Source organism: Melanerpes formicivorus, unplaced genomic scaffold (assembly GCF_026170545.1).
Source record: "Melanerpes formicivorus ecotype bairdi unplaced genomic scaffold, bMelFor1.0.p_v2 SCAF_25, whole genome shotgun sequence".
NCBI lineage: Eukaryota > Metazoa > Chordata > Aves > Piciformes > Picidae > Melanerpes > Melanerpes formicivorus.
This window is the reverse complement of record NW_027142377.1, coordinates 1-128,514: the sequence shown is the minus strand read 5'-3', so window position 1 is coordinate 128,514 and position 128,514 is coordinate 1. Positions and strand designations below refer to the sequence as shown.

Sequence of the window (128,514 nt, the reverse complement as noted above, 5' to 3'; positions counted from 1 at the left end):
TGTGCAAGGAGTTCCAGTGTTCTGCCATTAATAAAGTCCCACTGCAGTGTTTTAAGGAGATTAAGGGGGGGTGGGGTGCACCCTGGAGCCAAGAACATGCTAACTAGAGCACACAATAGAAATGTTAATCAAATAATCTGCAGGAAGAGGAGGAGGGAAGGAAATGACCTAATCCACTGCCCTGCTGTATGGTGCCTCGTGGCAAGGAGCAAGCAAGTTCTTGTAAGGGCTGAAACAAAGGTCCATTGTTACAGCTAAGGAGAACACTTCTCTGCCTCTCAGCTTCCTGTAACATGAAGGGTAGATGGCTCTTCATGAACTCCTCTGTGCTGACCACTTCTGGAAGGAGGAGGAGAGGCTAATTAGATTTGCAGGCCAGCAAAATCGCCTTCAAAGGGATTTGCCAGCCTTAAAATGTCTGTCACTCACCAACCGCAGCGCTCCTTAGTGGAGCAGTTTGTCACCAGAGCTGCAGTAGCCTAGTTACAGAGGCACATCCCACCACACAAGTCATGCTTTGCCATCAGATAAACATGACCAGCATTTCTTACCCAGCCTCACTTTACCCTTAGATCTCTGCCTGCCTGCTCCTCAGATACACCAGGGAAGCCCTTCAACTCAAACCCAGCAGCAGCACAGACCTGCTTGTGGAGACTGAACTTGGCCCTGGGCCTTCAGATGGCCTCTGCAGGCACACGTGGCTTTTAGCTTTGTACCAGCTCAGTACCTTCAGTCTCCTAGGGGAGAGATCCCACCGAGAAAAGTGCAAGCAAGATTTCTGATCCAGGGACTGAGAATCGATTTGCTGTTGCACACTTTCACCTTACCACGGTCTGAAAGCATCTCAGGCAGGAATGAACAAATACCCCTGAAACAGAGGGACTACCAACTGCTTGGTGCTTATGTGCTTCCAAGAGACTGAGTCAACTCCTTTCCTCAGCAGAGGCTTCGCAGAATCACAGGGTAATTCAGGAGGTGATTAGTCCAACCTCCCTGCTTTGAAAGCAGGAGTTGGTTTTCCAGATCCCGAGCTATTACTGCAAGAGGCTGGGAGCTTTAAGTTGCATTGCCTCAGGCAACAGGAGAGAAGGCTGCAGAGCTGCAGATGACAAGTGGTCTTGCAGACCTGTGTGTAGCTCCTTCACAGCCTTGACTCAGCATTTGCTTAAAGTAAAACAACTGGCAAGAATGACTGCAGAGAGCTTGTAGCAGCCACACCAAAGCCTGTTTGGGCTGATGAAACCCTTGAAAGGGAGCCACAGCACAGCTTCTGCTTTGCAACAGAGAAACGTGTCCCATGAACTCTCCACCGCACAACTCCCTTCACAGCAAGCAAGACAGCTGGGAATGAAGCTGCTCTTAAGATGGTCCTTGGATGGGCTTCTCCAGAATGGCCTGAAGCATCAGACCATGCTGGATGCCTGAAAACCCCAGACTGACAACAGCTGTGGAAAAAAACCCAGTCACATCCCAAAGGCTCAACCTGATGGGAGCCCCCTGCTAGGTGTATGTTGCACCAGGCTTCTGTCCAAGACAGTAAGCTTGGCTTTCCCAGGTACCTGGAAACTGCAGGGAGGAAGTTTGAGGTCTGTTGTTTTGGGGGGTTTTGTTTCTTTGGGGTCTTTGTATTTTGGGGTTGTTTTTTTTAGGGTGGTTATTTGGTTGGGGGTTTTGTGGTGGGTTTGCTTTTTCGTTTGTTTTTAAGCTTTCCAGGAGGATTTCTGGATCTTGAGAGCTCTGCAAGCCAAGCACTGTACCTAGGCTATGCACTAGCACTTCTTCAAAGAACATTTCAGCCGTAGCTCTGCATTCTCTGAACAGCAGAACTCAGCCTGACTGAGCTCCAGGTGTTACACTTTCCCTTAAATAAAGAGAGGCTCAACTTCAATATATAGCTATCCTGCTTGCAAAACCTCTTAAGGTACCTTCCAGCAGAACCAGCTGAGCCTGCATTACCTGTGAGCTTTCATTCCCACAAAGCTAATTTCATCTGACCACAGACTTCAGAGAAAGTTAAGAGAGTCACTAGAATGATTAACACAGCTTTGCCTCACGTTCAGTGATGAGAACTACTTCACATAGTCTAGCAGAAGGAGGACAGAAAGAGCAGGCAGTTAACAGAACCACCAGCTGGCCCCCCACACTCAAATGCCAGGTTAAGAAAAGGAGCTGAAGAGGGGCAAAGCTCCAGTGGGACTCCAGTCCCACATCACACAGAGGGTTACCTCACAATAAAGCCAGGACCTGTTCCCCTGGAGAGGTGGTGAGACACAAAAGCCAACTTCACCCAACAGTTCCCCTTTGCTTTAACCTAAACTCCTCACCACACCAGCACTGCACTCTGCACACACACCACTTTGTGTTTTAACTGGAATCCACAGAATGCCTCAGATTGGAAGGGATCTGAGCTCCTCTCCTCCAACCTCCTGCCATGGGCAGGGACACCTCTCAGCTAGACTCAGCTGCTCAAGGCCTCATCCAGCCTGGCCTTCAACACCTCCAAGGAGGAGCCACCAACAGCCTCCCTGGGCAGCCTGTTCCAGTGTCTCACCACCCTTGTACTGCAGAACTTCTCCCTCAGCTCCACTCCAACCCTGCTCTGCCTCAGCTTCAAACCATTCCCCCTTGGCCTGTCTCTAGATGCCCTCAGGAAAAGTCCCTCTGCAGCCTTCCTGCAGGAACACCCCCAGCTCCCTCAGCCTGTCCTCACAGCAGAGGTGCAGCAGCCCTTGGATGTCTTTTGGGGAACATTTGGTATGGCTCTCTGTGAGCTCAGCTACAGAACAAAGGGGACTTCAGCAACAATCCAAGAGCACAAGAACTGATTCCTTTGCACATGCAATGGGTCTCTAAGAGAGGTATACTGAACTATCTCCAGATACATTAAAAGCTGCCTGTTAGTGAGCAAGGTGAGCCAGTCTTGATGCCAATACAGCTTGCATCTATACAAGCACACAAAGCTCACTTTTTAGCACACTGAAGTTTCCATGTTAATCACCTCCTAGAGCCAGCCATTCAAACAGGTCAAAGTTCAAACACCTCCTCATGTTAGATCACCAACCTTGTCCTCAGGTCCTTGCTGCTCAGAGACAAAACCCATGCTAGTCAATGCCATGCACTGCTACAAAGGAAGGAAAAAGATGAGTTGGCAGCTCTAGAGAGGAGCAAGCCTTCACTTCCTACACCTCTAATCCAATTGGAATAAGAGGCTTGCTGCTTACAAAAATAAAGAGGTGGTGAAGTTGCACACTTCCACATTATCTCTACTCACCTAAAACCAAAAAGGTCACTCCCAAAATGGAGTGAGGGGTCAGTGACAGTGATCTCCCCCCTGAATGGCACTCCTGGGTTGAGCCAGCAATCCAATTCCTTGTTTACAGCTGCAAAGAGACAGCTGGCAGGTCCTCCAGGCTCTTGCCAAATATGTTCTCACAAAAAATAAAGCCAAGGGTAGACTGTCTCAGTCGTGGTGACACACCTCTGCTACTTCTTTAGGGGCCCAAAGGACTCTGGTCTGACCCTAAGGTCGCTGTGTCTGATGCTTGACTGACAGTTGGAAGTTTTCAATGTGACCTGCACCTGGGTTGGCATTGACCTGCTGGCACTGAACAAATCCAGGCTGGATGAAGAATGTCTTGAGAGCAGCCTGAAGGAGAAGCACTTGAGGGTGTCAGTTGGTGACAAATTCCCTAGGAGTCAGAAATGGTTGCTGGTAGCCCAGAAAGCAGCTGTGTGCTGGGCTGCATCCGAAGCGGGGAGAGCATTCTGCCCCTCTGCTCTGCTGAGCCCACACCGGCAGCACTGCCTACAGTTCTGGGGCCCCCAGCATAAGAGGGACATGGAGCTGCTGGAAAAGGTCCAGACTGTCCAGAGGAGGCCACAAAGCTGGTCAGAGGGCTGGAGAACCTCTGTGGGGACAGCTGGGAGAGTTGGGGCTGTTCAGCCTGGAGAAGAAAAGGCTCCAGGGAGATGTCAGAGCAGCCTCTCAGTACCAGAAGGGGCTCCAGGAGAGCTGGGGAGGGACTTTTGACAAGGGCTGGGAGTGACAGGATGAGGGACAATGGCTTTGAGATGGAAGAAGGGAGATTGAGACTGGAGATGAGGAAGAAATTCTTGCCAGTGAAGGTGGGGGGATGCTGGAACAGGCTGCCCAGGGAGGCTTGGATGCCTCCTCCCTGGAGGTGTTCAAAAAGCCAGGCTGGATGAGGCCTTGAGAACCTGGCATGGTGGGAGGTGTCCCTGCCCAGGGCAGGGGGGTTGGAGTTAGATGATCTTTAAGGTCCTCCCTTCCAATCCCTTCCCTTTCCTCCCTTCCAATCCAACCATTCTCTGATCCAACAATACAGAGACATGGCACCTTCAAAGAGAAGGCTGCACCTGACTGAACAGATCCACTGCAGGTTCATACAGTCCTCAGGCACAGCCAGAGGATTTCTGGTTAGAAACTACTGAAGTTTGTGGCTCATGTAAGATGCACTTCTGAAAAGCATCAAAAGGTGGTTGTATAGAATCATGAAATCAGCAAGGTTGGAAAAGACCTGAAAGATCATCAAGTCAGAAAGTGGCTATTCCAGATCAGATCCTAGCACATGAAGACAGAAGGGACACCAACAGAACATTTTCCCAGCAGTAGCCCAAGTGTGCCACCATTGCCAGGCAGCATTAAAACGTTCAGCTGATGGTTTCACAGCCTGCCCTCACATTTCCAACCATGCCAAGTCACACCCCTGACCCTCACCAGCATCAACAAGGCAGCAATTTGCCTTGGAGTAATTCTGCCAGTGGGGAAAGCGCTCCTGGAGACCCAAAAGGGAAAGTTCCTTCTTGTTCCACCAACCGCAACACAGCTCTGTGCAAATACAACAGGACCAACCTTCAACATCTGGCCTAGGTCTCTATCAGATCCCTGAACCTGAAGTTCAGGGACATGAGTTCATGAGTGTGTTTCTCACCACCCAGGGCAAGTTCATTTCCCACAAAATGTTCTCAAGCAAAGCAGCTCCAGAATTTCTTCTGGAGAGACACATGCTTCAAGCTGCAGCCTGGCTCTCTGGAGGTCATAGAACAAGCTGAGTTGGAAGGGACTTCCAAAGGTCATCCACCTCCCTGGGCAACCTGCTGCAGTGTTCCAGCAACCTCCTGGTGCAGAACTTGTTCCTCACACCCAATCTCAATCTGCTCTGCTCTAGCTTGAAGCTGTTGCCCCTGGTTCTGTCACTGCAGGCCTTTGCAGGCAGTCTCTCTCCATCCTTCAGGTACTGGCAGGCTGTTATTAGGTCTGCCCAGAGCCTTCTCTTCTCCAGGCTGAACACCCCCAGCTCCCTCAGCCTCTCCCCACAGCAGAGCTGCTCCAACCCCCTGATCATTTTTGTGGCCCTCCCCTGGACCCTCCCCATCAGGTCTGTGTCCTTCCTGTGTCGATGGCTCCAGACCTGAACACAGCACTGCAGGTTAGGTCTCAGCAGAGGGGAGGGGCAAAACCCCCTCTCTCCATCTGCTGGCCACACTGCTTTGGATGCAGCCCAGGATGTGACCTGAAGGAGCCTCAAACCCAAGTGCAGTTACAGACTGGGCTGGATTTGAATTAGCAGACCTGAAAGAAAAAAGAGCATCTCTGTCCCTTTGAAGTCATTTCTGATATGCAAAATCAACTGTAAAAGGTATCTTAGCAAACTCACCCTTAGCACTTTGGGCCTGGATGCATCTAAAGGCAGGCATTAAGCACTGAAGAATTTGTTTCTCTCTCAAACAAAAAAGTTTCCATTCAGGAACACTGTGGCAGCTCACAGTATCATAGTATCAGTCAGGGCTGGAAGGGACCACAAGGATCATCTAGTTCCAACCCCCCTGCCATGGGCAGGGACACCCCACACTAGATCAGCCTGGCCAGAGCCTCAGCCAGCTTGGTCCTAAACACCTCCAGGGATGGGGCCTCAACCACCTCCCTGGACAACCCATTCCAGGGTTTCACCACTCTCATGGGGAAGAACCTCCTCCTCACATCTAGCCTGAATCTCCCCACCTCGAGCTTCATTCCATTCCCCCTAGTCCTGTCACGACCTGAGATCCTGAGCAGTCCCTCCCCAGCCTTCCTGTAGGCCCCCTTCAGATACTGGAAGGCCACAATTAGGTCACCTCGGAGCCTTCTCTTCTCCAGACTGAACAGCCCCAGTTCAGGCTGGGTGCCTCCTGTCACTGCCACATGAGTCACACCTCCAGTGTCACCAGTGTCCAACCCAGTAAGGTGGACACAGCCAACAGCCTATTTCTGTCCACAAATCCTGCAGACTACAAATCCATCTGCAAAGTCTTCCTCTTCCTTCCCTCTCTGCTCCCGTGGGAGATGCTCCCTATCAGGTAACTGTGGGGGAGTATCTCAAAGCCTCTTAGGGCCTGTCTGGGCCTAATGCCAGGAGGAGAAGGGGGAGGCAGGGGGGGCAGTCTCAGACCTGGCCAGCCTGAGACTAGCCTAGCAGTGGAGGTGGAAGAAAGAACCCTGGGGACTTTAGGTACACCCTCAAGTGGGGAGAGGGGAGGTGCTGGGGGGGCCTTTGGGTGTGGTGTAAGGGACTCTGCAGGCTTTGGGATATCTTTCCCACTGTGCTTTGTAGTTTTTTTTCCCCCATTTAAACTTCCCATCACTTTGCAATCCATTTGTGTGAGTGTCATTCTTTTGTCCCTCTTGGGGCAACAGAGGCTCTGTCCAGCTCTAAACCAGGACAAACACATGATTGGGCAAATGCAGGCACAAGAGCAGAGAGCCACAGAGTGCTGCAGCTGTGACAGCAAGTCAGGTTAAACACTCCCAGGTGCCTCAGGAGGACTTAAGGCAGTTTGGAAATCAGCTCCAAATGATTTACAGCAGGCACAGGTTTATTAACCCAAGGGACTGGTCAGCAGGACACAGGATTCTTCCTTTCTGAATGTTGAGAAAGAGAGAGGTAGAAAGAAGCCTCCACAGCCTTTAACCTGTGTTGTGCACACTGCAGATCCCTGGACAGGCTACCAGTAGCTTGCTGCTTGGGTACCTTCCAGTGCACCACCACCACCTGAAGGGCTGTTTTCTGCTACAGTAACGACCCAGCACAGAGGAGCTGTTCCACTTTCCCTTCTGCAGTTGGTTGTTCAGCGCAGACTTAATTCATTCCAAGACATCTGCCTCCTCTGAAGTGATCTCTGTGAGCTGTCAGGGGTAGATGAGCCCTCTCTGGACTGTTTATGAGCATTTCTCCAGACCACTAACAGCTGCTCACGGAGCAGGCACTGCCTCCTTCACATGTGTTCACAGAGTAAGTCATTTCAGTTGGCAAAGCCCTCCCAGACCACCCAGCCCAACCATCCTCTAACTCTGCCAATGCTGGGGCTAAACCATGGCCCTCAGCACATCTCTGCCTATTTCAAACACTTCCAGGGATGGGCATTCAACTACCCCCTGGGCAACCTGTTCCAGGCTCTGAGAATCTTTTCAGGGCAGAAGTTTCTTCTGATATCCAAGAACAATCTAAATGAAGTCACTGATAAAAACTTGCAATGTCATTGTCTCATGGCTGGAGCAGCTAAGGAACTGCTCAGAGAAGAGAGAACAGCCTCAGTTCTCTCTCTCTCTGGTTATTACCACAAGCCTTCACCATGTTTTGCACAAACAAAACTGAGGTTTGCAGCTCCTCTGTTTAACAGCCAAGGATCAATTATGCCAAGCAGCAGGACTTTGTTTCTAGGTGCACTGTGAGGAAAAAAATGGAAAGTAATAAAAGGAAGGAAAAGAAACCAAAGGTCAAGTTCTGCTTTTGTTCACCTACCAGGTTGCCTCAGCAAACCTGAGACCAGTGATGGCACTGCAAGGAAGAGTTCAGCTGCACTGGAGGCAACTGAATTACCCAGAGTAAGCAAGATTGCTCTTGGCACACCTGGAGCAGATCTGGGATGAACATGCACTTGAACACCCCACTCTGGCTTCAGGTGAGCCCCAGACCCTCAGAACAATGACAGCAGCAGCAGAGACAATGCTTGGGGTCACTCAGAGTACTGAAAGCTTGTCTGAAGAGCTGGAGCACTCCAGTGCCACAGACCTTCCAGCTTCTCAAGCCATCATCTTCAGCTTAGTTAAGTGGAACAAAGTTTGCTGTGAGGATTTGGGCTTATGCACAGCTGTTGGAGTACCTAAAGTCCTCTCTGACCCAAGATGTTTCATTCAATAGGAAACTTTTCCCTAACAGATGAGCCTCCTGAGTTGATAAAGCTCTAAGCAAGCTACACTACTACTGAGGACAGGCTGAGGCAGCTGAGGAGAAGAGAAGGCTCTGAGCAGACCTAATAGTGGCCTGCCAGTACCTGGAGGGGGCTATAAGAGGGCTGCATAGAGACTGTTTGCAAAGGCCTGAAGTGACAAGATGAGGGGCAATAGCTTCAAACTAGAGAAGAGCAGAATGAGATTAGGTGTGAGGAACAAGTTCTGCACCAGGACAGTAGTGGAACACTGGAGGAGGTTGCCCAGGGAGGTGGCTGGGACCATCTCACTCAGGGTGAGGTTGGACAGGGCTCTGGGCAACCTGATCTAGTGGAGGATGTCCCTGCAGAGGGTGTTGGGCTAGATGACCTTTGGAGGTCCCTTCCAACCCAAATTATTCTGTGATTCTATAAAGCTCTGGACCATCCTGTGCTGCCTGTTGAGCTTTACCTTGAAAGGCAGCAACAGAGCTCAGTCATTTTGAGCTAATGATAAACTCATGAGAGAAACAAAAATGGAGACAAAGGAATTGAGACACACAAAAATGGAGAGTAGCAGTGATTAACAAACTCAAACATGCCGCATGAATTCAAGTCAGCAAACTCAGGTGAAGCAAAGGATGAAGGGATGGTTTCTATCCTTGCCATGTGTCAGGCTGTTAACCACTGACAGCTCCTAACCAGCCTCAGGACTTTGCCCACTGAAACAAACCCAGCAGCTCTTGAAGTACTGGCACCTTCAGTCATGAAAAACCATCATCAGGAAGAACATCTCCTGCCTATCTGCTCTGGCCTCCTGAGAGGTGTTTTCAAAGCCAGATGCCAAAAGCCTTCTCACTGTTAATCACACTCCTTGGACTTGAGGTCACACTCTCAATTCTGCTGGTGGTAACTTGGTGTGAACACTGGTCCAAGCAAGGAAGTGCTGCTCTTGTCCTAACACCACCTTATTGCTTTGGGGCAAGCAGCAGAGAGCAGAGGCAGCAGCTGTTGTTCCCAAAGCAGGAGGAAGGCCCAGCAACAGACACATTCACTAAGCTACAGAAAGCAAAGCAAGAATTCAAAGACAGCCACATCAAAAGGGTCTGAACTCAGCCTGGTGACAGAACTTAAGCCACTGCTCCCTGAACCTATTAGAAAAGTCACAGGATGGCTTAGATGGGAAGGGACCTCAGATACCATATACTCCAACCTCCCTGCCATGGGCAGGGACACCTCTCAACTAGACTCAGCTGTTCTTCAACACCTCAGCTGTGCCTTCAACACCTCCAGGGAGGAGGTATCCACAGCCTCCCTGGGCAGCCTGCTCCAGAGTCTCACCACCCTCCTACTGTGGAACTTCTTCCTCAGATCCAGTCTAACCCTGCTCTCCCTCAGCTTCAAACTTTTTCCCCTTGGCCTGTCTCCAGACACCCTCAGGAAAAGTCCCTCTGCAGCCTTCCTTCAGGTAATGGAATGCAGCTCTAAGGTGCCCCCCCAGAGTCTTCTCCAGGCTGAACAACCCCAGCTCACTCAGTCTGTCCTCACAGCAGAGCTGCTCCAGCCCTTGGATCACCTTTGTCCCCTCCTCTGGCCTCATTCCATCAGCTCTGTGTCCTCCTTCTTCTTGGAGACACCAGAACTGGAGGCAGGATTGGAGGTGGGGTCTCAGCAGAGCAAGGCCAAGGGACAGAATTCCCTCTCTTGCCCTGCTGGCCATGCTTCTCTGAATGCAGCCTAAGACATGCAGCCTAGCCATTCTGGGCTGCATGCATAAATTTGTTTCAAGTTAGTAAGAAAAGTCTGCTCACCACAGAACACTGGCCAGCAGGTTTGAAGCAAATAAGGATGGCAAGGCTTGTGGAAAGAACCTGGTCAGCAGGTCTGCAGCTAAGAGTGCAGAGCTGCACAACTCAGATCTGGAGACAGGCCTACAGGGGTGCACAGGCCTGGGGATGAGCAGGAGAAGGCACTGTTCACAGCAGGCAGTAAATGTTCTATCAGCTCAGACCCTCTGGAAACCACCTTCAGCAGAAATCCAAGGTTTGGGCATGAGCAAGCACAAATTGGTACAGCTCAGGAGGCATCTTTCCAATAGGATCATGTGTAGTTTATGAAAGCTGGGAGTGGTTGCTGTGGAGAAATGCTGTCCAACGAACACCTCAAAGCCTTCTCTCAGAGAGTGTTCAGAGAACAAAGGCCATGATGGGCAGTGACAGCACTGATTGCATGGTTCTGCCCTGGGACAGGCTGCCTGGAGAAGTGCTGGAGTCTCCATTGCTGGAGGCATTCCAAACCCCCCTGGATGTGCTCCTGTGTGATTGACTCTGGGTGACCCCAGAGTTCCACCCCCTGCCATTGCGTGACTTGTGTTTCTAGCAACTCATCTCAAGCTCAGACACAGAAAAGGTCTATTTCAAGGCCTATATGAGAAGTGATTAATGAATTTTCTTCTATTAGACTAGACATTTGAAGAGAAGCCTGCACTCTAAGAGCAGGGGCAGATGTAAACTCACCGTGTGCCAGCACCTCCAGATTGTACCCGCGCTTCCACTTGGATTTACGACACATACTGAAAAGCCACAGGTGCAGAGAGGGGAAAATGACCTGGTGCTGATGGTGGCTGTTAGCTGCTAGTGCAGGCAGGAGAGTTTTCAATGCTGTGAGAGAAAGTCAGAGTGAGACCTTATGGTTAAGCCCCATCCACGCTAGCAGGGAGCAGCAGCAGTTGAGAACTGCCAGGTGGGAGCAGCAGCAGCAGTGAGGAGTCTGCCTCCCCTCTCCTCCTGCTGCTCACAGTCACTGGGAGGAAGTTTCAAAGAGGTTTAGCAATACTGGATCAGTGTCTACTGGAGTAAATCTAGTTCAAGAAAAGCATGAGTCCTAGAATGGCTCAGGTTGGAAGGGACCTCAGGTGCCATCTACTCCAACCTCCCTCCTATTGGCAGGGACACCTCTCAATTAGACTTGGCTGCTCAAGGACTCATCCAGCCTGGCCTTCAACACCCCCTGGGAGGAAGCACCCACAGCCTCCCTGGGCAGCCTGTTCCAGAGTCTCACCACCCTCGTACTGAGGAACTTCTCCCTCAGCTCCAGGCTAACCCTGCTCTGCCTCAGCTTCAAACCATTCCCCCTTGGCCTGTCTCTAGATACCCTCAGGAGAAGTCCCTCTGCAGCCTTCCTGTAGGGTCCTTTCAGCTATTGGAAGGTCCTCCCCAGAGTCTTCTCTAGGCTAAATAACCTCAGCTCCCTCAGCCTGTCCTCATAGCAGAGGTGTTCCAGCCCTTGGATCATACTTGTGTCCAGTCTTAGTGCAAGGCAAGTAGAGACTCAGTTGTTCATAGGTACTGAAGGAATTCACTTGGCAGTCACTTGGTTTCAGTGACATCTCAGAACATGTTCTGGAATGATACTGAGTAAGCCTAAGGTTTGCAGTGACAGAAGACAGAGCTGCAGGTAAGCATGGGGTGAGTACCCCCAGCAGACACCCTGGCTGTATGCTGTTTGAGACCATACCAAACCAAGGGATGAAAGAGGTGGCTTTCACACTACACTGAGCAGGAGGAACTACACTGTGTCTCCAGAGCTCCCTTCCAAAGTAACTTCTCCTCACTGACAAAACCTGGCCACTCCTGCAGAGGCCTGAGCTTTGCATGCAGAGGGAAGCACTCAGCATCACAGGACTGATACTTATTACCTGTTCTCACCACCTGCAGGAATGCCTGCACTTAGCTGTTGCCACTGACAGAAGACTTAAATACAACTGAGGAAGCTGGAGTCACTCAGTTTCCAGAAGAGGAGGCCAAGGGGACACCAGCCTTCCACCACCTCTGGCAGGCATTTAAAAGCTGCCTGGTGCTGCAGGACATGGTTCAGCAGTGGCATTGTGAGCTCTAGGTGAGCCCTTGGACTTGATGATCTCAAAGGTCCCCTCCAACCTCAAGAGTTCTGTGATTCTATGAAAAAGAGCAAGCCCACATCTCTTTCAATGCACAGGTGAGCTAATAGGGAGCTGACAGAGCACAGCTGGCTCCTGAGCTGTCCTTAGGGGCTGTGTTTAACACTGAGAAACAAGGGGACACGCTCCTATGCTTAACCTCAGCGTGGATTTTGTTCTACTTGCTCTTCTATTCGACTCACTTGCTTCCTTTAGGTAACAAAAGCTGCATTCATCAGCAAGAAGACAGCTTAGGACAGCAATCATCTTATTAGCATGCAGACTGAGTTAATGCTAAACTTACATGAGAGTAGCAGCACCAAAGTGAAACCGTCCAACTCTGTCTCAGTTACACAAGGGGACACTTGCAACAACCTTTGATTCTTCTTTCATCAGGTTCAGCCATACCCTGTCCACTTCTCCTTAGGACAAGTTTTCTGCTACAGTTTTGCTACCTTCAGGGGTCTAAACCTTGTGACAGCTTGAGAGTCCAGGGGAAGACAAGCATGATGTAGCACTAATTCTTCTAGTGAGCCCCAACCACAGGATAAAATTTACCTGAACGCTTTTCAGAGGCAAAAAGGAGGCACAGTTGGCCTGCTACACTAATGCCAAGTTCCTCCCTTAACCAGTAGTTACAATAAAACCTGGGATATGGCAACGTTGACACAGGGTCCTTTGGGGTGGAAAACACTTTGAAGGTCACTGAGTCCAACCCTTCTCTAAGCCTACCAAGGCTGGGGCTGACCCGTGGCCCTCAGCACCACATCTCTGCCTCTTTGAAACATCCCCAGGGACAGGCATTCAACCATCCCCCTGGGCAACGTGTTCCAAGGCTCTGAGAACCCTTTCAGGGAAGATTTTCTTCTCACCTCCAACCTAAACCTGCCCTTGGGCAACTTGAGGCCATTTCCTCTCCTCCCATCACTTGTTCCTAGGGAGAAGAGATCGACACTCACACCCACAGACCTTAGGGGCTACTTGCAAAAAAACCTTCTCCCAATAATTTTTCCAAAGTATCCTACTGGTTACACATTGCAAAAGTATATTCTAGCACTGCCTGGTAAAGGTAAAAGGCAAAAGCTTGAAGAAGCCCCAACAGAGATTCCAAGATGGGGAGATGACAGAAATAAGGTCCCTGAGGACTGTGGGATGGTATCTAAAGATTGTCAGAGTTTAAGTAGTGCTTCCAAGGACTAATCACCATCCTTAAGAGAGGGTAAAGACTGAGCTATGAACTACAGCTGAGGACTGGACAACTGAAGTTAAGACTTGAATCCACACTCTACCTTCTGGCGTTGGAGTTAGGCCTCACAACTGAGGCACTGAGTGCCATGGTTAAGCCCACAACAAAGTCTAACCAGGAATTCCCACACACTTCAATTACAGTAATGACTCTTCATAGGCAGTGCTGAGCTCCTCATGCAGGTCTTTGAAGACCTGAACAGCTTTGGCATCACTAGCAGAAGGTAAAGCTGCAGAGCAGAAAGCAGAACGGACCATCATTTAATGCAGCAGGAGGCAGAAAGGCAGAAGAGGAAACCCAACAGGCTCCAGCAAGTGCTGTGCTCCTCTACACCAGTACAATGGAAGGGAATCCTGCTCCACTCTGAGGGCTACGAGCCACCTGGCCAGGAGCCATGCTTATGCACAGCTACTTGGCCCTGGGGGTTGAAAAAACATGAACTGACAAAATATCAGGCCAGCAGACACAGCTGGCGGGCAGGGATCAGCCTGGCAGGCGGGGACCGCACAGCTGTATGGCAGGGATCAGCCTGGCAGGCAGGGACCGCACAGCTGTATGGCAGGGATCAGCCTGGCAGGCAGGGACCGCACAGCTGTATGGCAGCCAGGGATCAGCCTGGCAGGCAGGGACCGCACAGCTGTATGGCAGCCAGGGATCAGTCTGGCAGGCAGGGACCGCACAGCTGTATGGCAGGCAGGGATCAGCCTGGCAGGCAGGGACCGCACAGCTGTATGGCAGCCAGGGATCAGCCTGGCAGGCAGGGACCGCACAGCTGTATGGCAGGGATCAGCCTGGCAGGCAGGGACCGCACAGCTGGCAGGCAGGGATCAGCCTGGCAGGCAGGGACCGCACAGCTGTATGGCAGCCAGGGATCAGCCTAGCAGGTGGGCACCGCACAGCTGTATGGCAGGCAGGGATCAGCCTGGCAGGCGGGGACCGCACAGCTGTATGGCAGCCAGGGATCAGCCTGGCAGGCGGGGACCGCACAGCTGTATGGCAGGGATCAGCCTGGCAGGCAGGGACCGCACAGCTGTATGGCAGCCAGGGATCAGCCTGGCAGGCGGGGACCGCACAGCTGTATGGCAGCCAGGGATCAGCCTGGCAGGCAGGGACCGCACAGCTGTAAGGCAGCCAGGGATCAGTCTGGCAGGGGGGCCGCACAGCTGGCAGGCAGGGATCAGCCTGGCAGGGGGGGCCGCACAGCTGGCAGGCAGGGATCAGCCTGGCAGGGGGGCCGCACAGCTGGCAGGCAGGGATCAGCCTGGCAGGGGGGCCGCACAGCTGGCAGGCAGGGATCAGCCTGGCAGGGGGGCCGCACAGCTGGCAGGCAGGGATCAGCCTGGCAGGCAGGGACCGCACAGCTGTATGGCAGGCAGGGATCAGCCTGGCAGGGGGGCCGCACAGCTGTATGGCAGCCAGGGATCAGCCTGGCAGGCAGGCGGGGACCGCACAGCTGTATGGCAGCCAGGGATCAGCCTGGCAGGCAGGCGGGGACCGCACAGCTGTATGGCAGCCAGGGATCAGCCTGGCAGGCAGGCGGGGACCGCACAGCTGTATGGCAGCCAGGGATCAGCCTGGCAGGCGGGCACCGCACAGCTGTATGGCAGCCAGGGATCAGCCTGGCAGGCGGGCACCGCACAGCTGTATGGCAGCCAGGGATCAGCATGGCAGGCAGGGACCGCACAGCTGTATGGCAGCCAGGGATCAGCCTGGCAGGCAGGGACCGCACAGCTGTATGGCAGCCAGGGATCAGCCTGGCAGGCAGGGACCGCACAGCTGTATGGCAGCCAGGGATCAGCCTGGCAGGCAGGGACCGCACAGCTGTATGGCAGCCAGGGATCAGCCTGGCACATCTGGCAGGCAGGCAGGGATGGGGATGGCACAGCTGGCAGGTAGGGATCAGCCTGGAAGGTGGGAACCGCACAGCTGTATGGCAGGCAGGGATCAGTCTGGCAGCCCAGCCTGCTTGGCTGCTTTCCTCCATGCCCTATTCTTTTCACCCCTTACTTCCTTCCTCTCTTTGTCTCTACCTCCTACTCGTGCTGTTTCTCTGCCCTGCCCCTTGTGGCTTTTGTCTCTTCAGAGCCCAAGCCTGCAAGCTGCCAAATCACAAAGTTCCCCTTTTCCGGTACACGTAGCTGCTTGCAGTCGTCCTCTCTTGTCCCAGGGACGTACAAAAGTCAATGCTTTTGAAAGGCTGTCGATGGACCCTGTTCATGACACCATCCCCACTTGCACCCAAACAGCCAGCATTAAAGACAAGCTCACAAATAAAGCAGTGTACTGATGTAGCTTCTATAAATGGAGAGCTTGGCCACGGCAGAGATGCCTGAGCTCTGCAGCTCTCACTCACACAGACGGCCCCTAGACACAAAGGCTGGCAAGATCCTTTGCCAAATTCCTGCAGGGAAAAGTAATTAAAACACAAGCAGATTGGCCAGATCAGCTCTAAGAAAAATCAATAGTAGCTGCAGGATCTAAAATTAAGGCAAGCCTGGGTTTGATGCTTTCAGTACATGCAGTACATTAAACCTGGCACCAGCCCAACGGAACACGAAGTACTGGTGGACAATAACTGCCAAGAGCTAGAAATACGGCACTTCATCTCTAAAGAACAAGCAGAGTGCCTCAGACCACTTCAGCTTCATGCATCTGAAAAAACAACTAAGTCCAACCAAGGTGATCTTTCCGAGGGAACGCTGTATGAAACCTAATTGGTGTGCTTTGGGCAGCGCTGAACCGAGCGTAGGCTGAGCAGTGGGCTCGGGGCCTGTCGCCTCTGGGGCGCCTTGCACTGCTGCCAAAGGTTACCAGCAGATGTGGTAACTCCCCAGGCTGCAAAGCACGGTGTGCTCTTCTCCCTTAGCATCAGTTTTGGCTCTTAGCTAAGCCCTGTACCTGGTCCTTGGTCACACTGACAGAGGGGAGGCAGAGCTGGGAAGCATGAACTCAGGGAGCTCACACTGGCACCAGCAGTTTCTTCAAGCACCTTCACATTCCTCATTACTTGAGATGCCCCAAAGTAAAGCAAGATTTGATTAGTAACTGAACACTGATCTGCATTGCTCTGTAGCAGCCTCCAAATATTGGCAAATTAATCATCAACACCTGTGAATTCCTTACCTTCATCAAAACAAGCACAGAGGGGAAAGAAGATAAGCCATCTGGGGCTCTGGAGATATCATCCCAGCACTTTGGGTTTCTCTCCCTGCCACCCCTGACACACTGAGCTGCTGCCAGGCCAGAAGAGTGGAGTGCAGCCTTAGCTTTATCAGACTTCCTGCTGTTCTGTCTGGGAGGGCTCTCACAGAGCTCCAAAGGAATGGGGAGGGAGCACACCCCTCCTGTCTTTAAGCACAGTAGGAGGTGATGGCACAGAAGGATCACAGCCCTAGCCCTGCAAGAGGGCAACAAAGGGCAAGGAAGCTGGGGAAGGGTCTGGAGAACAGGGCTGGGGAGGAGCAGCTGAGGGACCTGGGGGGGTTTAGTCTGGAGAAAAGGAAGCTGAGGGGAGACCTCATTGCTCTCTACAGCTCCCTGAAAGGAGGCTGGAGCCAGGTGGGGGTTGGTCTCTTCTCCCCAGGAAGAAGTGACAGGAGAGGAAAAGGCTTCAAGTTTCACCAGAGCAGGTTTCAGTTGGACATCAGAAGAAACTTCTTCCCTGAAAGGGTTCCCAAATCCTGGCACAGGTTGCCCAGGGAGGTGTTTGCCCATCCCTAGAGGTGTTTTGAAGAGGCAGGGAAGTGGTGCTGAGGGCCATGGGTTAGTCCCAGCCTTGGCAGAATTAGAGGATGGTTGGAGTGGATGATCTGAAAGGGCTTTTCCAAACAAAATGATGCTGGGATGCTAAGAGAAAACAGGTGATGCAACTGCTGCCCACAGTGAGGCAAGAAGCTTCTCATGCCACCTCACTCTACATGCAAGCCCAGCACTGCCTTTCGAGCTGCTGCTTCTTGATGCATGAGGTTTGGAAGTAAGTACCAAAAGGGCCAGAAAAATGTAAGCATTGATCCTCTTCATTACTAGAAGCAGTTTATTACTGTAAAATAATAGCAGCAGGGCTACAATACTCTAAGAGACTGAAAGGCACCAGACACTTGCTACACAGAGTTATTGTGTCCATCTGCTCTGCTGAGACCCCACTAGAGCAGTTCTGGAGCCCCCAACACAAGAAGTACATGGAACTGCTGGAGCGAGTCCAGAGGAGGCCATGAAGATGATCAGAGAGCTGGAGCATCACCTATGGGGATAGGCTGGTGGGGTTTGGGGTGTTCAGCCTGAAAAAGGCTCCAGGGAGACCTTAGAGCAGCCTTCCAGTACCTGAAGGGGACTACACAAGAGCTAGGAAGGGACTTTCTACCAGGGCTTGCAGTGATAGGATGAAGGGCAATGGCTTTGAGCTCTGTGTTCTCATCTGCTGTTCAGAAAGCCTCAGACAAATCTAACTCACTGGCCACACTACTGCCTGCAAAAACACACACAGGGCAAGGAAGAATAGAATAGACTAGACTAGACCAGACCAGGTTGGAAGAGACCTTCAAGATCATCGTGTCCAACCCATCAACCAATCCAACACCACCTAATCAACTAAACCATGCAACCAAGCACCCTAACAAGTCTCCTCCTGAACACCTCCAGTGATGGTGACTCCACCACCTCCCCAAGCAGCCCAGTACAATGGCAAACCACTCTCTGTGTAAAACTTCCTCCTAACCTCCAGCCTAAACCTCCCCTGGTGCAGCCTCAGACTGTGTCCTCTTGTTCTGGTGCTGGCTGCCTGGGAGGAGAGACCAACCCCTGCCTGTCTACAACCTCCCTTAAAGTAGTTGTAGAGAGCAAGAAGGTCTCCCCTGAGCCTCCTCTTCTCCAGGCTAAGCAACCCCAGCTCCCTCAGCCTCTCCTCACAGGGCTGCGTTCCAAGTCCTTCACCAACTTTGTTGCCCTTCTCTGGACACGCTCCAGCAAGTCAACCTCCTTCCTAAACTGAGGAAGATGGGTAAGAATTGAAGCTAGTCATGCACTGCTCTTTGAATGATGGAGTTCCTCAGCTTCAGTGTGTGGCTTGAAGCCTCAACAGAATAACACATCACTTCTTGAAAGAACAAAACAACCCAACCCAGCTGCTCCCCCCCCACACCCTGCATGGGACACTTCCAGCCCCCTGCAACCACCTCAGGTTTACAGAGACCTCAAGCAAGAGGCAACAGCCCTTGCTGCAGCAGAGGGGAAACCCTGCTGGATTGCTATTTCACATCCAGCACCAAGTGAATGCTGAAGTAATTGATGTGGGCTATCAGCAGCATAGTAATTACCTTATTAAAAAATAATGTGGATGAGGGAACAAAGATCCAGTGTGATGGATCCACCTCCCAGAGAAGTCAGGAGGAGATGGCTGTGAAAGCCACCTAAAGCACAACAGTGTGATAACTGTGTTCAGACTAGTAAGCATTAAAATATCATTTGTCTTAAACACACTCTGCTAAGCCCAAGGGTTGGACTTGATGATCTTAAAGGTCTTCTCCAAGTGAAGGGATTCCATGATTCTCTGTGGGTTTATATGTATATATAGCCACATGTAATGGTTGAACACTGTAAAGTGCTGGGAGAGCAGACTGGAGTAGTCCTCAGCACTACCATCATAGATTTGCCTCAATAGTACCACAGAAGCAAAATGACAAATCCTGGGGTGCATTCAGAAGAGTGTGGCCAGCAGGTCAAGGGAGGTTCTTCTCCCCTTCTGCTCTGCTCAGGCCTCATCTGGAATATTGTGCCCAGTTCTGGGCTCCCCAGTCAAGGAGGACAAGGAACTACTGGAGAGAGTCCAGCAGAGAGCCACTGAGCTGCTGAGGGCACTGAACAGCACCTTGTGAGGAGAGGCTGAGAGCCCTGGGGCTGCTTAGCCTGGAGAGGAGCAGCCTGAGGGGGAGCTCAGAAATGCTGATAGACAGCTGAAGGGTGAGCGGCAGGAGGCTGGGGCCAAACTCTTCTCAGTGGTGCCCGGGGACAGGGCAAGAGGCAGTGGACACAGACTGGAATGCAGCAGCTTCATGGAAACATAAGGCAAAAGTTCTTCCCTGTGAGGGTGGCAGAGCACTGGGGCAGGCTGCCCAGAGAGGCTGTGGAGTCTCCATCTCTGGAGGCATTCCAGATCCACCTGGACATGTTCCTGTGTGATCTGCTCTGGGTAACCCTGCTCTAGGAAGGGGTTTGGGCCTAGATGATCTTCAGAGGTCCCTTCCAACCCCTCCCTTCTGTGAAACACTATGAAAGCCCCAAAGCAGAACCTCTTTGGTTATGTCTGCTCTCTGAGTTAAAAAAAAATAAAACCTTTAGGTATTTTCCCTGTTAAAAAGCAGTTTTTACTGATTGCCCTCAGAAGTTTCAAGGAATTTGAGCTGGATCTCTCCCAGCTCTTTGCTGAAGGTCTGTCAAACAAACATCCCCTAACACCTGCAAGTAGCAGGTGCTGAATTTAGGTGTTAGCACAGTGACTCAGTTTAAAGTGTCACTAAGAGCTTCCCTCCCTCTCTAACTTCAACTTCTAATCATCACTACTGATGTTAGAAATATTTTAATATGACAGAGTCAATTAAACAGCACCTGAATCCAAGGGGACAACAAGCCAGAAATGTTTTCTGGGTGAAAAATAGAGAGGTCTCTGTGCCTGGCTTGAATTCATCACTTGAAAGCAGCAAAGGACAAAGGAGTAAGGCACTGAACCACCAGATCAGTAACCAGTGCACAGCACTGCTCCTCCTCTTCTCCAGCCCAAACTGACCAGCCTCCTGGCAGCTCAAGCCCAGGCTGTGTCATGGAGCTAAGACTGGGCCACCTGACACCCAGGCACAGAAGACACATACTGGAGTATAACCAGTTCAAGGGCAAACATACCCTAGGGAGCCAGGCAGGGGCAGCCAAGGTACTCATGACACTTGGGGGCATCATACAGCTTCCTGTAAAGCCCTGAACACAGCCTTTCTATATCTGAAGCCAAATTACCATCAGGGTAAGATGGAAATAGCAGCACTGATTGAACAGTCCATAACTCTGTCTTCCCATGCACAAACACTCAATGACTCTGCCTTCCCACACAAGGAACTCCAACAGCTTCTCTTAGAGCACTGGGACACCCTTAGTGGCACGTTCCATCTTCTCTCCTAAACACACAACACAGCACTGGCTGAGCAGAAAGCAGCAGCAGACACTCTACCTGTCACACTAGCTAAGGGTTGAGGCCCCCTGCTCTCTTTCACTCCAGAAGTTCAAAGTCATCTGCTGCTAGCCTGGAAATACACCAACCACCTAACTCCAGCAACTCAAATATCTGCCTGCATTTATTCTCTTCCATGTTGAGCATTCCTCAGAGCATTTACAGTGGCTCTGGGAACAAGCAGAGCAAGCCAAACAAAGGGAAACTCTCTTAGCAGGAAGCGGCAGCAGGGACATGTTGTTAGAATTAAGCTGATCCCAAGACGTGCATTGCAGGAGGAAAATGAGCAGCCAGTCCTCAAAGTTCCCAGAGCAAATCACTTTACAGTAAGCCTCCATGCATGAGGCATTCTGAGTTATTTCCCCTAACCTCACACCAAATAAATAGCTCAGCTCTATGATAGGCCAGGGGAGCCTTTCCTTGTCTTCCCAGTCGAACCCCCTGTTCAGCCACCATAAAAGCACTCTGTGTCCTCGTGAGAATCCCTCACTGAGCTACAGCTGCTTCAGGTATGTGGAAAGGATGTCAAGGTAGCACCAGAAAAAAAATATCTCAGCCTTCATGTGAGCCTTGAGATTTCTTAGCAGGAATTCTTCAGGGCCCACTTTTATCACAGAATGGCTCAGGCTGGAAGAGACCTCAGAGATCAGCTAATCCAACCCCCTGCCATGGGCAGGGACACCTCTCAACTAGTCCAGGTTACTCAAGGTCTTATCCAACCTGCCCTTGAACATCTCCAGGCAGGAGGCATCCATAGCCTCTCTGGACAATCCATTCCAGAGCCTTGCCACCCTCATAGTGAAGAATTTCTTCCTCAGATCCAATCTAAACCTATTCTCCTCCAATTTCAATCCATTTCCCCTTGGCCTATCAGTGGGCACTCTTGTCAGAAGTTCCTCTGCAGCCTTCCTGTAGGATCCCTTCAGGTACTGGAAGGCAACTCTAAGGTCCTGCCCAGAATCTTCTCCAGGCTGAACACCCCCAGCTTCCTCAGCCTGTCCTCACAGCAGAGCTGCTCCAGCCCTTGGATCATCTTTGTGGCCTCCTCTGGACTTGTTCCAACAGCTCAGTGTCCTTCTCCTGGGGACAGGGGAACAAGGTAGGGTTGGAAGCGAGGTCTCAGCAGAGCAGAGCCAAGGGGCAGAATCCCCTCTCTTGCCCTGCTGCCCACACTCCTCTGGCAGCAGCCCAGCACACAGCTGCCTGCTGGGCTGCAGGAGGGCACTGCTGGTTCCTGGGGAGCTTCTCAGCAGCAACACCCCAAAGTCCTCAGATCCAATCTAAACCTATTGTCCTTCAATTTAAATCCTTTTCACCTCCTTCTCTCAGTGGACACTCTTGTGAAAAGTCCCTCTGCAGCCTTCCTGTAGGTTCCCTCTTATCATTTAACACAAACTATTTGTCTCAGGACAAAGAAAATAGAGGCAAAGTAACTCAAGTTTGTACTGTTTTAAAATCAAGTCTTTACTACTTCATGCTGCTCAGCCACTAAAAGCAGTGGGAACTGTGGGCAGGGAAGGTGGGCACTTTGAGGCAGACCTGTAACCAGCAGAGTGGCATGATGTTAACACAAGAAAGGGAACTACAAACATTACATCCTCCTTTTGCTACTAGCTTAATGCTGTCTTCCAGCACCCCAAGAGACTCAATGGCCAAGGGGCCATGTGTGTAGGCTACACAGGCACATTAGCTCCCATACCTGAAGTCCACAATTTCATCTAGGAGCTTCCTGTCCTGCCCAGTCAGTGCTGATCACTTGGGCAAAGATGACAGAAAGATTTCACAGAGAACAACTGGTTGGAAGCAACCTCCAAGCTCATCCACTCCAACCCTTGCCCCAGCACTGCAGGGTCACCACTAAACCATGTCCCTAAACAACAGCTCCACAGGCTGCTTGAATGCCTCAAGGGATGGTGATTCCCAGCACTGCCCTGGGCAGATCACTCCAATGCTTGAGAACCCTCTCTGTGAAGAAATATGCCTTGAGATCCAGTCTGAACTTCCCCTGGTGCTGCTTGGAACCATTTCCTCTGGTCTTGTTGCTTGCCACCAAGGAAAAGAGGCTGGCTAGATCTAATCCAAAGATGCCAGTTTTGCTATCCTGACCCAAAGAACCACCAACCCACTAGGTGTTGTTGACCCACCTAGAGGACACCTTGTTACCATCCTAGAGGACAAGCTGGCAGGAGGGAAGGAGAGCTGCTACCTTCCAGCTGCTCATCAATCCATCCAGATGAGCTGTTGGACAATGAAGCAGGAGCTCTGTAGCGGCAAGCCAGGCCCACACTCAAATCAGGACACCATGTTTACTCTCACTATGCCTCTAGAGACCCCTTCACAGGAACAAACTCAACATTCAATCTCTATCACTGACCTTAGCCATGAAGCAAGGCAAACAGGCATCCCAGCTCAGATAAGTGCTTGTGATCGAGTCCAGTTGGTCAAACAGCTGAAGAAACATTGCACACTTGAAATGCAAGCAGCTAAGGACATCCAGGCAGATGAATCACAAAATCACCAAGGTTGGAAGAGACCTCAAAGATCATCAAGTCCATCAGCAGTGAAAGCAAAACCCCACTGGTAAGAGACTGATGGAAGACAATTTTGGACAGGCAGAGGATTGTGTTGTCTTTAGCATTTTTTTCTGGGCTTTGGGTTCTTTTTCTAACCTTCTCTTCAAGCCCTAGCTCAAATAAACTCTTTCACAAAGAATCTTACTTGATCAACTTGCTCCAAACCCAGATACTGCAATTCACTGCAAAATACTCTCTCACAGAATTGTTTCAGGTGGAAAAACCCTTTAAGGTCAAGCCCAACCTCTGCCAAGGCTGGGGCTAAACCATGCCCCTTAGCACCACATCTCTGCCTCTTTGAAACACCTCCACCTAGAGAGCAGGTCTTGGAGAGCAGCTGAGGGAACTGGGATGGTTTAGCCTGGAGAGGAGGCAGCCACGGGGAGGCCTTTTGGCTCTCCACAATACCCTGAAAGGAGGCTGGAACCTGGTGGGGGTTGGCATCTTCTCCATAGCAACAAGTAATAGGAGGAGGGCAAGGGGAGTTCCCCAAGTTGACCCAGGGCAGGTTTAGATTGAACATGAGAAGAAACTTCTTGACTGAAAAGGGCTCTCAAATACTGAAACAGGCTGCCCAGGGAGGTGTGGTTGAATGCCCATCCCTGGAGGTGCTTCAAAGAGGCAGAGATGTGGTGCCAAGGCCTGTGGTTTAGCCCCAGCCTTGGCAGAGTTAGAGAATGTTTGGACTGGATGAGCTTAAAGGGCTTTTCCAACCCAAAGGGCTCTATGGTTCTCTCTCTGAACACCTGAAGGAACTTGTCCCAAAGCCAGCACATCTCTCCTTTCACATCTCTGCAATTCATCTGCCACAAACAAGGCTGGCACAGATTGGTGTTGCTGTATAGACCACATACAGGAGCCAGCACGACACATCCGGAGCCTTCTACAACAGACTCCGCTGGGGAACGAGGAAAGTATTGCAATGTGAGTGTGAATCTTCCCAACAGAACTAATGATGGCACCAGAGCTGGTAGTTTTGGCCACTCCTGCTCTGACAACTGCCACACACCTTCAACTAGAAGAGCAAACTGATAGGATACTCCCCCCACTCCTGAAAGCACAGCCAGGAGTGCACTGCAACCTTCAGCCCTCTCTGCTCTCAAGTACAAGAGGATCGAGCCCCAAATCCAGCATTTATCCACGAGTGTACCAAGGCTGGCAGGCAAATCTCGTGACTGACTCCAGCAGCAAGGTCAGCAGCCTCACATTTGTCACCTTTTCACAGCCTGAACTGTGTTGCTGCGTGGCAGGGCCCCGAGGACATCGTCAGCCTCTAACCAAACGCTTCCAGCTGGGTCGATATCCTCAGTTGAAATGAAAGGCTTACACCTGAGCCCACATTCCAGAACACCACCTGGCAGCAGTTACACCTCGCATGCCAGTCAGGAGACACTGCTGGAGCAAGACTGGCACTGATGACCACCTACCCTCAGCACAGGACAGCAGACTTTTCTGGCAGAACCTGTAGTTCTCAGTCACCTATTTTTACATCCATTCATGACCACAGGGTTATTCCAGCAAGACCATTGGAAGCAGCTAGCAACATCTGGTGCTCCAAACACCATGACCCGGGTCAGCAAAAAGAAGTCCAGGGTGCAGGGCTCGCCTACACAGCCCATAAACCACACACTTAGCACTCTTTTTTTCTCTCCATGAAGCAAGATCTCCAAGCAGGATACTTAGAAATGAACACATCCATAATGCAAGGCTGTCATTCTTTAGGCAAATCAATGTTAGTGTCAACAGACTTCTCTGGTGCTTCCTCCTAAAAGCAGTGTAGAGCTTTCTTTTTTGGTGGCTTAAGGAGTATTTCCTAGCATGCCAAAGAACTGGGGCCTTTTTTAAGCTGGAAGGCAGGGGTTTAAAATCCATCCATTCAAGCACTGTAAACAAGAAACACTCACAACCACTCATGACTGTCAGAACTGCCACCTCCACGGCACAACATTTAAAGCCAAAAAGAACACGCCACAGTACTGCCCTGTTTCTCCAGCAGCACAGGGAGAGGGGAGCCCACCCTACCAGCTGCCCAAGGACTCTTGGGTGACACAGAGCCACTTCAGCTTTGCCCAACAGATACAATTTGCCTTTCAGGGGATGAGAACTCGGCTGCTCTTTCAGCTTCTTGCCCATGAACCTTTCCACCCAGTCAGGCTGACTGGGTGCCGCGTGTGACGCACCAGCAGTTTCAGGAGCAAGGAAGAGGACATTTACTGCTGCAAACTGTTAACCAGTAGGTTGAAAGGAAACAGAAACTAGATCAGAACAGGCTTACTCTTTTTTCCCCCAGTGAAACTCTCTCAGCAGCACATAACAGCACCCAACCTACTTCCTGCACCGTTCCTTCGTCAAGAGAAGCGAGGGCAGTTTGTCAGCACGCTTATGAATCCGCAGAGCAAGGAACAAACGTCTGGGAAGCAAGGGAGCTGGACCTTTTCCTCTTGATGCCACCTACAGCCAAAACTTGGACAGCCTAACCACCAAGATGCATAGTGACCAGCACCTCCAGCTACTGCTACCCTGCAGGAATTCCTCATCAGCTGTGCAATTTTGCTTACGAGCAGGCACCGAAGGGTGACGCTGATTGCTCGTCAGATACCCTCATTCTTCCTCCCCGGAGGAGCAAACAGCTTTGGTTTGCTGCTCTTCTGTATGTTATCATAGTATCATTCAGGGTTGGAAGGGACCACAAGGATCAGCTAGTTCCAAACCCCCTGCCATGGGCAGGGACACCCCACACTAGATCAGGCTGGACAGAGCCTCATCCAGCCTGGGCTTAAACACCTCCAGGGACAGGGCCTCGACCACCTCCCTGGACAACCCATTCCGGGGTTTCACCACTCTCATGGTGAAGAACTTCCTCCTCACATCCAGCCTGAATCTCCCCACCTCCAGCTTCATTCCATTCCCCCTAGTCCTATCACTGCCTGAGATCCTGAGCAGTCCCTCCCCAGCCTTCCTGTAGGCCCCCTTCAGATACTGGAAGGCCACAATTAGGTCACCTCAGAGCCTTCTCTTCTCCAGACTGAACAGCCCCAACCCCTTCAGTCTGTCCTCATAGGAGAGGTGCTCCAGCCCTCTGATCATCCTTGTGGCCCTTCTCTGGACACGTTCCAGCACCTCCACATCCCTCTTGTAATAGGGGCTCCAGAACTGGAGGCAGTACTCCAGGTGGGGTCTCACCAGGGCTGATTAGAGGGGGAGGATCACCTCCCTCGACCTGCTAGCCACACTTCTCCTGATGCAGCCCAGGATCTGATTGGCTTTGCAGGCTGCAAGTGCACACTGAGAGCTCATGTTGAGCTTTTTGTCCACCAGCACCCCCAAGTCTCTCTCCTCAGGGCTACTTTCCAGCCAGTTACTGCCCAGCCTGTATTTGTGCCTGGGATTGCCTCGACCCAGATGCAAGACCCTGCCCTTGCTCTTATTGAACTTCATGAGGTTGGCTTGAGCTCCAGCCTGAGAAGACATTTTACATCCACATGTAACTGCAAGGAATTCCCCCCAAACAAGTCCAAGAGTTTTCAGTGCCACTGCTTTCACAAAGGTGATGCTTCGGGTTGCATCTACGCAGCAGGGAGTCACTACCTCTAAACCCTGAAGTGAAAGGATCCTGTTTTTCCACGCCTCGTTTCCTAACAGCAACCAATACTGACACCAAAAACGCAACCTGGCTATTGCCTTAGCTGCCACACCAGCTCCAAATGTTCATTTCCACGATGAGCACGGGCACAGTCACCCCTTGGCTGCATTGAGAAACCCCTTCCAGTGTCTGGCAAGAAATTCTTCAGGAACACTTCGCCATCACCGAGGTGCTCACACAAGTGGAAGTCATCTGAAACAGGAGACGTTTCAGCTTAAGGTTCTCAGCGGGTGTCCATATACAACCACCTCCCGCCCGGCCATTCATACCGCTTCAAAAGAACTCAGGACGCTTCTCTCACACGGCACTTGGAGAAGTCTGCTTTTTCCAACGAGGAGCGCTCATTTCTTTTTCTACAAACCAGGCTTTTTCTTGGTGGGAAGGAGGGCAGGGACATGGAGAGGGAGGGAGAGGGGGGAAGCCTCTCACGCAGCCATCAGCGCTCTGGCACTACATTACTCCCCAACCAGACGTGTGGGTCTAACAACACGCAGCCGCACGGGACCTCACGGCAACGCAGGCAAACAAAAAGCCCTGGCGAGCTGCAGCTTCCATCTCCCCCAACCTCCCGCTGCCTTCCGGCACAAAAAAAAGAAGCAACAGGGCACCCGACTGCTGCCTTGGTGGAAAAAAAAAAACACCAAACCCATCGTTTAAAACATGAAAAGCTGCTGAACACAAACCGGAAATGACCTTTTTTTACCTCTGCCTCTCTCCCTGCTCTCCCCCCCCCTTCCCCATGTTAGAAATGGGGAAAAATAACCCCATCAGCCTTCGGATGCGCTCTGCCTAGCTGAAACGCATTCTGATCTTACCGGCCCGCTGGTGTGCTTTCCAGGAGTCCCAGCGAAAACAAAAGGGGGTGGGGGGGGAGCCTTTAGAAGGGGAGGCCAGAAACAGGAGCGTTACAGCTAAGCCTGCTTCTGGCTTGCAAGCGTTCTAGAAGCTGCCTTTTGCAGAGGCAAAGTAGCTGCAGGGTTTTTGAGGGGGTAGTTAAAACAAAAATGAAGGGGGCGAGGTTGGGGGGGGGGAGAAGGGAACAAGCTGTCAGTATAAAAATACGGTGATGGCTTAGAAATGTCCCTCTTGAGGGGCAAAAAATATTCAGCTGAAAAACACTCCTTTCCCCCCCACACACACCTTAAGATCTCTTTAAGATCTCTTTTAAGATCTCTTAAAAATCTTCTCCATGGCTGCTACAGGCAGAAACGTCCCCCTGCTATTAGCCCTTCCCGAAATCGCACTAACAACACGGAAACAAAAGAAAACACAACCAAAAAAAAAAAGAGAGCAGAGCGAAAAGAAAAACCCCGGTGAAAGTTGCGCTGGACGGCAGGCTGCTCACAAAAGAGCCAAGGAAAGAAACCTTGCAATCCCACCCCCACCCGAAGCTTAAAAAGACAACTTACCTACCGGCTATCTGGATTCTTCCAGAGTAAAAAAAACAACATCAGATTTCGGAAGAGGCAAAAAAAAAACCCAACCGACCCCCCAGGAAAAAAAAAAACCACCCACCCCAGCACGCTTTCCCACCCAGATCGCACAGATAAACGACGGCAAAACCAAACACCCCTTTGTTGTGTTTCCAACCGCCTGCCTGCTGCTGCTGCTCCGGCTCTAGGGGCTGCGTTATACGGGGGGGGGGAGCCTGCACTGGAGGAGTGGAAGGGGGTCACGACTCTTCCCCTCTCCTCTCCCCTCCCGCCCCCTGTGTCCTGTCCCCCCCCCCGCCCCCCCAAAAAAAAAGCAGCGTAAAAAAAAAAGACAATAATAATCCGCGGGTTCCAAATGCTGAGCGACTGATTGATTCCTTTTGTCGGTTTGCTTTTTTTTCCACCACCCCCCGTCTCCACCGCGCTGTTCCGCTCCCCCGGCGGCTCAGCACCCCCCCGGGCTCCACGGCGGCGCTTCCCCAGCCGCGCATCCCCAGCCCCGCGCAGCGGGCACCCGGCCGGCTCCGGGGCGGATGGCGGGGGAAGAGGGTTGCGAGTTAAACCAAAGGAAAAAAAAAACCCATCGGAATAAAAATACTTAAAAAAAAGCAACAACAATAACGATGAAAAGGCAACAAACTTCCGCAAGTCCCAGGAGAAAAGAAAAAAAAAAAGGGGGTGAAAAGAAAAAGCCGCAAAAAAAAAACCACCCCAGCGGTGCCAAGGCGCGGCACAAAGGGCGCAGGCCGGCGCGGAAGGCGGCTGAGAGGCGGCGGCAGCCCGAGGAAGCGGGCGGCCCCCCCTCCCCCCCCCCCCCCCCGGGCAGGCCCCCCCCGGCGACACGGACGGGCCTCTGTCGCGACAGAAGCGATACTCACCCCAGGGCAGGAAGGAAGCAGGCAGCCTCACGCCAGCTCAATCGCTACTCCCCGAGGCGGCGGGGGGGGGGGACACACCGGGAGGTGGGAGGAAGGCAAAAGGGACAGCCTCGGAGCCTCCGCAGGGCCGCAGGGAGGACGATAGCCCCGGCTGGGCGAGCGGAGAAGGAGCCTCCGCAGCGCTCCCTCCCCACCGCGGGGGCTGCGGCGAGAGACAAACGGGGAAGCAGCCAGAGAGAAGAAGCCCGAGCGATGCCGGTCCGCGCCGCCCTCACAACGACGGCCGCCGCCGCTGCTGCTCCGCCGCCTCGGCTCTGCTCCGCGCCGCCCGCCCTCTGCCTCGACGGCAACCGCTCGCTCACGCACGCCACCGGCGGGGCGGGGCCGGCAGAGGCGTCACGGGGGCGCGCCCGCCGCCCCGGGGCAGGATGGGAGTTGTAGTGCTGCCCCCTGGCGCGCCGGAGGGCGCAGGCAGGGGCGTGGCTGTAGACGGGGGCGGCGCACCTAGGGGGCACGCGCAGGAGGCCACCGGCTGCCTGGCCTGGATCAGCAGTGGTGTGGGCAGCAGGAGCAGGGCAGGGATTGTCCTCCTGCACTCAGCACTGGGGAGGCCACACCTGCAGTGCTGACTGCAGTTCTGGGCCCTCACTGCAAGAAGGACATTGAGGGGCTGGAGAGGGTCCAGAGAAGGGCAAGGAAGCTGGGGAAGGGTCTGGAGAGGAGCAGCTGAGGGAGCTGGGGGTGTTTAGTGTGGAGAAGAGGAGGCTGAGGGGAGACCTCCTTGCTCTCTACAGCTCACTGGGAGGAGGCTGCAGCCAGGTGGGGTTTGGACTCTGCTCCCTAGAAAGATATGACTGGAGGAGAGGAAGTGGCCTCAAGTTGCCCCAAGGGAGGTTCAGGTTGGATGACAGAAGAAACTTCTTGCCTGATAGAGGCTGCCCAGGGAGGTGGTTGAATGCCCATCCCTGGAGGTGTTTGAGAGAGGCAGAGCTGTGGTGCTGAGGGCCATGGCTCAGCCCCAGCCTTGGCACAGCTAGAGAATGGTTGGGCTGGATGATCCAAAAGGTCCTTTCCAACTGAAACAATTCTGTGACTCCATGATAAAGAATCAACAAATCATAGAATCATTTGGGTTGGATGGGATATTTCAGGGTCATATGGTCTAAACCCACTGCAATCTCCAACCAGAGCAGGCTGCTCAGAGCCCTGTCCACCCTAACCCTGAATGTCTCCCATAATGGGGCATCTACCGCTTCCTCCAGCAGCTTTGACCAGTTTCTCACCACCCTCACTGTCGAGAATTTCTTCCTCACCTCCAGTCTCAATCTGCCCTCCTCAAGCTTCAATCCATTCCCTCTCATCCTGTCACTCCCAGCCCTTATCAAAAGTCCCTCACCAGCTCTCCTGGAGCCCCCTCAGGTACTGGAAGGCTGCTCTAAGGTCTCCCCAGAGCCTTCTCTTCTCCAACTCCCTCAGCCTGTCCCCATATTGGAGGTGCTTCTCTCCTGTGATCATCTTCATGTCCTCCTCTGGATCTTCTCCAACAGTTCCATGTCCTTCTTGTCTTCACTTGGGGAAAAAAAAACATGGCCCTGCCCCAGCATGGCACACAAAGTCAACAGGGAGGTTGTCATGTCCATCACAGCAAGAGCTGCTGGTTAGCAAGAAGCAGGGGCGGTGCTGGGCCGTGTATGCACAGCCCTACCAGTTCTTAACCTGAGTTTCAGTGGCCCTGGGATTTTTTAAAGAGAGATCAAGAAACTTAACTTGAAGATCCCAGAATATAAGGGGGAAGGGTCAGGGTGATCATCCTTTCTGCACTCTGGCACCTGAAGCCATTGTTGCCTCAGAGGTGGTGTTTCTGTCAAAGAGGCCTCAACACCTGAGATCAAAATAGCCCTGCTAGTAACCCCCCCCTGCTTTTGGTGACTGCTGCAAACAAAGCCTGCCGTTACAGCTGAGCTCTCCGGGGAGCCTTTGCTGGTCTGCCTTTGGATTCGCTGTAGCTTTGTTGTCTCCACTCATCAGCCCATTATCTCTTCTTGATTTCCAGCTTAGGTAGTTATGGCCCTCTGATCACCACGGGGCAAGGCATACCTTCAGCCTTGAGAAGGAGCAGACTCTACATCTCCCTGTAGCTGCCAGTGCTGTCAGTTCCCATGGGACTTAGCCATGAGTGAGTAATGAGCATGTGTGTGGGCATGTGGAAGATAGGTGGTGGGTAATGGCGGTGTGAAGGTGTGGGTGGAGAAGCTCCTGGCATGAGCCCTGCTACCGACAGCCTGCTGGGTCCCACCTGGGAAGAGCCTCTCCTCCCAGGGACCACAATGAAGGCCAAAAACTGGGCAAGATGCAGCGGGGAAGAATGTGAGAGAGAGGTGGAAAGCCACGGTGATTGTGGGCAGACATCACACCAGGATGAGCCCAGTGCTGCCTGCCCACTGTGTGCTGCCTTACGTGCTCAGAGCTTTGCATGTCATGAATCACTTGCCACACATGATGTGACACTGTTGATAGATCTCATTGTTATCTAATTTACCAGAGGAGGCTGAGGCATGCAGAGGTGAACATCATGCCTGGGGCATCCTGGGGCTAGATTGCAGGAGACCTCACACTGCTGTCCCGTGCTTACTTTATTAAACCATATAGGAATTAGGTGCAGCTGGCAGAAGCTGGAGAAGGGTGAAAGAAGCCTGGGGGGAGAGGACAAGCTGGGCATTTACAGTACAAAGCCTTGCCCCTAGCATTCATGCCCTGACCCAGCCAACAGTTCCTCCTTCCATGTGGAATGGGGTCCTGTTTAGCTCACGTGAGCTGCTCCCAGTTGCTGTCACCTGCTGCACTCTTCCATTGGTAGCTGCTGGATTTATCACTTTGACCCTCGGGAGGCATTTCCCTGATTTCACCAGGCCATGCTGCCCTCCCTCAGAACCCAAAGCACCCATAAAGGGTTGCAAGCACACCAGCATCCCTGCTGCAGCCTTGTCTCTGCTGCCTCAGGGACCAGGCTCAGGGGCTACGGTGCCGGAATCAAACCTAGCCGTCCCAGGAGAGCAGCCACAGCAGGACCAGAGCTCACACTTCATTACTGATCCTCTTGGTAACTCTAGATTAGCACCTTCATGATAAGTAGCCTTTGATGGACTTTTGTGTCATGAATTGGCCCAAACCCTCCTTAAATCTGTGCAAGCACAACCTCCTGCCTCAGCCCCTCTTGCAGTTCCCTTCCCCATCCCCATCCTGCCTTGGGGCTCATTTCTTCTTGAAACACAGTTCAGAGGAAGCCTAAGAGACAAATCAGCTTTACAAAACATTCCTCTTGTGGGAGGAACAATTTTCAGAAGGCTTTTCTTTCCTCACTTTCCCCCCCCCCCCCCAAATAAAAAGGAAACAGCTGAGTTTAGTGGCTGCTTTGGCTATTTCCTTATATTTAACATATGTCAGAATCAGTCAGGGTTGGAAGGGACCACAAGGATCATCTAGTTCCAACCCCCCTGCCATGGGCAGGGACACCCCACACTAGATCAGCCTGGCCAGAGCCTCATCCAGCTTGGTCCTAAACACCTCCAGGGACAGGGCCTCAACCACCTCCCTGGACAACCCATTCCAGGGCTTCACCACTCTCATGGGGAAGAACTTCCTCCTCACATCCAGCCTGAATCTCCCCACCTCCAGCTTCATTCTATTCCCCCTAGTCCTATCACTACCTGACATCCTGAGAAGTCCTTCCCCAGCCTTCTTGTAGGCCCCCTTCAGATACTGGAAGGCCACAATTAGGTCACCTCAGAGCCTGCACCCAGCACCATTACAGCTGGATGTTTAAAAAGCCTTCCAGGCACTTCTTCCCTTCTGTTGCCATCTCTCTTGTAGCCACAGTGCACACCTTCACTCCAGAACTTCCTCAGAGTCAGGAACATTGGGTGGACAAATGTGGAGCCTTCCACCCCCTCTGCCCTCCTACCTACTATCCTCCACGATGGCTAGGAACAGATCCCCTGTGGCAGCTTCTGCTGTCCTGGGGGCTGCACTCCACAGCAACCATGACAACCCAGGCAGGGCAAAGAGAGAGAGAAATGATCATAGAATCATCCAGGCCAGAAAGGACCTCTGAGATCATCAATTCCAGCCATGATCTCAGTCTTCAAACAGCTTGCTATGGAAAGAGAGCAACAACCACTCAAGGTTTGCAGTCCTCTGCACCATGCCCAGAGGTCTGGAGGAACTGGTGCTAAAAACTGGACTTCCTAACTCAGCTCCCTGCTGGCCTGGGGGCTGGTTTCCCCTCTGATCATACCATGTCCTCTTGTCCCATAAGCATGTTGAGACAGCAGGGAGCTGAGCATAAAAGCATAAAGAGCATAGAAGTCTTTTAGGGTAGCCAAGCTCACCCAGCACCGGGGGTAATTGGTCAGAGAAGGGAAGAGGGCTAGGCAGAGCATCACCTCTGCTGATCCATCTCAGTTCAGAGCACTTTTTTCCCTCCCAGCACTGAAACTCAGAGGAGCTCTGAAGTCATCTGTGATATTTAAACAACTCCTTTGTGTTTTCTGACAGCCATGCACTGTTCCAGCATTGGTGCCAAGCAGGCTGAGTCAAACGTACACTACAGTGACACAAGGTCCCCTCTCATCTTCCCATTACAGCATGTATGGGCCTGTGCAACCATGAAGAAGCAGTGAGCTGGCTCTTGGCCAGCTTCCTGTGCCACTCTAAGCTGCACAGGGCTCCAGTGGCAGCAGCTCATCCACACTGCACTGCTCCTCTCCCTCTTTTCAAGTCAAATCACCCCGAGCCAGAGTGGCTTCGCTGAGCTCACAGCCGTGCTGCTAAACATCCCCACCTCAAAGCAGGGAGTCACTTCAAACCTCCCCCAGTGCATCTCCTGACCATGCACCAGGTCATCTTCTAGACCTGAGTTGCTGAGTTCAGCCTGCTAGGATACTTCACCAAGTCCTCCCCAAAACTTCAGAGCTGCCCCTTGTTCCTGGGGAAGAACCAGTGTCCCCAGGAAGGTGTCCTCTCTAATCCAGCTGCCTCCTCAGGCTGTGAAACAAGGGTAGCATCACCTTTTTCATCCAACCCCTAACCTTCAGAGGGGTTCAAACCTGCACCCAAACAAACTTCACTGGGGAGCAAAGCTGCTGGAACTGAGTGTGCTGACAGGGTGCTGAGCAGCTGCCGGTGCCACAACGTGGTGCTGTGCATGCCTGCGTGGGTAGTCACTGAGGCTTGGTGCCACGAGCCGTGATTAAGTCATTAGTCAGACTTCAGTCGTGTGAAAATGTTGGAGATAAGTCAGCAGTGAGTTGCTTCTGGGGAGGCTTGAGTAAAGTAACAGCTAGCACTGGTTGGCAGGAGGTCGGAGGAGGTCTGACATAAGGCAAGATGCTGTAATCCACAGCACACTCATCATCCTGGTCATCAGATGTTGGGTTCTTCACAGAATCAGAGAATGGCAGGGGTTGGAGGGGACCTTTGGATGTCATCTAGGCCAAATCCCCTGACAGAGCAGGAGCAGCTAGAGCAGGTTTCACGGGAACGTGTCCAGGGGAGCTCAAAAGTCTCCAGAGAAGGAGACTCCACACCATCTGTGGGCAGCCTGTCCCAGCATGCTACTTGATCTGGCTCGTTGCAAACCCAACTTTGGTCCATCAAAGACTCAGCATCAAATCATGGTAGAAAAAACCTGACCATGCTAAGACTGGGAGCCCAGCAGTGGGGAATCACAGGATCAGAGGAGGTTAGGGGTTGGAAGGGACCTCCGGAGATCTTTGAGTCCAAGCCCCCTGCCAGAGCAGGACCATAGAATCCAGCACAGGTCACGCAGGAGCACATCCAGATGGGGACACCAATTCATCACTCCTCAGAGCTGGTCTGGAGGGTGAGCTTGTGAGGGCTCCCTGCACCCATAGGGTGATACCATTTCATAGGTGACCTCCACAGACCGTTTCACACTGAGGAAACCGAGGCAGATAAAAGTGCTGAGGCTTAGTGCAGAACATCACCACCATTAGGGCCAGCACAGGAGCACGAGTGGTGGTCACACTGAGACAGAATCATAGAATCCTCAAGGCTGGACAAGACCTCCAAGAACATCAAGTCCAACCATTTATCCAGCATTACTAAGTCCCCCACTAAAACAGATGATACCTTGCCCATACCTGGCAAGCAGTATGGACATCCACAGCATCCATCTCCCAGGAAGATTCAGTGTCCCTTCTCATATCCTCCTTTGAGAAGAGCAGCCACCTTCCCCTTGCCAATTTACCACTTAGAGACCAGTCCATGCCACATCCAACTCCATGCTCTCCAACCACAGGTTAGCTGAAGAAACAAAGCAGCTTTCAAGCCCATGAATCCTATGGAAACACACAGACCCCCAGAAAACAGAACCACAGAATGGGCTGGGCTGGAAGGGACCTCCCAAGCCCACTGCCACACCTGGAGTGCTGGGTTGAGTTTTGGGGCCCTCACTCCAAGAAAGACATTGAGGGGCTGGAGCAGGTCCAGAGAAGTGCAAGAAAGGGTTCTGCCCTGGGGTCAGGCTGGCATGCTCACCTTCAACCCTTCTACCAGTTTTGGTGGTGGTGAGATGCCTGCATCAAGGCCCACAGTGGCCTGGCTGTTACTGGACCTGGCAGGTCTCCTCTGGGTATCTAGAGTGCTATCCAAATGGAGGCTTGGACAACCACCAGTGATGTGGATTTCATCTTTGGAGGAGGAACTGAAGGGCTCCTATCAGCTGCAGAGGTGTTGGGCAATGAGCTCCAAGGGGTTGGGTGCCAAGCATTTCAAGTCTCTCCACTTCTCCATTTATTTGCAGGGTCCAGAGGGACAGGGCTAGCAGCACCTTTTGGTCTTGCTTTTCTAGACCATGGTCTAGAGAGTCTGCATGGTCCTACCACCGATTTAGGGTTTCCTTTTGCTTTTAGGGGCACTGCAGGATTTGGGGGATCACAGAATCATTTCAGTTGGGAAAGCCCTTTCAGTCCAACCATTCTCTAACTCTGCCAAGGCTGGGGCTAAGCCATGGCCCTCAGCACCACAGCTCTGCCTCTCTGAAGCACCTCCAGGGATGGGCATTCAACCACCTCCTTGGGAAGCCTCTGCCAGGCTTTCAGAACCCTTTCAGGCAAGAAGTTTCTTCTAATGTCCAACCTCAACCTGCCCTGGGGCAAGCTGAGGCCATTTCCTCTTGCCAAGACTTGGCTGTTCATAGCTGTGTTTCATCACTACCCTGTCGAAGCCGATACCAAACCACTCGCTTTCACCTGAAAGATCAAAAGTGTTTCCTGACACTGCGCTTCAATTTGCATTTTCCACCCCTGAGCTTCATTTGATGTGATCCTGTCCTTTCACCCTGGAAAACTCCCCTTCTGCAGCCCCTCATTTGCACTTTGGCTTGCCTGAAGTAAATCACTGTGAGGAAAAAGCCTCGCGCTGAACGTTATCCAGACAATGAAGAACACTGCGCCCCAGGCTGGTGTCTGCAGGCCTGGGGTATGGCAGCTTGCTGCAACCCAGCTGTGAAAGCACAGGCTCACTAACAGGAACCAGCATCCCACCTTCCTAGCAAAGACTCTGCTCTTCCTGTCCACCAGCCTGGGCTCTGATAGCTTCATCAAGTCCTTTCTGAGGAAGATGCAATATCATCCCACCCACCCCTGCTGGCCTTTGACAGGACCTCATCACCTTATTGCCTCTAATGGCAGCTCTCTGATAAACAGCCCCTCAACCACAGTGGCTGTGCCTGTGACAGTAAAATAGCCTCAGCTCAGCGCTGATTTGAACCAGACCAACAAGGCCAAGCACTGCCCAGGAGTGCTTAGGAAACTGTAGGAGCTGTGGACCACTCAGAGGGGACAGCTAGAAAGGGGCCACCTTGTCTCGGGCTGCAAGAGACTTTGACAGCAGTAGCACATTGCCAGCTGGCCTCAGGATCAGCAAGCAGGCACAAGGACACAATTGATTCATGTATCTGTAGTTTGATGTTGGCCACTGACACCACCCCAGCTCATGTGCTTCCTCCACGCTGGCTACACCGATGAGTGATCAGCCTGCCGCCTACCAAGCCAAGGCTCACAGCCACGGGAAACAAGGCTTTTCCAGCATGAGAACCAGGAGAAGGAGGGTGAAGCATGCTGCTTGTTTAAAAACTTACAACCTGGTTGTTCAAAAAGGGGACTTGGAAACGAAGTCCTTTGCTCTTGGAGCGCCTCATGAGTCACTCGTACACTGAGGTGTGGTATCACAGCCTGCAGAGCTCATCAGGTCCACCCTTGCTTCGCTGCCACCATGGCAGGAGCCAAGCAGTTTTACAGGGCTGAGTGCTGACACAGGTTCTGGGTCTGGCAAATCACCCAGGGAAAATGGGCTGGCATTGACAGCCTGGCAAACCCTGGCAGGAGCAAGCCTCGCCCCGATGCAGCCCAGCCGTGCCAAGACCAGCTGCTGCCTGGGCTCTGGTGCTGGCAGAAACCATCACTCGTGTCGCTTGGAGATGGGAGTACACAGAGGCATCCAGCAGTGTCATCTTCAACCACCTGATGTACCAAAGGGAATAAAAAATAGCTGCAGAGGCAACATGAGCAAAGCATCAGGAGAGGCCCAAAGGAGGATTCTTCTGGCTGCGTGCTCACAGCAAAGCTGGGCTTTGACCTCTGGGAGGCCAGGAAATGTAGGTGTGGTGTCCACGCCTGGATCCGGTGGCAGCTTTCCCTACGTAGCAACAGTTGTTATGTAGCAATAATACTGGGTAATTCCTTGATGCACTTGAGAAATAATTAATCTGCACCTCAGCCTTGCCTGGTAGGCAGCTAAATATTTCCCTCCATGCTTTTCAGCTTGGGGGAGCGAGACCAAAAATAATTAGGCGGCTTGTCCTTGGACAGGGGCAAGGGCAGCTGCCAAGCAGTGGGGCAGTGCTCGTCAGCTGCATCAGGACAAGAGGGCTGATGCAAAGGAGAACCAAAGGAAAACCAGCATCCCCCATAGGTAATGCATCAAGAGATCCAAAGGAAGCAGATAGTTCTCAAGCCCATGAAGCAAGCCTCCCATCAGGGGGACTTTGCTGCCCGTGCTGGCATGTCACGGCTCAGTTTAATTATACTAATCACTCCCATGATGACTCCTGGCATTCACCTTCATTAGCCACAGGTGGCTGCACTCACCTGCCTCAACTTCAGAGCTATCAATGTCTGCTTTACATAGCCCACGAGGAAAATCGGCTAGGAGATGCTGTGTCTGGGCCCTCCTCTGGCATAGCTCGCCCAGAGGTGGCTGAAAGTGCAAGGCCAAGGTCAAAACTGCAGTTTGGCCCTGGCTAAGCGTGGGCATGACCTTTTTTTCTGGCTGGCATGAGGTGGGGAGAGCTTGCCTCTGTGGCACTGAGAGTAACAACTGAGTGGAAGTGGAGAGAGGGGATGATGAGCAGGGAGGACCAGGTGAAGTCACAGAGCACCATCAACACAAAGCAGGTGAAGTCCACAGCACCATCAACAGACCCAGGACTGTTTAGGCTAAGAGAGGATCTCATGAATGCTTATCTGAGGGCTGGGTGTCAAGATGAAGAGACCCAGACTCTTTTCAGTGGTGTTCTCTGACAGGCCAAGGGGCAATGGATACAAACTGGAACCCAGAAAGTTTTACCTCCACAGGAGGAAAGAATTCTTTGCTGTAAGGGTGCTAGAGGCCTGGAGCAGGCTTCCCAGAGCAGTTCTGGAGTCTCCTCTGGAGACTTTCAAGACGTGCCTGGATGTGTCCCTGTGCAGCCTGCTCTAGGTGATCCTGCTCTGGCAGGGGGTTTGCAACCTCCTGAGGTTCCCTTCCAACCCCTAACACTGAATGATTCCATGATTCTATGATCTCCCCAGCTGGCTCAGAAAGGGTGGTGTTGCTACACCTCCTGTTGCATAAACACATAGCTGATGCCACAACCAGGCTTCAGCCAAAGGGTGGTTTTGCCCCAGCATCTGTTTTCCCCAAACAAACAGAAGTCCCAGTCACACATTGGGGGTAGTTGCATTCTAAAAGCAGGCAGAGTGACAGCTGGAAGGGCAAAGCAAAAGGCAGAGAACACGTGGTGCCACAGCTACCTCTCAAAGTGCATGGCTGCAGGGTCAGAGGACAGAGCTGGACCCTGTCCCACATCCACGAGAGCCACTGAGGCTCCTCCTGAGGTCACGCTGTCCTTCCCAGCAGTGCACTTCACTTGACTTAAACCATGGTGGAGAAGAAAAAATCACCAAGCACCAGGCAGATCACAAAACCAATGAGGTGCTGCTTGGCTTTCCTTTCCTTCTGGTTGAATGTGCTGCTGACAGCTTGCAGCTCTCATCTTACTGGTTAGGCTGCTCAAGGAATGCAGAAACAAATCTTCCAGAGCTCAATTACAATCCATCAGAGACTGAAAGAGGACAATGATTTCAGATGATCTTTCAGGTCCTTTCCAAGCCAAACCATTCTATGATTTATTTCAGCCTGCCAGCAAGGAATTGTCCCCAGCATTGACCACAGGCCAAAAGACTTTCACTGCAACCTTTCTTTTCCAAAGTGTTATTTTGCAAGCTAACACCCACACAGAGATTGCATTGGGTTGGAGGAGATCCTTTAAGGTCATCTTGACCACCACCCCCCCCCCGCAGTCAGCCAGGACACCTCCAACAAGAGCAGGTGTTAAAAGTATATGATATTGCCTTTATTTGTACACAATATGGCAATATTGATCAACATATCAATAACCTTTTATTAATATGAAGATTGCCACAACTTATCAAAAGGTTTGATGTATGGTTAGAATATGTTTACAAGGGGAAGGTACAGGATGTGGGCAACTATAACAAGGAGAGCTCTGCAGAGGGACCTTGACAGGCTGGACAGATGGGCAGAGTCCAAGGGCATGAGACTGAGCACATCCAAGTGCTGGGTTCTGCACATTGGCCACAACAACCCCATGCAGTGCTACAGGCTGGGGTCAGAGTGGCTGAGAGCAGCCAGGCAGAGAGGGACCTGGGGGTACTGGTTGATAGTAGGCTGAACATGAGCCAGCAGGGTGCCCAGGTGGCCAAGAAGGCAAATGGTATCCTGGCCTGGATCAGGAACAACGTGGCCAGCAGGAGCAGGGAGGTCATTCTGCCTTGTACTCAGCACTGGTTAGGCCACACCTTGAGTCCTGTGTCCAGTTCTGGGCTCCTCAGTTTAGGAAAGATGTTGAGTTGCTGGAAGGTTCCAGAGAAGGGCAACAAAGCTGGGGAGGGGTTTGGAGCACAGCCCTGTGAGGAGAGGCTGAGGGAGCTGGGGTTGCTTAGCCTGGAGAAGAGGAGGCTCAGGGGAGACCTTATTGCTGTCTACAACTACCTGAAGGGAGGTTGTAGCCAGGTGGGGGTTGGTCTCTTCTCCCTGTCACCCAACACCAGAACAAGAGGACACAGTCTCAGGCTGCACCAGGGGAGGTTTAGGCTGAATGTTAGGAAGAAGTTCTTCACCAAGAGAGTGATTGCCCATTGGAATGTGCTGCCCAGGGAGGTGGTGGAGTCACCATCACTGGAGGTGTTTAGGAAGAGACTGGATGGGGTGCTTGGTGCCATGGTTTAGTTGATCAGATGGTGTTGGGTGATAGGTTGGACTCGATCCCAAAGGTCTCTTCCAACCTGGTTAATTCTATTCTATTCTATTCTATTCTATTCTATTCTATTCTATTCTATTCTATTCTATTCTATTCTATTCTATTCTATTCTATTCTATTCTACTCTACTCTACTCTAATTTAACTATTTGATGCAAAGTGGGAGGAACATAACAGAAGAACACCCCAGGAGCGAAATGGCTCTCGACCGCAGTGGGGGGAGACCTGACAACAACCATCAAGCCGAAGAAGCAGTGAATTAATCACTCACAGCTGGTTGTACCCAGGTAGGGAGTGCTGCTGCTGTGTACTAGAGGCTTTGGGGCGTTCTCATGTGCCAGGCACGGCAGGTTGCCGGCAGGAATGCCACGTGGTTGTTGATGGCCGCTCTGGCTTCAGCAGCCGGCGGGCTGTTAACGATGCTATCACACCGGGAGCTGGCTTTGTGCTGGGGAAACTGAGGCATGGCAAAATCCTGGTAGCAAGGGGAAGCAGGCTTGGCTCCAACTCCTAAGCTCGTGGCTTCTCTCGTGGCTTGCAGTGTGTATGCTCCTGGCTTTATCCCAGGCGCTGGACCGGGCAACTCAAGGCTATACAACTCGAGGCAACTTCAAGCTAGACAAGGTTCAAGCAGGCAAGGCTTGAAGAAGGGTTAGGCAAGGCTTGAAGAAGGGTTAGGCAAGGCTTGAAGAAGGGTTAGGCAAGGCTTGAACAAGGGTTAAGCAAGGCTTGAACAAGGGTTAAGCAAGGTTTGAACAAGGGTTAAGCAAGGGTTGAGCAAGGCTAAGCAAGGCACAAGCAAGGCAAAAGCAAGGCACAGGCAGCTAGAAATCAGCCTGTATATAAATCTTGCCCAAGATTCGATTGGGCAACTCAAACCAGCACCTAGTTACCCAATGAGAAGGGGTTCTGCCAGGCTGTGGTCAGTACACATGCCCTCACCCCAGACACAGGTTGTTTACCAGACATGCATGGTCCTGTCCCCTTTGTTCCTTTTCCCACGTTACCCTGACTTTCTGCCCGATGGAGGGGGAGAGGGGGACCATGTCTAGACACTTTAGGGTCTGCCTGGATTTGTGCTGGGGCTGTTTGGCCCTACCAAACCTGAGCAGGTTGCTCAGGGCCCCATCAAGTCTGACCTTGAATATCTCCAGGGATGGAGGCCTCAGCCACATCTCTGGGCAACCTTTTCCAGTATTTCACCACCCTCGTTGTGAAGAACTTCCTCCTGATGTGCAACTTAAATCTGCCCTGCTCCAGTTTCAAACCACTGTCCCTCGTCCTGTCACTCCCAGCCCTTGTTCAAAAGTCCCTCCCCAGCTCTTCTGTAGCTGTAGCCCCTTCAGGTACTGGAAAGCTGCTCTAAGGTCCCCTTGGAACCTTCTCTTCTCCAGGATGAACAGCTCTCTCAGCCTATCCCCACAGCAGAGGTGCTCCAGCCCTCTGATTATCTTTGTGGCCCCCTCTGTAGCCTCTCCAGCAGGTCCACGTCCTCCTTATGTTGGGGGTCCCAGAGCAGGACAGAGCAGAGAGGAGAAAACGGGCCTTCTCTTCCATCCCTGGCCAGTGGGGCCGTTTGTGCCAAGATGGGGAGGAGAGGACATGGCATCCTCCCAGCTTGGCCCTGGCTGGGAAGGACTGGGGAGGGAACCAGCAGCATCAAACTCATCCCTCCCCACACACTGCTCCCTCCTGCTACTCCCCCTTCAGAAATGGGGGGAAAGGAAAAGGGAGTGGGAAAGAGAAATGGAGGGAAGAGGAGGGGAAGGAAAAGGAAGGGGGAGGAAAAGGGGATGAAAGGGAGAAGAGGGGGGCAAAGGAAAGGAAGAAAAGGGGAAAAGCCACTGGACCCTTACAAACCCCTAGTTTCTGCAGCTCTCCCCCAGCATGTACAGAGATTCTGATGCCACAGACACACTATTTTTAGTTTCCTTTGGGGTATGTTTGGGAGCGAGTCCTTAACTGTTGCTGTGCTGCTATAGAAACCGTCTCCATGTGCACTGACATGTTTACAGTTGTTTCAAACGCCATCAGCTGCCACGGGGGAAGTCAAGCAGCTTATCCCCATTAAAGTCACAGCTCTGGGGTGGGCTTCTTGTAGTGTTACACGGATTAACTGAAGGACCCTTCTCAGCTTCATCTGGCCCCATGGAGCTTTCCCTTTGAGCAAGGCTGGCCAGCTCTTGCTGCCAGGGTGCTTGGCAAACCTGGAACAGAGTGGCTGCAAATCTGGCTTGGGGGAGAGAGTGTGTTTTTTGCTAGCCCTCCTCAACTTCAGCAATAAGAGGAGAGCTTAGCAGAGAGCAGGGTGCTGAGCCTGCCTGTGCCCCAGCCTGGAGCCAGGCAGTGGCAGGGAAAGGTTGTTCAGACCTCATCTACTAGCAGAGCAACAGCCTAACTCCTTTGGGAAAAAAAAGCTCACTTAAACCTTTGAGTTTAGGGTTCTGGGAGAGGGGGGGGGAAAAAAAAAGCTTTAAAAATGTATTTAAGACTTCCTAAAGTTAGACTTCCTAAAGTTTCATAGTTTCATTCAGGGTTGGAAGGGACCACAAGGATCATCTAGTTCCAACCCCCCTGCCATGGGCAGGGACACCCCACACTAGATCAGGCTGGCCAGAGCCTCATCCAGCCTGGGCTTAAACACCTCCAGGGACGGAGCCTCGACCACCTCCCTGGACAACCCATTCCTGGGCTTCACCACTCTCATGGGGAAGAACTTCCTCCTCACATCCAGCCTGAATCTCCCCACCTCCAGCTTCATTCCATTCCCCCTAGTCCTATCCCTACCTGAGATCCTGAGAAGTTAGGAAGTTAGACTTCCCCAAGTTAGACTTCCCCAAGTTAGACTTCCCCAAGTTAGACTTCCCCATCCCTTTTTGCTTGGAAGTCACAATCTCTCTTCTACAACAAAGGCTAGAAAAGCATTTCTTCCAACATTCCAGGTGGGGAGCTGATGGGAGAGAGAAGAATACCACATCCTTCCCTGAACATCAGGTGCGAGGCATTACTTGAGCCAGATGAGGAGTGCTGCTTTCAGCCCACCCTCAATGCGACAGCCGTCACCTGCGAGGTGGGTGGAGGAGGCAAGTGAACCTTCTCTCCTGGAGCACCGCTCCCAAAGTGACCACTTCCAGGTTTCTTCTCACCGTTTTGCACTCCTCCGGACTTAACTGCCTGAAATGCAGCAGCTGAAGGGGAAATCTTGACACGGTTTTGTTTGTTGGAGTACTTTGTGCTGACGGCAGCTGCGGGGGGTTGCAAAGATCAACCTCAGCAATTCATTTAGCCCCCCATTCGTGCCTTGAGAAAGGATGAATTTGAGAAGTGGTTAAAACTCAAGGCGGGGTGGGCATCGCAGGGTTGTTCTTTGCAGGTTTTCTTGGACGAGAAGGAAACCACGAGAGTTGGTTGCTCAGGGAGGTGGTTGGGGTCCCATCCCTGGAGATTGTCGAGGTGAGGCTCGACCAGGCTGTGAGCAACCTGATCTAGTGGAGGGCGTCCCTGCTGACAGCGGAGAGGTTGGACTGGAGGAGCTTGGAAGGCCCCTTCCAACCCACATGATTCTGTGATTCTGAGCGCAGCAGGAGGCGGTGGTTTTGGTTTGAAACACTCGGCCTTCGCCGAGCCGAACGGAGCGGAGCAGGTAAGGAAACGCCGCTGCCGCCCCAGGCGTGCAGCACCAGAGGCCGCCCGGCGAGCACAGCGCGGAGCCGCCAGCGGAGCCCTGCTGGAGCCGAACCCCGGCGCAGCGGGCGGCCACGGGCGGAACCGAGCGCGGGAGCGGGCGGAGGAGAGGGAGCCCGCGGGCGGAGCGGAGCCGAGCCGGGGGCCGGTGGCGGGGCTCGGGTCGGCCGTGCCGGTTTATCCCCGCACGCCGCGGCGCGCTGCTGCTCCGCCCGAGCCGGTCCGGGTCAGGGCCGGGCTTAGGGCCGTGACCACCAACGCAGCAGACTCGCCAAAGGCTGGCGACCCGCTGGGAAAGAGCTGCTGGGAAAGCTGCCGAGCCTCAGGACCTCCGGAGGCTAAAGGCGGGCACTCGGAACGAAGAAGTATCACACCCCCCCACGCCGTAATTCCCCTGTCAGACCAGTGAGAAAGCCCGATGGGCGGCGGGGGCTTACAGCTGATTGTAGGGGACCGAACGCTGGTGCCGAGCCTTTAACCGCCGCAGTGCCAAACACGGCAGAGCAGCTAAGAGCAGGACCCCGAGAGTGGTCACTGGGGGCCCTGCCGTCTCCCAGAGAGAGCTCACAGGTGTAGGGTGGCACCTGCAGGCACTGCCCAGGAGCCTACAGCGCGCAGCCGTGTGCTGGGTCAAACGCCTGCCGTGGTGACGGCGCTGACGGCACCCACCGTGTCACCCAAGGTCTGTGCGGTGACCTGGCACCTCCTCTGGCTCACGGGTCCCCTGACTGCCGGGAAACTGCCGCTGGGACTGCCCTGTGCCAATCCAGAGTGCTCAGGAGGCCTGATGACTGTCGATAGGTATTGTTTATGCTCGGTCCTCATCCTTACCTCTAAGCCAGACTGTTAATTTAGGCTCAGGCACCAAAGCCTGCAATGTGGGACGGCCCTGAGCATCACTTGTGTGCCTGCTAACCCCTCGAAGTGCTCCCACACAGACCCCAAACCCACACCCAGACACCAACCAGCTCCCACACAGACCCCAAACCCACACCCAGACACCAACCAGCTCCCACACAGACCCCAAACCCACACCCAGACACCAACCAGCTCCCACACAGACCCCAAACCCACACCCAGACACCAACCAGCTCCCACGGAGACCACAGACACCAACAAGCTCCTCCGAGACCCAGCAGAGAGGCTCCGAGAGCTCCCAAAGGGTCGTTCAGAGGTCCCCAGATGCCTCTACAAGACCCCAGACCCTTTCAGATGACCCCATGAGAACTTTAGATATCCCCAGACCCTTTTAAGTGCCGCCAGACCTCCTTTGTCACCCCCAAAAGCCGTTTGGCAGCCCCCAGATCACCTTTAGACACCAGAAGGAACGCGGCTGGGGGTCCCGGGCCGGCAGCGACAGGGAAACCGGACTGAAATCTCCCTGAATCCCGCGGGACCCCTTCCCCCGCGAAAGTTTGGCGGCTCGCAGGCACCGTGGCTGCGTGGAACGCGGTCAGACGCCGAGTCGAGGGCTCTCCGTGACAATTCCTGTCCCAAAGAGTGCTGAACACAGCGCTGCACACTGTGGAGCGTGCCCTGAATCCATAGCAACGCAGTACCGACCATTGCACACACGGTGGCAGCACTGAGCCCAAATGGGCGACACACGCCTCTGCACAGCTGCAGTACCGACCTGTACACACACGGTGGCAGCACTGAGCGCTGACAGGGAGGCACACACCGCTGCACAGCTGCAGTACCGACCTTTACACGCACGGTGGCAGCACTACGGACTGACGGGGAGGCACACACCGCTGCACAGCTGCAGTACCGACCTTTACACACACGGTGGCAGCACTGAACGCTGACAGGGAGGCACACACCGCTGCACAGCTGCAGTACCGATCATTGCACACACGGTGGCAGCACTGAACGCTGACAGAAAGGCACACACCGCTGCACAGCTGCAGTACCGACCTATACACACGCGGTGGCAGCACTGAGCAAGCCCCTGGGCGTGGGGAGCAGCTCAGCTTGGCCCTCTCGGGATGTTTTTTCCCATGTGAATTAAACCCCACAGCACACACACGTAAAAGCCACTGGTTTCAGTTTGCGCAGACACAGGCTGTGTTTATACCTCAAGCCCCTGTGAGTTTTGGGTGCTTTCAGTTCCAAAAGGAGGGGCAGGGGAGGTCATTTCCATCATCTCCAAGGGCAGGAGATTGGACACATCCAAGTGCTGGGTGCTGCACATTGGCCACAACAACCCCAGGCAGTGCTACAGGCTGGGGTCAGAGTGGCTGGAGAGCTGCCAGGCAGAGAGGGACCTGGGGATGCTGGTTGATGGTAGGCTGAACATGAGCCTGCAGTGTGCTCAGGTGGCCAAGAAGGCCAATGGCATCCTGGCCTGGAGCAGGAAGAGTGTGGCCAGCAGGAGCAGGGAGGTCATTCTGCCCCTGTACACTGCACTGGTTAGGCCACACCTTGAGTCCTGTGTCCAGTTCTGGGCCCCTCAGTTTAGGGAAGATGTTGAGCTGCTGGAAGGTGTCCAGAGAAGGGCAACAAAGCTGGGGAGGGGTCTGGAGCACAGCCCTGTGAGGAGAGGCTGAGGGAGCTGGGGTTGCTTAGCCTGGAGGAGGCTCAGGGGAGACCTCATTGCTCTCTACAACTACCTGAAGGGAGGTTGTAGCCAGGTGGGGGTTGGGCTCTTCTCCCAGGCAACCAGCACCAGAACAAGAGGACACAGTCTGAGGCTGCACCAGGGGAGGTTTAGGCTGGAGGTGAGGAAGAAGTTCTTCACCAAGAGAGTGATTGCCCATTGGAATGTGCTGCCCAGGGAGGTGGTGGAGTCACCATCCCTGGAGGTGTTTAGGAAGAGACACAAGGCACAAGGAAGCTGCCCAGCTGGTGTCTTGGTGAGGGCAGAGCCATCTTGGTGCCCCCACACCCATTTACATGCCCCAGGGCCCTCTGTCACCCTCTAAAGCCCTTTAGGTGCCCCCAGCTCACTGTTAGGTGCCAGGGGAGATGTGGCTGGGGGGGTCCTGGGTCTGCAGGGACACCGAAAACCAGAGTGAGAACTCCCCAGATCCTGCAGGACCCCAAAACCTGGAAGGCCACAGAGACCCCCAACCCTCACAGCCCTGCCCCCCCAACTGCTTTGGGACCCTCCAGAGACCCCCTGGGAGCCCCCAGGAGACCCAACAGAGGCCCCCAGAACCCTTCAGACAGCCCCAGATTCCCTTTTCATAGCCCCAGGCCCACTTGAGATGGCAGCAGGCACCCCCCCCAACAGACCCCCAACGCTCAGCAGGCCCAGGGGCTTCTCCTGCCCCTGGGAGGGACTGGGCAGACTCTGGTTCCATGCCCTTAGAGCCCCCTGGGGGTCCCTGCAGGCCCCCAGCCTTCTTGGCTGCATTGGGCAGGGGTCTCAGGTGTCTCCCCCCCAAGTGATTCCCAGTCCCCTCCCCAAAATGGTGCAGTTAAAGACTATTTTTGTCCAGAAGCCTTTACTGGGGAGGGAGCCAGAGGCTCACTGGGAGTGACTGGGGGGGGGGGGGGTGTCCAAGAGGGTAACTGGGATGTCCTGGGGGCTACTGGGAGCTACTGGGAGCCCCCTCGGGCTGCAGCAGCCTGGCCCCCAGCCGCTCCACGTCGTCCAGGCTCAGTCCTCTGAGGCTCTGCTCATAATCCTGGGGTGGGGGAGGGGGAGGAGAGGCCCTTTAGGGACTCCCCCAGACCCTTCCCCAAAAAGCCCTACTCAGTCTCCCCCACCCCAAGAGCCCCCCCACATACCCCCAGACACCCCTCCCCCCCCCCCCAAATACACCCTTGGTCCCACCCTGTGCCCCAGCATCCCACCCTGGGCCTCCTCCAGGACTACAAAGCTCCCTCAGACCCCCCCTGCAAACTCCCCCCCCTCTGGCCTACCAAGGGGCTCCAACCCCCTCCAATCTCTCCCCAGCTTAAAGCCCCCCAGCCCCCTCCCCCAATCCCCTCTGGCCCCTCAAAACCTCCCCAGAGCCCCCCCAAACCCTCCCCAAATTTTCCCCTGCTCCCCCACCCCCTTTTTGTGCTCCTCCTCCCAAGACCCTTGATCTCCCCCCCTAAAAAACCCAGAGACCCTCCAAAATGCTCCCCCTGGCCCCCAAAATCCTCCCTTGTACCCCCCAGCATCAAGAATCCCCCAACCCCTCCCCAAATTTTCCCCTCTGTAACCTCCTAACCCACTCCATTTTGTGCCCCCCCCCCCCCCTTTTTTTCCCTACCCCCCCCCCAAACCTTTTGCAGCTGCTGCAGGATCCTGGGCACCTCCTGAGCCCCAAAATGCCTCCCTAAAACCTGAGCCAAATCTCCCTCCCCCCGAAAAAAGGGAGCAAAGAAATCAGAGGAGTCTGGAGGGGTCTGAAAACCCGGGGGGGGGGCGTCCCCGTTATTTTCGGGGCCCCCCCTGGCTGGAGGGGGAGGTTTGAGCACCAGGTTGAGGCGAGCGGAAGGGCCAATGGAGTAATCGCACAGGCGGCGGTCATCTGGGGGGCACAAAGGTGAGGGGCAGCACCCCCCCCAATTAGCATCCTCCCCAATTAACACCCCCCCAGTATCACAGACACCCCCACCAGATTATACAACCCCAACTCTCTCAAAATCCCCTCCCAGCCCTCCCCAATCCCCTCCCAGACCTCTCCAATCCCTCCTCAATCCCTCTCATCCCCTCCCAGTCCCTGCCCAGTCCCTCCCAGTCACCCTCATCCCCTCCCAGTCCTCCCCAATCCTTTCCTAGTCCCTCCCAATCCCATCCCAGTCCCTCTCATCCCCTCCCAGTCCTCCCCAATCTCTTCCTAGTCCCTCCCAATCCCTTCCCAGTCCCTCCCAGTTCCCCTCATTCCCTCCCAGTCCCCTCCAATCCCTTCCCACTCCCTCCCAGTCCTCCTCATCCCCTCACAGTTCTATCCAATCCCTACCCAGTCCTCCCCAATCCCTTTCCAGTGCCTCCCAGTCCCCTTCATCCCCTCCCAATCCTCCCCAATCCCTTCCCACTCTCTCCCAGTCCTCCTCATCCCCTCTCAGTCTCCTCCAATCCCTTCCCAGTCTCTCCCAATCCTTTCCCAGTCCCTCCCAGTTCCCCTCATCCCCTCCCAGTCCTCCCCAATCCCTTCCCACTCCCTCCCAGTCCCTCTCATCCCCTCCCAGTCCCACTCATCCCCTCCCAATCCTCCCCAATCCCATCCCAGTCCCCTTCATCCCCTCCCAATCCTCCCCAATCCCTTCCCACTCTCTCCCAGTCCTCCTCATCCCCTCTCAGTCCCCTCCAATCCCTCCCCAGTCCCTCCCAGTTCCCTTCATCCCCTCCCAGTCCTCCCCAATCCCTTCCCACTCTCTCCCAGTCCTCCTCATCCCCTCTCAGTCTCCTCCAATCCCTTCCCAGTCCCTCCCAGTCCTCTTCATCCCCTCCCAGTCCCCTCCAATCCCTTCCCAGTCCCTCCCAGTCCTCTTCATCCCCTCCCAGTCCCCTCCAATCCCTTCCCAGTCCCTCCCAGTCCTCCTCATCCCCTCTCAGTCCCCTCCAATCCCTTCCCAGTCCCTCCCAGTCCTCCTCATCCCCTCTCAGTCCCCTCCAATCCCTTCCCAGTCCCTCTCCTCCCCTCCCAGTCCTCCCCAGTCTCCTCTCCCCCCCCCCCACCTGCCAGCGCCTTTCCCCTGTACAGGAGCCGCTGCTGCTCCACAGGCACCTCCAAGCTCTCGGCCACCAACTGCTTCACGACCCCCACCTGCTCCTCAGGGGACACCTGGGGGGAGCCACGGACCCCTAATCCCTCCCCCAGACACCCCTGGATCCCCTCAGCCTTCCCCCCTACCCCCCCCAAAAAAGGAAACCCAACCTTCCCCAAACGCCCCCTGCCAAATGATCAACACCCCCCCCCAAATCATCACCACCCAGACCCCCCCTCCCCAAAATGAGAGGTCTCTGGACCACACCCCCAAATTAAAGACCCTCATGAGACAACACCCCCCATCCCCCACCCCAAATTATTCTTCCCCCCTTTAGGGCTCATCCCCAGATCAAACTCCCTCAAAACTAAGGGGTCCTGGGGGGGGCTCCCCCACAAACCTTCCCCACCCCTCACACTGGTGGCACCACCACGTGTTGCCCCCCCTCCCCAAAGCTGGGGTTCCTGCTCCCCTCCCCAAAGCTGGGGTCCCTCTCCCCCTCCCCAAAGTTGGGGTTCCTCTCCCCCCCTCCCCAAAGCTAGGGTTCCTGCTCCCCTCCCCAAAGCTGGGGTCCTTCTCCCCCTCCCCAAAGCTGGGGTCCTTCTCCCCCTCCCCAAAGCTGGGGTCCCTGCCCCCCTCCCCAACGCTGGGTTTTCTGCCTCCCCCCCACCCCCAAAATTAAGAGGCTGCTGAGCCACCACCCCCTACCCGCCCACCCCCCCCCCAAATTACTCCCCCTCCATTACGGGCCTTGACACCCCCCAGAGACAGGGGGGCCTGGGCCGCGCCCCGCACCTGCAGGCTGCACTCGCGGCCCTGCAGAGCCTTCACCGTCAGCAGCATGGTGGCCTCGGCCTCCTCCTCCTCCTCCTCCTCCTCCTGCCTCCCAGTCAGCGGCCGGTTGGCGCTGGGAGGGCGACGGGAGAGCAGCTTAGCCGCCCCAGCGGCTGCCAGCGGCGCCCACGCTCCCTCCCGGTACCCCTCCGCACCCTCCCGGTACCCCTCCGCACCCTCCCGGTACCCCGCCGGACCCCCCCGCGCCTCCCTACGCCCCCCCCCAGCGCCCCCCACCCCTGCTCCTCACCTCTGTCCCGGGAGCTGCTGCTGGGGACCACTTTCCGCTCCATTCCCCGACGGGGCCTGCGGCGCCCCAGCGGCCTCCAACCACCGAGACGAGCGCCTAGAGCGGCCCCTGCCGGCCCGGCAGCGCCCGGGCGGCCTACAGCGGCCTCCAACCACCGAGACGAGCGCCCAGAGCGACCCCTGCCGGCCCGGCAGCGCCCGGGCGGCCTACAGCGGCCTCCAACCACCGAGACGAGCGCCCAGAGCGACCCCTGCCGGCCCGGCAGCGCCCGGACGGCCTACAGCGGCCTCCAACCACCGAGACGAGCGCCCAGAGCGCCTCCAAACGCGCCGGGAGCGGCGCTGAGCGAGGCGGGGAGAGAGCCTGTCCCGTACGGACCCCCAGAGCCACACAGAGATCAGACCCCCAGAGACCACCCCCCCGGAGATCCGCCCCCAGAGACCACCCCCAGAACCCCCCCAGAGATCCGACCCCCAGAGACCCCTCCTAGAAACCCCCCTAGAGACCACCTCCCAGACCCCACCAGAGACCCCCCACCTAGAGACCACCCCCCAGACCCCCCAGAAATCAGACCCCTAGAGACCACCTCCCAGACCCCCCCAGAGATCAGACCCCCCCTTAGAGACCACCTCCCAGACCCCCCTAGAGACCACCCCCCAGAACCCCCCCAGAGATCAGACCCCCCCTTAGAGACCACCCCCCAGAGCCACACAGAGATCAGACCCCCAGAGACCCCTCCTAGAGACTGCCCCTAGAGACCCCCCACTAGAGACCACCCCCCAGACCCCCCCAGAAATCCGACCCCCAGAGACCACCTCCCAGACCCCACCAGAGATCAGACCCCCAGAGACCACCTCCCAGACCCCACCAGAGATCAGACCCCCAGAGACCACCTCCCAGACCCCACCAGAGATCAGACCCCCAGAGACCACCTCCCAGACCCCCCCAGAGATCGGACCCCTAGAGACCCCCCCCTAGAGACCACCCCCCATAGACCCGACCCCTAAGCCCCCCCATACACCACGTGCCCCATAGATGCCCCCTGTGGATCCCCTGCACAGGTGCCCCCCCGGACCCCCCCAGCCCCCACACCAGTTGCTGCTTTCTCGTTTATTTCTCGTTCACTTTTTTGCCTCTTTTCCCCTTTTTTTTGCCCATTTTTGGGGGGGTCTGTCCCGGGGTGGGGGGGAAGGATCCATAGGGGAAGATCGGGGAGGAATGGGGGGGGGGGGCAGCTTTTGGGGGGCAATTTTGGGGCTTTTTTCTGCTTCTTTGCCCGGGGGGGGGGGGCACCGCATGGGGGGGTCTACAGCTACGGCTTTCGGGGGGGGGGGCGGGGGGTAGGGGAGGGGGGCAGGAATTTGGGGAGGGGTCAGGTGGGGCTAGGGGGAGCTGGGTTTTGGGGGCGGGGGGGGTTGGAGGGGTGTTGGGGTTTGTTTTGGGGGTCGGGGGGGGGGAGTCGGGAATGTTTGGTGGGGATGGGGGTGCAGACCCCCCCCCCTTTCGGGGGGTCCTGTCGGCTCGTGTGGGGGTGTCCAAGGCCACGCCGTGATGCATTCAGAGAGATGCTGGGGGGGTCCCCTAATGTTTTTTTTTGGGGAGGGGGCCCCGAAGGGGCAACACGGGGGGCAAAGGGGAGGGGAAGTGGGAGGGGTCCCCAAGGGTTTTTTTTGGCTAACTCCAACACGGGGGGGGGGGGAGGACCCCACTTGTCCCCCCCCCTCCATGAGGTGATTTGTGGGGGGGGCGGGGAGGGGGCACGGAGGGGTCCCCCCATTTGGCAGTGGGTGGAGGGGGGGCTGGGGGGTGGAGCAGTGGTTTGGCAGGGGAGTGGGGGAAGTGGGAAGGTTTTGGGGGTGTCCCCCCCACTCATTTTGGCTTGGGGGGGTCTCCATTCCGGGGATGAGGGAGGGGGTTCTGGTCCCACTTTGGGGGGGTGTTCCAAATGCTTTTGGGGTTCCTCTCCCATCACCATGAGGTCCCCACTGGTGCAGGGGGCCCCATAGCAGGGGGAGGGAAGGGGGGGGGGCATTTGGGGGGGACCCAATACTTGGGGGGTTCCCAGGACTTGGGGAGGGAGGTCCTCACACTTCGGGGACCCCCCCCTCTCCCCATAGTCAGTGAAGAGCTGGCAAGTTTGTCAAGTCCTGGGAAGGGGGGGAGGGGGCTCCCCAGGTCTCAGGGGAGTCCCCAAGTCCTGTAGGGGCTCCCCAAGCCCCGGGGGTGGTCCCCGAGTGCCGGGGGCGGCTCCCCCGCGCCCGTGCCCCGCTGGCGGGGGTCAGTCGAGCGCGGGGGCGGCGCCAGGGCTGTTGGGGGGCGAGCTGCCGGCGGTGCCGCGGGCGCCGCTGTACTGCCCGATGAAGGATCCGTCCTCGTTGAACTGCACGTCGGCGCTGCCCCCGTACCCGGCCAGGCTGTCGTCACTGCCCAGACCGCCCCCGGGGGGGCGCCACCGAGCTGCCCGACGCCTTCTCCTCCCCGTCGCTGCCACGGAGACAGGCGGCAGTCGGGCGCGGGGCAGGGCCACCGCGGGCAGCACCCCACGGTCACCACCACCCCATGGTCACCGTCCCATGGTCACCACCCCATGGTCACCACTCCATGGTCACCACAACCCCATGGTCACCACCCCAGGGTAAATACCACCCCATGGTCACCACCCCAGGGTCACCCCCAGCCCCACTGCCCCCCTCCCTCCTTTTACCTCTCCAAGGACCTGCAGCAAGCCAGAGCAGCAGAGGAGACAGGAGGGATAATTAGCGAGGGGTTAGTTAATGAGGGGGTTAATTAATGAGGAGCGATTAATGAGCGGTAATTAGCTACTGATAGTGAGTGAGAAGCAATTAATGAGGGGGAATCAGTGAGGGGGAATTAGTAAGGGGGTAATTAGTGAGGGGGAATTAGTGAGGGGGGCAGGTAACCCCCACCTGTACTCCCCAAAGGTTTCATCCTTCATGGGCCGAGCCTCTGAGTCACCCTGGGTGTCCTCCTTGTCCTTCACTGGAGGGAGCACACAGGGGTCAGGTTTGGGGGGGACCCCCCCGGGGGGGATCCCCCTTACAATTCTAGGAACCCCCCAAAGCCCCTCAAAATGTGGGGACCCCCCAGAGACCCCCTAAAGCCTCAGAGCCATCCCCACATGCCCAACCCTCCTCATATACCCCCCGCCCACCAGACTTGAGGACCCCCCCAAATTAGAGACCCCCTCCCCCAATTTAGAGACCCACCCCCAAACTTCGAGGCCCCTCCCCAAGCCTTGGGTCCCCCCCCGTCAAAACTCCAGGACCCCCCCCCCCCCAAAACGAAAGCTCTCAGAGCTTCGACGGCTGCCCAGAGGCTGCCTGGGGCAGTCGGGGGGGGGTTCCGGGGGGGGCCGCGGGGTTGGGGGGCGTGGGTGGGGGTCCCGGGGGGGCTCACCCGAATACTTGCCCCCCTTGCTGCGCTTGATGAAGCAGAGGATGAGCAGCAGCAGCAGCAGCAGCACCGCAGCGCTCACCAAGCCGATGAACCAGCCCTGGGTGGCGAAGGAGCCCGCGGGCACCAGCAGCACTGGGGGTACAGCACAAGGGCTGGGGGACCCCCTGGGGAAGAGGGGGGTCTGGCGGGGGGGGGGGGGGTCGGGGAGGGAAAGAGGGGATGGGGGGGGGGCTGGGGAGAGTTTGGGGGCTTCTTTGGTGCGTTTTGGGCTCTATGGTGGGGTTTTGGGGTACTCTGGATGGATTTAGGGGTACCCTGACTAGTTTGGGAGCTCCCTGGCTGGTTTCAGGGGTACCCTGGGGAGGGTTTGGGGGGCCACTCACGGGTGCCATTGGTCCACACCTCACTTTGCCAGCAGGTGACGCTTTCCCCGCTGTGTGTTTGGGGCTCTGTGGTGGTTTTGGGGTGCCCTGGGGGCTGTTTCAGGGGTACCCTGGGGGCTGTTTTGGGGATACCCCAGGGCTGTTTTGGGGGGCCACTCACGGGTGCCGTTGGTCCGCACCTCGCTCTGCCAGCAGGGGGCGCTCTCCCCGCTGTGTGTTTGGGGCTCTGTGGTGGTTTTGGGGTGCCCTGGGGGCTGTTTCAGGGGTACCCTGGGGGCTGTTTTGGGGATAACCCAGGGCTGTTTTGGGGGGCCACTCACGGGTGCCGTTGGTCCGCACCTCGCTCTGCCAGCAGGGGGCGCTCTCCCCGCTGTGTGTTTGGGGCTCTGTGGTGGTTTTGGGGTGCCCTGGGGGCTGTTTCAGGGGTACCCTGGGGGCTGTTTTGGGGATACCCCAGGGCTGTTTTGGGGGGCCACTCACGGGTGCCGTTGGTCCGCACCTCGCTCTGCCAGCAGGGGGCGCTCTCCCCGCTGTGTGTTTGGGGCTCCCTGGTGTTTTAGGGGTACCCTGGGGGCTGTTTTAAGGGCACCCTGGGGGCTGTTTTGGGGTACCCTGGGGGCTGTTTTGGGGTACCCGGGGGTGGTTTTGGGGGGCCACTCACGGGTTCCGTTGGTCTGCACCTCGCTCTGCCAGAAGGGGACGCTCTCCCCGCTGTGGCTGCGCCCCACGAACTGCACGCGGTAGGAGGTGCCGGGGTGCAGCTCCTCCAGCCGGAAGCGCCGAGCCGAGGAGTTGGTGCGGCCCGAGAGGAACCAGGGACCCTCCCCTGCCGCGGGGGGAGGGGGTGCAGCACTGAGAGGGGACCCCCAACAGCGCCCCCAGACCCAACGGAAGAACCCCGATAGAGTCCCCACAAAAGAATCCCCTCAGAGCCCCCAAAAAGAACCCCTCAAGAGACACCAACCCCCCCAACTGACCCCCAAGAGACCCCCTGAGAAACCCCAAAAGACCCCCGGAAAAACCCCAGGAGACCCCCAAGACCCCCTCAAAAACACCCCAAACCTCAAGAAACCCTCAAAGAGGAGCCCAGAGGACCCCCAGGAGGATCTCCTGAAGACTGCCCCCAAAGACCCCTAATAGATGTCCCCCAAATCCCACCCAGAGCCCCCCAAGCCCCCTCTCAGTACCCTGGACCACCCCCCAAAACCCCCTAGACCCCCCCCGAAGACCCCCAAGAGACCTCTCAAGATCACCCCAGAGTTATCTCCCACTGTGACCGTTTTGAGGCTGTGCCTTTAAGCAAGGGACAGCGCTGGGACACGCTGGCTGAATGTTTTGGGATTGCAACGAAAACAATCGGATATTCTAAACGACTTTCATTGGTGGATTGGTAGAATGCAACTTTTAAGTTTTGGGTTCGGTTGGATAAAGAGAAGCACTAATCCTGCACGAGGCCTACTAACATTCTGCTTGCTTAAAAACTACCTTCCCTGCCCAGCAGGAGATCATAGCTATTGGATCTCCTTTTGGCTCCTGCCTCTGCTGGATGAGAGCTACTGCAGCTGCCCTCCTGCTCCTCAGCCACGTGGCCAGACCTGATCCTTCTCCCTGCTGCCTCTGCACCTCCTCAGAGAAAGACTGGTTTTGTATTGTTCTTTTCTGTCCCCCTCCCATCCCTTCTTGTTCCTTGCCCTGGTGAACTTTTCCTGTTATTGTCATATATATATAGTTGAAAGAAAAATTCTTTGCCTCTCTACTTCCAAGCCGACTCCAGATTGTTGTTTAGTGGATTTGCTCCTTACCCCTTTTTTTGTTTCCCCTCTCTGTTTGGAGGGAGAAAGGGAGAAGGGGGGGGGGGAGTGGGGAAGAGATTGTCAGCCTTTTCTCCATTTGGTCTTTTAACTCCCAGTTAAGGCTCAAACCACTACAGGGAGGTAGGGGGAGAAAGGGAGGTGCAGGGGGGGCACCCTCCTCTGTCTGGAGGAGGGAATTTCATTCCTGTATTCTTTTTTTTCCCTTGCTGTCTATTTCTGTACATATATTGTAAATACTTTATTTAGAATAAACCAAACCAGGTTGGAAGAGACCTTCAAGATCATCGTGTCCAACCCATCAACCAATCCAACCCACCCAAACAGCTAACCCATGGCACCAAGCACCCCATCAAGTCTCCTCCTGAACACCTCCAATGACGGCGACTCCACCACCTCCTTGGGCAGCCCATTCCAATGGGCAATCACTCTTTCTGTATAGAACTTCTTCCTAACATCCAACCTGAACCTCCCCTGGCACAGCCTGAGACTGTGTCCTCTTGTTCTGGTGCTGGCTGCCTGGGAGAAGAGACCATCATCCGCCTGTCTACAACTTCCCTTCAGGTAGTTGTAGAGAGTGATAAGGTCACCCCTGAGTCTCCTCTTCTCCAGGCTGAGCAACCCCAGCTCCCTCAGTCTTTCCTCACAGGGCTGTGTTCCAAACCCCTCACCAACTTTGTTGCTCTTCTCTGGACTCGCTCCAGCAAGTCAACCTCCTTCCTAAACTGAGGGGCCCAGAACTGGACACAGGACTCAAGGTGTGGCCTAACTAGTGCAGTGTACAGGGGCAGAATGACCTCCCTGCTCCTGCTGGCCACACTGTTCCTGATGCAGGCCAGGATGCCATTGGCCCTCTTGGCTGCCTGGGCACACTGCAGGCTCATGTTCAGCCTGCCATCAACCAGTACCCCCCAGGTCCCTCTCTGCCTGGCTGCTCTCCAGCCACTCTGACCCCAGCCTGTAGCACTGCCTGGGGTTGTTGTGGCTGATGTGCAGAACCCGGCACTTGGATGCGTTAAATCTCATGCTGTTTGATTCCGCCCATCTGTCCAGCCTGTCGAGGTCCCTCTGCAGAGCCTCTCTACCCTCCAGCAGATCCAGCAGATACTGTATATATATTGTGTATATCTACCCTGCCTTTCCACATTGCTTGTAAAATATAGCATCCCTTCTGCTTCTCTGGCTGAGTTAGCTGTGGGGGGGGAGAGAAAGCTAGGGCCTTCTCCCTCAACCCACCACATTTTTAATTGGCGCCCAACGTGGGGCACGAGAATAGCTTGATTTATCACTTGCTGGCAAATATGAAGGTGCTTTGGATTTTTAAGCAGTTGCTCTTTTCAGTATGTTGGGTTCTGATGTACAAATACTGTCTGGGCCTCCTTGTCGACCATCTAGGTAAATATTTAATGCAAAAAAATGTATCTATGGTTCAGGTCTAAGATTCAAGTTCTGTATGACCGCTGTCTGGGACTCTTGTGGCTTACGAGATACAGAACTGTGACCTCTAGCGCTCTCCCAATTGAGATAAGGGAGTTTAAGATTCCAGTAGGTGAAAGAGTAATTTTAAGTGATGGCTGGGATCCAAAGCTGATTTTTTTGATGTGTGTAATCCTGCTGCTGGTGATAATTGATGTTTATTCGTTACGTTCTTTGCGCCGGGAGAGAAAAGTATCTAAGGCCTGCTTCGTTATTAAGCATAGATCAAAGAAGAGGCGGCACACTTCTGGCTCAGCCCCAGAGACGTCCAGTGATGAGGAGAGTGGAGAAGCTCTATCAGTTAAAGCTAAAGCTAAAAAAGTCTGTTGGAAAGGCTGCCTTGAACGGTGCTGTTGCTGATTCTGGCAAGCAGCCAGGGGCGGTGGCAGCTTCCAACATGGTGGCTCCCCCCGTCTTCGGCCGCCATTAACGAGGCAAAGTCATTTCCGCCTTCCTTCACGGCAGGAGCGGAAGCCCCCTCCAGAGCAGCTGATCTGTCTCAAGACCTGTCATCTCCTGTTAAGGCGGCTGTAAATTCAAACACACAGCTCCAATTAAGCAAGTAGCAGTTTTAAGAGCAAGAAGAGGAAAAGCCAAAGCTGATCCAGGAGCTGATGGGGGAGAAGAGCAGGAGACTGATCCTGCTGAGGGACCTTCTACTAGAAAAGATCCTGCTGAGGAGGAGGAGAAGGTCTGTTTTAAAGATCTAGCGGAGTTAGTGAGATCAAACCAGGATAGAGATGCAGCTAGGACAGCAGCTAGCAGTGGTGCTTCTCAGCTTAAAGAGATCCTTAGGAGAGTGACAGCAGGATTATGGGGACAACATGTTCGGGAAGATGTGATAGATGGAGAAGAAGATGACCTTCAGGGATGTTCTTCTCCTCGCGAAGAGGTTAGAAACGTGCGTAAGGATTACACCAGAGCAGATAAGGAGCCAGTTCTAACTTGGCTTAGCAGATGTTATGATACAGGTGCTCCAGCTCTAATGGTTGGAGACAAGTCAGCAGCTCAGCTAGGAAGTCTCTCGAAGGATAATGGAATAGATAGACATCTAGCCAAGATTTTGGGTAAGGTTAATCTGTGGGTACGCCTTTTATTTGCAGTTGCCCTGAGTTACCCTTCCCGAGATGATCTTCCATGGAATCCTAAACCCTGGACTACCATAGATGAAGGAATTAAGCATCTGAGAGAATTTGCTGTTAGAGAGATACTCTATGGTGAGCATGAAACTCTGAATCCTGATGACATTCCTGCAGGAACTGGTCTTGCTAAAAAGCTCATCAAACACTCCTTCTAATTGCTCAAACATACACACATGAAATGAATCACCTAGGCCTTCTCTCTCAACATGCTACACCCCCCCAAACAACAGAGTCCAAACAACCTCTCCCCCTTCTCCAGAGCCCCTCAAAAGCCCTCTCGGGATGCTCAACCCTCCCTCAATCCCCCACAGATCCCCCCCGGGATGCCCTCAAACCTCACTCAGTCCCACCCCAGCCCCTTCCCAGTATTCCCCCCCCGTCCCTTCCCAGTATTCCCCCCTCCCCAGTACCCCTCCCTTACTGCTTTTGCTCTGGATCTGGACCTCGAACTCCAGGTCGGGCTGGGGCCGGGCCAGGCTCCAGCGCAGCTCCATGAAGTCCTCGCCCACCTCCCCAACCTCCACGACCCCCAGCAGGGGCAGAGCTGGGGAGGGGGGGAGGGGGAATCAAAATGAGGGGGAAATTCCACTTTCCCCCCCACCCTACCCAAGAAACACAACACCCCCCCCACACCCCCAAAATGTGGGGAGGGGTCCCCAGAACTGGGAACCACCACAATGTGTCCCAAGAGCAGATTTTAACGGGGAGGTCTTGGGGTCCCTCCCAGCGGGTCTCAGGTATTTTTTGTGGTCTCTGGGTCCCCCTTGGGGGTCCTTGGGTTATTTTGGGGGGTTTTGGCGCTAATGTGGGGGTCCTAGCGGGACTTGGGGTCCCTCACAGAGGGTCTCAGGGCCCATTTTGGGGACCCCCTCCATGAGTCTTTCAGGGGTCCTCTGGCTCCCACCCAGGGGGGTCGGGGAGCATCTGTGAGGTGTCTGCGGGGTCTTGGGGCTCCTCTGGGGGGTTCAGGGCAGGGTCTGTGGGTCCAGGGGGGCTCAGAGGCCTGGGGGGGGTCGGGGACCCACCGGGCTCGGGGCTGAGGCTGCCGAGGCGCTGCAGGGGCGGCCCGGCGCCGGCGGCGGTCAGGGCCCGCAGCAGGATGCGGTACCGGGCCCGGGGGTGCAGCCCCCGCAGGGTGGCGTTCAGGGTCCCGGGGGGGAAGGACATTTCGGGGGGGGAGGCTTCTTCCGTGACGTCATCGCCGGCGTCATCGTCCGCATCATCGTAGGGACCTGGGGGCTCTGGTGGGGGGGGAGGGGGTGGGGGGCTGAGGGGAACCCCAAAATACAGCAAAATACCCCAAAAGCTCCAACCCCCCTCGGGCCCCTCCCAAACCTCCAGGGAACACCAAACAAACAGCTCAGACACCTCCCAGGGCCTCCCCGGTGCCTTTTGACATCCTCCCAGTCCCTCCCAGTGCCTTCCCAGTGCCTTTCAGCATCCCAGGATACCCTCCCAGTCCCTTCCCAGTGCCTTTCAGTGCCCCACGATGCCCTCCCACACCCCTCCCAGTGCCCACACTACCCTCCCAGTGCCTTCCCAGTGCCTTTCAGCACCCCAGGATACCCTCCCAGTCCTTCCCAGTGCCCACACTCCCCTCCCAGTCCCTTCCCAGTGCTTTTTAGTGCCCCATGATGCCCTCCCACACCCCTCCCAGTGCCCACACTACCCTCCCAGTGCCTTTCAACACCCCACGATATCCTTCCAGTCCCCTCCAAGTCCCTCCCAGTCCCTCCCAGTGCCTTCCCAGTGCCTTTCAGCACCCCAGGATACCCTCCCAGTCCCTTCCCAGCGCCTTTCAGTGCCCCACGATGCCCTCCCACACCCCTCCCAGTGCCCACACTACCCTCCCAGTGCCTACACTACCCTCCCAGTGCCTTTCAACACCCCACTATATCCTCCCAGTCCCCTCCAAGACCCTCCCAGTCCCCGCCCAGTGCCCACTCCCCTCCCAGTCCCTTCCCAGTGCCTTTCAGCGCCCCACGATATCCTCCCAGCCCCCTCCCAGTCCCCCCTACTCCCCCCCAGCCTCTCCCACTCCCCTGCCGGTCCCTCCCCGCGCCCCCGCAGCGCCCCCAGCGCACCCCTGCGGTACTGCAGCAGGAAGCCTGTCAGGAGGCCGTTGGGGTGCCGCGGGCGGCGCCAGCGCAGCGCCAGGCGCGAGTCCCCCCGCCCGCTCCAGCAGCAGCTGCTCGGGGGGGCCTGGCACTGGGGGGACACAAATTGGGGGGGGGGGGTGAGAGCAGAGTCGGGGGGGGGTGCAGGCTGGGGGCCAGACACCCCCAAAGCGGGGAAAGAAGACACAGAGTCGGCAGGGTGGAAATAGAGGAACAAAAAGGGGACCTCGGAGTTGGGGAGGGGGTACACATGACTCAGTGCTTTTGGGGGTGTCAGAACATTTGGGGGGATCTCCATATTTTGCCGGGAGGGGGTCTCAGGCTATTTTGGGGGGGGGGGGTGGGGGTGTCCCTGGCTCACCTCCCTCGGGGGGTTGGGCTGGGGGAAGGGTCTCTCTTTTTGGGCTGCTCAGGGGCTCCCAGGCTGTTCAGGGGGGCTCAGACTGTTTGGGGGGGCGGATCTCCGGGTATTTCTGGGGTCTCCCCCCGGCTCACCTTCCTCGGGGGTCTGGAAGAAGATATGGTTGGGCTGGGGGAAGGGTCTCTGGTTTTGGGCTGCTCAGGGGCTCCCAGGCTGTTCAGGGGGGCTCAGGATGTTCGGGGGGGGGCTCAGACTGTTTTCAGGGAGGGGGGTCTCCGGGTATTTCGGGGGTGTCCCCCCCGGCTCACCTCCCTCGGGGGTCTCGAAGCGGTACTCGTCGCTGGGGGGGGCCGTCGCCCTTCCCGTTGAACACCAGCACTCGCAGCCGGTAGCGGCTCCAGGGCCGCAGCCCCCCCAGCAGCACCCCCGAGGCCTCCCCGCTCACCGTCAGCACCCCGGGGGGGCCCTCCCCGTTCTGGGGAGGGGGCTCTGGAGCGGGGACGTGGCGCCGGGCTCGTTCGCCCACCCACCCGTCCCGCCAGTAAAGCACCTGGGGAGGAGGAGGGCACCCCAAAACCAGACATCAGCTCACAGACCCCCCCCACCAGGAAACACTACAGACCCCCCCAGACACCCCCCAGCTCCTCCTTCAACCCTCTCCTGACCCCAACCTTCCCCCCAAAGACCCACCCCAAGACTGCCCCCATACCCCAATTGCTCCCCCTAGACTCTAAATCCACCCCAGACCCCAATTCCCCCCCCAGATTCCAAACCCACCCCCAGACCCTAATTCCCCCCCCAGACTCCAAATCCACCTCCAGACCCCAATTCCCCCCCCAGACCCCAATTCCCCCCCCAGACCCCAATTCTCCACCCAGACTCTAAATCCACCCCCAGATCCCAATTCCCCCCCAGATTCCAAATCCACCCCCAGACCCCAATTCCCCCTCCTAGACTCCAAATCCACCCCCAGACCCCAATTCCCCCCCCAGACCCCAATTCCCCCCCTAGACTCCAAATCCACCCCCAGACCCCAATTCCCCCCCCTAGACTCTAAATCCACCCCCAGACCCCAATTCCCCCCCCAGACCCCAATTCTCCCCCCAGACTCCAATTCCCCCCCCAGACCCCAATTCCCCCTCCTAGACTCCAAATCCACCCCCAGACCCCAATTCCCCCCCCAGACTCCAAATCCACCCCAAGTCCCCTATTTCTGCCCCAGATTCCAAATCCCCCCCAGACCCTAAAGCCTCCCAACAATCCAGACTTCACCCCAACCCCACCCCCCTTGGTCCCCAGATTTCCCCCCCCCCCCACCAGGATCCTACCTCCCCCTCCCAGACCCCAAATTCCCCCAAGCCCCCCACATCCGCCCCCATACCCGAAATCCTCTCAGGTGCCCCCGCAGCATCGTGGGGTCCCTCTGCAGGCTCCACTCCACCCTCACGCTGCTGCTGTTCACGATCTCCACCCCCACGTTTTCAGGGTACACCAGGGGCACTGGGGGGAGGGGGAGCACAAAGGTGAGTCCCCCCCAGGGCTCTGTTTGGGATCCCCCCCACCCCCAGAGCTCTGTTTCGGGGTCCCCCCTCACTCACAATCCTCCCCTGAGTATCCGGTGACCAGGGGGGGCTCCGGCCCCTTCCCCACCTCGTTGATGGCCTGCACCCGGATCTGGTAGGGGCTGAAGGTGGGGGTGTCCCCCAGCACCAGGGGGGGGCCCCCCACAGTCTGCTCCTCCCAGGGCCCCCCCGCGGGCTCCAGCGGCCTCCACTGCACTCTGTACTGCACCTGGGGGGCGTTCCAGGCCCGGGGGGGCAGCGGCTGCGGGGGGAAGGTCAGAGGAACAGTCACAGAAACCCCTCCCAAACAAAAACGGACCCCCCCACAAATAACAGTGGACCACCCCTGGATAGAAGTGGGTTCCCCCCAGACCCATAATGTCCCCCCCAGACCCAAAATCCCTTCCCCAGACCCTGAAATTCCTCCCTCCAGACCCAAAAATGCCCCCCCCAGACACAAGAATTCCCCCCCCAATCCAAAATGCCCCTCCCTGGATCCCCAAGCCCCCTCCAGACCCCCAAAAGCCCCCCAGAAACCTCAAAGCCTCCAGTACCTCCCAGCTGATCACCAAGTTGTTGGTTTCATTCCCTTCACCTTTGACCCCCCCGGGGTTCTGCTCAGGGGCTGTGTGGGGGGGAGAAACAGAGGCTCAAAGACCCCCCCCAGTTCTTCAGAGACCATTTGAGACACCACCCCCCCAATTCCAGAGTTGTGGGGGGCATTTTGGGGCTCTGGGGGAGATTTGGGGCCCTTAGACTCCTGGGCATCAGGACCCCCAGGAGTATTTGAAAGGGAGAAAGTGGTCTTGGGGGTCTCAAAGGAGGGGAAATGGGGGGGCTCCAAGTGACACTGGGGGTGTTCTGGGGGTGCTTTGGGGTTTGGGGGGATTTGGGAGTCCCTCACCCACCGGGGGGGGTGCTGATGGGGGGATTTAGGGATCCCTCACTAACCAGAGGGGTTCTGATGGGGTGGATTTGGGAGAGCTTTGGGGGTGCTGGGGGCTTTGGGGGTCCCTCACCCACCAGAGGGGGTGCTGATGGGGGGGATCTGGGAGGGGTTTAGGGGTGCTGGGAGGGTTTGGGGTGCTGGGGGCTTTGGGGGTCCCTCATCCACCAGAGGGGGTGCTGATGGGGGAGATTTGGGAGGGGTTTAGGGGAGCTGGGAGGGTTTGGGGTGCTGGGGGCTTTGGGGGGTCCCTCACCCGCCGGGGGGGTGCTGATGGCGGCGCTGGCGGCGCTGGGCTCGCCGCGGCCGTAGGCGTTGGCAGCCCGCACCCGGAACCGGTACCGGCCGTAGGGAGACAGGGACAGGGCGGCCCAGGGCTGCCCCCCCGGCACCGTCAGCCGCTCCTCGAAGACCCCCGGGCTGAAGATCTCCTCCTCCTCCTCCACCACGAATTCTGGGGGAATGGGGGGGGGGGGGTGTCAGGAGTGCCCCTCCCCGGGCACCCCAACCCCTTCTGACCCCACCCACACCCCCCAAATCCTGATCTGCCCCTGGCATCCCATCGAGACCACCCTGACACCCCTCACCTCCAACCCTCCCCACTGCCCCTCACCCGACACCTCCTGACCTCCCCACAGCCCCCCCCAGACACCCCAGATTCGCCTCCCACCCCCCCCCCCGGACCCCCCTTACTCTCTACGGGGCTGTTGTGCTCCTCCCCGGGGGTCCAGCTCAGCCGGACCTGCCTCTCGCCCACCTCCAGCACCTGCAGGTCCCGGGGGGGGCCCGGCCGGCCTGGGGGGGAAAGGGGGCAGTTAGTGGGGGGCAACCGGTGTGCAGCGGGGCAGGACTGGGGGTCACAAGGGCAGGACCGGGAGGTAACAAGCACAGAATCGGGCCCAAACCGGTTCCGAGCTGGCCCAGCCCCTCCTGCCCATCCTCCAGGGCCGTTTTCCAGTGCCCCCCGCCCCGCACCCCGGGGCGCTATCTGCGGGGGTCTCCCCGCGCCGGGCTGTATCTGCAGGGGTCTCTGCGCCCCGGGCTGTATCGGGGGGTGGGGGAGGGGGGGTGGTGTCTCTGCTGACCCACGACCCGCAGCTCTGCCGCCGCCTCCACGTGGTCCAGCAGGGTCCATGCGCGGCAGGAGAAGGTCCCCTGGTCCTCATAGTCCACCCCGGACACGCGCAGGGTGTCCCCCAGCAGCGAGTACCTGGGGAGGGGGCCACCGCGGGTGGTGGTGGATCAGAACCCCCATAGTAGGAGCCGAAGACCCCAAAATTCATCCAGACTCCCCCCACCTGCCGCCGTCGGGACCACTCTCCCCTTCATCTCTCCCCCATTATCCCCCCTACAATGCGCCCATTCCCCCCTACTGCCCTCCCATTCCCACCCCATTCCCTCCCCCGGGGGTTCGGGACCCCACTTGTCGCTGCTGGGACCATTCCCCCTCGCTTCCCCCCTATCCCTCCCCCCCTTTTTCTCCCCCTATCCTCCCCCCAGGAGCCCCCCACTTATCGCCTCCGGGGCCATTCCTCCCCATTTCCCTCTCCGGGGGTCGGGACCCCATTTGTCGCTGTCGGGGCCATTCCCTCCCCATTTCCCCCTTCCCCCTTCCCCCCCCCGCAGTGGTCGGGACCCCACTTGTCGCTGTCGGAGCCATTCCCTCCCCATTCCCTCCTTCCCCCCCCGCAGTGGTCGGGACCCCACTTGTCGCTGTCGGGGCCATTCCCTCCCCATTCCCTCCTTCCCCCCCCGCAGTGGTCGGGACCCCACTTGTCGCTGTCGGGGGTGTCCCGCAGCAGCTCCCCGTCGCGGCGCCACTCCAGGCCGTTGGTGGTCAGCTGGGGGTCGAACTGCGGCACGCAGCGGAAGGTCACCGCCTGGCCCTTCTTGGCCGTCACGCTGCGGGGGGTCTCCAGCAGCCGGGTGGGGGCTGGGGGCACACGCAGCCGTTGGGGGGATGGAAGGGGGGGATAAGGATTTGGGGGCGCTTGGGGTTAGGGGGGATTCTTGGGGTGGTTTGGGTGATTGGGGGTGATCTGGGGGTGTTCTGTGTGACTTTTGGGGAGGTTTGAGGTGATTCTGGGCAGATTTCGGGGGCGTTTTGCCCGGTTTTGGTGCTCTTCCCAGCCGGAGTGTTTTTGTTGGCGTTCGGGGGGGGGTGGGGGGGTGGGGGGGGGGCGGTGCAGCCCCCTCCCCGTACCTCTGACGTGCAGCAGGGCGGTGGCCGAGGCGTTGCTGTGGCCGTTCTCCGCCCGGCAGGTGTAGGGCCCCGCGTCCCCCCGCCCCACCGGCGCCAGCCGCAGCGTTCCGTTGGTGAAGACAAAGACTCTGTCGTCCAGCAGCGCCGGCTCCAGCGTCGGCGTCAGCCTGGGGGAGCACGGGGGGCGTCAAGGAGGGGTTGGGGAGGGGCACTGAAGGGGTCTAAGTGGGACCCAAGAAGAGCTTCTGGGGGTGACAGAAAGGTCTGGGGGTGTCCCAAGGGAGGTTTGAGGTTGCACAGGAGGGTCTGAAAAGGTCTGGGGGTGTCCCAAGGGAGGTTTGGGGGTGACAGAAGGTTCTGAAGGGGTCTAAGTGGGACCCAATAAGAGCTTCTGGGGGTGACAGAAAGGTCTGGGGGTGTCCCAAGGGAGGTTTGGGGGTGACAGAAGGTTCTGAAGGGGTATAAGTGGGACCCAATAAGAGCTTCTGGGGGTGACAGAAAGGTCTGGGGGTGTCCCAAGGGAGGTTTGGGGGTGACAGAAGATTCTGAAGGGGTCCAAGTGGGACCCAAGAAGAGCTTCTGGGGGTGACAGAAAGGTCTGGGGGTGTCCCAAGGGAGGTTTGAGGATGCACAGGAGAGTCTGAAAAGGTCTGAGGGTGTCCCAAGGGAGGTTTGGGGGTGACAGAAGGTTCTGAAGGGGTCCAAGTGGGACCCAAGGAGAACTTCTGGGGGTGACAGAAAGGTCTAGGGGTGTCCCAAGGGAGGTTTGGGGATGCACAGGAGAGTCTGAAAAGGTTTGGCAGTGTCCCAAGGGAGGTTTGGGGGTGCACAGGAGGGTCTGAAAAGGTCTGAGGGTGTCCCAAGGGAGGTTTGGGGGTGACAGAAGGTTCTGAAGGGGTCTAAGTGGGACCCAAGAAGAGCTTCTGGGGGTGACAGAAAGGTCTGGGGGTGTCCCAAGGGAGGTTTGAGGTTGCACAGGAGGGTCTGAAAAGGTCTAGGGGTGTCCCAAGGGAGGTTTGGGGGTGACAGAAGGTTCTGAAGGGGTCCAAGTGGGACCCAAGGAGAGCTTCTGGGGGTGACAGAAAGGTCTGGGGGTGTCCCAAGGGAGGTTTGGGGGTGCACAGGAGAGTCTGAAAAGGTTTGGCAGTGTCCCAAGGGAGGTTTGGGGGTGACAGAAGGGTCTGAGGGAGGTCTTAGGGGGACCCAGGGAGGGTTTGGGGGGGTACAGAGGGGTCTGAGGAGGTCTGGGGGTGTCTCAAGGAGAGTTTAGGGGGCACACAGAGAGGTCTGAGGAAGTCTGGTGGTGTCCCAAGGGAGGTCTGAGGGTGACAGAAGGGTCTGAGGGAATCTAAGGGGGACCCAAGAAGCATTTGGGGAGGGGACAGAAAGGTTTGGGGGTGTCCCAAGGGAGATTTGGGGGAGCACAGAGGGGTCTGAGGAGGTCTAGAGGTGTCCCAAGGGAGGTTTGGGGGTGATATAAGGGGCTAAAGGGGAGCCAAGGAGGGGGTTGGGGTGTGGCACAGAGGGGTCTGAAAGGGTCTGGGTTGTCCCATGGGATATTTAGGGGGGCACAGAAGGGTCTGGGGGGGGTTCCCAAATAGGGTTTGGGGGTGGCCGGGGGGAGGGTTGGGGGTTCAGGGGGCGCAGAGGAGGTTTGGGTGGGATGGAGAAGTTTGCGGAGTGCCACATAGGGTCTAGGGGGTGCCGCGGGGGGGTCTCTGACCACTGGATGCTGGGGGTGGGGGTCCCGAAGGTTCGGCAGTGCAGCAGGGCGGTGCCGTTCTCCACCACCGCGTATGGAGCCTGCGCCGGCCCCAGGATCCGCACCGGCAGCTCTGCGGGAGGGGCTACGTGAGCACCCCACCCCCCCCGAGACCCTCCCCCAATTCATCCCCGCCCCAGAAACCGCCCCCCGCCCCCCCCCCGGATTCATCCCCCCCAACCCCAGGACACCCCCCGCCAAAACAGAGCTCCCCCAGGGCTCCCCTAATCTCCCCCCCAGGAGCACAGAAGTGCCCCAGACCCCGCCCCACAGACCCAAAATCCTCCCCCCAGGGGCTCCAGTGGGGGTGCCGTGGCCCCTGGAAGGGTCTTGGTGGCCCCAGGAAAGGGTTCTGGTGGCCTGGATGGGTGTTGGTGGCCCAGCGGGACTGCTGATAGCCATGGGGTCCCTGTTGGTAGCCCAGGGGTCCCTGTTGGTAGCCCAAGGGTCCGTGTTGGTAGCCCAGGGGTCCCCACGTACCCACGACGTGCACGAAGGCGTTGGCCAGGAGGTGGCCGTGGGGGTTCCGGGCCTGGCACTGTGCCACCAGGGATTCGTTGGGCAGCAGCTGGGGCAGCAGCAGAGCTCCGTCCCGCAGCACCCAGCGGGCAGCGCCGGGAGCCTCTGGGGGGCGTCAGTGAGTCACAGGAGGACCCCAGACCCACCCACGGGGCACCCACAGTCACACAGGAGACCCCAGACCCACCCACGGGGACCCCAGATTCACCCACGGGGCACCCACAGTCACACAGGAGACCCCAGACCCACCCACGGAGATCCCAGACCCATCCACGGGGCACCCACAGTCATACAGGAGACCCCAGACCCACCCACGGAGATCCCAGACCCATCCACGGGGCACCCACAGTCACACAGGAGACCCCAGACCCACCCACGGGGATCCCAGCTTCACCCATGGGGCACCCACAGTCACACAGGAGACCCCAGACCCACCCACGGAGATCCCAGCTTCACCCATGGGGCACCCACAGTCACACAGGAGACCCCAGACCCACCCACAGGATCCCCAAACCCACCCAGAGGACCCCCAAAGCCCACTCACAGGACCCCAGACCCATACAGATGGCAGCCAGGGGACCCCCCCTCCAGTCACCCAACCCCACCCAGGGGATACCAGACCCCCCCAGGGGGGGCCTCAAACCCACCTCTAGACACCCTCTAGAGACCCCCCGGAGCCCCCCACCCCGGTTACCGTTCAGGGGGACGCCGTTGATGCTCCAGCTGAGGAGGGGTCTGGGCTTGCCTCCCACCCTGCAGTCCAGCCGCGCCGACTCCCCCGGCCCGAAGACCCCACTCTGAGGCTGCCGCACCCAGTACGGCGCCGCTGCGGGCAGCAGGGGGGCTCCCGAGGGCTCACAGCGCCCCCTGCTGCCCTCCCAGTACGTCCCAGTGCCCCCAGCTGCCCTCCCAGTGCCCCCAGCTCCCCTCCCAGTGCCCCCAGCTCCCCTCCCAGTACATCCCAGTGCCCCCAGCTGCCTTCCCAGCGCCCCCAGCTCCCCTCCCAGTACATCCCAGTGCCCCCAGCTGCCCTCCCAGTGCCCCCAGCTGCCCTCCCAGTACATCCCAGTGCCCCCAGCTGCCCTCCCAGTGCCCCCTGCTGCCCTCCCAGTACATCCCAGTACCCTCCCAGTACATCCCAGTGCCCTCAGCTGCCCTCCCAGTGCCCCCAGCTCCCCTCCCAGTACATCCCAGTGCCCTCAGCTGCCCTCCCAGTGCCCCCAGCTCCCCTCCCAGTACATCCCAGTGCCCCCAGCTGCCTTCCCAGTGCCCCTGCTGCCCTCCCAGTACATCCCAGTGCCCTCAGCTGCCCTCCCAGTGCCCCCAGCTCCCCTCCCAGTACATCCCAGTGCCCTCAGCTGCCCTCCCAGTGCCCCCAGCTCCTCTCCCAGTACATCCCAGTGCCCCTAGCAGCCTTCCCAGTGCCCCTGCTGCCCTCCCAGTACATCCCAGTGCCCCCAGCTGCCCTCCCAGTGCCTCCTGCTGCCCTCCCAGTACATCCCAGTACCCTCCCAGTACATCCCAGTACCCCCAGATGCCCTCCCAGTACATCCCAGGGCCTCTACATGCCCTCCCAGTACATCCCAGTGCCCCCAGCTCCTCTCCCAGTACATCCCAGTGCCCCCAGCTGCCCTCCCAGTGCCCCAGCTGCCCTCCCAGTACATCCCAGTGCCCCCAGCTGCCCTCCCAGTGCCCCCAGATCCCCTCCCAGTATGTCCCATTGCCCCCAGCTGCCCTCCCAGTGCCCCCAGCTCCCCTCCCAGTACATCCCAGTGCCCCCAGCTGCCCTCCCAGTGACCCCAGCTCCCCTCCCAGTACATCCCAGTGACCCCAGCTGCCCTCCCAGTGCCCCCAGATCCCCTCCCAGTATGTCCCATTGCCCCCACATGCCCTCCCAGTGCCCCCTGCTGCCCTCCCAGTATGCCCCAGTGACCCCAGCTGCCCTCCCAGGGCCCCAGCTGCCCTCCCAGTGTATTCCAGTGCCCCCAGCTGCCCTCACAGTGCTCCCAGCTCCCCTCCCAGTACATCCCAGTGCCCCTACATGTCCTCCCAGTGCCCCCAGCTGCCCTCCTGGTGTACCCCCGCACTCCCAGCTCCCCTCCCGGTGCCCCCCCGCGCCCCCAGCTGCCCTGCCGGTGCCGGTGCGGTACCCTGCACGGTGACTCGGTGGCTGTGGGCCGCCGTGCCGCGGCTGTTGGAGGCCTCGCAGCGGTACTCTCCGTCGTCCTCCTCCCGCACCTCTCGCAGCCTCAGCGTCTTGTTGAAGTTCTCCAGCACGGCGCGGGGCGGCAGCTCCCCGTTCAGGCGGCGCCAGCGCACGGCGGGCGTGGGGCTGGGGGCGCGGATTTGGGGAGGGGGCACGGCAAGAGCAGACCCCCTCCTATTCTCAGATGCCCCCCCCCCGACTCCCTTCCCCCTCCAGGACATCCCCCCAGACCCCTCCCCACTTCCGCGATGTACTCCAGGATCCCTCCCCAGACTCTCAGGACCACCACCACCCCCAGGACCCCTCCCCACTCACAGCCCCTCCGCGATGCACTCCAGGACCCCTCCCCAGAATCCCAGGACCACCCCCCCAGGACCCCTCCCCACTCACAGCCCCTCCGCGATGCACTCCAGGACCAGCGTCTCCCCCCGCAGCGCCACCACGGGGGGCTGCGGCTCCCTGGGCACCAGCAGCCGGGGCCGGCGGAACTGCAGCGAATTACCTGGGGGGGGGGAGTCAGGAAAAAGGGGCTGGGGGAGGCAAGGGGTACCCCAGGGGCATCCCCCTCCCCAAATATCAAAGGACACATCCCCCCAACAGCCTCACCAAAGTAAATTGTAGGGAGGGTCCCATGGAAGGGACTATTAGGGGGGTCCATAGGAAGCACTGGGGAGTACCATAGGAAATAACTGGGGCGGGGGGGTGTCATAGAAGATATTCTCGGGGGGGGGTCCCATGGAAATAATCTGGGGGGGAGGTCCCACAGAGCCCCTTGAAGGCGATCCCCACCCAAGTGACTTCAGGATCTCTCCCTTTCAAAGCCAGCAAGAAGGCGAGGAGGGGGTCCCGGAGGAACCGCTCGTGGGGGGGGGGGGGGGGTGGTGTTTAAATTTCAGGGGTGGTCGTCCCCCAGCGGGGCCAAGCGCTCACTGGGGGTGACGCGGAGGTCCAGGGGCTCCTTCTGGATGATGGTCCTGGGCCCCAGGTAGTGCGCGTGGCAGATGTAGTCCGGGTGGCTGTCGCCCACCTGAGCGTTGGCGAAGTACAGGAACCCGTCCTGGCCCATGGACACCCGCGCGTCCTGCGCGATGTGCACGATCCCTGCGCGCACACGGCCGTCAGGGGGGACGGAGGGGGGTGGAGAGGGGGCTAGGGGCTTTGGGGGACACACGTTGGAGAAGCACAGGAACCCGTCCTGGCCCACGGACACCCGCGCGTCCTGCGCGATGTGCGCAATCCCTGCGCGCTCACGGGGCGGGGGGCCGGGGTGCGGGGGGTGGTGGGCTGAGGGAGCACACAGCAGGCTGGGGGGCACACGGGGGGCACCTCCAGCTTGTGTGGACGAGAGGGGGACGGGGTTAAAGGGACGCCCTCCATCCTGTGCAGGAAAAGGAGGGGTCCAGGGGGGGTGGGAAAGAGGGGATGGGGGGGTGGGGTGCAGGGTTATTTTGGGGGGGGTTCACTCACGGCTGTTGAGCCAATAGATCTTGGGGGGCACAGCACTCTTGGGGGGGTCGCAGGGCAGCACCACAGGGTCCCCCTCCTCGACCTCCACTGGCGTCACCTTCTCCTTGGGCCACTGCGGTGTGTCTGGGGGGGGGAGCACCCCAGATTAGATGGGGAGACCTCCCCAAAGATACAGAGAGCCCCCCCAAAAAAAAACCTGCACCCCCCCCAAGAAAAAGCCCTGTAACCCAACCCCCCCCGTGCCCCCAGAACCTTCCCAAGCACCCTCCTATCTCTCACCCCCTGTACCCCCAAAACCTTCCGTCGGGGACTCTCCCCACACCCCAGGGACCCACATCCCCCCCCCCGAAAACCCTGCACCCCCATGCCCCCCCAGCCCCACTGGGTCCACCCTCGGGGGTGTTTTTGGGGTGGTTTAGGTGATTTTTGGGTGCCCGGGGGTGGTGCCGGGGCTCACTCTCGGCGATCAGGCGGCTCTCCCGGGACAGCGCCGTGCCCAGCTCGTTGCTCGCCCGGCAGCGGAATGCTCCCTGCAGCCGCCCGGCGGCGCTGGCGTTCATCTGCAGCGTGCCCGGCTCGGGGCCCAGCCACACCCCGGGGTGCTCCTGGGGCTCGAACGGCAGCTCCTCGCGTGTCCACTGGTACCTGGGGGGACACGGACGTGGAGGGACGTGGGGAGGGGGGCATAGGGGATCACGGGGGGGGCACGGGGATGGGATGGGGGTGCCCAGCGGGCACTGGGGGTCCCGGGGGGTCCCCACTCACTGGACAGGGGGGTTCCCGGTGGCAGCACACTTCATGATGACGTCATCGCTGGGGAACACCACGAGCTGAGGGGGGGGCTCCTCGATCAGCTCCGGGGGCTGCGGGACTGGGGGGGGAACGGGGACACAGTGGGGACCCCAGACCCACAAACTTGCTCCTCAGGCACCCCGTTGGGAACCCCACACACCTGACCCCCTGGGTGCCCCCCCAAGACCTCCTTAGAGGTCCCCTCAAGACACACACCCCACCCCCCCAGGGACACCAGTGTCCCACAAGACCTTCAACAGGGTGCTCAAACTTCCCCAGGCTCCCCCACCAGGGACCCCAGAACCCTTCAAGACTCCTCCCAGGAACCCCACAGCCCCCCAGGACCCACCAAGACCTCCTCAGGGTCCTCAAACACCACCACCCCCCCCCAAGACCTCCCTGCCAGGGACCTCAGATGCCCCCAGGGCCCCACCCCCAGACTCACGCTCAGGCAAATCATCTGCACCATCCGGGGGGGGGGTCGCAGAGGCGGGGGAAAGAGAGAGAGAAGTGATCAAGGGGGCAGGGGTTGTGAGCAGCTGTGCTCCTCGTCCTCCTCGTGCAAGGAGCTGAGTGTGCAAAGAGGCCTGGTGCAAGGCGGGGGGGGGGGCTCCGAGGGGCCCTCGTGCAACAGGGTGAGCATGCAAAGCCCTCGTGCAAGGAGCCGAGCGTGGAAAAAGAAACCACCATTGTGCAAGGCGCGGGGAGAGGCTTGGAGGGGTCCTCGTGCAACAGGACGAGCGTGCAATCCCCTCGTGCAAAGCCCCCCCGCCCCCAATCCCAACCCCACTCACACTCCGGGGGGATCACGACGGCAGTTCCGGGCCCCCCTCCCAACAGGAGGAGGAGGAGGACGAGGAAGAGCCCCCGGGGCTGAGCCATGACCGGGGCCGGGCTGCAGGTTGTTGGGGGGGGACACACACGGGGGGGGATTTACTCGCCCCCCCCATTTCCATTGTGCGGCGACCAAAGCCTCCCCTCCCCCCCCGAGGATGCGCCCGTTCCCATGGCAACGGCCGGAGGAGGGGACCTGGCAGCCTGCTGACCCCCTCCCCAACCCAGACCCCCTCCACTTATCCCAGTTCCCCCCCCCCCGTTAACCCCGGTGTGTCCCCCCAGCTAACCCAGTTCCCTCCCCCAGTTAACCCCGAGTTAACCCAGACCCCACCCCAGCTAATCCGCTTCCCCCCCCCCCCAAATTAACCCAGACCCCCCCCAGCTAACCTGGTCCCCCCCCGCCTACGTCAGCACCGCGGAGAGGGACCCGCCTCCCAACCCCCCCCCCAAATGGACCCCAGCGACCCCCCCCAGTTAACCCAGAACCCCCTCAGCTAACCCAGACACCCCCCTCCGTTACTCCATTCCCCCCCCGTTAAACCAAGACCCCTCCCCAGTCATCCCAGACCCTCCTCCCCGTTATCCCGGCTCCCCCCCACGTCAGCACCATGTCAGCACCATGGACAGGGACCTGCCCGCCGCTTCCCCTCCCCAAACGGAGCCCAGCGATCCCCTCCAGGTAACCCAGACCCCCCCCCCCACGCCCTACAGACCCTATAGAGCTCCTATGGACCCCCCTTCACCTCAGCCCAGCCCCACAGAGCCCCTACGGACCCCCTAGAGACACCCCCCCTTTACCTGGGCCCAGCCCCACACATCCGCCCGCACCCAGCCCCTGCAGCCCCTTCGGGTCCCTCCTGCCCTCCGCCTGTTGCCATCCTCTGTTCCCGCCTCATCCAGACCCCCCCCAGAGCCCCTGCAGAGCCCCTTTAGTGCAGTCCGGCCCCATAGAGCCCCCACGGACCCAACCCAGCCCCTCTAGGCTGCCTTGAGCTCAGCCCAGCCCCACAGACCCCTATACCTCCACCCCATCCCCCAGCTCGTTGCCATCCTCTGTTCTCACCTCATCCAGAGCCCCTTTACTGCAGCTTGGCCTTATAGAGCCCCTTTACTATAGCCCCCATAGAGCCCCAATCCAACCCCTATTGCCCCCCTTAAGCTCAGCCCAGCCCCACAGAGCCCCTACAGACCTGCATGTACCTCCCCCGAGCCCTTACAAACCTCCTGTACCGCAGCCCAGCCCCTCACATCCCCTCCACACCCACCTGTCCCTCAGCCCAGCCCCTGGAGAGCCTTTTCCTTCAGTCCAACCCCTACAGATCCTCCTTTCCTCAGCCCAGCCCCTGGAGAAGCCTTTTCCTTCGGCCCAACCCCTGGCAAGGCTCTTCCTCAGCCCAGCCCCTGGAGAAGCCTTTTCCTTCAGTCCAACCCCTACAGATCCTCCTTTCCTCAGCCCAGCCCCTGGAGAAGCCTTTTCCTTCGGCCCAACCCCTGGAAAGGCTCTTCCTCAGCCCAGCCCCTGGAGAGCCTCTCTTCTCTCAGCCCATCCCCTATAGATCCTCTGTTCCTCAGCCCATCCCCTACAGATCCTCTTCTCTCAGCCCATGCCCCATAGATCCTCTGTTCCTCAGCCCATCCCCTACAGATCCTCTTCTCTCAGCCCATCCCCTACAGATCCTCTTCTCTCAGCCCATGCCCCATAGATCCTCTGTTCCTCAGCCCATCCCCTACAGATCCTCTTCTCTCAGCCCGGCCCCACACATCCCCTCCACACCCACCTTTACCTCAGCCCAGCCCCTATAAACCCACATTTACCTCGGCTCCTAGACCCTCCTTTTCCTCAGCCCAGCCCTGTAGACCCCCTGTAGAGTCCCTACAGACCCACATTTATCTCAGCCCATCCCTACTGACCCCCTCAAGCCCCCCCCATCAAACCTCCTTTTTTTCCCCCTCAGCTCAGCCCCACACATCGCCTCCACACCCACCTTTACCTCAGCGCAGCCCTATCGAGCCCCTCTGGCCCCAGATTTCCCCCCACCCCTCCTCTACAGCACCAGATTCCATCGCCCCCTCCCCTACAGCCCCCAATCGCCCCCTACCCCACCCCTATGGACCCCCGTCTCCCTCCCCCCCGCCCTCCTTCCCCCTCCTGTCTTCCCGCCTCGCCCCCTCTCCCCTCATTTTCTCCTTACCCACTCCCCCACCCCCGGTTTTTCTTCTCCTCGTTTTTCGCCCCCGTGCTCGCGGGGCCTCCTCTCGTCCCGCCCGTGCCCACCAGGACCCCCCCCAGCCCCTCAGGGACCCCCCCAAAGCCTCCCCATTCCCCTGCCCCCCCCCCCCGTCCCCCAGCGCTGTACCTGCTCCGGCCGCTCCCAGCGCGGGGCTGCGGCTAGCGCGAGCCTGACATAATCCGGGCCCCGCCCCTTCCAGGCAGCCTCCGCCCGACCCCGCCCCCCGCGGCCAAGCCACGCCCACGCCCCCCCCTCCCCGCGCGGCCCCACCCCGCGGCCAGCGCCCAAAGCGGGGAGGGGGCAGAGGAGGAAGGGGGCGTCGGGGACCCCCCTCCCATCCGGGTGCTTTTGTGGGTGGAAGAATAAAAGGGGTCAGAGCCCCTCCCCGGGATTCAGGGCCGTACAGACCCCCACAAGGGGCTAAGGGGTGGGGGGGAAGGGAGGGAGTTTGAGCCCTCCCCCCCTGCTTCCCTTTTGGGGGGGGGCAACCAGGCCTCGCAGGAGGGGCAAGAAGGGGGTTTGCCTCCTCCCAAGCCTTGAGACCCCTTTCTATTGGGGGGGAGAACCCACATGACGACCTCCACCCCCTCCCCAAGCAACCCCCCAAGCCCCTGCCCCCCCCCCCCCCAGCTGCTTTATCACTGATGACATCACTTCCTGTGATGTCACCAGCGGGAGGGGACACCCCCAAAACAGACACAAGGGGGGAGGGGGGGGGGGCATGGACACTTTTATTGGGGTGAAAGGATGGCAGGAGAGATGGCAGGATTTGGTGACTGCACCCCCCACCCCCCCCAAAATCAGACTCCTGAGAGCACACACACACACAGAGAGCACCCCTTCTTTTAAACACTAAAGGGAGCCCCCCCCCAATTCAAGTGGGGGTCATCCCAGCACGAAATCATAGCCCCCTGACCCCCCCCATTTGGGGATACTTTTGGGGACCTTCAACACCATTTCTGGAGTGTAGGGGGGGTGGTCTTAGGGTGCTCTGCTGCCCCCCTGCACTTCACAGACCCCCCCCATATAGCTGTGGATTGGTGGGGGGCTCTGGGCTGCCTTTGGGGTGTCCTAGGCCTGGATGCTGCTCTTGGTGCTGAAGGCCAAGTAATAAATCCCCAGCCCGATGGCAGCTGCCACCACCTCTGTCGACACCCAGGGCCCGTTCCAAGCCCCCTGGGGACAAAAAAAGGGGAGGGGTCAATGAAGAGGCCCCCACCCCCACAGCACCCCCCAAATCTCCCCCCTGCCCCCTCCAAAAAACACTCCCTCCCCTACACACCCTGCAACCCTGCCCCAAACCTCCAGGGATGAGCCTCCCAACCCTGCTCCCCCTCCCATTTCTTGCTGCTCCCCACCCTGAAACCTTGGGGTCCTCCCCAGACCCTACCCCAGGCCCTTAATCCTCACCCTCAGAACTCCCTTAAACCCCCCCACACCCCCCAAAACCATCCTGGCACTCCCCCCCCACCAGACCCCCAACCCCATGCTGGTCACCTAAGGCCCCTCCAATCTCAGCACTGAGCCCTCTCTGTGCCCCCCAAAATCAAGGCTCAAGGATCCCTCCCCTTCATGGGGGCCTCCAGAAGACTCTCCCAGCCCCCTGGGGACCCCCAGCCCCCTGCCCCAGAGCCCTGGCCACCCCCCCAGAGCTCACCCGGTGGTCGACGTTGACGGTGAAGAGCGGCTGGATGCGGGAGACGTCCTCATTGTTCCTCTGGGCCTGGCGAGGGAGGCACAGGAACAGGGGCTCAGACCCCCAGGAAGACCCTGGGGACCCCCCTAAACCTTGGGGAACCTCTCAAAACTGAGGAGGGGTCCTCACCTTCCGCAGAGCACTGTAGGACTCCTCGTCAAAGAACTTCACCTCGTAGGTGCCCGACTGGGCGTTGCGATGCTCCAGGCTCCAGGAGACCTGTTGAGGGGGAAGGAGGAGCCTCTAGACCCCCCCACCCCCACCCCAAGGAACTCCCCAGACCCTTGTAGGGCTCCCCCCAGCCCCATAATCCCCCCCTAGGCTCACCTGGTATCTCCCCACATCCTGCCCCCGGGTCACAGGGAATTGCTTCCCGTTGACGTCGGCATAGAGAGCCACATTCTGGGAGGGGGGAGAGAAAAGTGTTTTGAGGGGAGGGTCCCAGGAGACCCCAGCGTCTGGGGACCCCCCCCCGCAGGCCTCACCTGAGCCCCATTCTTGCAGGCCAAGGAGATCTCCACCACGAAGACGCTCTCGGAGGAGATGACGGCGTCCGAGGTGGTGTAATAGGAGGGGACGATGGTGGGCTGGGGGCACGGCTCGCCTGGGGGCGGGGAGGGGGAGTAAATATGGGGAGGGGAAGCACAGGGCCGCGCCCCCCATGGCCTCCGGACCCCTCCTCAGGACCCCCTCACAGGCACGCCACGGCACCACGACTCCCGAGTACACCCCGTGCCCCCGGCCTCTATCGGCCCCCCCACATAGGACCCCCATAGCCCCCCTCTCACTTAGGCACCCCACCGAGGCCCGCCCAGGCCCCACAGCCCCCCTCTAGGGTACCTGTGGCGCCCAGGACCGCCGCCAGCAGCCCGACCAGCACCGCCGCAGCCGCCATCTTTGCCGCCCCCTCCTGGCTGCCCAATCAGCGCCTCCCGCCTCGCCTCCCGCACCCAATCAGCGCCAAGGGGCGGGCCGCCGTCGCGCTCGGCAGCCGATGGAAAGCGGCTTCTACCCTTGACGTGGCCTCGGCGGGCTGCGGGCGGCGCACAAAATGGCGGCCGCGACTTTTGTGGCGCTGAGGGGGGGGCGATGGAATAGGGATAGGAATAGGATAGAATTAACCAGGTTGGAAGAGACCTTTGAGATCATCGAGTCCAACCTATCACCCAACACCATCTGATCAACTAACCCATGGCACCAAGCACCCCATCCAGTCTCTTCCTAAACACCTCCGGGGGTGGTGACTCCACCACCTCCCCAGGCAGCACATTCCCATGGCCACTCTCTCTTTCTATGAAGAATTTCTTCCTAACATCCAGTCTGAACCTCCCCTGGTGCAGCTTGAGACTGTGTCCTCTTGTTCTGGTACTGGCTGCCTGGGAGAAGAGACCAACCTCTGCCTGTCTACAACCTCCCTTCAGGGAGTTGTAGAGAGCAATGAGGTCTGCCCTGAGCCTCCTCTTCTCCAGGCTAAACAACCCCAGCTCCCTCAGCCTCTCCTCATAGGGCTGTGCTCCAGACCCCTCCCCAGCTTTGTTGCCCTTCTCTGGACACCTTCCAGCAGCTCAAACTCCTTCCTAAACTGAGGAGCCCAGAACTGGACACAAGACTCAAGGTGTGGCCTAACCAGTGCAGTGTACAGGGGCAGAATGACCTCCCTGCTCCTGCCGGCCACACTGTTCCTGCTCCAGGCCAGGATGCCATTGGCCTTCTTGGCCACCTGGGCACACTGCAGGCTCATGTTCAGCTGCTGTCAACCAGCACCCCCAGGTCCCTCTCTGCCTGGCTGCTCTCAGCCACTCTGACCCCAGCCTGTAGCACTGCCTGGGGTTGTTGTGGCCAGTGTGTAGAACCTGGCACTTAGGTGTGTTCAATCTCCTGCCCTTGGACTCTGACCATCTGCCCAGCCTGGCAGGGTCCCTCTGCAGAGCGCTCCTACCCTCTAACAGATAATCTCCTGGCCCCAGCTTGGTGTCATGTGCAAACTTACTGATAATGAACTCCACCCCCTTGTCCAGATCATCAATAAAGATATTGAACAGGCTGGGGCCCAGCACTGATCCCTGGGGCACACCACCGGTGCCTGGCTGCCAGCTGGATGTGGCACCATTCACCACCACTCTCTGGGCTCAGCCTCCAGCCAGTTCCTGACCCACCTCAGAGTGCTGCTGTCCCAGCCAGGGGCTGACAGCTTGGCCAGGAGCTTGCTGTGGGGGACGGTGTCAAAGCCTTGCTGGAGTGCAGGCAGACCACATCCACAGCCTGCCCCACACCACCAGGCAGTCACCTGGGCATGGAAGGGGATCAGGTTGGTCAGGCAGGACCTGCCCTCCCTAAACCCATGCTGTTGCAGCTGCTGCTGTAGTTTTTAGCTCCCAAATGGTGTTGGGAGCGCTAGAGGGGATGACCCAACGGAGTGAGGTTCACCCCAGCCCAGGGCTGGGTCCTGAGGCTCCAGGGTTGGGGCAGAGCAGCTGGAGATGGAGGGAGAGGACCTGGGGGGTGGGGGTGGGGGAGGCTCGGACAAAGTGGAGAAAACCAACCCAGAGCCAGCTGTGATTGACATCTAACCTCAGAACCACCACCACCACCAGCCCCCGGATGGCACAGGAAGGAGATGCAGAAAGCAGGCAAGAACCCGACTGGAGATAAGGGGAAGAAAATAGATCAACTTTAATAGAACAACCAGGAGGAGAAGGCAGCCGGCAGGGCACCAGCCGCGACACGGACCCCTGGCTCGGCAGAGGTCCCGCCCCTGCTCCCCTGGAGCCCCTTCAGGTACTGGAAGGCTGCTCTGAGGTCTCCCCGCAGCCTTCTCCGGGCCGGGGTATCAGGGTATCAGGAGGGAAGAGGACAAAAGGGGCTTCGCGCCTCCCCCGGGCCGGGGCAAAATGGGACCCAGGGGCGCCCCCGTGGGGCGGCGGGGAGCGGGGGTCACAGCGCGCATGCGCTCAGCCGAGCCTCCAGGCCACAAAATGCCGGCCGCAAGCCGCGAGACTTCGCGGCGGCCGCCGTTATCCCAGACCTGGCGAGATCTCCGCTTCGCCGCCCTGCCCCCCCAACTCTCGCGAGAGTTCCCGCGCATCGCGGCACAGCGGCAATGGCGGCGGCGCTGGTGGCGGCCAAGCGGCTGCTCCGGTTCCCGCTGGTGCTGGGGGGGCCGAGTCCGGTAAGTCCCGGAGGCCACGGAAAGAACCGACGGGATCCGGCCTAAACCTTCCCCCTCCAAACAAAAACACCCGCGGTGCCCATCGTGCGCAGAGCGCTGGGACTCTGGACTCCGATTGGCTGGGAAGCTGAGGGAGGGACATTTGACTGGAGGAGGGGGAGCGATGGGGCGGGACCAAGTCCTGCTTGGCGGCGCTGACTGGCTGCTGGCTAGGAGCGGGGGAGGGACGAGGCGGTGCCTGGCTCGCTGATTGGTGGGTATTTCGGGGGAGGGCGTGGCCCTGGGGGCTGAGCCGCTGCGGGGGACAAATAGGGGAGGGGGCTCTGGAGGTCACTTTGGGGAGCTCTTGGGGGGCCCTTTCGGGGGGAGTCTGGGTCTGTTTCGGGGGGTCTGGGTTTCTGGGGGTGCTCTCGAGTGCCTCTGGCGGGGGGGGGGGTCTTTAGTTTTTAATGGGCGGAGTCTGGGTTTTCGCGGCGTGGGGCTTGGCTCCCTTCTGGGGCTCCTGAGCCCTTGGTTCAGGGAGGGGGTCCTTAACTCTTCCTTCTCTCCCCCCCAGGCATGGATTTCCCAAGATGCCGAGCGGCTGCACCTGCCCCCTGTAAGCCCCCCCCTCTGAGGGGGTGTCTTACCTCCCCTGCGCCTGCGGGGGGTTCCCCAGTTCTCTTTTCCCCTTTCTGTGTATGTGGGGGAGGTCACTTTGCACCCCCCCCCCCCACTAACCCCAGGGTAGTTTACAGCGCGGGGGGAGCACCCCCAAACCCTTCTGTTGTGTGAAGGGGTCTTCTCACCTCCCTTTTTTTATGGGGGGGCCTCCTCAAACCCCCTTTTTACGGCTGTGGGCTCCCCAGTTTCCTTTTTTATTATGGGGTGGCCACCAAATGCCTTCTTTTGCCTTTTTATTGAGGGGGAGGCTCTCCCCAAGCCCCTCTTTTGCTGTGGGGGCATCACTTTAGCACCCCATTATCGACTCAGTTCTTTCATCCCCCTCGTTTGGGTCTGGGGGGAGGTTGTGTGATGTTGTTTTTGGGGGGGGTGGGGGAGCTGCATGGTTTTGCTGTGTTAATTTTGCTGTGTGAATTTTTGGGGGGGGGGTCTTGTTGTTGCCCCCCCCCCCTTACTAACACCCCCCTCGTTTCTCACCCTCCCCCCCCTCCCAATTTTACTACCGTGGCTGCCCCCCCCCCAACCCAGCACCGCAGCATTGTGAGTATCTGGGGGGTGGTCCCTAGGGGTGGGGATGGCTGGGGGCTGGATCTCTGCTTTGGGGGGCTGGGGGCGGGGGGGGGGGGGGAGGTTCAGGGGGATTGCATGGAAAATGCATGGGGAGGGGCTGCCTGTTTGGGGTCTTCTGGGGGGGGTGGGGGCTAATTTGGGGAGGGGTTGGGAGATTGCCTCCCTTGCCCCAAATAAAAAAGGCTAATTGTGGGGTGTCTTTGGCAGCCCCCCCCAGCTAAATACGGGGGGCGTCACACGGTGACCCTGATCCCGGGGGATGGCATTGGCCCAGAGCTGATGCTGCACGTCAAGGAGGTGTTCAGGTGAGCTGGGGGGGCACCGGGGAGGGCACTGGGAGGGGGGGTGTCCAAGTGCTGGGAAGGTCCTGAGAAGCAGGAGGTGGGGGGCAAGGGGTGGGGCTGAGTGAGGTGGGGCCAGGACTGGGAGAACTTGAGGGGAGCTGTGAAGAGTTGGGGGGGTTACTGGGAGCACTGGTGGGCACTGGGGTCCCTCTCTGCCCCCCAGGCATGCCTGTGTCCCTGTGGGGGCTTACTGGTGGGCACTGGGTCCCTCTTTGCCCCCCAGGCACACCTGTGTCCCTGTGGGGGCTTACTGGTGGGCACTGGGTCCCTCTCTGCCCCCCAGGCACACCTGTGTCCCTGTGGGGGCTTACTGGTGGGCACTGGGTCCCTCTCTGCCCCCCAGGCACACCTGTGTCCCTGTGGGGGCTTACTGGTGGGCACTGGGTCCCTCTCTGCCCCCCAGGCACACCTGTGTCCCTGTGGGGGCTTACTGGTGGGCACTGGGTCCCTCTCTGCCCCCCAGGCATGCCTGTGTCCCTGTGGACTTCGAAGAGGTTCGGGTCAGCGCCGAGGCACCTGAGGCCGACCTGGACAGTGCCATCACTGCCATCCGCAGGAACGGGGTGGCCCTCAAGGGTCAGGGGCTTGGGGACCCCCTGGGGACAGGGACCCCCTCTGGAGGGCACAGACACATCCCCCGCAACCGCTGTCCTTGTCACCCCTCCCCCCAGGGAACATCGAAACCAATCACAACCTGCCCCCCAGCCACAAGTCCCGCAACAACCTGATCCGGTGAGGGCACTGGGAGGGGGGTTGGGAGCACTGGCAGGGGCACTGGGAGGGGGGTTGGGAGCACTGGGAGGGGGATTTGAAGCACTTGGAGGGGCACTGGGAGGGGGGTTAGGAGCACTGGGAGGGGGATTTGAAGCACTTGGAGGGGCACTGGGAGGGGGGTTAGGAGCACTGGGAGGGGAACTGTGCTGGACTGGGAGCGCTGGGTGCAGACTTTGGGGCACTGGGAGCACTGGGAGGGACGCTGGGAGGGGGATTGGGAGCACTGGGAGGGGCACTGGGGGGGGTTGGGAGCACTGGGAGGGGCACTGGGAGGGGGGTTTGAAGCACTGGGAGGGGAACTGCTGGACTGGGAGTGCTGGGTGCAGAGTTTGGGGCACTGGGAGCAGTGGGAGGGGAGCTGGGAGGGGGGTTGGGAGCACTGGGATGGGGGTTGGGAGCACTGAGAGGGGCACTGGGAGGGGGGTTGTGAGCACTGGGAGGGGCACTGCTGGACTGGGAGCGCTGGGTGCAGAGTTTGGGGCACTGGGAGCAGTGGGAGGGGAGCTGGGGGCACTGGTGGGCAGTTGGTAGCTCCCCACAAGGGGCCCTGGGTGACGCCGGGGGCTGTGCCGGGGGCGTAGGGGGGGGTCCGAAGCACGCCTGGGCTGCGCACCCGGGGCGTGTCCGGGCGCTGAGGTCCCCGGGGTGTGGCAGGACGCGGCTGGACCTCTACGCCAACGTCATCCACTGCCGGAGCCTGCCCGGGGTGGAGACCCGGCACCGCGACGTCGACATCCTGATGGTGCGGGGAGAACACCGAGGGGGAGTACAGCAGCCTGGAGCACGAGGTGCGGGACACGCCCTGCCGGACACGCCCTCTTCCCTGGGCACCCAGCCCCTGGCTGAGGGCTTGCTTGGCTGTGGTCACACCAGTGGGGCTAGGGTGCGGTCCCGAGTCGGGGGGGGTGGGGGGGCTTGGTTTGATGTGGTCCCGAGGCTGGGGCTTGGGTGTGGCCTCAGGGGCAGGGCCTGTCCTGGTGAGGCCCCGCCCCCCACCCACGTCCCAGCCAATCCTGGCAGAGCGTGGCAGGCGTGGTGGAGAGCCTGAAGATCATCACCGCCGGGCGCTCGCGGCGCATCGCGCACTACGCCTTCCAGCTGGCTCGCGCCGCCGGCCGCCGCTCCGTCACCCGCCGTGCACAAAGCCAACATCATGTGAGCTGCCTCCTGATTGGCTGCCCGGGCCCCTGCCTTGTCACTGATTGGCCTTGCTGGAGCTCTTCCTCCCCTGCTGCTGGAGGCTGAACCCCCACCCAGGCCACTTTGCATAGCCACGCTCCCAAAAGGTCCACTGCTCCAGAGCCAGGCACTGAGCTGCTAGGAGGCTGTGCCTCTGATGCTCAAACCCTGCCCCTTTTAGCTTGGCCACACCCCCTCTGCTAACCACGCCCATAAAATGGCCACACCCTACTGCCCATCACAGCCCCTCAGGAGCACGTGATTCCCCCTTGCCCTCCTCCTCCCCTCTTCCCCCACCCCCAGCTTAATCATCTAATCAAAGCTCTTCTTTTAGCCCTGTTCTCTTCCCTCATTGGTCCCTTCCATTGGCTCCTCCCCCTTCCCACAGCCTGCCCTGGGGTTGGTGCCCTCTCCCCTTGGTCCTGCCCTGATAGGTTGGTCCCAAAGGGCGTGGCTCTGCACTGCCACGCCCCGATTGGCCATTGCAGGAAGCTGGGGGATGGCCTCTTCCTGAAGTGCTGCCAGGAGGTGGCAGCAGAGTACCCAGAGATCAAGTTCAGCAGCATGATCGTGGACAACACCACCATGCAGGTGTGTGGGGCTCTGAGCGGCTGCCTGGGGGGCGGAGGACCCCTCTGGGGCCCTCAAACATGGACGTGACCCCACCCAGTCCTGCCCCTGAGCTGCCCTCCACCACCCTCACCCAACCCCCTCGCTGGGGTCCAGGCCCCCTTCCTCCCTGGGTGGGGATCCCCTGGCTGGGGTCCCCTCTCCCGGTGCCGCGAGTAAGCCCCCGGCCTGCAGCTGGTGTCCAGGCCGCAGCAGTTTGACGTCATGGTGCTGCCCAACCTCTACGGCAACGTCGTCAACAACGTCGGGCTGGTCGGCGGCCCCGGGCTGGTCCCCGGCGCCAACTACGGCCACGACTACGCCGTCTTCGAGACTGTGAGGCACCGGGGGGCACTGGGAGGGACTGGGGGGGAACTTGGAAGAGCTGGGAGCATCTGGGGAGGAGCAGGAGGGAATGGGGGGCCACTGGGAGGGACTGGGAGGGTACTGGTGGCACTGGGCGGGCACTGGAGGTTACTGGGGGTACTGGGGAGTGGGTTACTGGTGGCACTGAGTGGGTACTGGAGGTTAGTAGGGGTGCTGGAGGGGGGCGTACTGGTGGCACTGGGTGGGCACTGGAGGTTACTTGGGGCACTGGGCGGGCATTAGGCATTACTTGTGGCAGCGGATGGGCACTGGAGGTTACTTGGGGTACTGGGGGGGTACTGGTGGCACTGAGTGGGTACTGGAGGTTACTGGGGGTGCTCAGGGGGTGTACTGGTGGCACTGGGCAGGCACTGGAGGTTACTTGGGGGTGCTCAGGGGTTACTGGGTGGCACTGGGTGGGCACTGTGCCTTGCTTGTGGCACTGGTGGGCACTGGAGGTTACTTGGGGTGCTCAGGGGGGTACTGGTGGCACTGGGTGGGCACTGTGCCTTGCTTGTGGCACTGGTGGGCACTGGAGGTTACTTGGGGTGCTCAGGGGGGTACTGGTGGCACTGGGCGGGCGCTGGGCATGGCTTGTGGCACCGGTGGGCACTGGTGGCACTGGTTGGTGTCGCAGGCCACACGCAACACCGGCAAGAGCATCGCCAACCGAAACATCGCCAACCCCACGGCCGCCCTGCTGGCAGCCTGCATGATGCTCGACCACCTCAGGTGGGCTGCGGGGCACGGGGCAGGGTGGGGCCTGGAGGATGGGGCCGGGAGTGGGCGTGGTCTGACATGGGCATGTCCCTCCCCCCAGCCTCCACAACCACGCCTCCAACATCCGCCAGGCCGTCCTGGCCTCACTAGATGATCCCCGCGTAAGTCCCGCCCCCCCCCCCCCCCCCGCCCCCCCCCCCCCCCCCCGCTGGGAGCTTTTAGCCTATGAGAGGGGAGGATTTTGGTTGGCCGCCCCCAAGGGGGTGTAACTGATCTGAACCACGCCCCCTTGCAGACCCACACCCCTGACATCGGTGGCCAGGGCACCACCTCGGGGGCGGTGCAGAGCATCATCTCCCACCTCTCACCTGCCTAGAGGCCAGGGCATGGCACCGGGCCACGCCCCCCCCCATGCACAAGCCCCGTGTGGACCACCAGTAGGATTCGGCCAGTCACACCTACTCTCAATAAATGACCAATGAAAGCGCTTCACACTCCGTCTGCTGCGTCCTGATTGGCTGCCGGGGTCGGGGGGGAACTGAGGGGTGCTGGGAGGGCCCTGGGCAGGTACTGGGAGGCGCTTGGGACCCTCGCAATGCTCCCGGGAGCTTCCAGGCTCCTGCGCTTCCGGCCGCGCCGCCGCAGGGGCTGCTGGGTCTCGTAGTCCAGGAGTGGGTGAAGCGGAGGCGCCGCCATGTGTGGCGGGCGGAGCGCGGCGGAGGTCTCGCCTCCGAGGGCGGGGCTGTGATTGGTGGGCCTGTCGCGGTGCTGCGCCCTGATTGGTTGATTGGGCGGAAGAGGCGGGTTCAGCGCTCGGCGTCGGGGGCAACCGGGGGCTGTGAGGGCGGCACGGGGGGGGGCTGGGGAGGCTGGGGGAGTGCTTCGGGAGGGTCCTACAGTCTGTGGGGGGTCCCCGGCGGGTCTGAGGGGCCCAAGGGGGGGTCCGAGGGCTTTGGGGGGGTCCCGGAGCTCCGGGAAGGGGGGAGAGGGGGAGGGGGAGGGCTCGATCCTTCGTGATGGAGGTGGTCCTGGGGCTTTCCGCGGGCTCCAGGGACCTTGGGGAGGCCCCTGCGTGGTTTTCGGGGTGCTGGGGAGCTCGAGAGGCCTTTGGGGGCCCGGAGCTCCTGGGGCGTCTCGAGCGAGGACTTGAGAGCTGTTTGGGGGGGGTTCGGAGGAGTCCCAGAGGTGTGGAAGGGTCCTAGGGGAGATCTGGGGGGGCTCCTGAGGCTTTTTTTTGGGGGGAGGCTTTTATGGGCCCTGGTAATATGGGGGAGGGTCTCACATGGGGTCTGACCCCCGTCCCCCGTTTGGTTTTCAGCCCCACGGAGCCCCCACCCTGCAGCCTGAGCCCGGGCAGAGCCATGAGGCTGGCGGGTAAGGGGGGCGCCTGCGGGGCTGGGGGGGCGCTTGGGGGGCACTTGAGGGGCCCTTGGGTGTCTGGGGGGCTTTTAGGGGACTGGGGAGGCTCTTTGGGGGCACTTAGGGGGCTGTGGGGCTCTTGAGCACTTGGGGGTTGGGGGGGCACTTAGGGGGCTGGGGGGCTCTTGAGCACTTGGGGTTCTGGGGGGCCCTTAGGGGACTGGGGGGGCTCTTTGGGGCCACTTAGGGGGCTGGGGGGCTCTTGAGCACTTGGGGGGTTGGGGGGCACATAGGGAGCTGGGGGGGCTCGAGGAGCACTTGGGAGGCTGGGGGGCACTTAGGGGGCTGGGGGGCTCTTTGGGGGCTCTGGGGGTCGCTCTGGGACAGCCCCTGTGGCTCCAGCCCCACTTTGTGTTCCCCACAGGGCGGCTGCTGGGTCTGGGGGCTCTGGGGGCCCTCACTTGGCTGCTGCTGACGCTGCTGCTGGGACCCCCCCGGGCAGGTGAGGGACCCCTGTGACCCCCTCCCCCGCCCCCCCTCCTCCCCAATGAACCCCTCCGAGCCCCCTCCCTAAATTACTCTCTCCCCCAGCAGGGCCTGAGGGAGCCCCCACAGCCGGTGAGTGGAATCTGGGGGGGAACTGAGGGATTTGGGGGGGGTCACTCAGGGTCATCTTTCCGTGGATTGGGCGAAGGTGTGCTGAATTGGGGGGGGATTTTGGGTGGATTTGGGGGGATTTTGGGTGGATTTGGGTTTAATGGGGTCATTTTGGGTGGGCTTTGGTGTATTTTGTGTGGTTCTGGAGGGGTTTTGGGGGGAGTTTGGGGTGGATTTAGTTCGATTTTGTGTATTTTGGGTGGCTCTGGGGTGATTTCGTCTGTTTCTGGGGGGGTTTTGGGGGGAGTTTGGGCTGGATTTAGTTCGATTCTGTGTATTTTGGGTGGTTGTGGGGTGATCTCATCTGTTTCTGGGGGGGTTTTGGGGGGGCATTTGGGGGGGGTAGGGGGAGTTTGGGGTGGATTTAGTTTGATTTTGTGCATTTTGGATGGGTCTGGGGTGAGCTCGTCTGTTTCTGGGGGGGTTTTGGGGGAGTTTGGGGTGGATTTAGTTCGATTCTTTGTATTTTGGGTGGGTCTGGGGTGATCTCGTCTGTTTCTGGGGGGTTTTGGGGGGAATTTGGGGTGGATGTAGTTCGGTTCTGTGTTTTTTGGGTGGGTCTGGGGTGATCTCGTCTGTTTCTGGGGGGGTTTTGGGGGGAATTTGGGGTGGATTTAGTTCGGTTCTGTGTATTTTGGGTGGGTCTGGGGTGATCTCGTCTGTTTCTGGGGGGGTTTGGGGGCGTTCTGGGCTGCTGTTTGGCGTCTTGCCCTTTCGGGGCTCGTTCTGTGCCTTTCCAGCCCTCTTTGGATGCATTTTGCTGAACTTTGGCTGGGGTTTTTGGGGGGGGGTGTCTGTCTCTCGGGGTGGCTTCTGCTCTCTCCGGGTCTCTCCCGGGGGTCTCTCCCTGGGGGGTCCCCGCAGCCGCCCCCCCGCCCGCCGCGGTTCAAGTGTGGCCTCCCCCGGCCCTGCCCCCCTGGGCACTTCGCCTTCCGCCTGCTCAGCGGCGCCGCCAACGTCATCGGCCCCAAGATCTGCCTGGAGGACCGCCTGTGAGGGGCTAATTAGCGCTAATTAACGTCTCATTAACGGCTCGCACCGCCCTGCCCCCTTGACCACCCCCACCACCCCCCGCTGGCTTTCTTAGCCCCTCCCTCTCTCCCCCTTCCCACCCCCCCCCCCACCTCTTCATTGCCCTTTGCCCTCTTGATTTCCCTTCAGACTCTTAATTACCTCATTAATCACCTCTTACCCCGTTAATTACCCTCCCTCAGCATACTCTTACCCCATTAATTACCCCTTCACCTCCTTAATTACCCCTTTCCCTTATCAATTACCCTCTCACTCTCTTGATTAAGGCCCTTTGCTTGTTTCTCCACCCACTAATTACTCCTTTCCCTGGCTAATTAACCTCCTTACCGTAGTAATTAGTCATCTTCTCTCTGTAATTAACCCCTTTTCTCCTCAGCTAGCCCTGTTAATTAGTGCTTTTCTCCTTCACAGCCTAATGAGCAGTGTTCAGAACAACGTGGGCCGGGGGTCTCAACATTGCCCTCGTTAATGGTGAGGAGTAATTAACACCCCGGGGGGCGGGGGGGAGGGTAATTAACAACCTAATTAACAACCTGAGGGGCAATTAATCGCTCCCAGGGGTTAATTAATCACCCTAGGGGATAATTAAATGCTCTCAGTGGGGAAATAAACCACCCTGGGGGGGGGGGTACTTTATGGGGAATAGAAAGCAATTAATGGGGTAAGGAGGTAATTAGGGGGGTTAGTGGATAATTAATGAGTCAAGTAGTTAATTAATGAGGCTATTTGCATAATTAATGGAGTAATTAATGCGGCAATTAGTCAATTAATGGGCAAAAGAGGCCATTAATTGGCTACAGAATGGGTTCCTTGGGGGGGGGGTTGGTGGTACCTGTACTAATTAGTGTTAATTGTTTGCCTAATGGGGGGGAACTAATGAGCCCTTGGCCCCCAGGGGTCAGCGGGGAGCTGATTGCAGCCCAGGCCTTTGACATGTGGGCAGGAGGTGAGACAGAAAGCAGCGATTTTGGGGCCAGTGCTGCTGGCTTGGGGGGGTTGGGGTAGGTGGGGAGGGGTTGGAGAGGGGGGAAAAGGGTCTGGGGGGGACTTGGGGGTGGTTGGGGTAGGTGGGGGAGGGGGTGTGGGGGGAGGTTGGAGGGGGGGTCTGGGGGAAGTTTGGGTTTATTTCCCTCCTTTTGGGTCCATTTCTCCCCCTTCTGGGTCCAACCCCTCCCATCTTTCATTTTTAGCTCCAAATTCTCCTTTTTTTTATCTTCCCCCCTCCCCCCCTGCCCTCTGGGGTCTCCTCCTGCTGCCCCCAGACTCGGAGGAGCTGCTGCGGTTTCTGCGCCCCCTGCACGAGGGGACCCTGGTCCTGGTGGCCTCCTACGACGACCCTGCCACCAAGTAACCAACCCCTGGGGGTCCTGGGGGGGTCTGGGAGGGTCCTGGTGGCCTCCTACGATGACCCTGCCACCAAGTAACCAACCCCTGGGGGGAGCTGGGGGTCTGGGGGGGTCCTGGTGGCCTCCTACGACGACCCTGCCACCAAGTAACCAACCCCTGGGGGGAGCTGGGGGTCTGGGGGGGTCCTGGTGGCCTCCTACGACGACCCTGCCACCAAGTAACCAACCCCTGGGGGGAGCTGGGGGTCTGGGGGGGTCCTGGTGGCCTCCTACGACGACCCTGCCACCAAGTAACCAACCCCTGGGGGGAGCTGGGGGTCTGGGGGGGTCCTGGTGGCCTCCTACGACGACCCTGCCACCAAGTAACCAACCCCTGGGGGGAGCTGGGGGTCTGGGGGGGTCCTGGTGGCCTCCTACGACGACCCTGCCACCAAGTAACCAACCCCTGGGGGGAGCTGGGGGTCTGGGAGGGTCCTGATGGCCTCCTACGATGACCCTGCCACCAAGTAACCAACCCCTGGGGGGAGCTGGGGGTCTGGGGGGGTCCTGGTGGCCTCCCTACAACAACCCTGCCACCAAGTAACCAATCCCCCCCAGGGTGGTCTGTGGGCCCTGGGCCTCCCCCCGGGGTAGTCCAGGGGGGTCCTGGGGGCACTGGGGCTGCCCCTGAGCCTTTGCCCTCCCCCAGGCTGACAGAGGAGAGCCGCAGGATTTTTGGGGAGCTGGGCAGCACCGTGGCAAAGGACTTGGGGTTCAGGGACTCCTGGGTGTTCCTGGGGGCCAAGGGGGTGCAGGACAAGAGCCCCTTCGAGCAGGTGGGCACGGGGGGGGGGGCGGGGGGGAAAGTCTGGGAGGAGGGGCAAAGGCAGTGGGGGGGGAAATGGGGGATGTGCAAAGGGGGTGGTGGGGGGCACTGAGGGAGGTCAGAGGGGGGGCCCTGGTGGTCAAGGGGTGGTGCTGGGCAGCGCTCAGGGCACTTTGGGGGCAAATATTCCACTTTGGGGCCAAGTCTCCCTTTTGAGCCTCAATCCCTCCCCGTTGGGGTCCCCCCCCCCCCCCCCCCCGCCTCTGGAGGCTGTTTGTCTGCATCAGACTCTCTTTATTTTGGGTCCATTTCACACACTTCTGGGTCCCCAGTCTCGGGGCCCCCCCCTGACTGTCCCCCACCCCCCCAGCACGTCCGCAACAGTCGCAGCTCCAACAAGTACGAGGGCTGGCCGCAGGCGCTGGAGCTGGAGGGCTGCGTCCCCCGCAGGACCCCCGACCCTCGCTGACCCCCGGGGGGGTGGGGAGGGAGGGGCTGTCCCATGGCTGGGGGGGGGAGGCTGTGGGGCAGCCCCTGGGGACGTTGTTGTTTTCCTCCTCCCCCCCCCACATTTTGTTGTTTGCCCCCCCCCAAAACCGGGGGAGAAATAAAGGCTGGGCCCTTGCTTTGGTGTTGGTCTGCCCCTCCAGGGGGTGAAAAGGGGGGAGGGAGAGGGGGAGAAGTGTGGGGGTGGGGTGGAATTTGGTCCTGATTGGGGGGAAGCTGGGGGCTAGGCTGGAGTGCTGTGGGGCTGGGCTGGAGTGCTGTGGGGCTGGGCTCTATGGGGCAGGATCCTTCATCCCAGCTGCCAGGAGTGGGGTAGTACCGGGGGGGGCAGCAGGGCAGGAATGCGTGGGGCTGGAATGCGTGGGGCAGGCTGTGGGGCAGGCTGTGGGGCTGGGGCCCGTGGGGCTCAGAGCCTGTGGGGGTTGGTCCAGCGGTAGGTGCCCTCGTACAGGAACCCTGCGCGCTTCAGCAGCTCATCCGCCTCCGCCGGGCCGCGGCTGGGGGGCACAGACAGCTTTGGGGGGGCAGCCCCACCTCTCCCTCTCCGGCCCCCCAAGTGCCCCCTCCTGCCCCACAGCTGCCCTACAACCCCACAGATTGCCCCACAGCCCCCCAAGTTCCCCCATCTGCCCCAGAGATTCCCCCCCCCCCATCCACCCCCTAACCTCCCCCATCAGGCTCCATAACCCCCTGCAGCCCCCCCAAGTGCCCTCTTCTGCCACACAGCCCCACTCCCTGCCCCATAACTCCCTCCAAGTAGCCCCTCCTGCCCCCTAGATCATAGTATCAGTGAGGGTTGGAAGGGACCACAAGGATCATCTAGTTCCAACCCCCCTGCCATGGGCTGGGACACCCCACACTAGATCAGGCTGGCCAGAGCCTCATCCAGCCTGGGCTTAAACACCTCCAGGGACAGGGCCTCAACCACCTCCCTGGACAACCCATTCCAGGGTTTCACCACTCTCATGGGGCAGAACTTCCTCCTCACCTCCAGCCTGAACCTCCCCACCTCCAGCTTCATTCCATTCCCCCCAGTCCTATCCCTACCTGAGATCCTGAGCAGTCCCTCCCCAGCCTTCCTGATCAGTCCCACAGCCCATCTCTGCCCCATAACATCCCCAACCCTGCCCCATAACACCCTCCCCGGTCCCACCAAGTGCCCCCTCTTGCCCCATAGATCCCCCTAAGAGTCCTCTCTTGCCCCATACATCCTCCACACCGCCCCCTGGCCTGCCCCCTAGCGCCCCCTACCTGCCGTAGATGTAGGGCAGGGGCCGCTGGGGGCTCTGCTCGATGCGGTGCAGCAGGGGAGTGAAGATCCTCCAGGCCTCCCTCAGCTCATCGCTGCGGGGGGAGGCAGCAGGAGACAAAGTGAGGAAGGGACCCCCTACAAACCCCTCCCCAGAGGCCTCCCTGGAAGTTGGGGACCCCTCCCCCCAGGGTGTACCCCCCCAGACCTGCGCACGAAGTGCATTTGGTTCCCACAGAGGACGTCCAGCAGCAGCCTCTCGTAGGCGTCCGGCAGCTTCACGCCCTGGGGGCAGCAGAGGGAGGGTTGGGGACTCAAGGGGGGGGGACTTAGGGAGCTCCAGGAGGGACTCTGGGGTCTCCAGGAGGGGCTGGGAGTCTCCAGAGGGAGTTTTGTGGTTTCCAAGAAACATTTGGAAGTCTTCAAGAGAAGGTTTGGGATCTCCAGGACCTACTTTGGGGTCTCCCAGCTCCATTTGGGGTCTCCTGGCCCTACCTCAGCCTCTCCCAGCCCCATTTGCTCTCTCCCATCCTCATTCTGGCCTCCCCAGCCCCACCTTAACCTTCCTCCTCCCCATTCTGGCTTCCCCCATCCCTGTCTGGTCTCTTCCCTCCTCACTTTGGCGTCTCCCATCCCCATTTTGGCCTCTCCCATCCCCACTTTGGCCTCTCCCATCCCCATTCTGGCCTCCCCAGCCCCACCTTAATCTTCTCCCTCCCCATTCTGGCTTCCCCCATCCCTATTTGGCCTCTCCCATCCCCACTTTGGCCTCTCCCATCCCCATTTTGGCCTCTCCCATCCCCACTTTGGCCTCTCCCATCCCCATTTTGGCCTCTCCCATCCCCACTTTGGCCTCTCCCATCCCCACCTTGGCCTCTCCCATGCCCCTTTTGGCCTCCCCGCTGCCCACCCTGTATCTGCTGCCGTAGGTGAGGTCGAGCTCAGACTCCTCGGGCTGCAGGCTGAGCCCTGGCTTCTTGGTCATCAGCTTGGTGTAGACAGCTTCGTCTGGCTGCACCCTGACCACCAGCTCGTTCCTCTTGCACTGCCTCTCGAAGATGTCCCCTGGCACCTCCCGGAACTGCAGCCGCACCTCCGCCTTGCGCTCGTTCAGGGCCTTGCCGCAGCGCAGCACGAAGGGCACCCCTGCGGGGCCAGCATTCATCACCACCATCATCATCATCACCACCATCGTCATCATCATCACCATCATCATCATCATCACCACCCCCCCCATTGGCCATCACCATCCTCATCCTCATCCTCCTCTTGGCCACCATCTCCCCCCAGCAGCCCAGCCCCCTCTCCCCACCCCTCCCCCCCCCCACTCACCGTCCCACCTCTCATTGTTGACCCTCAGGATGGCCGCAGCGAAAGTGGCCGTGGTGGAGCCCTTGGGCACCGTGGGGTCATCCAGGTAACCTTTCTGCCTCTCGGGGGGGCCCTGGGGGTCCCCCACGTACTGCCCCAGCACCACGTCCTCCAGCTCCACAGGACTGATGCACTTCAGCACCTTCACCTGCGGGGGGAGACCCGGGGTGGGGGTTGGGGGTTAGGAGGGCCAGGATGTGCAGGGGGGGAGCGGGAGGTGAGGACCCCAAGGGGCCAAGGAGGGGTGGGGATCAGGGGGCTGGGGGGCTGGAGGGCTGCAGACCTTCTCATCCCGCACATCATCAGGGTCTGTGGACGAAGGCTTCTCCATGGCCACCAGGCACAGCATCTGCAGCAGGTGGTTCTGCATCACATCCCTGGGGATGGCAGGGAGGGGGTTGGGACCTCCCCATGGACCTTGGGGACCTCACGACGAAGGGCATGGCCCCAGGAGCAATGTCCCCACAGGGGGTGATGTCCCCAGGCTGTCCCCAGTCCATCCCCAGAGCTGTCCCCAGGGTGGATGTCCCCAGGGTGGATGTCCCCAGGCCCCCCCAGCCCCTGACCGGATGATGCCGAAGTCGTCGAAGTATCCCCCGCGGCCCTCGGTGCCGAAGGGCTCCTTGAAGGTCAGCACCACGCAGGCCACGCTGTCGCGGGTCCAGACCGGGCCGAAGATGCGGTTCCCAAACCTGGCCAGGGAGGAGGAGGATGGAGGATGGAAAACCCTCCCTGAGGAAGGGCAGGAAGCCCCCAGAGCTGTCCTTAGGCTGCAGGGGCTGAAGCCCCCACTGAGCCCCACCCACAAGCTGAGAATGATGAAGCCCCCTCCCAGCCCCCCATGCTGAGGCTGCTGAGGGTGATGAAGGCCCATCCCCACCTGAGCACCATGAGGTTCTGCACCATCTCCTTGCCCAGGTAGTGATCGATGCGGTAGATTTGGTCCTCCCGGAAAAGGCTTCCCAGGTGCTGGCTCAGGGCCTCGGAGCTGGCCAGGTCCCGGCCAAAAGGCTTCTCCACGATGACTCTGTTCCAGCTGGGGGCACAGGGACACCATCAGGGACACCACCAGGGCACAGAGGAACACCAAGGACAGCTCCAGGAGACAGCCAGGGGACACAGGGGCACCAGCAGGGGACAGAGGAACACCAAGGACAGCTCCAGGAGACAGCCAGGGGACACAGGGACACCAGCAGGGCACAGAGGGGACACCACCAGGAGACAGCCAGGGGACACAGGGGCACCAGCAGGGGACAGAGGAACACCAAGGACAGCTCCAGGAGACAGCCAGGGGACACAGGGACACCAGCAGGGGACAGAGGAACACCAAGGACAGCATCAGGAGACAGCCAGGGGACACAGGGGCACCACCAGGGCACAGAGGGACGCCAAGGACAGCACCAGGAGACAGCCAGGGGACACAGGAACACCAGCAGGGGACAGAGGGGACAGCAGCAGGAGACAGCCAGGGGACACAGGGGCACCACCAGGGGACAGAGGAACACCGAGGACAGCACCAGGAGACAGTCAGGGGACAGAGAGACACCACCAGGGCACAGAGGGGACACCACCAGGAGACAGCCAGGGGACACAGGGACACCAGCAGGGGACAGAGGAACACCAAGGACAGCTCCAGGAGACAGCCAGGGGACACAGGGACACCACCAGGGCACAGAGGGGACACCACCAGGAGACAGCCAGGGGACACAGGGACACCAGCAGGGGACAGAGGAACACCAAGGACAGCAGCAGGAGACAGCCAGGGGACAGAGGGACACCACCAGGGCACAGAGGAACACCAAGGACAGCATCAGGGACACCCAGGGAACACTCTAGGCCACCCCCACAGTCTCCAGGCTGTGCCCAGCGTGCCCCCCAGGCCTACCCCTGCCCCATGCAGTGGTCCCGCAGGTGCTGCGTGACGCTGGTGTAGAGCCCGGGGGGCAGCGCCAGGTAGAAGAGGCGGTGGGCAGCGACCCCCCCGGGCAGGGCCTCCAGGTGCTGCTGCAGCCGCTGGAAGGAGGCAGACTCCCCGTAGAGGCCTCGCACGAAGCTGTGCCGGGAGAAGAACTGCTCCAGGAGGGGACCCTCCTCCGGGGTGGCCTGAGGGCAGGACAGGGATGGTCAGGGGGGCAACAGGAGCAGGCAGAGGCAGTCGGGGGGCACTTGGAGCCAGCTGGGGGGCACTTGGAGCCGGCTAGGGGGGCATTGGGGCACCTTGAGGTAGGGCAAGGTCTGCTCTCGGATCTGCTGCACGCTGAGGTCGCTGCGGGCGAAGCCAACCACGTGGGTGTGGTCGGGGAGCAGCCCATCCCGGAACAGCCACCTGCAGGGGGCGCTGCGGTCAACGGGACTGCCCGGGGTCACCTGGGGTCACCGGGGCCGCCCGGGGTTACCTGCGGTCACCTGGCCACGCCCAGCGCCCCTCAAACCCCCCCCCCCCCCCCCCCCTTCCTCCCCCGGCACTGGGACCAGCGTTTCCCCTGTCCCCCGCTGGGGTCACCTGGGGACAGTGATGGCCTTAGGGACCTTGGTGGCCCTGATGCCTCCAACCTGCTCCCAGCCCCTCCCAAATCCCCTCCCAGTCCCTCCCAGTCCCCCCAAATCCCCTCCCAGTCCCTCCCAGTCCAATCCCAGCCCCCCCAGTTCCATACCACACTGTTGGGTAAATTTTCTTCTTGGCCAGGTCACCCTATGGGGGGAAGGGGACAGTGCTTTAGCCCCGCCCCTTGACCCCCCCCCCCGCCACCCAACCCCCCCCGGAAGTGTCTCAGCACGAGGGGGATGAGGGGATGAGGGGGTGATTGATTACACCATCGGTTAGGTAACCAGTGGGGGAGGGGAGGAGGAAGTTTGGGACAGCCACACCCGGGGCAAGCAGGGGCAGGCCCTGGCCACGCCCAGCTGGATCAGGTCAAAACCAGTTTGGCCCCAGCCCTGCCCAGCTGGGGCTGCCAAGGGATACTCCTAGTTTGCCCACAGGCCGCTCCCGGGTCACCCCAGTCCACCCAGTTTGCTCCCAGTTCACTCCCAGTTCACTTCCAGTTCGCTTCCAGGTCACCCCAGCTCACTCCCAGGGCACCCTGCATCACCTGAACTGGTCCCCAGTTTCCACAAGTCACCTCCTAGCTCCCTCCCAGTTTACTTCCCATCCCCCCAGTTTACTCCCAGTCCACCCAAACTATCCCCCAGTCCTCCCAGTTTACCCCCAGGCCCCCTCAGTTTGCTCCCCTGTTCACCCAGTCTACCCAGTCCAGCACCCAGTTACACCCAGTCCAACCTGTTTGCCTCCAGTCTCCAGCCTCCAAAATCTACCCTCCAGGCCACCCAGTTTGCTCCCCAGTCACACCCAGTGGACTCCCTGTCGCCCCAGAGGGGTCCCAGTTCACTCCCACTACCCCCAGTTTGATCCCAGTTCTCTCCCAGTCCCCCCAGTTTGATCTCAGTTCCCTCCCACTCCCCCCAGTTTGATCCCAGTTCTCTCCCAGTCCCCCCAGTTTACTCCCAGTTCACTCCCACTCCCCCCAGTTCACTCCCAGACCCCTCAATTGACCTCCCAGTGTGTTCCCAGCCCCCCCATTCCTCTCCCCCAGCCCCCCCCCCCCCCCCCATTTCCATCCTCCCGTTCTCACCGAGGCCCCGAGGATGATGAAGATGTGAGGCTGGCCGCGCTGGAAGGCTCTGTCCTGGCTCAGCTCCTCCCGCAACAAGCCGCAGCCCTCGGAGCGGCTCTGGGCACCCTGCGGCTGCATCTCGCCGGGGGGGGGCGGGGAGGACCGGCGGCGAACTGGGGCTGGGGGCGACAGGGGCAGGACTTGGGTCCTCACTTCCCTGCCCTCGAATTCCCGACTCCAAACTTCTCAGATCCCCATTTGCCTCCCCCGCCCCAATTCCTCCTTCCCCACGCTCCGACCCCTCCCCCCCGAACCCCAAATCTCCCTCAAACCTCAGCCCTAGACCCCCAAATCCCCCCTCCCAGACCCCCACATCCCCCCCGGATTCCCACCCCCAGATCCCCTCAAATTCCCCCGGACCCCCAAACTCCCCTCAAGTTCTCCCCCGCGGGCCCCCCAAGCCCCCCACCCCGCGCCCCTATTTCTCCCCCAGCACCCCCAAAGTGTCCTCCAGTCCCCCCCAGACCCCTTTAAAATGCCCCCAGGACCCCCCCAACTCCCCTGCCCTTCCCCACCCCCCCTTCCCCCGACCCTCCTCAACCGCCTAATCGCCTTTGAGCCTCCCCCAGACCCCAAAACTGCCACAATTTGCCTCAACTTCCTCCCCCGCCCCCAGACCTTCTCCTGCCGGCTCCGGCCGCGGTTCCGCCGCTCCCCGCACGCTCGCGCGGCTCCCCATTCTCCCTCCCCGCTGCTCCCGCCCCGTCACCCCCTCCCTGGGCCAATCAGCGCCGCGCTTTTGTCTCCCCGACCAATAGGAATAAAGCATCCCCAGAGGAGGCGGAGCGATGCGGTGGGCGCGACCAATCAGCTGAATAAGTGGGCGGGGTGATCCCCTCCCTCGCGCTCTGCCCACCAAACAGAGCCACCATGTTGGGTACCGAGGCGGAAGTGTTGTGGGGGAGGGCTGACGGCGTGACGTCACTTCCGTCCCGGTGTGGCTTGCGTCGGTCAGCCTCCGGTGGAAGGCGGAAGAAGAAGCGCAAGGGGAAGGCGGAGGAGGCCGCGGAGGCTCCTTGGGGCTCGCGGGTTAGGCCCCGGTGAGGTTTTTCGGTTCCGGCCCTGGGTTAGGCCTCGGTTCAGCACCCGGTTCAGGCCCCGCCGCGTCTCCCGGCAGTGGCCCCGCCGTCCATGAGCGGCGGGAGGTGGCGGAAGCCGCCGGCAGAGATGGTGCAGCCCGGGGGGAGCGGCCCGGAGGGGACCGGCGGAGGCGGAGGAGCGGGAACGGGAGCGGCGGAGGCCGGGGACGAGGCGGCGGCGGCAGTCGTGGCGGCGGACGGAGGAGTCCCTGTGGAGGTGACGAGCGCCGAGGTGCTGCAGAGGCTGCTGGTGGAGAACAGGGAGCTGAAGGGTAGGGCCTGGGGAGGGCTGGAGGGGGCCTGGGAGGGTGTGGGCAGCGCTGTGGCTAGCTGGGGAGACCGGAACTGGCCTGCCCGCGGTCTGACCGGTGCTCCCCCGCCGTGTCCTCGCCCCCAGCCGCCCTGCGCCGCAGCAGCGAGGGCCTGCGGGGGCGCTGCGAGGAGCTGCGGCGGCTGCGTGCGGCGGCCCGGGCGGAGCGAGAGCTGCTGCGGGGCTGTGCCGGCCAGGCCAGGGCCCTGGTGGGGAGGCTGCGAGCGGAGCGCGACCAGGAGAGGGCCGGCAGGGACGGCTCCGGGGCCACCTCCACTGCTGCCACGGTACGGAGCTGCCGCAGCTGAGCCCTGAGCCCCCCTGGGGGCTCTCTGCGGGTAGCTGGCACCCCGTCTGTCGCCCCCTCCCCCCGTCTGTCCCCCCCTATTTCCGTGTCCCTTCCATGTTTCTCAGCCCCCTGCTGACCCCCAGGAGGAGGAGGCCGCTCAGGACCCCCAGGATGTCACCAAGCCACCCCCATTTCCCCCTGACTCCAGGTGAGCCTCTGTCACCTCCACCTCAGCCATTTGGGGACCCTCCCTGCAACAACGTCCCCAACCCCCTCCCCTTGGTGACGCTTTCTGTGTCCCCAACAGCTCCACGGAGCAGCTGCAGCAGAGGCTGGCGGTGGCTGAAGCTGAGTGAGGCTGGGGGACAGGGAAGGGGCAGCTGGGGACAGGGAAGGGGCAGCTGGGGACAGGGAAGGGGCAGCTGGGGACAGGGAGGGGGCACAGGGGTGCACTTGTGGACAGGGAGGAGGCACAGGGGGGCACTTGTGGACAGGGAGGGGGCACCTGGGGACAGGGAGGGGGCTCGGGGGGGCACCTGTGGACAGGGAGGGGGCACCTGGGGACAGGGAGGACACTGAAGGGTGTCGGGGGGCGCTGGTGCCACCTCCTTGTTCCCTCCAGGCTGGTGGCAGCTCGAGGGGCAGTGGCAGAGGCTGAGGCAAGAGCAGAGCAGCAGCTGCAGGCCCTAAGACGCCAGCTGGAGGTGAGGGGACCCCGGGGGAGAACTTTGGGGACATCTGGGGATCGTGGGGAGACTCTCAGGGAACATTTGGGGGGCACTGGGAGGACACTTCTAGGACCCTGAGGGTTCGCTTCAGGCGTCCTGAGGTGGCACTGGGCAGGGTGGGGGAGAGATGCTTTTGGGACCCTGAGGGGGCCCCCTGGGGACCTCCCGAGGTGGCCCAGCCCCAGTGCCTCTTCCCTGTCCCCGAGCAGCAGGACAAGGCCGCGGTGAAGGCCCAGGTGACCTCCCTGCTGGGGGAGCTGCGTGAGAGCCAGGCCAGGCTGGAGAGCAGCCGCAGGCAGCGCCAGGAGCTGGAGCAGAGGTGGCAGCGGCCCCAGGGCGCTTGGGGATCCTCAGAGGCGTGGCAGCATCCCCAGGAGGCTTGGGGCTGTCTCCAGGGGGGTGGTAGGGTCCCTAAGGGGCTGGGGAGTGTCCCCAGGGGGGTGTGGCAGGATCACCACGGGGGGTGGTCCCTGGTTGGTGGCACTTGGGGATGCTGGAAGTGGTTCTGGGGACTGCTCCAGGTTCCCCCAGGCAGGGAGGTGCCAGCCCTGCCCCCTGTGCCCACAGGTGCCAGGAGGTGGCTGCAGGCCAGGCCCTACAGCTGGACCAGCTCCGTCTGCAGGTGCAGAACCTGGAGACAGCCCTGAGGGTGGAGCGCCAGGGAGCCACCGAGGAGAAGTATGGGACAGTGGAGGACAGCTGGGGGCCAGCTGGGGCCTGGGGAGGTCCCTGAGGTCCCCACACTGCCCTCAACCTCCCCAGGAGGAAGTTGGTGCAGCTGCAGGTCGCCTACCACCACCTCTTCCAGGAGTACGATGCCCACATCAAGGCCACCACGGCGGAGGGGGACAAGCAGGGACAGGTTGGGGGCACCAGGGGGACCCTGGGGACAGCGAGAGGGGGTCTGGGGACATCAGGAAGCTCTTGAGCCCCTTGGAGGTCCTAACTCAGACCTCGGGGGACATGATGGTGGTGCTGCAGGGGTCCCTCCTGAGCCCTGAGGTCACCAGGCTGCTTCCTCGTCCCCTGGGAGGGCCCCCCCCGAGGCCCCATGTGGTTCCCCCGCACGTCCCACAGGGCCCCTGGGAGGAGCTGGCGGCGGCCCAGGCGCGGCTGCAGGCGGCGGAGGAGGCGCTGGTGGCCAAGCAGGACCTGATCGACCGTCTCAAAGCCGAGGCCGAGCGGCAGCGAGCGGCGCTCGACACCATCCCTGTGCTGCAGGCGCAGGTGCGGCCGCCAGGGGGCAGCGGAGCGCGGCCGAGAGGGCGCCGCGGGCGCAGGGCCCCGGGAGGGAGGTCCCTGCGGGTGGGGCCCCCCCCCGCTCTGTCCCCAACCCGCGGGGGTCCCCCTGCTCTGTGCCCCCAGGCTGACATCTTCAAGGCTGACTTCGAGGCCGAGCGAGCAGCCCGGGAGCAGCTCCACGCCCAGCGAGAGGCACTGCAGGAGGCCCTGGAGCAGCTGCGCCTGCGGCTGGGCACCGACGGCAGCCCCAGGTCCGGGGGGAGGGGGACCCAGGGCGGGGTCCTGGGGGGAGGGGGCACACAGCCCCTTCCCCGGGGGCTCCACAGGAACCTCGGCCCCAGCTTCTGGCCCCCAGCCCCTGCTGGGCCTCCATTCTCACCTCCCTCTGCTTCCTTCTTCCTTTGTCCCATTAAACACCCCCAAAGTTCCTCCCCAAACTGCCCCCAGCTCCCTCAGATCCCCAGCTGTGCCCCCAGGGTCCCCCCCAAACCCTCCCTGTGCCCCCAGGTCCCGCATGGAGGAGCTGCGGCAGCGCCACTCCGACCTGCGCCCCGCAGTGCCCCTGCCAGGGGGTGAGTGGAGACCTCCCTAGCCCCCTCCCCAGCTGACTGACCCCCACACCCTCCCCCTCTAACTGCTGTTCTTTCCCCCCCGGGGCAGGCTTCGGGGGGCTCCGGGCAGCCCCCCCCGAGGAGCCAGAGCTGAGCTGCCCCAAGTGCCAGTACAGGGCCCCAGACATGGACACGCTGCAGATCCACGTCATGGAGTGCATCAAGTGAGGGGGGGGGGGCAGGAGACCCCCACCCAAAATACCCCCCCAGGAGCCCCCTGGGCACTGCAGGACTCCCCCCACCAAAACCTGAGGCAGCCCCGAAGTGGGGGGGGGGGCTCCTGGAGGGGCTTTGTTTTGGGGGGAGGTCATTAAAGGTTGATTTTGGAACTTGCTTAAGGTTTTGCTGCTGCAGGATTTTGGGTAGGGGGCCTCAAGACTCCCTCCTCAATTCCCCCCACTCCAAAGGCCTCCCTCCCCCCAAAGACCCCTCCCCAGAAAGGACCCCCCCTGTTTTTTGGGGGTGGGGGGGGATTGTCTTTTACAGACAGCTTTCAGCTTATCCTCAAGCTCCACTTTATTGCCCTAGGATTTTTGGGGGGGGTCTCCTGCATCCCTCCTTCCCCTACCCCCTGAATTCCCACCCCCCCCTTCCCCCATTTTTTGGGAATCTTCAGCCCCCCCTCCACCCCATGGGGGGGGGTTTTGGGGAGGGGGCTTCATTTTGGGGGGGGGAGGTTAAATTAAGGGGAGGTCCTTTACCTGCTGCTCCTCCAGGTAAAGTCTGGGGGGACACAGGGAGGTGACTCTGAGATCCCATACCCCCCTTTTGGGGCTCCTGAAGGAAGCCTGGGGAGGGGGCTTCAGAATCAGGGCAGAGGCAGCAAATTATGGAGGCCCAGCTCCCACTTTGGGGGGGGACTTGAGCCAAATTTTGAGGAGTTCAAAGAATTTTGGGGGGTGGGGCTCCCAATTATGGGGTCCCACCACCCACTCCTGGTCTTTCCTACCCCACCCTTGGGGTCCTTCGCCCAACCTGGGAGGGGTCCAACCCATCCATGGGGTCCCACCATTCCTTTTTGGGCTCTCCCCAACCACTTTGGGGTCCCCCAGTCAGCTCTGGAGGTTCCTCCCCCAGCCCCTGGGGTTCCCCCAGGGGTTCCTGAGGCTCCTCACCCATCGCTGGGGCTCTCTACCCCATCCCGGGGGCCTTAGAGGGAGCGGGCAGAGGCGGGACCGTCGCTGGGGCCATCCCCAGGGCTGTCCGGGGCTGGGGCTGCAGCGCCCCGCGGCGGCACCTCGATGATCCGCGGCTTGTCGATGACTCTGGCGCCCCGGGGGCCCTTCTCCACGATGCCGACGATCCAGGCCTGCAGTCCTTCCCCCGGGGGCCCCTCGGGGGCCCTGCCTGGAGCCTTCAGCTCCGCACAGAACCGCGCAGCCTGCTCCCGGGGCAGGCAGATCAGGAGGCCCCCTACGGGGGGAGGGGGAGGTCAGCAGGGGGGAGGGTCCTCCGATGGTTTTGGGGGTTCCTCGCCCAGCTGGGGAGTCCCACTGCCCAGGTTTGGGTCTCTCCAGCCACCTTTTGAGGCTCCTCCTCCATTTTGGAGGTCCCACTCCCCATCTCTGGGGACCCTCCCCCAGTTTCCCACCCACCCTGCCTTTGGTGTCCCAGCCCCCATTTTTGGGGCCCTGCCCCGGGTCTCCCCCCATCACGTACCGGAGGTCTCTGGGGCGGTGCCCTGCAGGAGGCTGAAGCGGCTGCCGCAGGCCTTGCTGACCGCAGCCATCTTGGCCAGCACCGGCAGGTTGTGGATCACGAAGGCGACCTCCAGGCGCTGCTGCGCCGCCAGGTTGCGGGCGTGGCCCAGCAGCCCGAACCCGGTCACGTCGGTGGCCGCATGGGCGCCGAAGGCTCTCATCAGGCCGGCGGCTGCGGGGGGGAGGGCGGCGCTGAGACCACACAGCCCCGCCCCCGAGCTCCCCTGGCGCCATCCACGAGCTGCCCGGGCCCCGAGCTCCCCTGGCGCCACCCCCGAGCTGCCCGGGCCCCGCCCCCGAGCTCCCCTGGCGCCATCCACGAGCTGCCCCGGCCCCGCCCCCGAGCTGCCCCGGCCCCGAGCTCCCCTGGCTCCACCCCCAAGCTCCCCGGCCCCGCCCCCGAGCTCCCCTGGCTCCACCCCCGAGCTCGCCCCGGCCCCGGCTCCGAGCTCCCTTGGCTCCAAGTACCCCCCGGCCCCAAGCTGGCTCTGCCCCTGAGCTTCGCCCCGGCCCCTACCGGTGCGGTTGAGGGTGGCCATGGTGAACATGGCCTCCTGGTAGGCCAACTCCACTTCCTCACGAGTCACCACCAGCTTGATCCTGTTCCAGCGCTCCGGCTGCCGGGGACAGGGGGCACAGGGTGAGCACAGAGTGAGAACAGGGGGAGACAGCTAAAGTGGCTTTGGGAACCCCATGCTGGATCTCCACCCTTCTGGAGACACCAAAAGTGGCTTAGAGACCTTTACCACCTTGAGATGGGATTTGACCACCACTTGATGTCCCCCCTCAAGGTGCCTCAGGGACCCTCTGGTGGCCCTGGGCTGGCTGCAGGCCCACCCTGCTGCCCCAGACTCACGTTGTCCAACCACTGGTGGGCAGTGACAGCCACCATGGTCCCCAGTGGCTTGGTGAGCACCAGGACATCCCCGGGCACGGCGCTGTCAGGCCTGCAGGGGACAGAGGCAGATGAGTCCCAGCATGGGGGGCGGTGGGGTGGGGTGTCCCCACCACCTGCTTGGCCCCACCATGACATCCTCAGCACCCTCCTGGGACCCTCTGGATGGTTATGTATCCCCCCTTGAGCCCCTCAAAGGTGGCTCTGGACCCCACCTGACACCCCCCAACCCATCCCAGCAAGCTCCTGGCAGCCCCCCAACTCACATGATGAACTCGTTGGGCTGGCACACGGTGGTGGCCACTCCCCCAACGATCACCCAGGGGTTCAGCACCGTTTGGCCTCCTGTCACCGAGGTCCCTCCGTCCTCCGCCGCGTCCCGGAAGCCTTTGATGATCAAGGGCATCACTTTGTCCCTCTCCTGGAGGGGGGAGGACACCAAAACGAGGTCACGCCGAGGCGCCACCACCCCTCTGGGCTGTGGCTGGGTCCCCAGCCCCCCCCAGGGCCCCGCTGGAGGCACCTCCTCGGTCATCTTCTGGCTCACGCTGAGCAGCATCAGCATGTTGTCACACTCGGTGATGCCCATGGCGTAGAGGTCGCTCAGGACGTTGGCACAGGCGATGCGGCCCTGGGGGGGGCACAGAGAGAGCTTGGGGCCTTTCAGGTCAGCCTTGGGGGGGGGGGGGGGCTGCAGGGATGGGAGCCCAGGGTAGTCAACGTGGAGGTTTGAGACCCTCAGGGTGGAGTTTGGGCCATTAGAGGGGAGCCTGGGGGCTCTCAGGTGGGTGTGGGGTCCCCCCCCGGGTGGTACCATCATGTAGGGGTCCTCCACCAGCGGGTAGAAGAAGTCTGTGGTCTGCACCAGGGAGAGGCCTCCGTGGCGCAGGGGAATGACGCAGGAGTCCAGCCCGATGCCTGGGGGGACATGGTGACAGCAGGGGGTCAGCGGCTCTCCCTCTCCCTTCTCCTTCTTTCCCCACTGTCCTCTTCCTTCTGCTCATCCCTGCCCCCTCTTTCTTTTCTGCCTCCTCCTCTTTCTTCCCCTTCATCTTCCTCCTTTTCTTCTCCTTTCCCCTCCCCCTTCTCCTCCCCTTTCCCCTCCCCCTCCCTGCCCTTTGCCCCGGGCCGCTCCTGCTGCCCTTTGCCCCCAGCCCTGTCTCCGCCACATGCCCGCGCTCCCCGCCGTCTCCCTTCACCCCACGCCCGCTCCCCGTTCCTCTCACCCAGCGCCGGGCTCCCCGCGCCTCCTCCTCCTCCTCCTTGTTCGGCTCCTTCCCCCCCGAGCGGTCGCTGCGGGCCGAGTCCCGCCAGGAGCCGGAGCAGCGTCTCCTGCGGGACTTTACAGCCTCAGCCCCGCAGCTCCCCGTAGCCCGTCAGGCGCCAGCCGGGATCCAGCCCCAGCGACGCGGGATCAAAAGGCCGGTACCCGCCGGCAGCCGCCGCCGCGCCGGAGCCGCCCGGTACCAGCGCCGCCATCTTGGGACTGAGAGGAAGGGGAGGGAAGAGCGCGGGCAGGACGCGGCCGCGGGGACGGCGCCGATTGGCTGCGAGGGAAAGGGCGGGAGGGGAGCGAGGCGGTGGGCGCCAGCGGAAGCGCGCGGGGAGAGCGCCGATTGGCCCGTTGAAAACAGCGGGCGGGGGCGCGCGGGAGGAAGCGGGCGCCGATTGGTTCGTTGGGAAAGAGAGGGGGCGGCGCGGGCGGGAGCGAGGCGTTCCGGGGGGCGGTGTGGGGGGAGAGGGGGTAACGGCGCGTGACGAGCGCTGATTGGCTCCATTAAAAAAAAAATATATAAAAGATACAAACCTAAGCGTGGAGTGCGCGAGGCGCCGCCCTCTGAGGGGGGACGGAGGGAAGAGCGGGGATTGGACAGGGGGCGGTCAGCGGGCGCTGATTGGCTGCTTGGCGGAAAGAGCGGGAGGGGCGCGATGCGGTATCTTGGTAACGGCGTGGGGGGGGTGGCGCCGATTGGCCGCTTAAAAGGCGCGGGGGGGGGGCGGGGCGAGCTCCAGCCCCTCCGTTGCGCGGGGGGGGGAGACGGTGGGGGGGAAGAGGGGAGTGAGTCGGGCACCGATTTGCCCTGGGGCACAAAGAAGCAGGAGGGGCTCGCGGCGGTGCTCCGATTGGCCGCGGGGTCCGGGCTGGGGGTCGGGGGTGGGGGCAGCGGCGCACGACCGGCGGCTGCAGTTCCTCCTCCCTCCCTCCCTGGCGGCTGCTCTCCAGTCTGCCAGCTGCGGCTGCCCCGCCCCGCCCCGCGCTTCCGCTTCCCCGTGGCCGGAAGCGGATGGGATGCAGGATGCGGAAGTGCCGCGCCGGGGCCGGGCAGGTGCCACCATGGCAGCTGCGGGAGGGGGCGGCGGAGGCGGCGGCGGCCGAGCGGGGCCGGTGACAGGTGAGGGGAGGGCGAGAAGGGAGGGGCGCGGGGCTCGCGGCGGGGGGGGCGCTGTGGGGCAGAGGAGAGCGGCCGGGGGCAGCTGCGGGGGGGGGGGGTGGGGGCGGGGAGGGTATGGGGACGGAGAGGAGCGGGGAGAGGGGCGGGGGGGGCTTATAGGGGTGGGTCGGGGGGCTGCGGGTGGGCTGGGAGGGCTCGGGGGGGCTATGGGAAAGATTAAGAGTCCCGCCAGTGGCTATGTGGCAGAGGAGGGGGACCCGGGGGGGCTATGGGGTGGTCTGGGGGGTTCTGTGGGGGCTATCGGGGTGTGGGGTAGGGTCTGTCAGGTGGGGAGGGGCCGATGGGGTGGGTTGGGGACTAAGGGGCACTATAAGGTGGGTTGGGGCGCGCTGACAGTGGCTCTTAGGGGGCTATGGAGCGGAGGAAGTGACCCTGGGCGGCCATGGGGTGGGCTGGGGGTTCTGTGGGGGTATAGAGGCTATATGGGGGTGGGGGAGGGTCTGTCAGGTGGGTTAGGGAGCTGTGAGTGGCGTATGGGGACCAAGGGACACTATAGGGTGGCTTTGGGGGGGCTGACAGTGGCTCTTACAGGGCTATGGAGCAGAGGAAGGGGGTCTGGGGGGCTGGGGGATTCTGAGGGGACTATAGGGGGGAGGGTCTGTCAGGTAGGTTAGAGAGCTGTGAGAGTGGGTTGGGGGCTATGGAGCCGCGGTGGCTTGGAGGGTGGTCGGGGGGGAGGTGGAGCGTGGCTGGACTGTGGCCGGTGGGTGGAGGGTGGCTGGAGTGTGGCTGGAGTGTGGCCAGTGGGTGGCTAGGTAGCTGGAGGGTGGTCGGTGGGGGGGTGGGTGGAGCGTGGCTGGTAGGTGGGTGGCTGAAGTGTGGTCGGTGGGTGGGTGGCGGTGGGTGGCGGTGGGTGGTTGGAGCATGGGCCGGGGGGTGGCTGGAGGGTGGCCGGTGGGTGGGTGGCAGTGGGTGGTGGTGGGTGGCTGGAGCGTGGGTGGCCGGTGGGTGGGTGGCCAGTGAGTGGTGGTGGGTGGCTGGAGCGTGGGTGGCCGGTGGGTGGGTGGCAGGCCAGTGGGTGGTGGTGGGTAGCTGGAGCGTGGCCGGTGGGTGGCTGGAGTGTGGGTGGCCAGAGGGTGTCTCAGCCCCCTGGTGCCCCCGCAGCTCTGCCCACACCCTCGCGCCGCCTCAAGTACGCCAGCCTGGGGGTGCTGGTGCTGCAGAATGCGTCCCTGGTGCTCAGCATCCGCTACGTCCGCACCCTGCCCGGGGAGCGCTTCCTGCCCACCACGGCCGTGGTGCTGGCCGAGGCCATGAAGGGCTGTGCCTGCCTGCTGCTGCTGCTGCTGCAGCACCGCGGTGAGGACCTGCCCCGGCCTCCTCCTCCTCTTCTTTTCCTTTCTCCTTCCTCTTCTCTCTTCTCCTTTTCATTCTCCTTTCTCTTTTTCCCACTTTCTGTTTTCTCTCTTGTTTCCTTGCTTGCTTTCTTCTTCTTTTGCTGCTCTTCCTCTTCTTTCTTTTTCCCTATTTACTTTCTCTTTTCTCCTTTCCTCCCTTCTTTGCTCTTCTTCCCCTTCCTTTTTCTCTTCTTCTTCCTTTTCTCTCTTTCTCCTTTTCCTTCTCTTCCTCATCCTTCTCCTTCCCTTTTTCCTCTCTTCTCTCTTCTCCTTCCCTTCCATTTTCCATTCCTTTCTTTTCCTTTCCTTTTTGTCTTCCTCCTTTTCTTTCTCTTCCTTCTTCTTCTCTTTCCTTTCCTCTCCTCTTCATTCTCTTTCTATTTTCCTCTTCTTTTTCCTTCCCTGTCCCTTTTCCTCCTCCTTTTCCTTCTCCTTCCCTTTCCTCTTTTCTTTTTCCTTCTCTTCCTAATTTTCCTCTTCTTTTTCCTTCTCTGTTTCTTTTCCTCCTTCTCCTTTTCTTTCTTTTCCTTCTCTTTTACTTTCTTCTTTTCTTCTTACTTCTTTTCCTCTTTTTCCTGTATTTTCCCTTTTGTCTTTTTTTCCTCTTCTTTTTCCTTCTCTGTCTCTTTTCCTCCTCCTTCTTTTCCTTCTTCTTCTGCTCATCCTTTTCCTTTCCTTCCTCTTTTTTCTCTTCTTTCTTTTCCCTCTCTTTCTTCTCCATGTCTTCCCCTTCCACCTCTTTGTCCTCTTCCTTCTTTTTCCTTCTGCTCTTCCTCCTACTGCTCCTGCAGCCCCACGCTGAAGCCTGGTGCTCTCGGCGCCACCTGGTGGTGCCCTCTGGTGCCGGCAGGCGCCCGCGGTGACCGTGCGCTGGTGCTGCCCCCTGCAGGCAGCGTGAGGCAGACGGCGCAGACGCTGCAGGAGGCTGTGGTAGGGCAGTTTGGGGACACTCTGCGCCTGGCTGTGCCCTCCCTCATCTACACCCTGCAGAACAACCTCCAGTATGTCGCCATCTCCAACCTGCCGGCCGCCACCTTCCAGGTGAGGCTCTGGGGAGTTTGGGGATATATTGAGAGGACTTTTGGGTCCTTGGGGAGATGTTTGCTACTCTGGGAACACTTTTGGACTTGGGGTTTTTTTGTCTCCTCCCTGGTGGTGTCTTCATGGTGGTTTCTATCACTGTGTCCCCTGGGAGGTGTCCCCTGTCCCCATACCTGTCCCTGTATCTGTCCCTACAAATCTTTCTGACCTGTCCCTGTCCCTTCTTATTGTCCCTGTCCTCCCAAGTCACCTCCACCCTGGGCCCCCCAGGTCACCTCTGTCCCCCTGTCCCCGTCCCCTCAGGTCACCTCTGTCCCCCTGTCCCCGCAGGTCACCTCTGCCCTGTCCCCCTGTCCCCGCAGGTCACCTCTGTCCCCCTGTCCCCGTCCCCGCAGGTCACCTCTGCCCTGTCCCCGTCCCCACAGGTCACCTCTGTCCCCCTGTCCCCACAGGTCACCTACCAGCTGAAGATCCTGACCACAGCGCTGTTCTCGGTGCTGCTGCTGGGCACTTCCCTCTCCCGCCTGCAGTGGCTGTCCCTGGCCCTGCTCTTCGCGGGGGTCGCCCTGGTGCAGGCTGAGCAGGCTCGGGCCGCGCCCCCCGGCCCCCCTTTGCCCCTCTCCAGCCCCGGCTCCCCGCTGCTGGCCGCCTCCTCCCCGCCGGCGGTGCCGCAGGAGCCGCCGCAGAGCTACGCCGTGGGGCTGGCGGCCGTGGCCGCCTCCTGCCTCTCCTCCGGCTTTGCGGGGGTCTACTTCGAGCGGCTGCTCAAGACCTCGGGGGGCTCCATCTGGCTGCGCAACGTCCAGCTGGGGGCGGTGGGCACGGCCGTGGGGCTGGCGGCGATGGTGGCGGCCGAGGGCCCGGCGGTGGCCGCCCTGGGCTTCTTCTACGGCTACAGCCCCGCGGTCTGGGCCGTGGTGCTGAACCAGGCCGCCGGGGGGCTGCTGGTGGCGGTGGTGGTGCGCTACGCCGACAACATCCTGAAGGGCTTCGCCACGGCGCTCTCCATCCTGGCCTCCACCCTGGCCTCCGTGCACCTCTTCGGCTTCCGCCCGCGAGGGCCCTTCCTGGCGGGCACGGCGCTGGTGCTCGCCGCCGTCTGCCTCTACGGCCGCCCCCGCCGGGGGGGAGCCGGCCCCGGTCCCACCGGCCCCGGCCCCGGCGCCAGGAGCGGGGCTGGGGGGGACCCCGGCAGCGGCGGCGCCAAGTCAGTGGAGGAGTGAGGAAAGGGGAGAGGGGGGCCCGGGGGGAGCGAGGAGGGGAGAGGGACCCCAGGGGAAGTGAGGAGAGGGAGCCCCGGGGGTGTGAGGAGGGGAGGGGGAAGAGAAGAAGGGAGAGGGTCCCGGGGGGAGTGACCCCGGGGGAAGTGAGGGAGAAGGACCCCAGGGGGAGTGAGGAAGGGAGAGGCACTCCAGGCTCCACCTGCAGAGCGGCACTGGAGCGGGGAGGGTCGGGAAGTGGTGGTGGAGGGTCTGGAGGTGGTGGAGGGTCTGGAGGTGGTGGAGGGTCTGGAGGTGGTGGAGGCCCAGCAGCGTTCTGCAGGTGGTGGAGGTGCAGGGCTGGGGGTCCCTGGGACCCCATCAAGGGTCAGGGCAGGTGGTGGTGGCGGGGGAAGAGGAGCTTGGGGGGCAGGAGGTGGTGGGGACCCAGCAGGGGTCATGGGGTGGTGGTGCCCAGTGCTTGGGGGACAGGGGTCCCACTGGGGCTCTCCAGGCCATGATGGACTAAGGATCTTGGGGTCTCCAGGCTGTGGGGATCCAGGATCTTGGGGTCCTTTAGGTCATGGGGGGGGGTCCAGTGTTTGGGGTTCTTTAGGTCATGGGGGTCCCACCCAGGCTCCTCAGCTGCCAGTGAGGCCCCACTGATATTCCTTTGGTCACGGAAGCCTCCCCAAGGTTCTTGGGGTGCTGCTGAGGCCCCCCCCAGCCTCAGGGAGGCCTCCTGGAGGCAGGGCTGGGGGCTGCCTTTGGACATTCTGGGGCCAATAAAGAAGAATTTGGATAAATGGTGACCACCGTGGGGACCCCCCCGGGATCTATAGGAGCCATAGGGTCCCCCTGAGCCCCACAGGGACCCCCTAGGGGCCCCCCTGAGCCCCGGGGTCTCTTCTCTCTTCCAGGTCTGTCTCCAAGGACAAAGGATCCTGATGGGACCCCCCCAGACCCCTGTAAGGGCCATATGGACCCCCCCAGACCCTTATAGGGCCCATATGGACTCCCCCAGACCCCTACAGGGCCCATATGGACCCCCCAGAACCCTATAGGGACCATAAGTTTCCTCCTCCCAACCCCTATAGGGGCCATATGGAACCCCCCCCAGACCCTATACCCTTCCCTTCCCTCCTCCCTAGAGGCTCCATGCCCCCCACCCCCCTGCCCTGGGGCCTCTCATGTTTTGTTTTCGGTTTTGATGTAAATTAAGACGATTTTGGGTTAATCCCTGGGCCCTATAGACTCTATAGGGGCTGGGCTGGGCTGCCCCGCCCTCCCTCCTCGCCCCACCCTCCCCCCTCGCCCCACCCTCGCCCCTCCCTCCTCACCCCGCCCTCCTCACCCCGCCCTCCCTCAACCCTGCCCCTCTCCCTCTCCCATTGGCCAATGAGGCCACAAGCAGCTGGCAGGAGCCTTTTATTGGTCCAGGAGAGGTCAGGGGGGGTCAGCTCATCCCCTCTGCCCCTCCCAGCGGGTCCCAGTCGATCCAGGCGGGTCCCAGTCGATCCCAGCAGCCCTCAGCGCAGCAGCAGGGCCAGCAGCCAGCAGCCCAGGGTCAGCCAGTGGCTGGCCCAGTGCAGCTCTGACCACTTGTGGATGGTGTGGGCCAGGCCATAGCCCTGGGGAGGGGGCACAGGGGGTCAGGGGGGGTGGAAAATGGTGGCTGGGGGTGCTGAGGGGGGTCCCTCAGAAGCCAGAGGAGTTGAGGGGGAGGTTTGGGGCCATTGTGGTGTGATTCAGGGAAGGTTTGGGGTGACCTGGGGGGGTGTTGGGGTGTTTTGGGGGTGACTGGAGGTGGTTTTGGGGTATTTTGGGGGTGACTAGGAGGGGTGTGGGGGTCCCCACCTGCTCCTCCACGCTGTCGTCAGCCTCGGCGTCGAACAAGGCCCCCAGGTAGCAGAGGTGGAAAAGGGCAACAGCTCCCAGGGCTCCGTTCACGCCCCGCACCCACAGCCCCTGGGGGGCACAGGGACCCCTCAGAGCCTGCTCACACCCCATTGGCCTGTGCCACAGTGTGCTCACACCCCATTGGCCCAGGCTCCAGGTTCCTCACGCCCCATTGGTCCAGGCTCCAGGTTCCTCACGCCCCATTGGCCCATGCCCTGGGCTCCTTGCGCCCCATTGGCCCACGCCCAGCCCTGCCTGCTGCCCATTGGCTGACTCACGTCCTTGTGGCGGTGACGGCAGCCGGGGGGGCAGCGCTTGGACAGGACACAGGCATCCAAGATGGCCGCCAGGCGCTGGCGCAGCACTGGGGGAGCAGCCAATCAGAGCACAGGGTGTGGTCAGCAGGTGGTCTCTGTCCCATGGCTCCTCCAACCACTGATTAGCAGCCAGCCAGACCCCACCCACTGGTTCTTAAGCCACACCGAGGTTGCTTAGGCCCCACCCACCTACCACAGGCTCCACCCACAGTACCACTAACCCCTCCCACTCCCTTTAAGCCCCGCCTATGCTATTCTAAGCCACATCCACTGCGTTTAGGCTCCTCCCACCCAACATTAGCCCCACCCCACAGCCCTACCACCCTCACCCACTGCCTCTAATCCCCACCCACAGTTCTGGGCCACTCCCACGCCATTCAGTCCCCTCCCACCCACCATAGGCCACACCCTCCACCACTAGCTCCACCCCCCTCTCCTAGGGCCCTGCCCCCTTAAAGGGCCAGCAGCCTCTCACTGTGCTCCACGTAGGTGATGAGGCCCAGGGACAGCAGCACTGCGGCCAGGTGGAAGCTGAGGCCCTGGGGGAAGATGTGGGGTGTCAAGGGTGGGGGTTAGGGGTCCTGGGGGTGACCTGGGGAGGGGTTGGAGGCTTAAGGGCTTTTGGAGATGAATCTGGGACGTTTTGGCTCTCTTTAGGATGTTTTGGTTCTTTTGGGGTGAATCTGAGGCGGTTTAGGGAGGTGGAGGTGATTTTAAGATGGGTTAAGTGGGTTTTGGGGTGAATTTGGGGAGGTTTAGGGCATTGGGGGGGGGCCTTGAGTGGCTTGGCGGGGGCTGATCTTTGGGGGTGCTTCAGGAGTGACCAAACTTAGCTTGCAGAGCTCAGAGAGCTTTTGAGGAGCCCTGGGGAGGGGTTTGGGGATCCCAGGTGGGGTTGGGGGTCAGAGGAGCTCTGGGGCTGCCCGGGGTAGGCTCTGGGGTGCCTCACATGCAGCAGGGCGCTGGCAGCGTAGGTGCCGAGCACGGCAGCGAAGGTCCCCAGGCGCCGCGCGGTCTGGAACACGTCTGGGGGGGGTGGGAGTCCAGTTTAAACCAGTGCAGACTGGTTCAGACCAGTCCAAACCGCTTCAAAGCGGCTCAAACCACCAGTGAACACTACCTCAAGCCAGCTCATACTGCTTCAAACCAGCCCAGCCCAACCCAAACCAGTCTAAGCCACTTCAAACTACTCCAACCCGGCTCAACCCAGCCCAAACTACTCCAACCCGGCTCAAACCAGCCCAACCCACTCCAACCCGGCTCAAACCAGCCCAACCCACTCCAACCCGGCTCAAACTACTCCAACCCACTCCAACCCGGCTCAAACCAGCAGTTTCAAGGACTTCAAACCACTTTAGAGCAGCTCAAACCAGCCCAAATCCACCCAAACCACTTCAGAAGCCCCAAAGCGGTTCAAACTGCTTCAATCCAAACCACTCCAGACCAGACCCCCCCAAATCACTTCAAACCACTCCAGACCAGACCCCCCCAAACCAACCCAAACCACTCCAAACCAGTCCAGTCCAGACCCCCGTAAACCAGCCCAAAGCAGCCCAGCCCCCAGCACTCACAGGTGTGCAGCCAGCGGGACATGGGCAGGTTCCAGTTGGTCACCACCTCGGCCATGGAGCGGGGCAGCTCCACCCGCAGCGGCCGAGACACCTCCAGGTCCCTTGGGGGAGGGGGGGCAGCATAACCTTACTGGGGGGGCAGTGGGAGAGTACCGAGGGGGCACTGTGGGGGGGAACTCTGGGGGCTCACCAGCGCAGGTTGCCGTGGGTGGGGGTGGTCCCAGAGCCTGCCAGGGTGGAGGTGGCCTCGGACAGGAAGGCCACGAAGTAGTTGCTGAAGTGGAAGGAGAGGGAACTCTCGTAGGCACGCAGCCACCTGGGGAGGGGGGCCCAGAAAGGTCATGGGGGGGCCCCAGAGACACAGGGAGGAGCCCACACACGAAGAGGGATGAGGTCAGGGTGAAGGTGGCAGACAGCCACCCCCTTCAGGGGTGCTTTGCAGTCCCCCCAAGTTTTCCTGTGAGCCCCCAAACCCCCTTGGGATCCTCTCCCCACACTCCCTGAGCCCCCCCCTCCCCAAACTTCTCCATGACCTCACTCTGTGCCACTCCACACTCCCTTGGGACCCCCCCCCCCCAAAACACTCTAGGCCCCCCCCAAACCCTTTTGTGACCTCCCAACCTCCACTATCCTTCCCAACTCTTTTTGTGACCTCCCTCAAACCCCACCCTGTGACCCCTCCAAAACACCCTGAGCCCCCCAACCTCCCCCCCAATCCCCTTGGGACCCCCCCAGACCTCCTCACCTGGCAAAGAGGCTCCTGGGCAGCACCAAGAAAAGAGACAAAAAGTCAGGGGAGAGGATTTTGGGGGGGGCCCAGGGGTGGGGTCCCATGTGGATTTAGGAGTCCTGGGAGGGCTGTTTTGGGGTACAGGAAAGGTTTAGGGGCCTCAGAGAGAAATAGGAGATAGAAAATGTGGGGGCCAGGTGGGGCTTGGGGGGGGTCCTGGAGAGCAGCTGGGGTCCTGGGTGGGGATTAAGGGTACAGGGAGGGGAGGACCTCTAGGTTCTGGGGGGGGTTTGGGGTGCAGGGGAAGGATTCTGGGAGGTCCATGGGGGTCCCCTCAGCATCAGAGAGCCCCAGCCCCATGGAGGGGCAGCAGGCAGGGGGAGAGGAAGGGCAGAAGGCAGGGTCTGGGGGGGCAAGGGCAGATGCTGGGGGGGTCCCTGGGGGGCCCCTCACCTGCGCAGGGACTCAGCCCCATAGAGGGGCAGGAGGCAGGAGAAGAGGAAGGGAGCCAAGCAGCTGGACACCAGCAGGCAGAGCAGGGCCAGCCCCAGGCTCCGCAGCCCCTTCCGGGCCCAGGCCATGCTCTGGAGGGGCAGAGAAAATTGGGGGGGTCCAGAGGGGTCCCCAGTTGAGATCAGCCACAGCCCTCCCCCTCCCTCTACAGACAAAGCCCCCCCAGAGCCCCCAGTCCCCTCCCAACCCCTGCTAAATCACTACAAACCCTCTCAACCACCCCCCAACACCCCTCAGTCCCCTTTTAATGCTCCTAGCCCCTCCAAATCCCCTTAGGTTCCCCCCAAATTCCCCCAGCCCCCCCCAAACCCCCTCTGATCCCTCTACTGTCTCCCATACCTCCCTTTAACCTCTCAACACCCTCCAATTTCTCCCCAAATCCCCTCTAGAGCTCCCTCAAATCCCCTTGAATCTCTCAACCCCCCCAGCCCCCCAAGACTGCCCTGAAACCCCCTTTTAATCCCCCAACAGCCCCCCAAACCCCCTCTAGCCCCACTTTAATCCCCCAATCTCCCCCCATACCTCTTCTACCCCCCCCCAAAAAGCCCCCTTCATACCAGGGGGGGGCCCTCCACGGCCCTCAGGTAGGCCCCAAAAGGCTCCCAGGGCCCAAAGATGACTGAGGCAGGGGTGCAGAGGTACCCCAGGACCTGGGCTGGGGAGGGCTCTGCCGCTGCCCCCCCCACGGCCCCCCGGTCCAGGTCAAAGCCCAGGGACACAGCCTTCATGGCCACCACCATCTGCGCCCCTGGGACCCCCCCCAGACAGGCACAGTCACATGGGGAACACCCCAGAGACCACCCCACAGCCCCCCCCCCCGCTCCCTGCCCCGTAATGACCCCCCCAGGGAAAATGAAGTGAGGGTAGGGGAACCCCAAACAAAGACTCCCCCCCAGGGATGGAAACTAAGGGGGGGGGGGGAGGGGCCAGAAAGGAGTCACAGCCCCCCCGATAACAGCAAACACCCCCACCCCAAAAAGTGTCCTCCCCCTTCACTCCCAGCAGCACAAAGGGAGAGCAAGGCACCCATATGTGGGGGACACCCAAAAGTGGGCTTTAAGGGGGCAGTGCTCACCTCTCATCTTGTGCCAGGTCACTGTGTCCACCATGTGCAGCTCCCTGGGGGGAGCACTCAGTCACTCCCAGTGTACACCCAGAGCCCCCCTCCCAGCACCCCAAATCCCCCCTGTGCCCCCCTCCCAGCACCCCAAATCCTTTTTAGCTCCCCACAGAGTGCTCAGTTCCCCTCCCACTACCCTAAAGTCCCCTCCTAGTACCTCCAATGCTGCCCAGCTTCCCCCATACCCATCAGCAGGTAGCTGAGATCCCCCCCAGCAGCCCCTGTACCCCATCAGCAGGTAGCTGAGAGCCCCCCAGCAGCCCCTGTACCCCATCAGCAGGTAGCTGAGATCCCCCCCAGAGCCCCCCCAGCAGCCCCTGTACCCCATCAGCAGGTAGCTGAGAGCCCCCCAGCAGCCCCTGTACCCCATCAGCAGGTAGCTGAGAGCCCCCCAGAGCCCCCCAGCAGCCCCTGTACCCCATCAGCAGGTAGCTGAGAGCCCCCCAGACCCCCCAGCACTCCCTGTACCCCATCAGCAGGTAGCTGAGAGCACCCCAGAGCCCCCCAGCACGCCCTGTGCCCCATCAGCAGGTAGCTGAGAGCACCCCAGAGCCCCCCAGCACTCCCTGTACCCCATCAGCAGGTAGCTGAGAGCCCCCCAGACCCCCCAGCACACCCTGTGCCCCATCAGCAGGTAGCTGAGAGCACCCCAGAGCCCCCCAGCAGCCCCTGTACCCCATCAGCAGGTAGCTGAGAGCCCCCCAGACCCCCCAGCACGCCCTGTACCCCATCAGCAGGTAGCTGAGTGCCCTCCAGAGCCCCCCAGCACTCCCTGTACCCCATCAGCAGGTAGCTGAGTGCCCTCCAGAGCCCCCCAGCACTCCCTGTACCCCATCAGCAGGTAGCTGAGAGCCCCCCAGAGCCCCCCAGCACCCCCTGTACCCCATCAGCAGGTAGCTGAGAGCACCCCAGAGCCCCCCAGCACTCCCTGTACCCCATCAGCAGGTAGCTGAGTGCCGCCAGCGCCATGCAGAGGCCGCGCTGCGGCCGGGCGCGACTCAGCAGCAGGGTGAGGGCCAGCAGGGCACTCAGCAGCGCCACCCAGAGGCTCTGCGGACCGAAGAAGTGATGCAGGGCCAGCAGCCCCCCGGCCGCGGCCCCGGCGTGCTTCCCGCCGCGGGGCAGCGCTGCAATACAAGAGGAGCAGAGGGGGAGAGGGGAAAATCAGTGGGACCCTCCCAAACCCCTTGGGTGCCCCCCACGACCCCTGGATACCACCCACAGCCCCTGGGTGAGCCCAACCCCATGTCCAGGACACCTTTTCCTCTCCCAGACCCTTGGGTGCCCCTCAGCAGCTCCCGGGGGTCCCCCAACCCTCTCTGGGACCCTGCCCTAGCCCCCGGGGTGTCCCCTCCCAAAGCTTGGGAGGATCTCCCCTCTCCCCAGATCCCTCCCCAAACACCCAGGACCGCCCCAGGCTCTCAGTGACCCCCGCCCCCGCCAGACTCCAACCCTTGCGGCCCCCCCAAGCCTCCAGACCCCTCCCCGGCCGCCCAAGGCCTCCCTCAACCCTCCAGGACCCCCCCTCCGCCCCGTGCCCCGGCTCCCCGCAGCTCACGCAGGCGATGCAGCAGCCGAGCGCCGAGGCAGAGCAGCAGCAGCGGCCAGAGCTGGGCCAGGCCCTGCCGCGCCGTGGGGATCACACAGCCGGGCAGGACCTGGGCCGCGAACTCGCGCGGCGGCAGCGCCGCCATGCTGGCTCGGCGCTGGGGGGGCGGGAGGGGGGGGGTCCGAGCAAAGGGGGGCCTGGGGGCCTCAACCCCCCGCCGGGACCCCCTTAAAACCCCGTGGCGGGGTGGGAAAGACCCAGGAAGGCCTGAAAGCCCCCAGCTAGGAGCCAGGAACCCTCCCTTGGGGTCCCGGAACCCCCCCCGGACCCCCGCAAAGACCCCCCCAAAGGCCGGGCCCGCTCCGCTCCCGGCGCCGCCGCGCTGAGGGGGAGAGGGGAGCTGAGGGGAAAGGCGCTGACCAATCAGGGCCCGCCATTCCGCCTCGAGCTGAGGGATTGACCAATGGGAGCGAGGCGCGGGCAAATGGCGGCGGGGTGCGCGCTCCTCGGGGCGTGGCTTACGTCGCCGCCTGCGTGGCGCGTCACTACGCGCGTGGTCCCGTCACCTAGAAACGAGGCCCGGGTTGCTAAGGGTTGCGCCGCGCGGTGCATTGTGGGCCGGGCCCTCGCTTCCGCCATGTTGGGAAGGTCCGGAACCGTTTTCGGGGGATCCGGAGCCATTTGGGAGGGTCCTGAAGCCGTTCTGGTTGGGTCCGGAAACGTTTGGGAGGGATCTAGAGCCACGTCGAGGGGTGCCCGGGGCGGTTTTGGGGCGGTTTGGAGCCATTGTCGGGGCTCGGTGACGTCGCCCGGAAGTGAGGCGCCGGTGGCTCTGGCGGCCCCGCGCGGTGCATTGTGGGCCAGGGCCTCCCACAATCCCCCGCGCCGCCCCTGGTCCCCCCTCACGGCTCCCAGCATGGAGCAGTACATCGTCCTGGGCCGCATCGGGGAGGGGGCTCACGGCGTCGTCTTTAAAGCCAAGGACAGGGAGGTGCGGCCGGGTGGGGAGGAGTTTGGAGCCTCCGGGGTGGGCTGGAGCCATTGTGGGGAGGTCTGAGGGTTTGGGTCCCCCCACGGTGATCTTTTTCTTGGGGGGATGTTCGGGGGTGCCCCCAACCCTCTGAAGCCCCCCCCCGAAAAAACAACTCTGCGACCTCTCCCCTCCCCAGACAGGGGAGCTGGTGGCCCTCAAAAAGGTCCCTCTGAGGCACCCCGAGGAGGGAGTCCCCCCCCAGACGCTGCGGGAGATCAAAGCCCTGAGGGAGATCGAGGACCACCCCCACGTAAGCGACCCCCGCAATGGCTTTGGGGTCCCCCTCGCCCTTTCCCCCCCCTTCCCTTCTGACTCTGGGGTGTGCCCCCCCTGATTTTGGGCTCTTCCCCCCCCCTTCCCCTCCCCACCAGGTGCTCCGGCTCCGAGCTGCCTTCGCCCAGGGCCCTGCCGTGGTCCTGGCTTTGGACTTCCTGGTGGGGGATCTCGGGGGGCTCCTCAGGGGGACCCCAACCCCGCTGAGCCCCCCCCGGGTCCGAGCCCTCATGGCCATGACCCTGCGGGGGCTGAGCCACTGCCACCGGCACCACATCCTGCACAGGGTGGGACTGGGGGCGCTGGGAGGGGCTGGGGAGGGACTGCAGGGATTTGGGGGGACTGGGAGGGACTGGGGGATACTGGGAGGGGCTGGGGAGGGACTGCAGGGATTTGGGGTGACTGGGAGGGACTGGGGGATACTGTGGAAGACTGGGAGGGGATTTAGGGATACTGGGAAGGGATTGGGGGAGACTGGGAGGATACTGGGAGGGGTTTGGGGAGTACTGGAAGGCACTGGGGGGATACTGGGAGGGCACTGGGTTATACTGGGAGGGCACTGGGTTATACTGGGAGGGCACTGGGTTATACTGGGAGAGCATTGGGTTATACTGGGAGGGCACTGGGTTATACTGGGAGAGCACTGAGTTATACTGGGAGGGCACTGGGTTATACTGGGAGAGCATTGGGTTATACTGGGAGGGCACTGGGTTATACTGGGAGAGCATTGGGTTATACTGGGAGGGCACTGGGTTATACTGGGAGGGCACTGAGTTATCCTGGCAGGCACTGGGGGATGCCAGAGGTGTTGGGTGGCTACTGGGGGGATACTGGGATGCTGCTGGGAGGCTACTGGGGGATACTGGGAGCTGCCTGAGGATGCTGGGAGGTGCTGGGAGAGCACTGGGAGGCTGCTGGTGGCTACTGGGAAGGCCAACTGGTGGTACTGGGGGCAGGACCTGAAGCCAGCCAACCTCTTACTGGACAGCACTGGGAGGCTCAAGCTGGCAGACTTCGGCCTGGCCAGGCTGGGGGGGGCGCCCCGGGGGCGTCCCTACAGCCACCAGGTGGCCACCAGGTACCTGGAAAATACCCCCACCCCCTCCCCCAATTACTGGGGACCTCCCCTAATGATTAGGGACCCCCCCCACACTCCCTAATTCCCACACCCCCCCCCCCCTAATTCCCATCCCCCCCCAGGTGGTACCGAGCCCCTGAGCTGCTCTACGGCGCCCGGCACTACGACGAGGGAGTCGACCTCTGGTCTGGCCTGGTTTGGACTGGTTTGGACTGGGAGGCAATTGGGACACCCAGCCCCTAATCTCTGACACCCCCCCACCCCCCATCCCCCTATCAGCAGAGTGGGCCCCACCCTAGGAACTGGGAGCAACTGGCAGGAGCTGGGAGCCCCCCACAAGGTGTTTTGGGTGGTCCCAGGGGCAACTGGGAAGCCACTGGGGGCTACTGGGACCCCCTGGGTGCCCCCCAAGGAATTTTGGGTGTCCCCCAGGAGCAATTAGGGAATTGGGGGGGAACTGGGAGGGAACTGGGTGCCCCCCCCCCCCAACTTCTGTGACCCCCTGGGTGCCCTCTAGGGTGTTTTGGGTCCCTCTGGAAGCAGTTGGGAGGCAGTTGAGGGGAGCTGGGATGTGACTGGGGATAACTGGGAGCTAACTGGGGGTCACTGGTGTCACCCCCAGGGCTGCTGGGTGCATTTTTGGGGAGCTGCTGAACCTCTCCCCCCTCTTCCCTGGGGACAGCGACATCGAGCAGCTCTGCTGCGTGCTGAGGGCCCTGGGCACCCCCAGCCCCAGCGCCTGGCCGGTACTGGGAGCACTGGGGGGGCACTGGGAGGGCACTGGGAGCACTGGGAGGGCACTGGGAAGGGGGGTGTGGGAGAGCTTTGTAGGAGGTGGGAAGGGGAGAAAGGGCACTGGGATGTACTGGGAGAGCACTAGGATGTGTTGGGGGATACTGGGAGGGAGTGGGAAGGGTTGGGAGAGGAGGTGGAAGCTTTGAGAAGGGAAGGAAGGGATTCTGGATAAGCTCTGGGGGTACTAGGGAGGGGCTGGGGGGAGTGGGTTGTACTGGGAGGTTGCTGGATTGTACTGGGAGCTCCTTGCAATGCACTGGGAGCACGATGAGATGGTCTGAGGAATACTGTGGGGCTGCTGGGAGGCGACTGGGAGGTACTGGGCTGCAGTGGGAGGACGCTGAGGTGCTCCTAAGGAGCCCAGTGGAGCTCCAGGAGGCTCTGGGTGGCTGTTTGTTGTGGGGGGGTGGTGGTCACTGGGCCTTACTGATCCTCAGGAGCTGTCAGCCCTCCCTGACTACCCCAAGATCCGCTTCCGCCGCCAGCCTCCGGCCCCCCTGCAGCTGCTGGTGCCTGGGGCAGGCCCCGAGGCCCTGGACCTGCTGCGGCGCTTCCTGCGCTACCGCTCGGCTCAGCGCCTGCCGGCCTGCCAGGTGCCGCCAGGGGGCGCTGCTGGGGCTGGGGGGGGGGAGGCTCAGTGCCTGCCAGGTGCCGCCAGGGGGCGCTGCTGGGGCTGGGGGGAGGCTCAGTGCCTGCCAGGTGCCGCCAGGGGGCGCTGCTGGGGCTGGAGGGAGGCTCAGTGCCTGCCGGGTGCCACTAGGGTGTGATGCTGGGGCTGGAGGGAGGCTCAGTGCCTGCCAGGTGCCACCAGAGGGCGCTGCTGGGGCTGGGCCCCCAGTAGCCCTTGGGGGGGTCCTGAGATCCTGGGGGGCCTCCCAGTGGCTCCCAGTAGCCCTGGGGGGGCTCCTAGTGGCTCCCTGTGGCCCCTAGGGGGGCTCCCAGTGGCTCCCAGTAGCCCTTGGGGGGGTCCCAGTGACCCTGGGGGGGCTCCCAGTAGCCCCTAGGGGGAGTCCCAGTGACCCTGGGGGGGGGCTCCTAGTGGCTCCCACTAGCCCTTGGGGGGCTCCCAGTGACGCTGGGGGGGGCTCCCAGTGGCTCCCAGTAGCCCTTGGGGGGCTCCCAGTGACCCTGGGGGGACTCCCAGTAGCCCTTGGGGGGGTCCCAGTGACCCATGGGGGGCTCCCAGTGGCTCCCACTAGCCCTTGGGGGGCTCCCAGTGACGCTGGGGGGGGCTCCCAGTGGCTCCCAGCAGCCCTTGGGGGGCTCCCAGTGACTCTGGGGGGGCTCCCAGTACATCCTAGTACCTCTTGGGGGGCTCCCAGTGACCCTGGGGGGCTCCCAGTGGCTCCCAGTAGCCCTGGGGGGGCTCCCAGTGACCCTGGGGGGGGCTCCCAGTGGCTCCCAGTAGCCCTGGGGGGGCTCCCAGTGACCCTGGGGGGGCTGCCAGTACATCCCAGTGTCCCCCCCAGGCCCTCCTGCACCCCTTTTTCTTCGGCCCCATGGAGCTGACTCCCCCTCCCCAGGGGGGCTCCCGGCCCCCCCCCCGACTTCCGCCTGGACCCCCCCCCTGCTGCTGCCCCATTTTGGGGTGAAAAAGGACAGATTGGGGTCAGAGGAGGAGGAGGAAGCAGCCCTGGGGGGCCCTGAGCAGCACCCCTGAGGCACAGCCACAGGTGAGGGCAGCACCAGAGACCCTTCCCTCCCCAGGGGGTGGGTTTTGGGGTGAAAAACTACAACTTTGGGGCTGTGGAAAGGGATTTGGGGAGAGGAAGGGCTGAGAATTCACATTTTTGGTCAAAAGTGAGGATTTTGGGGTGGGGAAAGGCTGGGTGGGGGGGTGAGGAGTTTGGGGGAGGGGGGAAGGAGGATTTTTGGGGCTGGAAATGATTGATTTGGGGTCAGGGGCAGAGGTTTGGGGGGGGAAAAGGGTTTTGGGGGGAAAACTCCCATTTTTGGTTGAAAGTTGGCATTTTGGGGGCTGGAAAATGCATTTAGGGCTAAAAGTCCTCATTTTGGGGGCAGAAAAGGGAGGTTTGGGTTGAGGAGTGCAGGGTTTAGCTGGAGGTAGGGTTTTGGTGTCCAAAAGGTGGATTTTGGGGTCTGAGATCTTCACCTTAGGGTCAAAAAAGTGAAGTTTCAGCTTGAAGGCTCCATTTTGGGGCCGAAAAAGTGAAGTTTAGGGGCTGGAGTCTCCATTTTGGTGCCAAAAAAGTGAATTTTGGGGGCTGGAGTCTCCATTTTGGGGCCAAAAAGGTGAATTTTTGAACCTGGAGTCTCCAATTTGGGGCCAAAAAGGTGAATTTTGGGGCCAAAAAGGTGAATTTTGGGGCCACAAAGGTGAACTTTGGGCCTGGAGTCTCCATTTTGGTGCCAAAAGGTGAATTTTGGTGCCAAAAAGATGAACTTTGGGCCTGGAGTCTCCATTTTGGTACCAAAAAGGTGAATTTTGGTGCCAAAAAGATGAACTTTGGGTCCTGGAGTCTCCATTTTGGGGCCAAAAAGATGAATTTTGGGCCTGGAGTCTCCATTTTGGTGCCAAAAAAGTGAATTTTGGGGGCCTGGAGTCTCCATTTTGGTACCAAAAAGGTGAATTTTGGTGCCAAAAAGATGAACTTTGGGTCCTGGAGTCTCAATTTTGGTACCAAAAAGATGAATTTTGGGCCTGGAGTCTCCATTTTGGTGCCAAAAAAGTGAATTTTGGGGCCTGGAGTCTCCATTTTGGTGCCAAAAAAGGTGAACTTTGGGCCTGGAGTCTCCATTTTGGTGCCAAAAAGGTGAATTTTGGGACTTGGAGTCTCCATTTTGGTGCCAAAAAGGTGAATTTTGGGCCTGGAGTCTCCAGCCCCAAACCCAGAGCGAATCTCCCCCTGGATAGAGCAATTTTGGGGCCAAACCGTCTCTTTTTCAGCTCCAAACAAACCCCAAACCTCCCTTTTTTTGGGCTGAAACCTCTCCATTTTGGGTCCCTCCCCTTTCCACCCCCCCCCAGTTTACTCAGCCCCCACCCTCGGGGGGGTTCCAGCCCTGGGGGGGGTCTCCCCCTGTTCTGCCCTTCCCTGATAAGGCCTCAGCTGAAGGCAGAGCCTCAATCCCTGCCCCTCCCCCTCCCTGCACCCCCAAAAACCCCACGGGGGGTGGGGGCCTGGTTTGTCCTCTGCCTCCTCCTGGGGGGGGTTTGACCCCTCCCAACCTCCCCCCCCCCAGACCGCTGGTATCTGATAAGCTCTTATCAGTGCCCGGCAGCTGTGGGGCCGTTACCAGCCCTAGGGGGGTGGAGGGAAAAGGGGGGGGCCGTGGGGGGGGGCACCCACATTTCTGCCTCCTCCCCCTGCCCCCCTCCCCCAGGGTGTGTTTTTTGGGGGGGGTTGGTCCCTCCCTGTGCCCACAGCCAGGCAGCAGCCACAGAGCAGCTCCAGGTCAGTGCCCCCCCCCCCTCAAATTTAGGGGTTCCTTTGCTCCCCCCTCCCCTTTTCCAATTCCCTTCCCCCCCCCCTCCCTCCCCCAGTTGTTCATTTTTGGGGGGGGTCTTTATGTTTGCTCTCTCTCTTCCTTTTCCAGGTTTCATTTGGTGCCCCTCCCCCCCCCTCCTCAGCCCCTCCCCAACCCTAAAAGGACCCCAAGAAGCTGGACCCCCCCCCCCCAAACCCCCTCCTCACTTCTCCCCATGGAGTTTGTGGCACTGGGGGGGGGGTCGCCGGAAGGAGCTTCCCCCCCGTTCCAGAGGAGGCCTTCCTGGGGCTGGGGGGGGGCGAAGGGCTGGACACAGGGGGGCTGCTGGGCCCCTACCCCCCACAGGTACCCCCCAAGTGTCTCTGTGTGTGTCCCCATTTTGTCTTCTGTGCCCCCCCCACCTTTGTGTGCCCTCCCCCATCCCTAATCCCCCCCCTCTCCCAGACCCCAATTTCCCCTCCCATGGCCCAATGGCCCACCCCCCCAGGACACCCCCCTACCCCAATTTCCTTACAGCCCCTCCTTGTCCCCTCCACCCACAGCCCCAATTGCTCCACCAGGGTCCCCCTCTCCCCTCCTTAGCTCCCCAAACGTGACACCCCCTCCTTGTCCCCAGTGCCCCCCCAGCCCCAATTCCACCCCCCAGGATCCTTCCTCCATGTCCTAAGGACCCCCCCCACAGGAGTCCCCTCAAATTGTGTGTCCCTCCCCTTGTCCTTATTTCCCCCCACCCCAGAGCCCCCCCAGCCCCAATTCCCCCCCAAATGTCCCCCTCCCTTGTCCCCCCCTCACTGCTGTTCTCCCCCTCCCCAGGCCGCCTGTCCCTGGTGCCCTGGGCTGAGGCCGGGGGGACCCTGGGGGCTCCCCCCTGGGGCTCTCCCCCCACCCTGCCAGAGCCCCCCCCGGTTCCTGGAGCTGCTGCAGCCCCCCCGGGGCAGCCCCCCCCCGGGCCCCCCAGGGCCTTTCCTCACCCCTGGGACCCCCCAGCCCTGCGGTGAGTCCTGACGGAGGGCACTGGGAGGGCAGGGGGCTGGGGGCACTGGGGGCACAGTAGCTTGGAACTGGGCGGGGGGAGGTGGTGTACTGGTGCAGACTGTGCTGTGCTGCTTGTTACTGGTCCATACTGGTCTGTTCTGGTCCATACTGGTTTGTTCTGGTCTGTTCTGGTCCATGCTGGTCCCCTACTGGGCAGGCTTGGAGGCTTGCCGGGCTCGGTGCAGCCTTAGAGTGGTCCCTGGGGGCAGGGTGGGGGGTGGGGGTGTTGTACCGGTTTGCGCTGGCCCAGACCGGTCTGTGCCACACTGTACTGGTCCACACGGGTCTAAACCGGTCCGTGCCGGTCCGGCAGAGGCCCGGGAGTGCGTGAACCTGCGGGGCGACGGCGACGCCGCTGTGGCGCCGCGACGGCACCGGCCACTACCTGTGCAACGCCTGCGGCCTCTACCACCGCCTCAACGGCCACAACAGACCTCTCATCCGCCCCAAGAAGCGCCTGGTCAGACCCAGAACTGCCCCAATTCACCCCAAAACCCGGCAGCAGCCTCCCTCCCCCCCCCAGGGAGCCCCCCTCCCCCTCACCGTTCACCCCCAAAACCGCCCACCCCCACCCCACCCCGAACCGCCTGGACCGACACCGGCAGAGCTCTCTGCTCTCTGCCAGCCCAGGGCAGACCCAAACCTGCCCAAATTAATCCCAAACCAGCTCTGGGCACCTCAAAATCTGCCTGGAGCACCTCAGGATCAGTCTCAGCACCCCAGAAAACCCCAAACTGTCCCAAATTAGCCCCAAAGTCACCCCGATTCACCCCAAGATCCCCCAGCCCGTCCCAACTCTCTCTTACCACTCCCAGGCCCCTTTGTGCCCCACGTGAGCCCCCACACCTCCCCCTCTAGACCCTCCCCAGCCCCCCTAAACCTCTCCATTTCCCCCCAAACCTCCCCAATTCCCCCCTCAGACCCCCTCTAGACCCTCCCCAGCTCCCCTAAACCACTCCATTTCCCCCCAAACCTCCCCAATTCCCCCCCCAGACCCCCTCTAGCCCCTCCCCAGCCCCCCTAAACCCCTCAATTTCCCCCAAACCTCCCTAATTCCCCCTGCAGACCCCCTCTACACCCTCCCCCAGCCCCCCAAACCCCTCCATTTCCCCCCAAACCTCCCAATTCCCCCCCCGACCCCCTCTAGCCCCTCCCCAGCCCCCCCAAACCCCCTCCATTTCCCCCCGAACCTCCCCAATTCCCCCCTCAGACCCCCTCTAGCCCCCTCCCCAGCCCCCCCAGCCCCCTGATCCCCTCTTTCCTGCCCCCTCCCCAGCTGGTGTCCACGCCGGGCAGGCACCGTCTGCACCAACTGCCAGACCACCACCACCACGCTGTGGCGCCGCAGCCCCCGGGGGGATCCGGTCTGCAATGCCTGTGGCCTCTACTACAAACTGCACAGGGTGAGGGCCCCCCCAAAACAACCCCCCCGGGGTATCCCCAAACCCCCCCTGACTCCCCCCATGACCCAGGGATCCCTCCCCAGCCGCCTACAGCACCTCCAGACCCTGCAGGGCTTGGGTTTAGCATCACTTCAAAGGGGTGGGGGGGGAAAATTTGGGGTCCCCCTCCCCGGATCCCAAATCTCTGAGGGTCCCCAAAACATCCCCAGAGACTGACAGCAGCCCCCCCAACCTGGGGACCCCCTCCTCAGCCTCCTGGGACACCTCCAGCCCCCTCCCACTGTGGGTTTGTCTTTCCACAGAGCGGGGTGGGGGCAAGTTTGGGGTCCCCTTCCTCTTGAGCCTCAATCTCTGAGGGGTCCCCAAAACATGCCTGGG

General features: G+C 60.3%; 12 protein-coding genes across 15 annotated transcripts; 6 read left to right on the top strand and 6 right to left on the bottom strand.

The window, feature by feature from the left end:
- Positions 1-47,863: 47,863 nt before the first annotated feature.
- UBL4A (ubiquitin like 4A) lies at positions 47,864-51,273 on the bottom strand. Its single transcript, XM_068152998.1, has 5 exons — positions 51,165-51,273; positions 50,876-50,987; positions 50,052-50,157; positions 48,653-48,900; positions 47,864-48,063 (listed from the first exon to the last, which is right to left on the bottom strand). The coding sequence occupies exons 2-5, from the start codon at positions 50,921-50,923 to the stop codon at positions 47,965-47,967; spliced, it is 501 nt and encodes a 166-aa protein (XP_068009099.1). The 5' UTR covers positions 50,924-50,987; positions 51,165-51,273; the 3' UTR covers positions 47,864-47,964.
- A 986-nt stretch (positions 51,274-52,259) lies between these two features.
- L1CAM (L1 cell adhesion molecule) lies at positions 52,260-75,240 on the bottom strand. The gene is given in 31 exon segments (XM_068152997.1): positions 52,260-53,599; positions 53,601-53,648; positions 53,869-53,880; positions 54,092-54,164; positions 54,582-54,713; positions 55,626-55,790; positions 59,815-59,937; positions 60,419-60,634; positions 61,478-61,562; positions 61,564-61,601; positions 62,180-62,219; positions 62,221-62,421; positions 63,253-63,371; positions 63,470-63,695; positions 63,988-64,058; positions 64,636-64,833; positions 65,073-65,174; positions 65,465-65,589; positions 66,153-66,312; positions 66,583-66,749; positions 68,306-68,417; positions 68,825-68,968; positions 69,558-69,689; positions 71,014-71,195; positions 71,460-71,571; positions 72,000-72,170; positions 72,537-72,659; positions 72,994-73,181; positions 73,302-73,407; positions 74,123-74,223; positions 75,229-75,240. Coding segments are annotated over 31 exon segments (3,834 nt in total). The 5' UTR covers positions 75,234-75,240; the 3' UTR covers positions 52,260-53,442.
- Positions 75,241-77,108: 1,868 nt separating this feature from the next.
- SSR4 (signal sequence receptor subunit 4) lies at positions 77,109-79,014 on the bottom strand. Its single transcript, XM_068152996.1, has 6 exons — positions 78,933-79,014; positions 78,578-78,696; positions 78,420-78,494; positions 78,222-78,311; positions 78,054-78,119; positions 77,109-77,572 (listed from the first exon to the last, which is right to left on the bottom strand). The coding sequence occupies exons 1-6, from the start codon at positions 78,985-78,987 to the stop codon at positions 77,468-77,470; spliced, it is 510 nt and encodes a 169-aa protein (XP_068009097.1). The 5' UTR covers positions 78,988-79,014; the 3' UTR covers positions 77,109-77,467.
- A 2,145-nt stretch (positions 79,015-81,159) lies between these two features.
- Positions 81,160-86,978, top strand: IDH3G (isocitrate dehydrogenase (NAD(+)) 3 non-catalytic subunit gamma). The gene is given in 15 exon segments (XM_068152995.1): positions 81,160-81,261; positions 81,818-81,859; positions 82,453-82,464; positions 82,702-82,799; positions 83,302-83,414; positions 83,510-83,570; positions 84,267-84,360; positions 84,362-84,400; positions 84,633-84,743; positions 84,745-84,767; positions 85,280-85,382; positions 85,596-85,736; positions 86,404-86,498; positions 86,587-86,647; positions 86,782-86,978. Coding segments are annotated over 15 exon segments (1,143 nt in total). The 5' UTR covers positions 81,160-81,192; the 3' UTR covers positions 86,863-86,978.
- A 2,248-nt stretch (positions 86,979-89,226) lies between these two features.
- On the top strand, positions 89,227-92,154 carry LOC137448466 (protein FAM3A-like). The gene is given in 7 exon segments (XM_068152994.1): positions 89,227-89,494; positions 89,946-89,979; positions 89,981-90,005; positions 90,430-90,480; positions 90,797-90,881; positions 91,569-91,695; positions 92,056-92,154. Coding segments are annotated over 7 exon segments (663 nt in total). The 5' UTR covers positions 89,227-89,252.
- Positions 92,155-92,598: 444 nt separating this feature from the next.
- Positions 92,599-99,191, bottom strand: LOC137448465 (glucose-6-phosphate 1-dehydrogenase-like). Its single transcript, XM_068152993.1, has 13 exons — positions 99,105-99,191; positions 98,445-98,605; positions 97,467-97,504; positions 97,030-97,138; positions 96,698-96,915; positions 95,693-95,848; positions 95,379-95,504; positions 95,096-95,189; positions 94,774-94,960; positions 94,352-94,587; positions 93,650-93,726; positions 93,444-93,536; positions 92,599-92,689 (listed from the first exon to the last, which is right to left on the bottom strand). The coding sequence occupies exons 1-13, from the start codon at positions 99,163-99,165 to the stop codon at positions 92,599-92,601; spliced, it is 1,647 nt and encodes a 548-aa protein (XP_068009094.1). The 5' UTR covers positions 99,166-99,191.
- A 234-nt stretch (positions 99,192-99,425) lies between these two features.
- On the top strand, positions 99,426-103,067 carry LOC137448463 (NF-kappa-B essential modulator-like). Of its 2 annotated transcripts, none has more exons than XM_068152992.1 (12): positions 99,426-99,837; positions 99,963-100,162; positions 100,308-100,372; positions 100,472-100,516; positions 100,787-100,868; positions 101,102-101,211; positions 101,460-101,570; positions 101,655-101,754; positions 101,970-102,119; positions 102,258-102,385; positions 102,642-102,706; positions 102,795-103,067. In XM_068152992.1, the coding sequence occupies exons 1-12, from the start codon at positions 99,618-99,620 to the stop codon at positions 102,911-102,913; spliced, it is 1,395 nt and encodes a 464-aa protein (XP_068009093.1). In that variant the 5' UTR covers positions 99,426-99,617; the 3' UTR covers positions 102,914-103,067. The 2 variants fall into 2 exon arrangements, with proteins under 2 accessions (XP_068009093.1, XP_068009092.1); XM_068152991.1 differs by having other exon boundaries at positions 100,290-100,372.
- Positions 103,068-103,236: 169 nt separating this feature from the next.
- LOC137448461 (selenide, water dikinase 1-like) lies at positions 103,237-107,013 on the bottom strand. The gene is made up of 8 exons (XM_068152988.1): positions 106,567-107,013; positions 106,155-106,258; positions 105,864-105,971; positions 105,607-105,761; positions 105,302-105,392; positions 104,963-105,062; positions 104,405-104,617; positions 103,237-104,158 (listed from the first exon to the last, which is right to left on the bottom strand). The coding sequence occupies exons 1-8, from the start codon at positions 106,817-106,819 to the stop codon at positions 103,896-103,898; spliced, it is 1,287 nt and encodes a 428-aa protein (XP_068009089.1). The 5' UTR covers positions 106,820-107,013; the 3' UTR covers positions 103,237-103,895.
- Positions 107,014-107,613: 600 nt separating this feature from the next.
- LOC137448462 (UDP-galactose translocator-like) lies at positions 107,614-112,607 on the top strand. Of its 2 annotated transcripts, none has more exons than XM_068152990.1 (5): positions 107,614-107,733; positions 108,898-109,092; positions 110,020-110,171; positions 110,624-111,378; positions 112,291-112,607. In XM_068152990.1, the coding sequence occupies exons 1-5, from the start codon at positions 107,631-107,633 to the stop codon at positions 112,316-112,318; spliced, it is 1,233 nt and encodes a 410-aa protein (XP_068009091.1). In that variant the 5' UTR covers positions 107,614-107,630; the 3' UTR covers positions 112,319-112,607. The 2 variants fall into 2 exon arrangements, with proteins under 2 accessions (XP_068009091.1, XP_068009090.1); XM_068152989.1 differs by having other exon boundaries at positions 107,615-107,733; positions 110,624-111,390.
- Positions 112,608-112,771: 164 nt separating this feature from the next.
- LOC137448460 (protein-serine O-palmitoleoyltransferase porcupine-like) lies at positions 112,772-119,441 on the bottom strand. The gene is made up of 13 exons (XM_068152987.1): positions 119,079-119,441; positions 118,455-118,647; positions 117,476-117,519; positions 116,958-117,148; positions 116,341-116,471; positions 115,903-115,917; positions 115,348-115,473; positions 115,158-115,258; positions 114,536-114,612; positions 114,062-114,125; positions 113,548-113,633; positions 113,228-113,338; positions 112,772-113,001 (listed from the first exon to the last, which is right to left on the bottom strand). The coding sequence occupies exons 1-13, from the start codon at positions 119,212-119,214 to the stop codon at positions 112,900-112,902; spliced, it is 1,377 nt and encodes a 458-aa protein (XP_068009088.1). The 5' UTR covers positions 119,215-119,441; the 3' UTR covers positions 112,772-112,899.
- Positions 119,442-119,961: 520 nt separating this feature from the next.
- On the top strand, positions 119,962-126,038 carry CDK20 (cyclin dependent kinase 20). Of its 2 annotated transcripts, XM_068152986.1 has the most exons (9): positions 119,962-120,060; positions 120,239-120,352; positions 120,474-120,662; positions 121,332-121,453; positions 121,576-121,638; positions 122,076-122,199; positions 122,686-122,841; positions 123,718-123,921; positions 125,807-126,038. In XM_068152986.1, the coding sequence occupies exons 1-8, from the start codon at positions 119,986-119,988 to the stop codon at positions 123,838-123,840; spliced, it is 966 nt and encodes a 321-aa protein (XP_068009087.1). In that variant the 5' UTR covers positions 119,962-119,985; the 3' UTR covers positions 123,841-123,921; positions 125,807-126,038. The 2 variants fall into 2 exon arrangements, 1 of the variants encoding a protein (XP_068009087.1); XR_010989096.1 differs by lacking the exons at positions 119,962-120,060; positions 120,239-120,352; positions 120,474-120,662; ... (3 more) ...; positions 122,686-122,841; positions 123,718-123,921 and adding an exon at positions 125,369-125,664.
- Positions 126,039-126,168: 130 nt separating this feature from the next.
- LOC137448640 (uncharacterized) lies at positions 126,169-127,782 on the top strand. The gene is made up of 3 exons (XM_068153403.1): positions 126,169-126,213; positions 126,281-126,692; positions 127,047-127,782. Exons 1-3 carry the CDS (start codon positions 126,169-126,171, stop codon positions 127,589-127,591), a joined length of 1,002 nt encoding a protein of 333 aa, XP_068009504.1. The 3' UTR covers positions 127,592-127,782.
- Positions 127,783-128,514: the final 732 nt, after the last annotated feature.

What these genes read in the sequence shown, in the direction of transcription:
- UBL4A (XM_068152998.1), bottom strand. Translation starts at nt 50,923, where the DNA reads ATGCTGCTGACGGTGAAGGCTCTGCAGGGCCGCGAGTGCAGCCTGCAG. An exon ending in GCCGCGAGTGCAGCCTGCAG is followed by an intron (nt 50,158 to 50,875) that starts GTGCGGGGCGCG and finishes GGCTCCCCCCAG; the next exon opens with GTGTCCCCTGAGGAGCAGGT. An exon ending in TCCTGCAGCAGCTGCAAAAG is followed by an intron (nt 48,064 to 48,652) that starts GTTTGGGGGGGG and finishes CCCCCACCCCAG; the next exon opens with GATTATGAGCAGAGCCTCAG.
- SSR4 (XM_068152996.1), bottom strand. Translation starts at nt 78,987, where the DNA reads ATGGCGGCTGCGGCGGTGCTGGTCGGGCTGCTGGCGGCGGTCCTGGGC. An exon ending in GGCGGTCCTGGGCGCCACAG is followed by an intron (nt 78,697 to 78,932) that starts GTACCCTAGAGG and finishes CCCCGCCCCCAG; the next exon opens with GCGAGCCGTGCCCCCAGCCC. An exon ending in CCTGCAAGAATGGGGCTCAG is followed by an intron (nt 78,495 to 78,577) that starts GTGAGGCCTGCG and finishes CCCCCCTCCCAG; the next exon opens with AATGTGGCTCTCTATGCCGA.
- LOC137448465 (XM_068152993.1), bottom strand. Translation starts at nt 99,165, where the DNA reads ATGGGGAGCCGCGCGAGCGTGCGGGGAGCGGCGGAACCGCGGCCGGAG. An exon ending in TCATCATCCTCGGGGCCTCG is followed by an intron (nt 97,505 to 98,444) that starts GTGAGAACGGGA and finishes TTCCCCCCATAG; the next exon opens with GGTGACCTGGCCAAGAAGAA. An exon ending in CCTACGGCAGCAGATACAGG is followed by an intron (nt 93,727 to 94,351) that starts GTGGGCAGCGGG and finishes TGCTGCCCCCAG; the next exon opens with GGCGTGAAGCTGCCGGACGC.
- LOC137448463 (XM_068152991.1), top strand. Translation starts at nt 99,618, where the DNA reads ATGAGCGGCGGGAGGTGGCGGAAGCCGCCGGCAGAGATGGTGCAGCCC. An exon ending in CGCCAGGAGCTGGAGCAGAG is followed by an intron (nt 101,212 to 101,459) that starts GTGGCAGCGGCC and finishes CTGTGCCCACAG; the next exon opens with GTGCCAGGAGGTGGCTGCAG. An exon ending in CGCAGTGCCCCTGCCAGGGG is followed by an intron (nt 102,707 to 102,794) that starts GTGAGTGGAGAC and finishes CCCCCGGGGCAG; the next exon opens with GCTTCGGGGGGCTCCGGGCA.
- LOC137448462 (XM_068152989.1), top strand. Translation starts at nt 107,631, where the DNA reads ATGCAGGATGCGGAAGTGCCGCGCCGGGGCCGGGCAGGTGCCACCATG. An exon ending in GCTGCTGCTGCAGCACCGCG is followed by an intron (nt 109,093 to 110,019) that starts GTGAGGACCTGC and finishes TGCCCCCTGCAG; the next exon opens with GCAGCGTGAGGCAGACGGCG. An exon ending in TGCCGGCCGCCACCTTCCAG is followed by an intron (nt 110,172 to 110,623) that starts GTGAGGCTCTGG and finishes CTGTCCCCACAG; the next exon opens with GTCACCTACCAGCTGAAGAT.
- LOC137448460 (XM_068152987.1), bottom strand. Translation starts at nt 119,214, where the DNA reads ATGGCGGCGCTGCCGCCGCGCGAGTTCGCGGCCCAGGTCCTGCCCGGC. An exon ending in CCGTGGAGGGCCCCCCCCTG is followed by an intron (nt 116,472 to 116,957) that starts GTATGAAGGGGG and finishes CTGCCCCTCCAG; the next exon opens with AGCATGGCCTGGGCCCGGAA. An exon ending in CTGCCAGCGCCCTGCTGCAT is followed by an intron (nt 114,126 to 114,535) that starts GTGAGGCACCCC and finishes ATCTTCCCCCAG; the next exon opens with GGCCTCAGCTTCCACCTGGC.
- CDK20 (XM_068152986.1), top strand. Translation starts at nt 119,986, where the DNA reads ATGGAGCAGTACATCGTCCTGGGCCGCATCGGGGAGGGGGCTCACGGC. An exon ending in TTAAAGCCAAGGACAGGGAG is followed by an intron (nt 120,061 to 120,238) that starts GTGCGGCCGGGT and finishes TCCCCTCCCCAG; the next exon opens with ACAGGGGAGCTGGTGGCCCT. An exon ending in CCAGCCCCAGCGCCTGGCCG is followed by an intron (nt 122,200 to 122,685) that starts GTACTGGGAGCA and finishes ACTGATCCTCAG; the next exon opens with GAGCTGTCAGCCCTCCCTGA.
- LOC137448640 (XM_068153403.1), top strand. Translation starts at nt 126,169, where the DNA reads ATGGCCCACCCCCCCAGGACACCCCCCTACCCCAATTTCCTTACA. An exon ending in CCTACCCCAATTTCCTTACA is followed by an intron (nt 126,214 to 126,280) that starts GCCCCTCCTTGT and finishes TCCCCTCCTTAG; the next exon opens with CTCCCCAAACGTGACACCCC. An exon ending in TGGGACCCCCCAGCCCTGCG is followed by an intron (nt 126,693 to 127,046) that starts GTGAGTCCTGAC and finishes CCGGTCCGGCAG; the next exon opens with AGGCCCGGGAGTGCGTGAAC.